The sequence below is a fragment of the Carassius auratus genome, unplaced genomic scaffold (genome assembly GCF_003368295.1).
Source record: "Carassius auratus strain Wakin unplaced genomic scaffold, ASM336829v1 scaf_tig00000254, whole genome shotgun sequence".
Lineage (NCBI taxonomy): Eukaryota > Metazoa > Chordata > Actinopteri > Cypriniformes > Cyprinidae > Carassius > Carassius auratus.
In genome coordinates this window covers 196,194-340,372 of record NW_020523286.1, presented here as the reverse complement: position 1 = coordinate 340,372, position 144,179 = coordinate 196,194, and the positions used below count along the sequence as shown (strand labels likewise).

The window sequence follows — 144,179 nt, the reverse complement described above, 5'->3', positions numbered from 1 at the left end:
TGATATACACCATCCAAAGGAAGGTAGAAAAATCTGTCATTGGCTTGGCATCCTCTTAAAAGGGACACTTTTGTATACCCCTAGGGTCTGCATTAGTACTTTAAGTGTATATTTTAATATATATTAATAGTACATTTTAGCACTGCTTGAAAAAGGGACACCCCAGTGACAGCTTTTTAACTTTTTTAACATTTGTATACTATGCAAAAGATAAGAAATCAGCATTTCATTATAGTCACTTTACATCCAGAGAGGAATTCTTATGGATATCTAGTTTTCTTACTACTAAAGGCTGGAATATATGACATGATTTTAAAACCTGAACAGATTTTAACACACTGGGAATCATACACTTTCTGTGCACATACAGAGTAAATTAAAGATTACACACTACCAACTGTAGTCTATTTCCATCACGCACTATACAATTTTTTTTTGTCAATACCAATTGCCCAAAATCTGCATACTGTCTCTGACTTTCACCAACTAGAATTGACTCCTCTGAGCAAAAGCTGTCCAATGTATTCCTGCATTAAGTGCCTTAAAGGGATAGTTCACCTAAAAGTGAAAATTACCCGATTGTACACTCACCCCCAAGCCATTCTAGATGTATATGACTTTCTACTTTCAGACAAATTCTATTGTAGCTGTATTAAAAAAAAAAAAAAGTTTTGACTCTTCTGATCTTTATAATGGCAGTGAATGGGGCTTGAGATTTTGAAGCCTAAAAAAGTGCATCCATCAATCATAAAAAGAGCTCCACATGGCTCTGGGAGTTAAAAAACAACATCTTTAACTTAATCTGTAATAAATGTCACTCTCTTGTGAACGTGCATACGACAGTTAATGGAAGCTAGAGAATATTGTTCTTAAAATTTCAAAAATGAATATTTTTACTTATGCAAATGCATCTCTTCGCTTCAATGGGCCTTTATTGACCCCCTAGGGTTCAATAAATACGTTTTTGCCGTGTGGAGCAAGATTGCGTTCATTTGGAAGAAGAAAGTCATATACACCTAAGATGGGTTGAGAGTAAATCATGGGATAATTTTCGTTTTTGGTTGAACTATCCCTTTAAGCTAAACACTTTTTAAGACTTCAAGCATGGACCAGGTCAAATTAATTAACCAGCACTACTTAATAGGGCAATATTGCTCAACCAAACCTTATCCCATGGCATCAGGTGAATGGAATGAAACCTCTGATTGGTTGACAGAGTTCAGGAACAGAAACAGACATTTAACAGACACAAGACTGCCAACACGACAGAAGCAGGAGACGAGGACACACAGCCTGTCCTGAGCTCCAGGCAGGCAAACAGACAGACAGACAGAAAGAGAGAGAGCGGCAAGGCCCTGGTAGTATTACCGATGGCCAGCTGGGGCAGCGTGCAGCCCAGCCGCTCCGCAATGGCCTGCAACTCTTTCAGCTTCGCCTGCTGACGGCGGCCTTCCTCACTCAGGATCTTGTCCTTCAACCACTGGTAGCCCTGTTTCAAACAGACAGCACACCTGCTCAGAGAGCCACACACCACCGGCTGATGAGCCACAGGAATAGCTGCTGGAAATTCATTGTGTTTGTGAAGTAATGATGGAATGGATGATATCTGCACACACAGCCACAGGAACATGTTTTATGAGCGGGTGCTGATGGGATAGTGCAGTGGGAATATGATGGGTGCCGGCTGCCTAAAGGTGGAAAACATCATACTTCTCAAACCTTTGCTCAGCTGATCAAACTCTCACAAGAAATAGGACAGGGCTATGTTGTAGACATTCATAATTACTCATTAAATGATAGTTGTATAATGTTATAATTAATGCTACTTGCTGCTAGACGGAAGCACATCTCATAAAAAAATTAAAATTATTGCCATTTTTGTTTTTCATGGATCACACAAAAGGTAACGTTTTAAAGAATTTTCACAAAATTTTAATAGTTGGGAAGATTTTGTGTTTTTGAAAAAAAAGTCTCTCTTACTCACCAAGACTGCATTTATTTGATTCATTAAGTGCAATAAAATTTTAATATTATGAAATATTATTACAATTTAAAATAATTGTTTTCTATTTTAATACAAATACAAATGTCATTTATTCATGTGATGGCAAAGCTGAATTTTCAGCATCATTACTTCAGTCTTCAGCGTCCTTCAGAAATCAGTCTAATATGCTGATTTGGTGGCCAAGAAAAATAACTTTGTTGAAACTGAGATACATATTTATCAGGATTTTTTGATGAATAGCAAGTTCAAAAGGTATGGCATTTGTTTAACAACAATATAAATGTAATCTTTAACGTCACTTTTAAACAACTAACCCCAAACCTTTAAATGATAATTTTGATTTTTTTTTTAGTGTAAATAATAGTAGAATAACAATTTTGGGGGTGATATTTCAAAATGATTAACAAGCACAAAACTGTAAAATACTTAATCTATTATTAATATATTAATTTTAAACTATTTTGAAAATATGCATTAGTTTTCATATTTTGAATACTTTTCAGTGGAATATGTCCAGTATACAGATTTTTTGCTTCCATATTTATTTCTAATCATGTTAACCATGTATTATCATGCTAATTAAGTATATTTACAAATGTTCATGTATACATCAGATGAATCTGATATGGGCATGTTGAGAATGTGGTGCAGTCTACTTGCATCTGTATGTATTATTATGCATACAATGCAATGTACAGTACAGTAAATCAAATCTTTCAGAAATCAAAAGCACTCAATAGCTGTGCATAAAGTTATGTATGTAAAGCCACTATATATCACAGCAAAGAAAAGAGAATAAACACAAAGTCTTTGCATTCATCTAAACACAAGTGTGTAGATGAGTTGGATCACTTCACAATCCAAAGTGACAGAAAAATAATCCCAAAATACAAACGAAAACTCAAGCCAGGCCTTCATTTAAAACACCGAGGAATACCTTGAGAGAGGCTCTGGAATAAGGAGGCACACCGCTGTCATACTTCCCTGAGATGATTCCACAGGCCAGCGGAGACCACGTCATGGCTCCCACACCTGCACAAATCAACCAGCCACCATTACAACAACTCTGTTACTTCATTGCATTTTCGGGCGCCTGCATGAAAAATAACATTTCTCTAGCAAAAACACACACACCTATCTTATGGAAGAGTTCAGGCAACTGTACTTCCACTTTTTCTCTCTGAAACATGTGATATTCGGCCTGCTCACAGACAGGTGGGATCAAGTTAAACTGTCGCGCCACAGAGTAGGCCTCCTGAAAAACACACAATAATACACACAGATTCAGAGCTGCTCATAACAGAAACAAACTTTCTTTGAAAGGGTGAAACAATTCACTGTGCTTTCAAACCCACCATAATCTCCATGGAGCTCCAGCGGGACGTGCCCCAATACATGGCCATTCCCTGGTTAATCACATGGGTCATCGCTCGCACCGTCTCTGCCAATCACAATATTAATTATCAAAGTCTGGACAACACTCAGATATTGAGGGACCGAGGAACAAAAGCAGATGTGATCAGAGAGTATCTGAAAGATAGTACACTGAAAAAAACGATTCGTTGGCTGAACAACCATTACTTATAAAAGTAAATATATTAAACACAAAAAATTAAGTATTTATAACTTTTCAATGTCTACTTAACATATATAGTTCATGTAACACAAAAATATAAGTTTCAAAGTGAACTTAAGTGTATGCATAAATACAACGAAAGAAAATAAATCATGACAACTACTAGTACAATTATGTTAAAATTAAGTAAATATAGCATAACATTTTAAGTATTTGAATGTGAGCCATGTGATATGCTGTTTCCTGCCAAGGAGCCATTTTGTGAAGCACATGGGAAGACGGTGAGAAGAGGTAAGCTAACTTTTTTTGGAAACTAAGTATAATATTAGATTTATCTTGTTTATTGCGTTTGTGATCTAAAAAGGAACTGTTAAACTGAATTTCTGATTCTGAATAATGCTTCTGAAATTAGAAACGTGTTATCAATACTTATGAAAACAGAGTCTGTTCGTGTTAATCCATTCCAGAATAATAATAATAATAATAATTGTTCTCATATTCTCCATAAGTGGCAGTCTGGGCCTGGGCACAGGTTAATCTTGAGGTTTGGTTTATATTACATTGTAAAATATATGCTACATGTCAATATGTATGCATGATAATTGAATAATGGTGATCTCGATTCAGACACATGCAAACTTATTTCTAAATGACAATGATTCCTCTGTCTAGTAAACCTTCTAAATTATGATCACAACTGTAAATTTAAACCTGTGTTCCCTCTGCCGCTCATCCGAAGAGAGGGCCATTAATGGATAAGGTAGAATGTGCAGAGCGGTGGCTCCTCGGGATCAGGATTGAAAATCACTTTCTGTTTATCTAAAGAAAGTCATTAATTAGGAACAGTGTGAGGATGAGTAAATAATGAAAACATTTTGTGTGAATCAACTGACTGACTTGGCCATTCTCCAATTAGCTTAAAAAAAAATCTTCACTGTAGAAATTTCAGATCATTGTTGTGGTGTATAGATTTTTTATTTTCTCTTTCAAAATTCATTTTCCTTTCAACTTCATTTCCATCAGCAGTTTCACCGTCATTAGAGATGAGTTGGTCAAAGAATGCCTTGATTCACAAACTCTATGGAGTCACTGTAGTTGTGATTTTGTGTGTATGCAGCATAACAAGCCACATTTTGTTTTACTTTTTAGACCAGCCCAGAAGTTGTAATTCTATGCTTAACTGTCTGCCTCTCTGAGAATCTCATCAAGCACCATCAGGTGAGCATCTGAAATCGATCAAAAACCAAGTTACTCTCCAAAACTAAATAAACAACTTATATAAAGGCAGTTAATTAAATTCAACCAACATAGATAAAAATAAAATGAATGGCTGCAAATCACTTATTTAATTTTTAAATATACATGTCTATTTCAAAATCGTATATTTTTGTGTATGTGTGTGTGATATTTCATTGAAATTTATTTTTTTGCACTGAGAAACAATCAGAAAAAATATCAAGTGGTGTTGTAAGTAAATACACATTTGCTTTGTTTTGTTTTTTAAAGATACTCATGGGAATAAGGAGAAACTGGAACTGCTCACACTTAAAATCATCATGAAAGGTGGCTCAACAGATGATCCATTACAGACTAGGATAGTGCTGGAAGGCATAGAGGTGATGATGTAATTGGAAGGTGTAAAAGGCTTGTGTTTCTCTGCTTGGCCTAATTTATGCAATTAATCTGAGTTACCCCAATGAGCTCAATGTGTAATGTTTGTCTGCAACTGTTCGATTAAATTCTTGATTTATTCTTACGATATTTGTCGTGTGTTCCAAAAGTAAATGTAAGAAAAATTGTTGCAAAGGGTGAAAAAAAGTGTAATCGATTGTGAAGTTTGCAATCTCTGTGTTACAAAAAAAAAATGTAAATGTTTGAAAAATGTAAACCCTTTAAGAAGTGTTGCAAAGGGTGAAAAATCAAGAAAATAACATGTTGGAAATGAAGCTCCATTTGTATATTTGTCACATTTTGTTGTACATTTATGATGTGTGGTTTTAGGCTTCACCTTCACCACAGCCTGTCAAAAAAATAAACTGAAATGCTTTATTTTGTGTAATTTGCTTGTTTAATTTATTTAAGATGCGATTACTAAGGAGACCCCAATAGCTGAGGATCTAAAATCAGTTAAAATGTTAAGTTGGTTCAACTCAATTTTTTTTATATAAATGAGCTTAATGTTACATTAACACAACTTGAAATTACTTGGTAGATTATATAATGTTGAATATTTTAAGTAAAGAACGTTGAGACAACTCAAATAATTAAGTTCATGTAACAAATATTATCTTGTTCATTTTAAGTAAAATTGTTCCAAGTTAGGTTTACTTAAAAAGTGTGTTGCAAAAATGGTGCATATATATTTTAAGTAAATCCAACACATCATTTTTACCAGTGTAAGATGTCCGCAATACACCTAGCTAGTAAAGAACAAGGACGAACATATCAGTAAAGTAATGGAAGTGGAGCAGAAGTACAGAAGCAACAAAGGCCATTATTCATATTTTCTTTATACAAAGTGACAGGGCATTAAAACTGGCCTGAAGGTTATGCATGTTATAGTAACTCTACTCAAAAGAGTTTCTCAGTGGGTGGAAAATAAATCAGAATTTGACTCCGGACTGCATGACATCTCCACAAGGCTGCATTTCATTGACATTTAGCAGAATAACAGTTTTCCACGGTCCAGCCTACAATCTACTTCATGTCATGAGATTATTATACACTGCTGAACATACCCAATCATGAGAAAAGAACCAGATAAAATGGATTTAAAAAACTGTTAATAATAGCAAACATTGCATTAATTTAAAAATAATTAGCAGGTCTCCATCCTTCAGACTTAGATTCTCAAGTTTCAATTAGCAACATTTTAAAGAATTCCTTGTTTAAAAATGCATTTTGTGGGTCTTTGTCATCTCTCCAGTCTCTTTTTTTTATAAACCCACATTAGATGTCAATATATGTGTTCCTATTCACATAGTTTACTGTTACACATTTCTGTATTTTATACAGAAATTCCCACATATTACACTGCAAAAAAAGAAAATATCCACTGAAATAGACAAGCACAATCAAGAAGGTCATATGACAAATCATCCAATTATTTATTACTATTATTTAGTAAGGAAAACATTGCAGGCAGGAAAGGACTGCATTCACAAACCTCTAGTAAATTAAATTTCCAATCTGTACTAACATAGAGTATGAAGAAAACATATGGTAGAATTTTTGCAATTTACCAGTAACAGAATATTTTTTTTTTTTTTAAGATTTGTGAATAATATCAGTGTGAACAATTAGTAGAAAAAGAGAAAATATAAAAAATGACAGACGCATGCAAAAAAGAGAGTAGCCTCTTGCAGTAATAAGATATTTGCATGCAGGGAAGCAGCGGACACTGCAGTCAATCATCTTGCAAAAAATTATTAATATTTTTTACTGATTTAAAAAAAAAATCCAAATATTAAGCTAAAGCTTAGTATGAGCAGAAGCAAGTTAAAGTGTTTAATTATATTTAAATATTTACATTTCATTATAATATGAGTAATATATGCAACTGTATTTATGTCTGAACTGACAGAAAAAAATAAAACAACAAGCAAAGCCCAAATATTGATCCGGTCGACACCTACATAAGTGCATTTCTAGGAAAAATGAATAGCGGAGAAGATATTAAAATGGAATGAATGGTAAATATTCAACAACAACAAAAATTGATAAAATGGATTAAAAAAAGACACTATAATCACGGGTCAGTAAGATGCAATGACCTTCTCCAAATTTGACTTGCAAGATGGACAGGATAGTCAAAGAAATCAATCATTCTATGGCATACAAGGTTTAATAGGAGCGTCTGGAAATCTTCAGCATTTTATGGACAAAGTCAGGTTTCTCACACCAGGAAAAGAGGGCAAACTATCACAAATCAAAGCCATAAAATGCTTTTGGAGACAGGAGGTCAAAACTCTCACTGAGGGTACCATGTACCTTCTATGATGAATGTTCTTGATTTTGAAGTGTTAAATGGATCTCCTGGTGATAAACAAACAAACAAAAGACTGTGAAAAGAGGTTTACCAACCAGCAAATGGAATGAAATAGGAAAAAAAAAAAAAATAAATAAAGTGCAGCAAAACTGGACCAGAGTGGATTCTGCAAATCATCAGCATCAGGCTTAGTCTCAATCTTCCCACATACTCCTCATACAGTAGCTGTACAGCATGGTATCATCACAGTTTAGTCAAGTTAGGCTCAATTAACAGCATTTGTAAGATCTCGTTAACCTCAACATTTCATTTCCCATCCCTCATTTTCTAAAAAAATAAATAAATAAACATGACAAAAATAGACGTTACACTGAGGAAGTTACAATGGAAGTGAATTGGATCCAGGTTTGGAGGGTTTAAAGACGAATGCGAAGCTTATAATTTTATAATGGCACTTAGTTGAATTCTTCTCTTAAAATGCAAGCATTATTTGAGCTGCTAAGTTGTTTAGATCAGCATTTTGGGACTATTTTAACATTCCATTTAACTTCCATTATAAATACCTCACTGTAAGCCAGATCTTAGCCCTTGTTTTAATGAAAAAGAGGAACAAATCAAAATGAAAATGATGCACTAAATGATATCAACTGAGCTTAACTTGAATTGACCTTGTATTCATTTAATATCTCAGCATTCTTTAGGAATGGTGAAATGATTAACCTAATTAACCTAAAATCTTTCAGTCATGCTGCTTCAGTTGTTTAGCCCTCTGAACTATTGCTTCTATAATCAAAGATCTACTACGACGATATGTAAATGTAATAGTCCACTTAATGCATTTGCAAAACTCTCCAAAGCAAAAGCATGCACTCTTCCTCAACTAAATTACAACTGGATTCAGCCATTAAATGCATAATAGATGCAACTGCTGTGATGCAAACTTGAATCATCTTGACAGCACACTTAGACAGCATGCTCCATTCACTGCTCAATGTTCCGAGACAGACATTTCATTACTCCAACTGACATAGGTTAATACAAAATAAATGGGATGATTAGACTATTTTTGGAACTTTTGCACCTTAAAGGTTAAACAATTCTTTGCCATGTGCTTGATTTCTGTTATTAGTTGCTATGATATAGTCCCATGCTTCCATGCAAAACAATTAAGTGAGCCATTCCAGTGCTGGGAAAGATGCAAACACTATCCCGAGGTCCCATCAAGCACACCTACCTTCCATTGGCGTGTTGGGGTCAGGTCTGTTAGCAAACACCACGTCCACATACTCTAACTGAAGTCTCTCCAGCGATGCCCTTAGACCTGAAAAACAAAGACTATTTAAAGCTGAAATGTGCTTTATTATTTGAACTACATTACTCGTTCCATTTATCTAACTCATGAATATATTTAACAAGACTTACCTTCTATTATGTGCTTTCTGGACAAGCCTCTCTCAGTTTCTGCTCTGAAAAACAAACAAGAATGTGACATTAGAGTATGCCTGAAGTGAACTGAAGAAGCTTACTGGATGTGGAAGTCAGCATGATGTAAATTTACCTCTGTTTTCTAAAGGTTTGTTATTGAACTCAAGGTGAACGATTCTTTAATTATTTAGAAAAAATGTCAGCTTGACCTTCCGGCGAAATGACGGACTACTCTCTGGTGATGTATGTCAGACTTCTCCAATCATTTCGTCAGTATAAATCTTGCCAGCATTCAGATCTGCCTTCATCCAATAAACAAATGATGCACAGTCCCCATCCATTTTTTTAAATAATACACTCAAATATATGTGACAATACAGAAGAAAACATCTATTGCTGCTTCTATTTCATAGTAAATTGTGCAGTTGTGCACACATAATAATCTGTGATCCTTCTCAGGTAAATTTAATAAAAGTCACATTTATAATGGCCACTGATTCTGTATGTGAGACTAATTAATATCAAACTGTAAGCACAGTGGAAATTTAAACCCATTAATGTTTGATGGTGACCTCACATCAGTGCTCATCTTTGGCCTTTAATTTGCCCTGAGTGAAAGAGCACAGCTCAGAGGGGGGATTCGACCTGGATCGTTCTCCAGTGAGGGTCTGCAGCACTTCCCTTACTATATCCCACACACAGCTTCACTCGCACTCCTATGAAAGAGACTATCATTAAGCTGCTTCCCCTGTTGCTCTCACAGCCAGTTATGAATCATCATTAACCTCTTTCTGACACACACACACACACACACACACACACACACACACACACACACACACGTATAAGCACAGAACAGCACTTACTTTCCACCCCAGTATATCTTGGTGGTGATGACCAAACTGGAACGTCTGTGAAACACAGGAGACAAAGTGGTTGAAAGCGAAACAAAGGCAAGGACGGGCCACACATCACGAGGATTGATGGGTAAACAATGGTGTCAGTTTAGGCTGCAGGAAGTTACACTGTAGTCTTGTTAGTGAGAAGTGCATGAACCACTGTATTTGAACATCATGACCAGGGCTTTACATTTTTTTCAATTCAATTAAATCCAAAGTAATTTTAAATATTGACAACTTTTTTAGTTCATCTGCATGATTTATTAAATTTTAATTAAACTGTATTAAAAAAAAACAAGCCTTGGTGAACATTTCAAACCCTAGATGTATTAACATATTTGGATAACAAATAAAATACAGATAATTTATTATAAATAAAAGTATATATATATATATATATATATAATTTACATATCTTTTCTGTTAAAGAAAAGTACACTTTTTTTTGCAGAAGATTATTTAATAAGCGGCTTTTGTAGAATTTTCATGCTGAAATATTCTCCTCTCCCAAGAGAAGACTTTTTGAAAACATGATACTGCAGTCATGCCGTGTTTCTAAAAACTGGCAAAAACCTGTGTCCAAAATTAGGCATCTTTCCCCGGGGGGAAGTGGCTTTTCGCCTCAGTGCTTGCATACAGTGAATGGTAGGATGAATATAAGTTAATGTCCCCTTAAGTGCAAATTCCACATTAGTCATTCACAAACTAACAGGAGCTGCAAAGAACAAGCAAGCTTCAGGTCAGCAGTTATTCTGACAGTCTGGAGAGAAGAAAACAGCGCGCAAACATAGCACATCAAATAAGAGTTTGAAAATGTTCTGAACCCTTAAAAACAGCAAATCAATTTGTTTACCTCCATCCTTTCTTCTTGATGATACTGCCGAGAACCATTTCAGCCCTGCAAGAAAGCAAGAAGCAATTATCATGCTATTATTTTACTTCCATCACAGTCGGTGAGCAAAAGTGTCCTCTACACTGAGGGATTCCCTGTTCTCAGCTTCCACAGAATTAAGTTAATGAAGCATTCACTTTACAGTAATATGAAAGGAACTCCCAGTGTAAACACAGGCAAAATACTTCATGTTTTTTTTTCCCTCCTGTGAGCAGATTTTTAATTTAAGGGGAAAGACTGGAAGGGAGGGAGAGCTTCTAATGACAGATGTTACATTTTTGCCCTCAGGACCAATGTGTTCTTCATGAATGGTTCTCCCATCAGGCCTCGTCATCCCTTTGCGAGAATGTGAGTCCTTGTGACAGCTTGTAACAAATGAAGCGCTACTGTAATGTGGGCTCAAGAGGGCAGCAGATGTCCCGAGACAAACTCACAAACAGTACTAGTCTTCGTCTTTTATTTAACTAGCAGTCTAGATGAGTAAATCCCCTGTTTGTGAAGAAACGTGTATGTGTATGACTAATAAAGGTTGGGTAGATCATCTGTGCTGAAGTTTTTACAGTCCTATCTTCATCATTCTGCACAAGCCATATCACCAGCTTGACATGGCATGAAACTGCAACACAAATGTCCTCCCCCACCCTACACACACAAACAACATGTATAAACTTATGACCTTTAACACTCATGAGGTCTGCCTCTTTAAAATGCCGTTTGGTAGCCGAGTCAGGCTATTTCCGCTCAACTTTATCAGCAATTCGCTGACGTTACAGCTCCACAGCATTGCAGAAAATAAAGACTCCAATGCTAAATTTACTGCAAGCTAGCGGGTTTTGGCTATTTACCTTTCCGTCTTTTTTTCTCTTCTTGCACAAATGAATTTTGCTGACAAAACACTAACTTCTTTCACAAGGTCATCTTAAACATAGATATCGAAGGTTTACAGTAAACAGCAGCTGTAATGTAATTTTAGTTTAATGTATAACAATTCAGCAACTAATTAACTAATATAATAAATAAATGCAAATATAATACCCGTTTAATTCAAATAAAAGTATTACAATAAAGAAAAAAATTACTATATTTTAATAAAACGCATTACCACAAAAAGTGTTTATATATATATATATATATATATATATATATATATATATATATATATATATATGTCAATTTTGTTCTTCAACTTTAACATTTCGTTTCAACAATCTTGACTATTGTGTCACATCTTTGCTAAGCAACACAAACCTTGTTGCAAAAGCTACAGTACAGTAAAAACATTTTATAGACTTTTTAATAGCAAACATTGATTTGGGATTGAAAGCATTTTTAGAACTATCAGATCTGTGAGAAGTCTAAACAGTTCTATAAAAGACAATAATGTTGCTAAAATACTTTACTAATCTCCTCATATATATATACTGTAAGTGTAAAGCCCTATCGCTCATGATGAGCAGCAGCAATGAATGATGGGAAATCAGTAAAGAGTACTCACTTCCCTGCTGCATACACCTCGGCTGTGTCAAACAGATTGATACCGTTCTCATACGCCAGCGTCAACAGCTGCTCAGCTACCTGAGAGAAGACAGAGACAGAAGAGAGATGGAGAGAAAACGGACAGCTGAGAGGGCATTATAGCTTTATGTTGTCTTCAGCAGTACAAACCTCAAATGACATGGTTGTTATTATCTGTACGGCATTTTGTGCTGCTATTTAGTAATTGTACAGTAGAGGTTGATTAAAGCTACACCTAAAGGGAAAGTTCACCAGAATTGTCATTTTGTGGTGAACTATTCCTTTAAAAGCATAGTGCTCTCAAGTTATATTTATTCAGGTTTTTATGCTTTGCTGCAAAAGCATGCTAGCATGCTAAATGCTATTGCCCAGTAACGTGTGAATTAACAATCAAGAGTAACAACCAATGAAAACTCTACCTCATCTGTTATTTGACCACCAAACGTCACCCATGTGCCTGAAGAGAGAATGCATAAGGTAATGTCAGAGCGACACATGCAATATTATATACTGTAGCAATTAATCTTAATCTAAATTTCTGATATTAATAAGAGACAACAAATAGCATAGCATCTTTTACTCACCCAGCCCTAGACATGATACCCGTAAGCCAGATTTCCCAAGGTTCCTAAAAAAAATAACAAAATAATAAAATTAAATGCAATCATAAATGCCAATCAATGATAACATGTTTCAATGTAATGCATAAATAAATGTACTGTGATGCATAAATACATAATCTAATGTGTCAAACTGGTCTAAAGATGTATATTGTATTTGTGCCCTGTGGTCAGCAGCATATTTATGAATAAATCTGAACTCGTTGTGTTTTCATTATGTGTAACGTGGGCCATAGGCTACATATGTACTGTAGCAGTCTTTGTTTGTAACTCCCACACACACACACACACACACACACACACACAGAGTGAGAGAGAATGTAATCCAGCCTGGATACAGCACTACAGTACCTTCAGCCCAATGAACCAATCAGAAGACCACCTGGGTCTTTTGTTCGATATCTTTTGAGTTTGCAAAGAGCCAAAGATACAGTGATGAGAAATTACTATAAGACCACACAGTCAAGGACACAGACTGCCTTCATAATTACAGCTATTCAGTGAGCTTTTGATTCTTATTTGAAGGATGAGAGGCAATTTATGACTGGCACAAACAAAGATGTTGCTTTAAAAGACCTTTTATGGTTTCCAAATAAAAAATGAAGTTTTAACCTTTTAGAAGAGAACAGCAACGCTTATGAAAAGGTACAAGATTTCTCAGAAGAAACCAATAAAGAGTCATAAATTTATCCTTGAGAGACATTGCTACTGTACCATATCCTCCAGGCAAGTTATTCACCCTGTTTTCATCACACACTGACAAGATTGAATTTACATGTTTCAATAAACAGAATTGGTTTGCATAACTTCACCGTAAACAAATTAAGCTATTTTGAAGAGACAAAATTAAGCAGTGATTTCATATTTTATATATATATATATATATATATATATATATATATATATATATATATATATATATATATATATATATATATATATATATATATATATATATTTAGTGTCACATCATTGAATTGTAAGATCCCAGATGCACATACTGTATATCTGCATCTGCAAGTTGTCTGTTAAATAGCATTTCATCTGGAAAGCATCTGTTGTTTACAAACACCTGACAATTTTTTTTTAATAATGAGTTTTACATACATTCAAACATCAAATATCTTAAAAGACATTTTCTACATTTCTACATAATGTTTGACAGGAAACATCCCAGAGATGCATTGCAGATAAACAAACACTCTAAAAAAATAGATCTTCCAGATGTAAACGCACATCAAATAAATGTCTCTGAGACTTATATGTGCTATCAGGGATAGTGCTAGCAAGCAAATGAACTGTTAGTGTACAATAGCACATATTAGCATGCTAAATTATAAGTCTGCTCCTTAAATCATATTCCTATGTCCCCATCCTCACATTAAGCAAAAGCTTCACTCTTCACCACAATCATAACCCAATGTGATTTAAATGGTGAAGGACATCAGGAATTTTTAAATGCTGTCACTTTAAGAGTGTGTGTATTTAACCATTCAACTTAAATACTCCTGTTCTCTATGAGCACCCTCTTCATATTTACACACCTCTCTGACAGCGCTCAGAAACAGACAGCGCGTACATTTAGGGAAATAAGTTGTCTTTAGCTGCTGATTGCATTTTAATGGCATAAAATGACTTGTTTTTAAACCACAATGCTCGTATCCATTAACATGTAGCACAGCAGTGTTACATAGGCTTGTAACCACGATAGAAACCACTGTAACTTAGTTGCTTAATGCTGGGTAATTTTTTTCTACCCAACTGCTGGGTTGAGCCTTTCTCCAAAAATCAACCCAGCTGCAGAGTTACAGTCAGAGAACAGGCTTTTTGAGTCTACTAGAGGAGAGAGCAATTCTCAGTGCATTCTCTGGTGCACTTCTTCAGCTAAATAAAAGTTTGTGTACATTTGATTTTTTTTTTTTAAGGTATTGTAAACTGTATTATTTTAGGGCAGGTTATGGAGTTAGTCATGCCATCCTTCAGCTACGAGTGCAACACAAGGCTACGGTCTGAAGTTCACACTTCCTCCAGGGAACAGCAGCCCTTCACTGGCTTAGAATTCAGTGACACACCGGCACGCAAATTAGCACTATTTCGGTAAAATCTGATTACAGAGAATGGTTGAATACACTTAAATTAAAATGCTACTTTTAAATGTTGCATGTATATTTCTAAAATGCTTGTTAAATGTATACAAATTATGCTGTATTCACCCAAATAAATTACATTTGTCTTGTATCTTATCTATGTGTTCTTCCTTAATAATAAATGTTCATCTTTCAATTATTGGTGTTGACTCTAGTAATTTTGTGTGTGATTATTCATTTCCAGTCCATTTTAAGTCAGCAATATAATATTTTTTTAACAATATGCTAGATGACTTAAAAAAAAACAAGCATGTTAGGTAAAAACATTAAACCCAACCAGCTAGGTCAAAATAACCCAGCATGTGTTCGGTCCAATATTTACTCAGTGCTGGGTTGCCAAATAACCCAAATTTGGTTGTTTTTAACCCAGCATATTTTTGTGAGCACTTGAAACAGTAGTGGAACAGGCTTGTATAGTTTTACAATGAATTAAAACATAATCAATAATGTACAGTACATAATGTCTTGAAATATATAACCAGAATGCACTTATATGCACTTGCTCTTGAGTGTAGATTCTCAATAAAGGCCTGTAGTCATTGTATGTACAGTGTACAGGCTGTCATCAATGTGTCACTTCCAAATGGCTTTTAACAGAACATCAGCGGAGAACTTATCAACTCAAATCAAATTATCAGGTCCTGAAAACCAGTGATGAATTTTTAACTGGTTGGATGGAGATAGAGTTACAGGATGGGCGATCCATTGACCAGCCTGTGAAGGTGAAGTGGCCACCTGCTGATGGGGCTCAAACTGATGCACAAAGCCTGTACATGATATTTCCATCTACACAGGCTCCTCTCTGGCAGTACAGTGGTGTAGTGCTGAAGACAACTGTGGCTGCAACCAGAGAACAGAGAAAGACAGTCAAGCATGTCTTTAGCCCTCCTTAATTATGGAATGCAGCAAACTGTAGAACATAATCATTGGAGAGAACGTTCCCTTTAGTGGCTACATTTACATTTATTGCATTTAGCAGACACTTTTATCCAAAGTGACTTACAGTGCACTCAGGCTATAATTTTTTTTTTTTTTTTTTACCAGTATGTATAGTTAAATGACTGAAATAAAAAAATATATAATTTGGTATAATCATTTAATAGTATTCAGTGGTCTGAAGCACCATTAATTGTATAATCAAATGTATAATTTGTTCATGGTTCTTTGATGCCTGTTATTTTTCACAATGCATTTAAACAAATAAAATATTTAATAAAAATTATTATTCAGTATATATATATATATAAAACACACACACACACACACACACATTTTTATATTCAATTAATGACTTGCTTTAAATCCTAGCTATTGTATGGCAACACTGGAATTGACAGAATACAAATGCAGATGCATAAAAACTCAAGTCAAAGAATACCAAGCATACATTTCTAAAATCAAGCACATGGACAATCATTTAAAATAGAATGTGGTTGCACAAAAAACTCACTGACTTTCAATGAGACACAGTCATAGGATGCCATCGAGCCACCATTAAACTAGACTAAAATGGTGTTTGGTTTCAAAGAACTTGACTGGCCTGAAAAAAGCTCAGATCTGCTCAGGGACGGTGAAAGTGGTCTTCTTTTCCTTGAGTTCCTCTAACAAAAGTCATTAACTTTTAAACGCTCTCTCTATGATTCACTATGGGCTTTTCCTGAAATGTGAACTTCTCCCTCACAAACCTTTCCCTTATTCTGATTCTCAAAGGTGAAGTTTAATGCAATTACTAATGCTCCATCTGCTGCAGGGTGTCTGCACTCTCTGAGCTGAAGATTGCTGGACAGGGTCAATGTGACTGAACAACACAGGTGCAGCCTGGGAAATGCTAGAGTTAAGTCCCACACACCCAAAAATGGCTTTGGATGTTGATTATTTAAATAACTGCAGTTTTCATTTGAAGGATCAAACACATACTGTGTAACTAGAGTTGACTGATTCACAATCAAATTACTTTTATGACAATCAAAAACATGAATAAATGACTCTGAGCCATTTGTTTTTAGCAGCATGGCATTATAGCTATAGTTCAGCCCTTGCATCCAGATGGTTGTTGGTTCAAACCCTGGAATGCATAAATTGTAATCTATCAGCACCTTGAGAAAGACACTTACTCTAACGGCAGATTAAGTAAGTCTATTGGATGTCACAATGAATAAAAGATTGAATTACACTGAACGAGTTAAATTGAATGGATGATTCTGCTGGACAGATATGGAAACAGAGTTTGAACAGAATTACTGAATTATAGTAAATGTCTCAGTATAACTTCAGAGGGACAATGCAGACTGCATTTCATCATTTGCTGTAAAAGAATTATGGTTTATCAGCCAGAGATCTTGCTTCCTAACAGTACACGTGGAAAACCCATTACTAAAATCAATCAACATATGAAGTCTGCAATCAGTAATTCACCATGCCTTTAAACAAACCAAGCTTTCTTCATCTTCTAAGGTGAATGGCAGAGTATGGGTGTTTAAAAGTCACATTCACACTGAGAGGAGAAACTCACTCAGCATCTCCCCAGAGAGCTGCACTTGGCTGAGGCTGCATGTGTGGGAAACACTGGGCCTGCTCCACTAATCTTTGGCATTCGTTAATGGATGTCGACAGGGCCTTTACCATGGATCAAAATGGGTCTTAATGCAGCATGCTGCCTACCTACACTATCACAACGGCTGATGGAGCTACAGTAACTGGATAGTGCTGGACTGTGAGCAGACACTCTCATTGTTGCCCATTAAGGCAGTCTTGAGTGTTTATAATTAGCAACACAGATTATTTGATGACAGATTGCACAGCAAGTTCATAAGGTCAATGATATGATGCATTTTTTGTGCAGATCAAATAAAAAATTAAAAAGTACTTTAAACATACATCTCTCGACACATAGTGACTGTATATATGCACACACATTTCACAGTATGTGTGTATGTATAAACTGTTTTTGGGAGTTCGGCATTATTACTATTTATAATCACTCAAGTGCTTGGGGGGGGGGGGATATAAAAAAATAATTTAAAATGATGATTACAAATGATATACTCAAATTAATTTATAGTTTGTTAGATATGGTTACACCACAAGGCATTTTTAGAGTTTGAAAACATTTTTGGAAATCATATGAAACCAACCTGAATTTAATTTTTAAGACCTTGGTGACTTTTCCTTTGCCTTTATCACGGACACACAGTTTTATTTGTCATTTATTTGTCGTTGACCCGTACAACATGGCATGGTTTTGACTCCAGACTCTAAAACAGCCTTATGGCAGTCTCCTCTTCAGCCCTACAGCTGACCCAAACAGCAGATGTCTTCAAAAACACGTACACACACACACACGCGCACACACACACACACACATGCACACTCGTACAAGCTCATTAGCATGGCAGATGAGCAAACATCTGGGGTTTTAAAGGGGTTAAGAATAGTGATACACACGCAGTACACAACACACATTTGATCTCACACACATTAAATGTACAGTGAGCCACCAGGAATCCCTCCGAAAATGTTTTCATCATATCAAGACTGAACTTTCAAACAAGATCCACTCAGGCAAGATAAAAAGCCAGTATATTCACTGTTTCATCACTCCAGACTAAAAACAGGGCTTTAAGTGGAAGAGTAGGAAGGTATGGAACATAGTTATATAAGAAAGGCTGGGGGCACGAGTAATATGGTGAAAAGGATATGAGGGAAGTAAAAGACAAAACGTTAAGAAGGGTTAGGAAACCAGGAGGAGGATGCATCAACAAGGGTTTTGTATGCTACACATCACTAGAGAACTACAGGCACGATGTTGCCTAGAAGGCATGGGCACTTTATCAAAATGAGTAATTTTATCCCCACAGGGGCCCACTCCCCCCTGCCCAAACACTCCACATGGGGTGCCAAAATATCACATTGTGTGGATGAAAAATGGCCTGTTGGGCAAATCTATGTTAAGAAATAATGAAGTATATATCATTAAATTTAGAGGATAAAGTCACTACAGAAACAATTGCTGTACAGGATTATTGTAGGATTAAGGAATTATCAATAAACAAATTACAAAAATGCACACTCAACATAATTTTTGGTAGAGGTAAAAGTCACAATGCAACAAAAAGGTGCTCCAATGATCTCTGGCTCTCTTTTGAAAGCTGTCATTGAAACAAAGTAACTTGTGTTTACTGTGATGCCCTTCTGTATTTATCTTCTGCATAAAAAAGAAGGTCCTTCAAGACATATCTCTGAAAAAAAAAAAAAAAAAAAGTCACCTAAGTATACAAAAGTAGAGTATCTGCTAGGGCTGCACGATTAATTGCATGCGATTGTCATGCGTGTCTCTTTAGTAAAGCTAGTTCTGTGATTAGTAATATCCATCACCTGCTTTTAAATGGAGCGGCACTTAATATTCAAATCCATCATGGCACGAGCGCAAATGGCTCTTAAAGGGATTGGAAGATGAGACTCTGATTGGTTTATTGCACGTTACACCCAAAAAACACCCATTACTCATTAAGAGAATAGGGACAACCTGTTTAGACCATGACACCTGCGCCGTGCGCTTTACACTTTGCATTTAGATCATTAAAATAGGGCCCTATGAAATGTTTACACGTCATGTGAAAACTAGTACAAGTATATAAATGAATAAAAAGAGACTTAAAAGTGCTTCATTCTTTTTTTCTGAGGTAATCCAAATCTCAAATCCTCAACAACATCACATATTTTTGGGGTGAATTACGTCTTATTCCTCTCATCGTGAAGCAAACAGTAAAATAAAAAGAACTTGAAGAACAGTCTGGCTGTGTTTTCTTCTGTTATGGGCGTATTCAAGCTGCGCGCTTCAGTTTGAAACATTATAACATTAGAATCTCAAAGCGTTCAGCGCGGGGGCGTGGTCTCATTAGAAGATAATGAAGGGAGACATGAAAAACTGATATCGCGTTGTTTTCATATGGATTACTTTATCACAGAATATTTATTTTCGGCAGCACTTGTTTAGTTTAAAAGTAGACATGTCAGGCTTTCGATAGATATCTCTCTCATGTCTCTTCGTTGAGTATTCACTGAGTTACAGTTCATTTTAATGACGTGTTTGTAAATGAAAATCAGCGCAGACAGAGGCTGCAGACAGCACACCTTTTTTGTTATCTTTATTTTATAAGTGCACAAAGTTTTGTTATTATGTCTGTATACAGAAAAAAGTAGACCCTTTACAGATTCCACTGATGTATTGCTCTCATCTGTACGATAAAAACTGAAAGCGTAATAATAAAGTTCATAAGTTCTTTTCAGGGTTATCAGGAGAAAATGCCTCATAACGCATATAAGCGTTAATCGAATTCAGGGGGTTAATGAGGATATCTCTGCCATATTTCCAGGCCCAAACTGAATTTGCTGACTGTTTTTCACATCACATTTAACAAAAATATAATATAAAGTGCTAGTATTCGAGTCCCATATAACACAAGTTACGAAATTCAATGAAAAAGCTCAAAGCCTCACATAAATAACCTAAAGTGACATGGTTGGCACAGCAAATGCATTTTGATTTCGTTAACCCTATTAGTTAGACTTAGGGTAGGGTTTAGTATAGTTGGTTTGTTAATTTCAAATGTAAAAGAACTTTAACATTTTACTGACTTCTGAACTGCTATGATATAATATATTGTCAATTTGACCTGTTCTGGAGAAAAATGCACTATTTAGCTCCATTCACTGGAAATTTCACTTTGAAATTGTTGCAAAAAAACATGCTATAAGAAACACAATATCATTTAGCGAAAACGTACCTACGGGCAAAAGACGAATCTTCAAGAAAAAAATAAAAATAAATAGCACTTATAGCACCTCTTGTAAAGCAATACTGTATGTACCTGCAGCAATGTATTTCAGGTTTTGCAGAAATGTAGACTGGGTTGAAATTTTGTTATGGTGTATATCTCAAAACATCCATCAATCCAGCACTGCACACGTCCTATTTGAGAAACATCATCTTCCACTCTGGGGTCTTCCCAGTAAAGAGTGCACATTGAATTCATGGGTTTATCTTGGACAAATAAGGGTAGCTTGCATAACTGGCTGGCCAGACTGAAGCAGTCCTGCTGTTTACTGCCCAGGGAACAGCGGGAAGAAACTGCAGCCCATTTGTGTGTTTATGTAATCACCACTTCAGTTTTCTTTCTGCAGACCCCAGAGATACACACGCTTACACAATGCCTCAACACAACCCTTTTCATCATTCTCATTCTATGTCTTTTGAATTCATGTACAAAACAAGCACAGGAACTTTGATAACAGTCAAGGGATAATCTTAGCGCCCAGAAAGATACATGCCACAGAATGGGACGACAGGAACAAACCCTCCAGGTTTAATTCATAAGCTCATGACATTTCATGAGTGAGCATTCACAAATGTAAGACCACAACGGACGCAAGTCACACAAGTATAGGGTTTTTAAAGGTTCTCGCCTCAGGTGCATGTGCATACACTCATTTAATGCACATTTAATGTTGGCTCATCAGACTTGGAGAGGTTATAATGTTACCCATTCATAGTCTCTAGCTGCAAACTGCTCAGAGGAAAATTTTGATTGTGTCATAATTTCAGCAAAGACCCTTTTATGTGAACATTATACCAGATCAAATTTAAAGGGACAGTCCATCCAACAATTAAAGATTTTTCAAGTTTCCTCTCCCTCATGTCATTCCAAGCAAGTAACCTTTTTGTCTGTAAAAGACAAAAGAAGAATGTTCAAACATATTTGGACCCCATTGATGTTTATAGAATGAAGAAAAAAAAACAGAGGCATTTTTCTAAATATCTTCTATCGCTTTCCACAGTAAAAGTAAAAAGGCTCAGGATGGAAAACAAATATTCAGACAATCATAAAGTCATAGAAACCGATAGAAATTAAATAAATACATTGTAATTTGTCTAATCCCACTAGCAGATTTTGATTGTTTTTAATCAATAGAGACATAATCATGACCATTTAAATTAAAATTTCACACAAATATCATGTTAATCAAGTCCAAAAACCATCAGTATTCCAGTGGAATAAACCCAGCCTTCACGACTATGACATTTACATATTTACAGCTTTGAATTTCAAAGACTTAATTACAATGGGGGAATTAGCTTTAAGTGGCAAGACATTTGGTAGCAGTGCAGCGAGACGGAGAAGCTTTTCAGGTGTTCGGTTACACATTAGTTTAATCAGGAAGTGGAAGACACTCTACATTACCTTGCATAGCTACAAAGTACCTTTGATGTACAATTATGCATATTACAGTATGGAAAAATTAGGATGGAGTGTAGGCTTACTTTAAGGACCGAGCACACTATTATTTTATCAGTGAGCAGATAGTAAGCAGCACGGGTGTGTTACGAAAGACTGTGGGCTGTATGAACGCTGCAGTCGAAAAAGTGAGGGAGCATCCTGTGCTTCTAATAATGCTAAGCAGTGGAACATGATCACACTGTATCTCTATTTCATATAGAGAACATGCTAATGGGTTTAACAGGCACTAACAGAAATCTCCATATCTAACCTCCTCTGAACCCAGACAAGCAGAGCAATGAGTCTACACAAATTCAGTCAATTAGTCAAATGAAAGACTTGATCTTCAGCTGTTCAGATGTTAAGAGGTCGATATTAAAACTATTACTATTTATATTAGTATGTCTAAAATAAAACACCTCAAACGGAGTTCAACTGCTTTGAATGCTATAAGCGATTTTAAGCATCATATCATTATAATGTACAGCATGAAAATTTTTTTTACAATCATATTGAGATTTATTAACAATTAGCCTACATTAACAAATTACATTTAATGTTATTAATTTATTAGTGTTAGATTAAATGGTCGTTAGATGGAAATTCATTAAAATAGAAATGGGTAAATGTTAATTAAATCGAACAAACAAACATGAAATTCGAAGTATAATGGCTATAGTAATGGCTACAGAAAATTCAGCTTTACCATCACATTAATAAATTACATAATTGTTTTTATATTAGAATAGAAAGCAGTTATTTAATAATAATAATAATAATAATAATAAATATGAAATAATATTTTACAATATTACTGTTTTTACTATAACTTGGATCAAATAAATGCAGCCTTGGTGAGCATAAGATAGAGTGTTTGAACAGTATGTATAAATAACCAAATCAATTACTCATAGTTTGTAACTATATGTAATATTGTTAATTCACAAATATTTTACAGTACGCTGAATAAAATGTGCTAAAATATGCTTCTCAGATTCTACCATCTCAACATTCACAACTACTAACTGAACCACAAGAGATCAATGAACAAACTAACGAACCAGTCAACCAAATAACATTTCAGACCTTGACAACTTTAAACTGTTAAACCTGTGAACCAAACTGACCCTGCGTAACAAATCAAATCTCAAGAGTTACAATTTTCAGTCTGAGACAACTTTACTTTGCTTGAATCACGTGAACATTTGATTGCAAACAGTCTAAACTGGAACAAAAACCAAAACAGCACAGAAAGGTTAAAGTGCCACATGTTTATTTTTGGAGTTCCCCTCTCACCTACCTATATTTCATGCCAGTTCTCAAGCAGTGGTCACCCGAGGAAGGCATGCTCTGCACAGACAGCTGGCCCAGGCTGCGGGCCACCATCGCCACAGTGCGAAACTTGCTTTTTGTCCCCAAACTCGGGCTGTTGGTGTTCTGTCTGTTCAGTCGGTCCTCTGTGCTGCGGCTGACAGCTCGGTGGTCCGTGCACACAAAAGACACCTGCATGCTGACGGCGAGCCCCCGCAGACAGCTTTACCACGGCGAGGATGCTGACGCTACAAAGAGCAACTAGTCCTAAAAGCTCCCAATGCTGTTACCTCAACAACTAAAGACAAGTGTCTTCCTGCCCCGAGGACAACGAGGAGAAAGACCGTCACTTTTCTTAAAACATGAAGAAAATGTTATTAAAAAAGGTCAGAATGGATGTGGCAGCTGTCAAAAAGGTGAGCGCGACACTCTGTTTAAACACTCTGTGCAGTTATCGCTCTGAAGTGCTGCCAGAGTGTGTATCTGTCCATGTGCCGTCTGTGTGTGTGAACTGTGTGCGCGCAAGTCTCTGTGAGAGTGAATTCCTGCGCTCTGGCTCCAGGGCAGCAGCAGCCCATGAAGCGGTGAACCCTGGGCACCAATCACATCAACACACAGAACAGGGGAGAAATCCCACATCCATCCACGTCACACTGCAGCACATCAAGCGCACGCTTATCCGCTCTTCTCCACTCTCCTCTGACTGCACTGGAAGTGAACTTGCTCCTTTTTATTCCCCACTTTCTTCAGTTGCTTTATTGTTGTCCATCCAGTATTCCTAATGTTAACTGACAGTCAGTTTTCATAAACAGGCTTCTGGTTTAGATCAGCTTCCAGTAATGTTTCCCACTATGTGCTGAGCAAATGCATAAATGCTGTGTGTGAGAGAGTATATAAAACAGCATAGTATGATGAGTGCGAGCAAGCAAGAGAGAGAGAGAGAGAGTACTAGAGAGAAAGTGGGAAGGTCTAATCTCTCACTATGTTGTGTTAGATCAGCTCGTACCTGATATTCCACACTGCCTACGCATGACAGAATGTCCGAGGACAAACACAAGTCTGGTTTGAGAGTCACATGTTAAAAAGAGCTGATAAAATCACAGATGTGGCTTTTTCTTCTTTCTTTCTGTTGGTTCTATGACAAACGGTACTGTGTGGTGATGAGCAGAATTCTCACTTGAGTAGATTGACTTCAGTGCACATGACTGCTGCAGTTCTATGAGTGTGGGAGTGAAGTAGGGTCTATTATGCAGTCTGACCAGCCATTAATATTCATGACAAACATTTGAGCATGCAGAATGCAGAATGTCCGCTAGCCTTCATTTCTGATGACTCCTTGTGCAGAAGGCTTAATTTCATTCAACAAATTTTAATCTCATGAATAAGTCACATTACTGCCTAAAAGTTTATTCAAAGTTCTTCTGGATAAAGTAAGTTTCAGACAGTGATTATAATAGAGTAATGGAAGAAAAAATATGCCAATGCAAAAAATAGTATCTGAATAAATAGATGTATGGTTTGTTATGATAGGACAATATTTGGCCGAGATACGACTATTTAAAAATCTGGAATCTGAGGGTGCAAAAAATTCTAAATATTGAGAAAATCACATTTAAAATTGTCCAAATTAAGTTCTTTGCAATGCATATTACTAATCAAAAATTATGTTTTTATATATTTACAGTGGGATATTTACAAAATATCTTCATGGAACATGATATTTACTTAATATCCTAATGATGTTTGGCATGAAAGAAAAGTTGATAATTTTGACCCATACAATGTATTTTTGGCTATTGCTACAAATATACCCCAGACACTTAAAACTGGTTAAAAAAAACCTCAGTATTTGCAGAAACAGTTGCAAGTCATAGAGGAAGCCATAGATTAAAATGAAAAAATTCTCTAGTCTAAGCTAACTGCTGTGGTCCTTAGTGCGATGGTGTATGTGAATGCGCGTGAGTGTATGTCCCACAGACCGTAAACACTGAGATGAGCTGTTTTATAATCTGACACACAAATGACACATGCTATTCCTGCATCTCTAGCATATTACAGCGCCTAAAGCCACTACTGCGCATAAAGTCACTGACTGACAGGGCCACTGCCCGGTTTTTTTATGCACTTGGGATTAGAGGAACGCGTGTCATCCCACCTCTAGATGAAAGCAAGTGGACAGGCGGCTTAAGTGAACATACAGAGTTTCCTGAATGGCACTTTGACACTCGCTAGCATCAGAACAAAGACTGCCAGCAGGCTTGAGTAAAGCAGCGGTCCATTTAAATCAGACAGACAGACAGAAAAACAGGATAGTGTACTCAGGCATCTTTCATCATGCTGTATCTTGAAAAAGAAAACTGACAGGAAATCATGGCTTGAGATGAGATGAGAAATTGTGTTTATGGATATGCAAACTCCAATCCACTGGCAACCAGCTTCACCCCATCTGCCACGGGACATGATCCAGAGTCACAGGCATGCCACACGCTAACACAACACACTGAAATATTATGCAAATATTGATGGCAATGTTAACTTAAACTGACATGAAGTTGTTTGATATTTAATGTCAACTTGAAAATTCAGTTTCGCCATCATATGAATGAATTAATTTGAAAATATATTAAAATATATAACTGTTGTTTAAAATTGTAATAATATTTCCATAAAATTACATTGTTTTTTTTTTTACTGCATTCTTCATAAAATAAATGCAGCTTTGGTGACTATAAGAGTCTTTTCAAAACATAATAAAATCTTGCCAACTCCAAAATTTTGAATGGCAGTTTATATACGAGTAAACTGAGTAACCAACATTTGCACAAAATTACGCAACTTACTGTACAAGTGAATATTTTGATTGGCTTCTTCCCATAAAAACATTAAAATACAGACAACGAATAAATTAAGCACAATTTAAATTACACAATTTAATAATAAAATGTATACATATTTTCAGTTACTGTAAATATACGACAAATTATATTAAATGTCCAAAAATGTACTTAATTTTATGGACACTTTCATCAAAAGGAATAAAAACAAATGTCAAGTTCTGTCATGAAATTGGTGCAGGCTGATGGGTCTTTAAGGCAAGTTGATGGACTGCACAAGCTGGTTAATGTTGCATACACACCCAGAGAGTTTACAGCTTTACATTTAAATGACTAGTCAGCATTCCCTAGAGAAGTTCGCAGCACACTTTCAGAGTTTCTCTGAAACCCTCCACCTTCCCCAGCTCCACCTGTGTAGTTCTGCTATGGGTTATTATACTGAATATGCTACTTGTGCAGCAACAGTATGTCTTAAATACTTACAGCACCATATCGACATATGTATTGGCAGTAGCAAGTTCCCGTACTTGCTTTGCATCAGCAGCAGCAATAATTTACAACAACAGCAATAAACAGCAGCAGCAGCAGCAGCAGTTCAGCAGCATAGCAGATCTATTCTGGCAAGACCAAATACATTAGCACAATCATATCCATTACCATTCTAAAATCATCCAAGAGTTGTCCTGATAGAACTGTGTAAAAATGAACAGTACGCCACTACGGTTTTGCTGACATTGCTGGACATCTATTGAATGCTGCTGTTGTTCCCTAAAAAAAGATGCTAAGCTCTAAATTGCTCCAAGAGTGCTGCAATGTGATCCTCGTGGAAGAAAGTCCACTTATCGGACACTGTGAATAAACAAGGGGGGCAGAACAATGTACATTGTCATGGTCACAAATGTATTTGTGTCATGGTGACCCTGTGAATGGATGAACACTGAAGTTATGAGTTTACATACAGACACCAGCCCACTGCCACACTCACGATCACCTGTCAGCCTCCTGCCATTCCAACACACCATTGTAAATCAAATCCCTCACCACTGCTGCAGGTACCAGATAGTATTAGATTATATAGGTTAGTTTTAAATGTCAGTGCAGCTGGATGTGTAAGCAGTAACTGAATTATCATTAGAGAAAGGAAACCTGAGCCACAGCCCATTATTTGTCAAACGGTTGGCTTAGTGTTGCAGCAGGGGAGATGTGACCTTTCTAATGAGAGAGGTGGGCTGTGTGAGGTGTACTTGAGAAAGAGAAGGCTACCGTGCATCAGCTGTAAGCCTGGTTCTGTTTTAAATACATTTGTTTTAGTGGGGCATTTGTACTGCATAGAAAGGCCATCAGTCTGGAGGTGAAAATCATGAATCAAAACCTTCGTAGTATTACAGATAGAGAGAGAAAACATGTGGGCTGCATTGTAGGTTGCTTTGGTTAAAAGTGTTTTATAAAGTAATTAATGTAAATTATATAAATTATTATGAGGCCATAAACAAGGTTTAACAATTATAGAAGAAGAAGAATTAAATGAAAAACCAACTGAATGGTTTACTTGGAGTAAACCACTACACTTCATGACTTCACCATGAAACTTGTCAAAATTGCAACTCCATTCTTCTCTTAAAGGGAGGTGTCCTGTCATTTGGGAGTTGGGCTGGGGCCATAGGTCTCCAAAAGGCAATAATCACCCATTGTTCCTTGCTTTTGACCTCCTGGCACTTTTGACTCCAAACACCTCTACTCCATTTAAACTGTCAAGCGCTCCCTCCATTCACCTTTGATTAGAAGCCTAACTCCAGACTTGTCCACAGTCAAATAAGCTGTGGAAAATCCCCCAGAGCCGTTCAATCATCTAGCACCTCACAGCAGAGCTCAGTCTCTCCACAGTGAGCTTCACCGCAGGGCTCCAGCTCTCATCATAAGCTCCCGCAAACACCTAACAATTACCTCTCAGAGCTACAAACCACACTCATCCTCATTATATTCACAACTTCAGGGATTAAAACAGCAGTTCATCCAAAACTCAAACTTCTTCCAGTATTTACTCACGTGGTTCCAACCGAAAATATTTGAAGAATTATTCAGTTGTGGTAGATCATTATCCTTATGTACGGCTCTATGGTTTCCGCAATGCAGAAAATGCAGACAGAAACATGGAATCCTGTCATACAAATGGAATTTACTGTATAAAGCATAATGTCACAGAATTTGCCAAATTTTGGATGGGTACATAAAAAGAAGGTTAGTACACTTATGTCAAAACACAATAAACACGAAAGTAGTGTATGTGAATATTATGCCACAAAATACTATTTTACCATGAATGTCTTTGTGAATGAATGGCACAGACACGTGGTTTCATTTTCAGCCTCTGTCACCTCAATATACAGTATGTATATTGTTATATCACAGAGACTACAAACAGAATCTACTGTGACAGAAATATGTTAATAAAAATCTCAATAATACAAAATACAGTATTTCTGTGGGGAAAAAAGTTGTATATGTATTATATATACTGTATATATTAATTATTTAGAGATGCTTTAAGTTGAAATTTAACGAAACCATTAAAATGAAATCCAAAAAAGTTATGGAAAACAAAGCATCTGGTAAAAATCTAAATAAAATTGAGAAAGATGCACAGGGCCTTACAAATTTAACTTTTGTTAAACTTTTAATAAATTGCTGTTAAATTGTTTAAGTTTCAATTAATTAGCAATGACTTGATTGATAAACTTTAATTTATCCATTAAAACTAGAAAATTTTAAACAGAAAAAAAAAACAATCTAGAAAATTTAAAAGGGAAAAATAAAACTAATTTGGGGAAACAAAGTCAAATGGATTTCATAGGGCCTACATATGCTGCCATGCTAAAAAAAAAGAAAAGAAAAAAGGTCTATATATGGTCTACTACTTTTATGATGGTTTTTATGTCAAAAGCTGCAACAACAGGAAAAAACTGGAACTAACAGGTAAATAATGGAGATTTTAATTTTGGGGTGAACTGCAGATTCAAGTCTGTTAAGAGGTTCATACAGTACACAAATCCTCTATCAGCTCATTTTAAGACAGACTTTTTGAGCGCCTGAACATTAAATGTGGCAGTTAATACTTTGAATTACCCATGAGCCAAGAGTGCTCAGCCCTAAGTACAGGAGAACAGAACAAAACAAAAGAGCGCGCCAACTCATTCTGCTTGAGGCTTCTCAGCAGGACTCAAACAAGAGCTTTATCAGATCAGTGATGATGACTCAACCATACAGAAAAAAACAAAATCATATCTTCTCAGAAGATTAATTACAGTGGATTCCAGTTTTTATGAGCTCAAATGAACTTAGACATCAAATGAAATATTTATACTTTTAAAATGAACTAATGAATTTATAAAGGCATTTAAAAAAAAATATTCCCTTTAAATTGTAACCTTTAAATTTCAGCCTATTTTAGCTGAAAATGTACTCACCCTCAAGTCATCCAAAATGGGCTTGTTCTCTCCTGATTCAGACGAGACAGCTGGAGAAACTATTATGGACAGAGGACTCGTCAACGGTTCAAACTTAAAAACGTCTTCATAAATTTGTTTATTACAAACACAGTTTCTCACTTAATTGATGGAGTGGAGCCACGTGGATTATTGTGAAGTTTTCTCCACTGTTCAGACTCTCATTCTGACGGCACCCATTCAACTGCAGAGGATTCGAAGTGATGTAATGCTACATTTCTCCAAAGCTGTTTTAATGAGGAAACGAATGCATCTACATCTTGGATGACCTGAGGGTGAGTGCATTGTCAGCTAATTTTCAAGAACTGTTTCTTTAAAGTTAATAAAAAAGAAGTTAATGTATTTATTATGCATCAACTGCTCTCTTTTATCTAAAATAAAACAACCAAACCAAATGAGGGAAAACACAAAGCAGACAATCATAAAGTTGCTCCTCATGTATATTTATAACTTTGTTCTGTCAGAGCCCTGAAGGTTACTGTAAAAGACTCAACATATCCTAAAGCTCTGCAATCCTGATGACATTAAAGAGACTTAAGGCCACACACACACACATATATGAACGCACAAGACAGGCTTCTCAGAAAATGTGCCTGCCGATATAGTGCACAACTCATGCGAAATCCATAAATAAATATATTTCATGTAAGCGGTCTTTTTCACATAAGCTACATCTCATTAGACTTTAACATCCCCGCCGCTCTCTATGATGAAGCGAGTAGACTTCTAATGCGAAATCGAACTCGGTGTAGCAGAGAGCAGCTGCTTTGCCTCTCAACGTCAAACGCTGTGTGGTTAGATACTAGAGCTGTCACATGTGTTAGAGGCTCTCGTTCAGAGATTATATGTCCAACAAAACAAACAGATTTATTTGAGAAATGTTGACAGACAAGTGAAGAGAATATAAAAAAAATACCTAAATCTCATTTGATTTTTAGTAGTATTTGATGTGTGAGAGCCTGAGCAGGCAATAACACACCAGGTGGACAGCATAGCAATTACTGCATTAAAGCACTGACAGCAATTACAGCTACATATACCAGCTGCTGCAATTCAGTTGCGCTGAGCTGGTCCGCAAAGCAAGGAAAATGAAGAGTGTGATGATCAACAAATTAAAATGAACACGTTTCAGAAAACTGCAATTCCATAAGCTTTCTTTCCGCTAATAATGCACACAAAAGCGCAATCACAGCTCCAAAGGAATAAGAAGGTGCAGAGATTGTAAAACTTACATCTGTCCTGGTTCAGTAGTCTTTACACGTGGGGACATATTCAAATGGTACATGAAGAAACATGTGAAGGTAGTGATAAAACAGAGGTGCTCAATATTTTTCACTACAAGCCAAGACAATACATAAAGACCCCCTCGTAGCTGTTGTAATACAAATAAACTAAAATTCTTTTCAAATGCATTTAAAAGTTTTACACTTACTTTTTTGTGCATTTTAATTAACTAATTTAACTCAAAATAGTTTAAAGACCTATTAGTGCACACTGGAAATTTGCCTTAAGAACCACTGATGTACAGTAAAATGAATAAATGTTATTCAGATTACTCAAATTAACAAAAAGGTGTTACCATTTGCAGAAGATAATAGGCTTTTTCAGGTACATAAGAACATATTTGTGTGCATGTGAAAACTCAAGCAGAAAGACATATATATATATATATTTTTTTTTTACAGTCTCTGTAACAATTTGTATTGCTAATAAAATAAATACAATTATTAGCATGTTTTTTTTTTGTTAAACCTAATTAGAAAAAAGCAGAATAGATGCAGTTTTCATTAGTAATGTCAGACTGTTGGACACCAATGCATTTATTGGCAAGAAAAACTAGAAAACTTCTACAGGACAAATTCCCGATACTGAGGGAAAGACTGCTAGAATCTGCACACGTTCAACTCCCCAGAAGTCTATCTATTATAAGGCAGCAGTTATAAGGATGAAATTTCAAGCTCACGCTGCATGAGCAGCTTAATTCCCAGCTACTGCGCCTGCGGTTCTCTCTTACATCGCTCAATATTCTAGATGCTCTTAAAAAAAAAAAATCTAACTGCACTTTCTTTAAATTGAATTCATACAGCCTGGCCTTTTACTGAGCAGACCTGGAGGGGACCGCCTGTCCGTCAGCACTACGCAATAGTGGAAAAGAACAGAATAGATCAATGGGTTTATATTAGACTTTGACATTTTATAAGCACACTCGGTCCCACTTAATAATAAGTGTCTTTAACTGCTTATGTAAAAAAATAAAAAATAAAGAAACACTTTGGATTTATACAGTACTTCCTATTAATTTAGGATACAGTTTATAGGAATGGTCAACAGTGTAATTATAGATGAAATCACATGGAGATATTTTCTTAAATTTAAGTACATCATAAAAACTTGCATTTTATCAAAAGATTAAAAATACTAAAATTGAAAAAGATTACATTTTATCATAGTAGTTTTTTAATGTTTATATGGAAAGCAGGAATGCCTGCTGCATATTCAAATTTACATTGGCACTCTGTTTGAAAGAATAACTTCTACAGCTCAAATTAAATATTCTTTCCATAGCAGTAACAATTAAATTGAAATGTATTTGTATGGCACTTTTCACAAAGCTTTAGAAAGAATAAAATACTTTACAATTAGTCTTACAAAAAGACTTACACTCATCAAAAGTACCAAAGAAATAATAAACTAAGAACCCATGCTTCTTTCTGACCTTCAGCGGACAGGGGATATAAATCATACACAAAAGCTAACTTTCATATAAAGGGAAGACAAAGATGTGATGGAACCCAGTCCATTCAAGGCAGTTTTACAGCATCGTCTAATCCAGGCCCAGTGAAGCATGTCTTATGGACACGTCTTTAGCTTGGTATCAGCCTGAAGAAAGCTCTTTTTCCAGAATGTCATTTTCCCAATTAGTCTGATGTACCGAGATTAACGCCTTTATTCTCCTCTCCTTTTCCTTTTTTCTATTGAAGCACAAGATGGATGACTTTCAACTCTTAAACCATGAAGTTCATGCAGCGTGAGTGCTGCTGCTTTAAAGTGGGACATAACAGATACAAAGTCGTTAAATGCATTATTTTATATATATATATATGCATTTTAAAAGAAGTCACTTAGGCTCATCAAGGCTGCATTTACTGGATACATAAATTACGTAAAAGTAGTAGTATTACTGTGAAATATTATTACAATTTTAAATAACTGCTTTCGATTTTAATATATTTTAATATGATATTTAAACCTGTGCTGGCAAAGCTGAATTTTCACATGATCACATGTCACACGATCCTTCAGAAATCATTTATAATACGCTGATTTCATTAAACAAACGGTAATTATTCCAAACGTCTGGCTGCCAGAGTATGCATTTATGTATAATCCAGGCTGCATTATGTAAATGCATGTTTATTCCAGAGTACATTCCCTAAGGGAAAATATCGCTTAAAAATAAAGGGGAAACACAGAAGGAAAAACAAAGAGACAGAATGAGCGGCGGCCTTTAGCTGAAGAGGAAGTAGAGCAGAAAAGAGGCCTGCCTCATTTGTTCTGCAGGACAGAAAGAAAGAGAAACAGACACAGAGGCACGGGCTCCAACTCCCTCCTGCACGGCATTTAATTAGTTATTAATTATTACTCTTGTACGCTTAACTGATTACATTCATGTCCAGGAGTCGATCTTGGGACGACAGCTAATTGCATTGTGATTGCACCAGACTACAGTGGGATTCTGGGACAAACAATCAATCATAGAGCTGAATATCTCGAAATGTAAGCATTATAAATATGTAATTCTATGAGAACTGAACTTGACAAATGAAGACACTAACTACAGATGGACTGGTAGGTGTGGTTTTACAGACACAGGCTGTGTTCGAAATGGCACACTTGCTCACTGCCCAGTACACAGTGTATACTGCCTATTATTTTTTTTTAAAGAATAGTGTGTGAAACAGTATACAATAAGCAACAAATGTTTCAGAGTGGTGTGCTAGTGTTGTCACATGACAAAACATTAATTCAGCACAGCTGCTGAGGTTGTTACCTCACAAATAAATGTATTAACCATTATTTTTTTACAAAGGCTTGTTAGTTAAAGGGTTCATACTAGTTAACAATGCTATATTGCCCAATTGAACTCATTTAATAAATAATGGACTTTACATGCTGAGCAGAACTAATAATAATTGTGTAAATAGTAGTTAGATATTTATATTTCAGTACAAAACCTCCCTACACTGCTAACCTCCTAATAACACTGTATTATTAATGACACATTTTATTTCCAATTTTAAAATATTTCCTTTATTTTTACTTGCTGTAGAGATTAAAGTACAATTTACGTCCTACTTACAATATTGCTTTTAGATACAAAACGATAGTTTGTAGTTTACAGTAACGTGTATGTATAAAAGTGTTTCATAATTACCATTCACTGCCTCCAGTTCACTCAGAAGACAAAGCATTGCATGGAGCGTGTTGTGTTCTGGGAAACAGTATCCCATCATGCAGTGTCTTCAGATGCATACATCAAATTTCAGCCAATGTAGCAGATAATCCAGGCGTTCCATGCATACAGAACATTCTCTTACTACTGATATTATACACGCAGCATACTGCAATATAGCAGGAGTTGTATGGTATGCCACTCTGAACACAGCTTCTGTTCTGATTTCAGTGAACTTAAGTTATATTTAGCAGATTCTGGTAAATATAGTAGGTCATCCGGGTATTTGATGCATACAGAAAATTTGCACATTATGCACAGCATACATACAGGATACTGCAGAAATAGTAATAGTATGGCATTTCGAATACATCAACAGACTTAATCATACCAAGATGATGTGCACTTTGTGCCATCTGGTGGACAAACCTGGCACAGCAGTTCATTAGGTTATTGCCACCAAATGAGCCAGGATTTGACCGGTTAGCATGATCATGTTGGTAGTTGTTGTAACTACAGTATCTGGACCAACAATGCACTTTTTTTTTTTTACATTTACAACCATTTAAAAGTAGCCATATATTCTGCAGGCAATATATACAATGCTAAATATTTAATTATAGCAGTTGTTTGGACTTGGCTGCTGCTTTCATGTCATGATAGTCGCTAATAAAAAGCTTGGGACTATTAAGACATACCAACACAGAGACTATTTAAATCCACACACGCTAAAAGGACGGTTAAGGAAGCTGATAATGGACTTAGTGATTAAATAGACTGATATAGATGTATGAGAACATTTGACAGGTAGAAAAAAAGACAACAATTCAGCAACAACATGTCAGGCTGTGAATATCAGCACTGTTATGAAATTACCCTGTGTAAAGTGTGAAAACTGTAAACCGTTGACATTTTAGCAGGAAGAACATTTGTATTTCTCATTTGGAAAACCACCTGCTTGTGACGCTTTGTTTAATCGATACAGATTTAGAAGGTGACTAAAATCCGAACGGTTTGTGTTGAGTGAAACCTTTGCTTCACCATTTACTTTTTTTAAAGCCATTGTGATTAGTTGTGTTACTAATCTTCTGTAATTTAATCATCTGTGCAAGAACGTGTCACACACTGAGCAATCTTTGATCCAAACTGGAAGACAGACTCATTCTACACCACTTTTGACAAAACGCTAACTGTCCCTGATCTTCAGTGCAAACTGACATTCTGTCTAAATCCCAAAAGCCTCCACAGGAAGCACTGGAAAACACAATACACCATTACAGGTAAACTAGGCTATTTATGATTTAAGACTTTAAGACTTTATAACAAGGTTCAGTTCATTAACATTAATACATTGGATATTATGAGCTAACAATGGATGCATTTAGAGCATTTATTTATCAAATAAAGCGTTTCATTGATCAAATCTGGCCATAATGAACTAATTCCATTAAATATGTATTATGAATAAACTTGATCAATAAACACTTGTACAGTATATTTATAAAATAGTAACAACGTAATAAGATATAATTTGTTAACTTTATTTAACAAACTTACAATTAAATATTTTACTACACTGTAAACCCTAATGCTGTAAAGCAATCAGGTCCTCATGAGTCAACATTTCTTCAAATACCATGTTTTGACATCATCATACAAATAGGTATGTTTAAATTATTTATTAATTTTATGTGCCACTAAAATCTGTCAAATGAATGTTTTAAAAACTCAAAATTACAATTTATTTCAATTATTCACTCTTTGTCAGTTCAATCTGATCGCTTGAAGTTCTGCCTGACAACCATGCTGACTGCTAGATCACACAATGTGAGAAATATTTGGTCTTTGACCATTTCCTTTTCACACTGCAAACTCATTATGAAGAAAGGAATCAACTAGAAAAATATTAAATTGGTAAGTAAAATATGTGCACATTTTTTCTTATTCATGTTAGCAGATTCATAATATTCATACTACTATGAAACTACTATAATGCTAATAAATGAGACCTTATAATAATGAAAAATGTTACAATTGTAGCATTGAAACAAGAATGACTAACAATGCATAATTTACAAAAAAAACCTACCATTTCTAAAAATCATGATATGCCTGATCTGTTTCTGACAGAACAGTCATGTGAAAACTGAAAACACTATACTAGCAGGCCATGGTGGGACCAATGTCCTAATGGCATATAAAAGCAAAGCACTTAATCAAAATCACACAGCTGGTCCAGACCCTCTTCAGTCTCTGCTTAACACTTGCTGTTCTCTCCGAATGATTGGATACACACACTACGGGCCAAAACAAGACTCCATTACACCTCCAAAGTGACAACCAATAGTCTAATAGACCAACAGGCAATATGTATGAAGTGCACTAAAATTAGGGTTGAAATGATTATTAAAAAGGTTTCTTTCCTGCCGAACAGACCAGCATAACCATGCTAGAAAACATTCACCCAAAAAGATAGGTAGAGTGCTGTTATTGTTGAAACAAACCTCATTTTTGGTCATTGAAAAAGTTGAAATAAAAATTATAATTAAATCTAAATATTTTTATTTATTATATTTCTAAAAGAAATGTATAATTAAAATCTCTAAAAACATAAAACAATTTCACAAAAATAAAAACACTTGACTTGTCAAATATGTATAAAATGTGAACACATAAGAAGAGTACATAAATTTAAATAAGTTATAATAAAAAAATATTCAAATAAAAACTAATTCAAAATGTATGACTTCAGTACTAAACTTATTAAAACTAATCTGAAATAAAATTAAAGCTACACACATACATATATACACATACATATATATATATATATATATATATAAACTGAGAACAGCATAAGATAATTGCATACATTAAAATTAAAAAATAAGAACTCATCATCGATCGCTAATCACTTGTGAAACTCAGTTCCAGATTTAAAAGCAGGACTTGCATTCTCTGTTGCCCTTACCTGTACCTCATCCCAGTCTGGAAGGAGATGGACTCCTGTAGAGATACTCCATTGGTCCTCAGAAAGTCCTCCAGGTTTTTAAACTGGGCGGCTGCCCGCACCTCATGCAGACTCCTAGTCTCCCCCAGTTCCCCCCCACCCTGCCGCAAAGGGTACAGGCCCTGGTCAGACAGGTAGCGGTCGATGTCGCTCCGCATGCTTTCGCTGAAGGACAGGGACAGCATCTTGCCGCTGCTAATGCTGCTGCTCCTCCGTATGCTGTTCCCCGGCGGCCCATTCTTGGGGATCTGCAGGGGTTCGGATGGGAACACTGTGTTGGCGGCTGAGACGGCGGCCGGTGTGCCCGACCCACACCTCAGTCAAACTGCTTCTGTGAGTGGCAAACATGCCCCTAACACCAGGTGACCCGGTCTCACACACAGACAGAAGAGTGAAGTGAGTGGCATGACAGAGACCAGCAATCAACACCGCGGCGCATTCAGAGACCAACCTCCCAGCCCCTTTCTCCTGTAGGACTCCAATACAATGGCCAGCTTTAATGGGTTGATCTTCATAGAATAAAGTCAAGTGGGAATTTTCTTCCACATACATGCGTGATCAAGCAACAGAGGTGAGTGGACATTCATGCATGCGTGAAGAATGCTGTACGGCCTGCCACAGTTGTTCTGGAGAACCCAAATACCAAAACGATCCAGGATCCAGTCAATTAAATCAGCCTAACCTATGATGGTCAAAAAATAGACTGGCACTGACCCCAACAAAGGCCAGAATCCTGAAAGTAAACATCATGTTTTCTTTTGTACAGCAACATAATAAGAGGCCTAAATAGAAAATGTGACTATATTCAAGTTTCTTCAACTTTGGGTACTTTTATGTACCAGGCTAATTCTGGGTTGATTTAGGTCAATTCATTCTTTTTTTAATCAAAACTACTATCACAGATTTATTGATTATTTTTTCAGTTACTTTGTTACATGAAGATAACACTAAAATGAACATGCCTCCATCACTTTTTTTTAACACTTTTTATTTATAGACTAAAAAGTCACAATTTTAAACATAATTAAAATCCACCATAAAACTATGCAATTGTCAAATTATGTAACACATACTTGTATCTGTGATTATTAGTTTATTGATAAATAAACTAAGAAATCACAGATCTAAATCTTTGTAAGATTGTCATGAGGAATGCTGAAAATAGTCACTGTTCAAATAATGCCAAACTGACTGGTGTTCTGCTGACAAACGACAACAAAAATCCATTTAAACCAAACAAGAATCCCTCGTGCACAGAACCGTATGCCTAGAACATATTTGAATAATTTACTCAACATACATCCATGTCACATTATTATAAATGACAGTTGAATTCAGTGTAGCACATTTTATTTTAGAACGCCTGTAAGAAAATGTCAACAGTGTCACTGTTGTCAGTACAACATGTATAGGCCATTTACTGTATACAATCATGCTTATTTATTAGGACCGAAATATATTTCAGATATGCTCACTGAATATAAACCTAACAGATAGGATCAAGTCAGTTAGAAATGCCAAAGGTTCACACAAAACAAGGGGAGTCCTCTTTTAGTTACTATCCTGCCCGCGGCTGGAATCAGCTTCCAGAAGAGATCAGATGTGCTAAAACACTAGTCACTTTTAAATCTAGACTCAAAACCCATCTGTTTAGTTGTGCATTTATTGAATGAGCACTGTGCTATGTCCGAATTGATTGCACTATATTTTCAATGTTTTATTTTATATAAAATCATTTTCTAACTGTTTTTAAATTGATTTTAAGTAAACGTTTTAATCATTTTAAAAGTTTTAAAATTGCTTGTTTTATTTTATTTTTCTTATTTTTCATGATTATTTTACTTTCTTTGATGTAAAGCACTTTGAATTACCATTGTGTATGAAATGTGCTATATAAATAAACTTGCCTTGCCTTATTCAGATCTAATGATTTGAATCCACATCCCATGTGAGCCTCTAGTCTGAAGACACAATCCTGGTCCAAAACGACATTTCTACCATCATAAAAGTAGAAACCTTTACATCTCATCAAGTCAGAGATAAAACTAACAATATCTGCAGCATTACAGCCTCTGCTCATTCTTCACAGCTTAGTTTTTCTTTCTACACGCAAAAGCTCTACAGTGGGAATAAAGTGACTCAGTATGAGGCAAACCGACCTTCTTTACACTCATAACTAAAACATCATGATGCAGTAGCGTACAGTAGACCAAGACAGTCTGTGGATGCAAGCCCTGCTCTCCGTTCCCCCGTCACACTAACGCTTCTAACCTGAGAGAGGACTATGGGCGTGAGCGGGATCACCATGCAACATCCTCAAGCGGGACCCATGTTCAGCTAAAGTACCAGCCTTGTACTTACCCGGTTCCTCGGAGGTCGAGTCACGTACGGGTTTTGCACCACACTGCTCATCTGACAACTTAATGGTGGTCAGCACACTAAAGAAGACTGCCGTTTTTGTCCTTAAACCTAGTCTTTCTAATATGAGCTTTAGTAATTAGTGAAAGGCTAAATAAAAGCTCCACCCCTCAAAAACTCCACCCACTCTAGCGAATGTCACAGTGAGAGAATGTTTTGCAAACCTATGGCAGTGCCAGAATGCTCTGCAAACATGAATTATTCAAGACAGCCCTTGCTCTAAAAGCCTTTGATGTTGTACCACAAGAAAGTGTACTAAAAGCCATTTTTGCTTGTTCTCTGTTTCGTACGAGTACAGAATTCAAAAGTACAATGCAAGTTATCCCAAGCAGAATAAAGAACAAAAAAGCATTGCATATTACTTTTTTCATGGTATAGTGAGGAAATCTTGCTTAAAAAAATAAAAATAAATAAATAAAAGTTTAACTAGATTAAAAATGATTTAAAATGTTAAATTAATAAAAAATATTTTATTTGTTTTGATTAAAATATATATATTATATATATATATATTATATATATATATATATATATATATATATATATATATTTTTTTTTTTTTTATATACACTGCATATATAACACCGTCCATATGCTCATGCAAAGAAAGAAGGCGTAACTTTTATTCTCGCTGTCATTCTCACTGCCATGTTGTGGAGACGCTGTGTGTTTCGTCGTGAAAGACAAACTACTTTGTTTGGCCTTCCAAAAGAGATCACAACTAGAAATCTGTGGTTAAGTTGTATTTCAACACGGTTCCGGAACAGTTCAACCCAAATGTGTGTGCAACACATTTTACAAGGATAAGGACTGTTTCATGTGAGAGTAGCCTACAACGTGATGTTTTATTAAAACATTTTAGGAGGAGCACGCACCATCAATAACTGCACCATCCATCCAACCACTTCAAGAGAGAACCACGCACAGATAATCGACGGGGCCAATTCACCATCAGTAATCAAATCATCTATCCTAACACCACGAGAGAGAACCACTAAATAATCATAGCAGTCTTACCTTCATTCACTCTAGTCTTTCAGCATCCCTCCACCCCAACTCCTCACCATTGACCCTTTCTGGAGGGAGCGCTCAGTTTTCGGGCGGATGACCTGGGCACCATGCCAAATACACATAATATTCTTATCGTTTTATTATCTGCAAGGCGAACTCGTGAAACAGGTGTCTTTTTCTATAAAGTAGGGCAGTTCCATATTTGCAAAGACAGTCTGGTGCTTCTGACTCACAGTATGTAAGTAAGTTTACATATGTAAAGGATTTGCCACTAATGATTCAAACGTGAGTTTTGAGCAGTGTAGAGCAGAGCTTGTTTGTCGTTTCTCTGTTCACAAATGCAAACATAGTATGTTTACACAACGGGATATACAACACAAGGTGTAGTAAGTTATTATAATCAGTATTTATGTCCCCACTGGATGCAAGAAATGCCTCGTTTGTAATGGGTGTTATTGTTTTTGTCGGGACACATGTCATCATAGTATTTTAAAGGACATAACATTTCCATCACATGCTTGAGGCATTCATCCAATCACAACGCACTGGATAGCTGGCCAATCAGAGCACATCTCGCTTTTCAGACGATGAGCTTCGTAAAAAATGACTCGTTTCAGAAAGGCGGGGCATAGAGGAAAAACAATGTACAGTATGTGGAATATAATGTTTTTTTTAACCTTAAACTGCTTAAGAAATGTTTCTTGAGCATCAAATCAGCATATTAGAATGATTTCTGAAAGATCATATGACACTGAAGACTGGAGTAATGATGCTGAAAATTTAGCTTTGCCATCATAGGAATAAATTACATTTTGAAATATAGTAAAATAGGAAACAGAGACATTAAAAAAAAAAAAAATTCTTATTGACCCCAAACTTATACTTTGGTTAAGAAATTGTAAAAGAGCCCTGAGTGTTCATCACCAGCACATAGATATGTTCTCTATCTTGTCAGAGTGATGCAGTAGCTCTTCCTGTCTCGGTTTAACTTACACAAAGCCAAGATGTAGTAACTATTTCATAATGAGCACTGCTGAGTCATTTGAGAGAATACTGAACCTGCGCTTGCTGGCTATCTGGTTCCACACGAGAGACGGAGGAACGCAGACTTGAACTGGCCTATGAAATTAGTTATATATTTAGCCTGGATGTGACATCACAGGAAAATGGTGTATGCTAAATAATAGATGCTACTGTTTTAAGGCACGCCTGAAGTCTTTAGTCGCAGGGAAATGAAGGAAACCGCAAAGGTCGCAGCATTGTTGTTCAATATGAAGAACTGTAATTAACACAAGAGCAAATAAGCAACTGTGTTTATACATTCAAAGCTAATGTGTTTCTTGTTGTAATGGGGAGCTAAGAACAGCACTCACCATCTACTGTATGAACAAGTTTATGGTCTGCTGGGTTTGACTACTTGAATACGTAACCTCTTTCTCTCTCACACATCTCATTCGCGTTCCTAAGGTCCGGAGTTCATTCTGATTATTATCTAAAGTGGAATATATTTGCACTTAAAAACAACAAAGAGTGACACACACGTTCACAAATGCATTTATGCATTTAAAGGGGGCCAATGATGTTGCTAAAAATAACTTTTGTCTTTTTTTTTTTTGGTTTATTTGACAGGGACAATGTGCCAGAATTAGCCAAAACCAGAACACAGAACCAACAAATCAATACCAGCTCACTCTGGTTTAACATTATCAAAGTTGAAAACTGCTTTCTTAATTATGAAGTTCAAAAAGAACAACATTTATTTGAAATAGAAATCTTTTGTAGCATTACAAATGTCTTTACGGTTTCTTTGATCAAATTAATGCATCCTTACTGACATCCTTACTTATACCATACTGTATACAAGTATAAACTCCATACTTGCATTAACATTGCAATAATGTCTGTTAGGTTGAAAATACGGCTCCTCTGACTGAAGCAAAATTTTAGAGCAAATATCAACATATACAGTACAATGAATAGCAACTATATATATATATATATATTAAAAATACAAAATACTACAGATACATTTGCACACAAGTTTTTCCTTTGCAACTCTGAATTTTTTAAACGTTTCAATTATAGACAGCAACATTTGTCAAAACAATCCCTGTTCACACAGATCCATAAAAACGGCCACAAATACTGGATTATGCAGTCCAGGCCATTAGTTGGCAAAGAAACACTACACACCGGAACACATACCTTTAGACTAAACATGTAATAAACATAATTGGGACATCACAGTTTTCAAAAACAGTGTTTTTGAGTATAGTTTTCAAAAACTTGTACCTTCAAGCGCACAAAACTGTGTTGTCATGTAAATGAATGGCCAAAACCCATAAAAAGTTATCGGTTTTCAGTTGGAAATGACCCCCTAAGATATATTAAAAAATATATCACCAGCCGTACAAATGGTTAAAAAATGTTTGCTGTTAACACAGAAGTTTCAGTCTCAGAACATATTAGGAAGTGGAGAGTTAAGCATACTGATTTTACAATCCTGCTCCATCTCCATTGTCCTTGAGCAAGGCACTTAACTCCAGTATACTCCAGGGGGACCTTCTCTTTATTTTACTCTACTGTATAGTGCTATGGAGGAAAGCATTTTACGTAATCTCGTGGAGGGCTGGCTATATTTACACATGAAGAGCAGATGCACAGTACCTGTAAAACTGCAGCTGCCTCTTTGGACTCCCATAACGAGCTCTACAGCAACCGCAAAACAGAAAAAAAGGAGTCTTAATACAACTTCATTTGTCCTTTTTACCTTTATTTAGTGAAGGTGGTAAGAATGATATAAATACAGCACATTGGTTATGTATTGGTCATATGGGTTTTTTCTGTGAGTGAAGGCTCTGCTCACGTGTAGGGGGATCCAGTCTGCCGCGTGGAGAGACGAGCAGGGGAATCCGTGTTGGGTTCAGGGTACATGGAGCCGTGAGACCAGCTGACAGCTGTCACTCAGACTCTCAGCTTCTGTTCAGAACACAGAGAAAATATGTCTGTTAAAAGAACTAAAACAGTGCAAGGCCAGGAGGGAGTGCAACTTATTTATTTTGTGCCACTCATGGAGAACTTGCAGTACATAAGCTCTCTGGAAACCAAAATACTAAAGATCAGTTTACTGCATATCTCATTGCTGGTTAGCCTGAATATCTTCAGTTCGTATAGATCTGTATAATTCTTTTATGAGTTTAATCAAACTCTTCCTGAGCTAAATTAAACATGATGTTGACTTAATTAGGGGCCAAGCACAGAATGTGCGACGGTACCTACTGTATTCATCAGAATTCTTCTTCTTCTGCTCTTGAGTCTAAGGCAACCCAAAGAATCGCTTGCGGGAAAGTTGAGATTTGGCACACTGATAAGACAGTCTCAACAATAACCACTGCAAATGTGGGGTCTCAAATTCAAACTCTCTAGCACCACCACTTACTGTATATTAACTATAGTTTTTGTGTTCCCTGAAACACAAACATTAAAGGACAGGATAGGTTAATGAATTGTTAACTGCTGCACATCTTGGTCCATGGTTGACCCACTGATGAATTATTTAGCTACTATGCTAATGCATATTTCAGCATTAATGATGTGCCATTAATAGCTGAGCTTAACACAAGTACATGATTAAGTGATGCGTTATGGGGTAACTTTAACCTAAAAATCAAATTCGATTTCAGTGCAGCTGTGAATTTTAGCCCCAGGAGTCACTGATCACATCTCACTAGTGCACAAATTCAGAGGTTAGAGGACATAAATATGCAGACTCTCAAAAAGAACAGTCCTAAATTATTTTATAATAAATAAATAAAATCCACAATTGTGAACGCAATGACAAACATATGATCACTGGCACAAATAGGGTACAAAAAGAGACTTTAATATGTTTTAGGTTCACATGAAGTTTGAAACGTTGCAACCTACTACAATTAGGGACATTATTAAAATCAATATGAAATCCAATCACGTGTGTATATTCTGTCTCCTGCCTTTTAAATCAATAAAAATGAAACATATCCCCAAATAAACACAAAAAGCATTAAAAAAAAAAAAAAGTTAACAGAGCTGGATATGAGCCTGTCATGCTTTAATAACATCAAAAAAAAGTGCACCGTTTGTTAGTTCATGCATTGGAAACAAGAATCATCATTGCATATCACAGCATTCCAAACTTTTGATCAATGTACCTTAAAACAACAATGCCAAATAACTACATGAGGTGTCAAGCTGTAATCCTTGTGTGTTGTTTGCAGCATGAGTGAACTCTGTGAATATTACTGAACAAGCATGACTCCACCTGCTGTATCCTCTCACTGCATGGCCAACTGGCCCGTCTCCAGCCTGGCTGAAGTTTACCAGCAGTACATTATAAACTGCAGACCTAAAACATTCAGTCAAGAGAAGTAAGAGAAAGCGTAGGGTCGACACTTTACACAGCTCTGTTTAGGATGTGGAGAACTGATGCTACTGCAGAGCGAAAGAAAGAGCATAAAAGAGGGGAATATTGCTGGGTCATACACTTAATAGAGTGCATTAGTCATTTTTCATCATTCACTCACCCTCATGTCGCTCCAAACCTGTATAAGTTTCTTTCTTATATGTTGAACACAAATAAGATATTTCAAATTTTGAATAACCAAACAGTTGATGGTCCCCATGGACCTTCATAGTATTTCCTTCCCTATTACCAGCATTCTTCAAAATATCTTATTTTATGTTCAACATACTGTAAGTAAAAAAACTCATACAGGGAGTATTTAAAGAGTAAATAATGACAAAACGTTCATTTTTGGGTGATCTATTCCATTGATGAGAGAAAGAACTACAATCCTGGACAATGTAGTTTGTCAACATAAACCATTAAACGGTCAAAAAAAAAAAAAAGAAAAAAAAAAAGGAGAAAAAAAAAAGGAAATAGCTGGTTTCAATAAAACCATGTACCGCATCAATTAACCTTGGAGCTCGCAGTAGGTCTGTCCCAGGTGGTTTAGAAGTTATTGTTAAAAAACAATTTCAGTATGAAGAAAATAAATTGAGTTTTTCATTTTGACTGTTGCACTCTATACATAACTCTTTGGACAACTTTATTCTGATTGATCTACGTTTAATAATCCTAAAACTGTCCGCTTATTTTCAGGTTTAAATAGGATTTTGTATCCTAAATTTGAACCACACTAAGCAGAAATCAACTAAATCCAGTATCACACCCTCAAGAACCTAAAACAACCTCCTGAAACCTACACCGACAATTAGGTACGTTTTATCAGTCTTTAAATCGCATCACGTCCCGCGACTCTTGTGTCGGAATACGTCTCATATCAGGATACCCAACCCTTTAGACTGATGGCTAATGCTTTGGTTTTGGATGTCCATGTGACTGAGACAACAGCCACAATCTGGCCCTCGATAGGTTTGCTAAAGGTGTCCTCTGAGAGGCCAGGTGGCATGAACTAGTAATCACCCTGCATGACCTGAACACACTGCACACATTAAAGACATGCGCAATATGAAGAGAGAGAGAGAGACTTTATGCATGACAGACTAGATGTTACACATTTATGTTAATAGCTAGGATTATTGATTGGCCTTTAGCGACAGTAGATGTGGCAAAAAGCATCACACACTGTACGTTCAACATTTAAGTAAAGGGCCAACTGCAATGTCAGTGTTCATTCCATTACAAAGGTTAGTTGGAATTTGACATACCAAAATGTATAAAAAAAAATATTTAGTTACTCTAACAGCATTCATAATATACAATTTGTATTGTTTCCGGAGCACCAGATCAGCAATAATACTGTATATCACAATATTACTGTTTTTACTGTACTTTTGGAAATTACTTCTCTCTGTACTGTAGGTGATTATAAACATAAGGCAGCATTCATGTGACATAATTGCTACCGGTGTTGTCCTGAATAATATGTTCTTCAGTTCATCATCCTACAGTGAATGAATGACGCACTGCTCAATAACAGCTCGGCTAGAAGACATTTAGCCCATGGATACTAAGAGAACAAGGGAATGGAAGTTAGATTTATAATATCAAGTTCACATTTCTGCTGTCTCATGCTGTTACGAGTGGCAAAGTGTGGGGGGAGGGAATAGTATTGGCTGCAGTACAAAGTCATACAGAACATGAGCACCACTGCAACACACACACACACACAAACAGAGTGGCAGGTCATTTCCATGACTCAGCAGTTTATTTCAAAATCTAAACCAGAATATCAATGTTTCTTGACCCATAGTGACATATGATCATGATTCAGGAATGTCCACATCCTAGGAGGTCCAAAAATCTGAGGCAACATTAAAATAAGTTAATATTATGAAAATATTAAATGTAATAATTTAATGAAGAACAAATACATTTTATAACGCAAAATGAAGAACTAGTTTCCTAGATTTCAGTTTACTTCAGCTTTTACAGTGCATTGAAGTTTAGTTTATTTGTTTACATGGGCAATGCACATGAATGAACATGACTGTAAATGTGCCAGAATTAGCCAGGACTCATAAGTTATGTCATTATAAGTCATGTCAGAAAAATTGTATCTACAAGCTGAATGCACACAAAGTCTAAATTAGGAGAGGGAAATTTGAAACTTTAAGCCCACAGTTTCCAATATAGGAAGGTAAGGGTGGAAAAAGTTGCAGTGTCTATATCGATGATAAATGTATTCAAATTGATAAAAACATTATGGCCTGGTTTCACAGACAGGACTTAGACCAGGATTAGGCCATAGTTCAATTGGGATATTTAAGTAATTTTTAAAAACGTGCTTTTAGAAAATAACACTACTGGTGTGTGTCTTGAGACAAAAACAAAGACTCTGATATATTTTAAGATCGGTCAGTGGCAAAAGATCATTATTACATTTATCTTATGCATCAGTGTTTACAGCATGCATAAGGTTACATAACATCCTAGCTGAAACAAAGTAGTCAGGGAAACAGAGTGATCCACCCTTCAGACATCTGGAGTGAGTCAGGATTAGAGAGGGAGAGGTGGGGCAGGCTTTGAGATCATAATGCAGTGAAGCCTCACTGTTGCCTCATCAGGATTCTGGGCACTGTACTGCATTGTCAGCATGCTCTCGCTCTCTCAGCACTCTTTCAACTCCTCTACAGTGCTGTGTGGGGTGTCTCCTAACTCTGCTGTGTGTTAGAGATGAGCTGAGTGGTGGTCAGTGTCTATTGTGGACATCCTGCTTCCCAGAGGGCTTTTAAGAGCAGCTGAAGAACACAGAAAGTGCTTGCTGGCCTTGTGCCAGTCCTAATTAGGAATGCATCCAAGATGGGGTTTTTTTTCTTTGCCTCCCTCTCTCCATCAGTTAATTTTGTTTACTTCTGATCAATACAGAGAAATAAGTATGGATATAAAATATAAATTCCCTTGGTGGTCTTAAAAGCTCACTTGAATTTATGACATTATGTTGCCTTGAAAGACTGAAGGCTCATTCATTCAAAAGTGTTAAGTCACTGACTGTATCAGCAATTAAGAGACTGATATAATAAGGTATTACTTGGAATGTAGAGTTTCCACCATTATGGGAAGGAATTTAGAAAAAAGGTTACATTTTATTGTTAACTTTTTATTTTCTTATATCTCCAGTCTTTACTGGGGATGCTGTGACTATGTCAATTCAACCATCAGGCAAACATAATAAAAATATACATTTTATTATTATTATTATTATCTTATCTTATTAATATCCAAAACTGGTATGGTATGATTCATAACCAAGTATACAGTTGTGTAAATCCATTTAGATGCATTTCAACTCCGTAACATTAAATAACACTTTTAAAGTGACAGTTCACCCTAATGCCAATCCTATCTTTATCACTTCTGTAAAACACAAAAGATGTTATTTTATAACACTTGTTAGGTTACTTTTACAAAATATCTGCTATTATCTTCCACTATGTCACAAAGTCATAGTCAGGTTTAGAACGACATGAGAGTAATGACATGATTTTTTTTTTTTTTTTTTGGTGAACTATTCCTTTAACTCATCAACACAGAGCAGCAGAAAGCGGAGCTGAAAATCCAGTCTAGTCTATCCACCTTCTTCTCATATACTCAAGAAAAGATCATCTGTAATAAATCAATCATACAATTATACAGTGAAAATACAGTATAATTGTATATATGAGGCACCTGGCAACCCTATGACTGCAGTGAGCCAATCACAGAGCAGAGTTTGAACTGAAGCCAAAACTCTGCGAAAGTAGACAGTGATCACCTACAGAGTGCTAAAGCATGAATATACACATAAGAGATGCATCAGCGTACAAATAAGGATGCAAAACGTCTCTTCTAACATTATCAGACCTAACATTTGTTAAGGTTATTTCCCACAGAACAGAACTCTCACTGAGCATCAAAGAACACAAATGATTCTGGCATTAAACGTAAAAAAAAAAAGACTAGATACCCCTCTAGTATGGATAAAAAGACATACTGCAGATGCACACTCACCGGTGTCTTGTGCTGTGTTTCTGCCTGATAACTCCAGCTTGGCTTTCACTGTTGAAACACAGATGGGCTGAGCAGAATCCGGTCTGAGAGGTGTAAGATAGAGAAAGGAACAGACAGACAGGGAAGAGAGAGAAAGGGAGGAGTGCGCTCAGGATGTTGCCAGTGCTTTGGCTTGCAGTAATGTATTCCTTTCCAAGCTCAGCGAATCTGCTTCCCGGCTATGCAGATCATCAACTCTGAATGTGTGTGTGTGTGTGTGACTGTGTGAATGTGAGGAAAAGTATTTGAGGTTGAAACACAAAAGCATAATAATTGCTGATATTATGTGCTGAGTAAACTAAACAAAAGCCATTCAGCATGGGATGTAGGATTTTACTGGAGATCCTGTGACAATGTTAATTCAACCATCAGGCAAACAAAACATGCATAAATATGGAATGCAAAAAATAAATAAATCAATGAATTGAATTCAATTAAGGGATAGTTCACCCAAAAGCACATATGTATGCAAATTATGTGCTCAGGTACATTGTTTACATTCAGATCAAAGCATAAACAATTGAATCTGCATACATACGTTGTTTACATAAATGGTGCCAGGGTGACACAGAGGAGACGAATTGTTGAATAAAGTCATTATTTTAATTTTTAGCTTTCTTTGCACACAAACAGTAATCTCGTAGCTTTGTAAAATTACAGTTGAACCCCTGTGGATTATTTTAACAATGTCCTTGCTATACTTCTGTATCTTGATCGTGTTAATTGCATTGCTGTCTATGAGAGGGTCAGACAGCTCTCGGAATTCAGCAGAAATATCTTAATGCATTCCGAATATGAATGAAGGTCTTACAGGTTTGGAACAACATGAGGGTGAGTAATTAATGACAGAATCTTCATTTTTGGGTGAACTTTCCCTTTAAATGAACCAATATACAGGTGTTTCATATTGCTTGAATGCTTTTACTGCTGTTGATCTTTTCTGTGATGATCCATTGGTTTGTAATGCACTCTTTAAAGATAAATCTGTTAGGAAAAGGACCAATGTATCTCTAGTTAGACAAGGATTAGTGACAGATAACAGCCTGTTGCTAATGATTTTCTTTCTAAAAGTGTGGTGCTTGACTGATAAGCGCTAACTTGCTACAATTTCACATTTTGGCTTGACAACATGTCCTCTATTGGATTTCACAAACAGTCATACAAATATCTGAAATATCTGATCTGGATAAAGCCAAGTATTTGTGATGATCCATCCAAAACTTAAACAGCTCTTCAAAACGTTATTGATTCTGATGAACTATTTTGATTCTTTACTCTTACAAATGAAGGTTCCAAAAGGACGTTATTGCAGTGATGCCTTTTGGGGAACTATTAAGGGTTCCCCAAAGAACATTTCAGTTTTTTTGTGTGTGTGTTTTAGCTCCACTACAGATCCTTCTGTGGAATGGAAAGTTTCCAAGGATGTTTAAGTTTCTTAATGGAACCAGAAATGCCCATAAAACAACCTTGATATAATCATTTCACCAAAGAACCTCATGCTTCAACTGACTATTGTCTTTTTGTAAACTATCACAAACCATTCATGCTGAATCATCGTGTCTACTTCCCAGCATGCTTTATGGATACACTGTCTGGGATGGTGATCAATTTACAGGGCAAGTAAATAACAGCTAAAAGGAAATGTTCTAACACTGTTCTTTCAAATGACTGTTTAAAATGCTGTTCTTTTTAAAACTTAGCTTAAACCATCTGTTTAGTTTTGTTTTCTATAAAGTAGTTCTCCACTAAATATTTATTTTTAATAGTGATGGGATTCTGGCCTGGCTGGATTTGAACCTACAGTAAAAGCACCTTCCAGAGCCTTTACAACTAAAATAACAACAACAAAAAATTGAATGGAATAAAAAGTAGAATCGCTTTGAATGACAAAACAACGAACCAAATGCTCTCAAAATGCTACTTCATACACTTTTAATGACTGTAAGTGCACTCATATGGAACAGTGAAATACCTCATCAACTTACAGGTTCCACCAAGCTAAACTATCAATTGGCTCCCAGGGATACAAAGGTGAAGGAACACTTTCTATAGATAAGCTCTGGTTTCTGTCTGGGCTGTATAAAGTGACACTGCATCACAGGGTTTGTTCCATCCAACTAAACATTCAACACTTTACTGAAACTTGCACCCAGAGCTCAAGGAGCATCACTGGAAATAGAGGTGATAGATGCTGAAGTCCGCTACAGGCCCTGTCCTTGAAGTACAGAGACAGGAACATTTCCATCCTCTCTGTCACTTTGGGTCTTGCAGATTGTGGTGACAGACTTGCTCGGAGCAGCTGAAGTCTTTTATGTCACACCACTTATGTCATGCAAAAAACGCAGCGGCGAGATTTCTGAAGGGAAAGAGGAAATTTGATCATGCTACCCCCCTCCTAAGATCCCTTCACTGGCTTCCGATTAATTTTAGAATTGATTTCAAAATTGTATTACTGGTTTTTAAATCATTAAATAATTTAGCACCTTCTTATTTGTCCGATCTACTTCATTTTAGTCCGGACTGCTGAGCGAATCATCGGTACAACCCTCCCGTCTATTCAAGAACTGTACTTATCCAGAGTGAGCAAAAGGGCTGGCAAAATCACTCTGGACCCCTCACATCCAGCACACTCCCTCTTTGAACTGTTGCCATCTGGTCGACGCTACAGAGCACTGAGCACCAGAACGCCCAGACACAGGACCAGTTTCTTCCCTCAGGCAATCCATCTTATGAACAGCTGATAATAACTGTGGAACACACTACACTTTATATTTATATACACATACACTTATTTATCTAACACACATACTTAGTATACACTTAAATTTTGCACATAATAAACATGTACATACAGAACTGCATTTGTAATATACCTGCCTACAATTGTCAATTTGTATATTGTCATTCCTTATCTACTTATTTGTATTTTTTACTCTTTTATTATGTGTTTTATGATCTGTCGCTGTCTTTCTGTTGTACTGCGGAGCTTCTGTCACGAAAACAAATTCCTCGTATGTGTAAACATACCTGGCAATAAAGCTCATTCTGATTCGGATTCTGATCCCTACCTTCCCACTAGAGGCCTTAGATCCAAAGATAAGCTCCTCCTTCAGATTCCCACAACCTGGCTAAAATCGAGGGGTAACAGAGCCTTTGAAGTGGCCGGCCCAACACTGTGGAACAAGCTCCCACTCCATATTAGATCTGCCTCCACTTTGTCTGAGTTCAAATCATGCCTCAACTTATCTATTCTCTGTTGCTTTTAGCTTATAAGAGTGTTTCTATCATAAATTGTTTTGCTACTATTTGTGTACTTTATAAGTGTTCTGTTTCAAACTGTCTTGCTGACTTTAGAGAACTTAATCTTTTATTTTTCCTAACTTGTACAGCATTTTGGTCGACCTGTGGCTGTTTTTATTTGTGCTTTATAAATAAACTGAACTTGAGTTGCTGAATGGACAGATTCGTTCTCTGGACCATGTTTTGAACCAGTGTCTTTTATCAAAGTCAGTAGCATTGAACCAAAACAGCAGTGACTGCCATTATGTTTTCAACTGTCCTCTGACAATGGATATTACATTTCATTTAGAGGTCAAATACTGAGGTGTCACTTGCTCTGAAAACAGAAATTTGATGCCTTGTTGTTGTGAAAAAAAGTTACATTAAATCCAGTGATGCTGTTAAATTATTAAAAGCATCAGGAAATCTTTTAATTAATAAAACTGAGAAATATTTAGCAAATAAATACAATATTGACATTCAAAATCAATTTCATTTAGGCCCCCTTCGTGACCTAAATGAAGCTGCAACAGTTAAGTGCAAGAAGTGTCCAACATTCCACACTTCATTTTTTCAGTTAAGTGCATCATCCAGGCATCTAAAGTGCACGTTTTCCTTTTTGGAATTTTCAGTGTAAACGCACTTACTTTCACTATTTATACTACAAAATGTCATAGAATAGTGCGGAAGTACGTGATTTGGGATGCACCTATAAAACTCTAAAACTTAAAATCAAACGTCTGAAATGCTACAAGTGAGATCTGAGATTTGCTGAAGATTACATTTAACAGTGATAATAAAAAATGTGACTGGGCAGAAGCTCTAATTCATCTTGTCTATTAATACATCTGCTACTTAAATTACAAACCCATTAGTCTGAAATCAGTTTAAGAGTCACCTTAAGGTCGGAGACATCCTTAGAAACTAAGATGATAGTGTTCTGTTCAAATGCTTAACACAGGACAGAACACAGTAAAGGCAATGTGATCTTCTCTTGTCATGGGTTAAAACCAGGTGAGCTTAGCTTTAGATTAATGAAGGATAGCCTCCACATACCACAAAGCTCTCTTGCCTTATTTCAGTAAATGTGTTCACATCTGAGCTCCATGCAATAATGCAATGGGTAAAATATGCAAAGTTAAATAAGCCACTTCTTAAGAAGAATACAGACAAAGTGATGTACAAGGTTAGGTCAACAGGGTCAACGAGGTCAAGCAGGACGACGCAGCATGGAAGCACGCGCTGATTTATAGACCTTTTATTATTTAAAGTATTCTAACTGTCCTTGACAGAGGAATCCACCACAGATGGACCGTTTATATAATGCAAACGTAAAAACATTTCACATATCCGCTTTTCAAAGTATGACTGATGTCTGCGAATAGCCTATGTGCTCGCTCAAGTTATAATACATATTTGCGTTCTCGTGCCCGCGAGCTGCCTTACCTCTCAATTGTGAAACATGAGTTCTCGCTGTGAGATGATGTCGAGGAATTCTTTATACAAAACAACAACATAGACATTGAACAAAGCCCGCTGCTCTCGGTTCTAACGCAAAGCCGCACGCCACGGATGCACGCGAGTAGCTGTCATTGACCAACAGAGCAGAGCTGGGAAGGAACCCGGTGTTTATGACGCCATTTGTGAGTCGCTGTGTTTGATGAGGTAATCCACTACACGTTATGACATGACGTCACCGCAGAGACTATAGCGTGCAACGATAGTCATATTGCAATAACTAGCCAATTCTTTCAAGGAGCAGACGTAGCTTTGCTTTGAAAATTAAAAAAAGTTGAATGTTTATGCTAACGTTACCCATTCCAGCTCATAGCAGTGTCTGAAGATAGAGATCACACACAAAAGACAAAGTATGTAATAAAAGTCTCTATGTAATGAAAAAAGATTTTAAATGTATATATATATAAACAAAAAATTGGAATATTGGTATTTATAAATTTGAGTAAACACTTTGATTTAACACTTCACCAGTTAATTAGCCAACTCTGGGCTGTCGCTGGGGTTTGCGTGGCTCTGGTGCAGTTTTACCAGTGGGCCCTGTTTGAAATGTTTTAATTTGTATGTTCGTTCTATTTATTTATTTGTGCTATTTACATTTAAATAGCACTGCATAGTCATCTTAAATACAAAAGTACAGACAACTGTTAGTATATATATAAATCAGTTTTAATGGTAGTCCGTGTATTAAATTTTTTGAGGTATGTCACGTTATGTGTGTTAGTATGTTTACTTTATTTTGCTCTACTCACTTACATACAGTATATGAACTGTCCTGCACCCACACCGCAAGTGAAAAAATATGAAAAAAATAAATAAATTTTGGTGTCTGTATAATTTTTGGTTTGACTGTAGATAATTTTTTGTTAAAATTACAAAGTAATTCAGTCAAGAGCAGTAAGCGATTTTCTTTCTTTAATTTTCTTGGATTAACATTAGGGTCACCGACAGCAGGCGTGGTCACTTTAAGAGACAATGCATCATTAAATGTATCATTGCATTAAATGCATCAATGCATCATGGATTTTTTTTTTCCACTGTTTACTTTGACTCAAGAAATAACCGACAGTTTTTTCTAGAAAACTCTCCGGTACTTTGACATAATTTGAACACCACAGGTGCTGAATCGGGCTCTTTTACATATTTTTTTTCTGTTTGCATGTTTAAACTGTGATTTATATATTTTATAGTTTAGGTGCAGGGGGACTTGAAGGAGAGCTCGGTTCGATGTTGCTGTCCGTGAGACTCAGCTCTCTGCGTGTGCACCATATATAGCGGGAGTAGGCTAGGCTTCAGTTGAGTTTGAATGCTTTAAACTAATTTGAATGCTTTTGAATGTAATTTGACAAGGCTTAAAAATGTGCAAATGATAAGCTTTCATGACGACATGCAGCCCATCAACTGTCCTGAGCGTCTTTTTATGCTGGCCTCAGCCAGTCGGTTGAGATCATAAATTTTGCCTTTTTTCTATTTCTGTCAACATGAGAGGCTACAGGATTTTGCAGTGAATTGTGGTCATTTTTAAGAAACGTAAGTTGACTCTGCATATTTTGAATCTGAAACATCAAATTTTGTTTTTTGGAGCCTACATGGAATACATCCAAAATATGCAGTACATGTCTTCCAGGACTATGTTTATGAAGCTTATTTCCCAGCTCTGCCACTAGATGGTAGTATTTGCTTAGTTAAGCGTGAGGTGCTGCGCACTTGCTGGATAATTGACTTCACAAGCTGTCAGTAAAAAGATGCCAAAATGATTATATATTAAATTAACCTAAGTTAAATGTATTTATTTGATTTCAAAACTATGAAACGAAATATTTATTCTCTAATAATTATATAAAATAAAGTGTGCATGTAGGAGTGCTTATAAATCGAGGTCAGGTTGAAAGATGAGATGGTATTCACTCATAAAATATTCACATTTAATTTGTATCCCATATTTATTTTGTATCCAATGGACATTTAATGAGTAGTCACTTTAAATCAGCAGTTTGCATTATGTTACAATTATATTTTTAACAGCTGTGTGACTTAAAAGCATTCATTGAAAAACTGGATTAAACAAAGATTTGGAAGGCTTGAGCCAGAATATTTCTATGACTGTGTGCAAATCCAACAGCCTCTGATTACCAAAATATGCAGCTGGGCTTTAGGGTCTCACCGCAGAGATTCACCAGCTATTTCTCCCTATACAGACGTCGGAGTGTCTTATTTATTTATTTTATTTCTCACAAAAGAAGCTTATGATGTGCATATGATCATAGTGAGGAAACGCTTATTAAACTTGCTTGTAAACCAGGTAACCTCGTAAGAATGGGGATTAGATTGAGAAACACTAACGATGCAAATGCACCCGCTGTGCCATCTGTGCAACGCTGCAAACTTAAATCAGCCATAGCACAGTATCTTCCTAAACACCCAACTTTCTTTTCCAGCCCTCTTTGTTTGTCGTAAAGCAGGGGAAAGCCGCTCCAGACGCAGGGAGGGAAAGAACAAAAAGCCTTTTGTAAACTAATTACTCTGAGCTATTCTTTTCCCTCCTGCAAATAAAAACGTTTGTGTTTTTTTTGTTTTTTATTATCAATTCACTTTTCAATGAATCTGACATCGCCTACACAGCAAAAAAATAACAATCCACTGTACTGTGTAGAATCTTTTAAAACTTTGCATGTTTTTGCAAGTCAGTTGTTCTGGAGTTTGTCATCTTTGCCTTTGGAGCAAACTACTGTTCTTTCACAATAACACTAACTCATCAACGTGAACAGCTTAACCAAGACATTTAAAGAAATATTAGACATGGCATAGAAATTTGGATACTCAGAAATCTGGGTAATAATAAATTAAAATCAATTGCACTTATATTTTAAAGTGTCATTTATTTCAGTTTAAATGCATTCTATTATTTTGCTATCTATGTTTATACTGGACATCTGAAAGCAATAAAAAAATAATATTTTGATAGCTTAAAAATTATCACACAGTCACATCATCCTAAAATTATGTGTATCATATTAGTGCATCCTAGAGGTCAAGATTTGTAATATGTACTTTTAAAAAGAAAGTGTTGAACAATTAAAAAAATATATATTATGCTCATGATATATGTTTTTGTTTGTAGGGGATTGATGTGGTTAAAAAAAAGGTTTACAGTGCTGTACTGCAATTGGATTGTAATTTTTTTTACAAATAAAAAAAGGTTAAACTATATGAAAATAACCACAAAAGAACTAACGCTACAGATCACAATATGGTAATAATACTGTAAATTATAATACAGTAAAGACTCAAAAAAAATAATAAAGGAGTTATTTTTAGCAAGGATGCATTAAATCAAAAGTGGCAGGAAAGTCACTTATAATGTTACAAAAGTGTTCTATTTAAAAATAAATTATTTCTTTAGAACTTTCTATTAATTCAATTTTCTGAAATTCAGATTTCAAGCTTTCCATTGATCAATATATTGAGAAAATATTGGAGAGTTGTCCAAATAACATTCTTAGCAATGCATATTACTAATCAAATATTTAAGCTTTGATATGTTTACAGTAGGAAATTTACAAAAAAGCTCAATGGAACATGATCTTTACTTAATATCCTATGGCATAAAAGAAAAATACATAATTTTGACCCATACAATGTGTTGTTGGTTATTGCTACAAATATTCGAAAATGTGGTGGTTCTGAGGCAACAGATTTTTCTAAATAAAATGTTATGTTATGTAATCTAGGAAATATGACCGCAAACTTGGAAGTTCAATAAGCAGCTCCTTCCATATCCTACAAAAAGCCTCCAAAACAACTTAAACTGGCGGCTCAAACCACTGCACCAATGACTCCACATAACAAGATGTTTTTATTATGCTTTCAACATGTCTCAGATACAATATACATGACATGTACGCCTGCAGAGCTTTCCGAGTTTCTTCTCTCTGTCCTCAGACCAGCCCCACATGCCTCGAATCACTCGCACCTAACGTCAAATCAGCACCTTCAGCTAGCTGCCCTCGGCCTCCATTACAACACCCACAGCAAAGAGCCTCCTCCCACGCCGAGGAGACAACTGATCCCGCGGCAGCACGCAGCAGTAGGAAATGTTGCCATACCAAGTAATAAAGACACTGGGATTATAGCAATGACTCACAGCTTCACTGCTCACTGTGTCCCTCCTTCTTCCCGCCATCATGGGAGAGACTGATGTCTTTATGAGGCGATGGTGATGAAATGTTGCATAGCGCGATCCTCTTGAATGGGGAAACAAGAGGAGCCATTGAGGAGGAATCCGAGGAGGGCTGGATAAGCCTGTGATTAGATTTACAGGCTATTTAGTTGGTAGTGGGAGAGGGAAGTTCACCAGTTCACTATGCATCAAGTGGGACACGATGTTATACCGTGGAGATGAACCTTATCGTGAAGATGTGTGATACTTCTTACAGGATATGAGTCAAATTTACAGAATACAGTTTAGTCACTGTTAGCATAGGTCAGCCTTCTGGAATAAAGACCGATATTCATGTACAAATATGCTGCTGGGATGACGGATAACAATATCGTTCCCTTGTTTCATGCTTCCATAAATGATTTCTGAAGTATCATCCGACACTGAAGACTGAAGTAATGCGGCTATAACCCTGGACCACAAAACCAGTCACAAGGGTTACTTTTTGTAAATAAAAATAAATTAGCTTTCTATCGATAGTAAGGGATAAAATATTTGTCTGAGATACAACTACAGTATATGAAAACCTGGAATATGAGGGTGCAAAAAAAAAAAAAAATCTAAATATTGAGAAAATCGCCTTTAAAGTTGTCCAAATTATGTTCTTAGCAATGCATAATACTAATAATAATTAAGGTTTGATATATTTATGGTAGGAAATTTACTAAATATATTCATGGAACATGATCTTTACTTAATAACCTAATGATTTTTGGCATTAAAAAAATCTATAATGTTAACCCACACAATATATTATTGGCTATTGCTACAAATACACCCGTGTGACTTACAACTGGTCACATATAGCTACTGTGTTTAATGAATTAACTAGGATCTCTTCTTCTTGTTTCAGGCGGTAGCTTGTACACAGGCCGTAGTTGGCTTCATCTGGTAGCCAGCTCTGGTTTTGCGATGCATAATGTCACTTACAGAAGACCCTGACCTCTGTTAACATATGGACTCCATCGATTTACCATCCCTTCCTCTGAAAACCTCAAAATCCCCTTACACACGGGAGATTTACACCCAAAACATCATGGTATAATGTTTCTTCCCCCCTTACTCTCTTTGCTCGTATACTCTCCCTGACTTTCTACTCTGCCAACATGTTTGCATTTGGGTTGTTGGTCATGGTGCTATGGATTCACATAGCAATGGTAATGGAGAACAGAGGTTTTTCTGTTAATACTAGCTTGGTTTACATGTTTGTAACACCTCATTAGCCAGCACTGAGAGGCCTTGCTCTAGACATAGATCATACTGTATGCTAAAAGAGAAAACATCATTAACTCTTGAGATTATTCACACACATATCTGAGTACTGGAAAGAGCCTTTGATTTGGCAAACTATATTTTGTCCTCACTGTTTATGCTGGAAAACTTTACATAAATCTTTTGTACTCTACAGCAGGTTACCAGGTTACCAGAAATTCATTGTGACGATATCTTTCTCTACATACATAAAATAATTAATAAAGTAAATGTTAAGTAACTAACACCCTGATCATATTACTGATAACAAAAATGAGAAAAGAAAAAAAAGCATGCTCTTCTGAGAAAAATACGGTGGATACCCTGAATACTATAAAGATACAAAATAAAAATTGAAGAGATCAGGCCGTGCCCCAGCCTCTCTTCCTGTTAGAAAAAGAGCTCCTCTCACTGAACACCAGTAAATTGGAAACAAATGTGCACAGAGAAACAAGCTTTTCCAAATGGGAGAAGAGAACAGTTGAGGAACAGGACAGATGCTTCCTTATCTACATCCCTCTTTTGCCTCTGTTCAATCCTACATGTCATTAGACAAGTCAGCTGTGTCAAATGTGTGTCTTCAGTGAGTCACTCACCATCACAAACATTCATCTTTTGCTCTCCGGCTGCCCAGCGGGTTGCATCATAAAGATGGATGTCAGTGTGCTGATCCAGAAAATGCTATTTGCAATTTGGAGATTGTATATACAACCTACACATTTAACTGTGACTCTGAAATGCTCTCTAAATTCACAATAGAAAATGCACAGACTTTTTCTACTGGTGCTCATGAGATATAAAGGAGGAAAAGGAAATTCAAAACACATATAAAAAAATGACTACAGCTCACTGACTATTTTCTGTTTTCGCTCTAATCACAGTTGGATAGGCTTCCCAAAGAACTCAGAAGATGATTCACGCTGATTCAGTTTGTTTTAATTTTGAACGGCTATTTGTCCCTCTTAAAAGGCTGAAAATTGATGTTTCAGCCAATTGACCAATGAAGACATCCAGTCACTGTCCATGCGTCACAGCTGGAGAGGCTGGCTGAACTTTTCTAATGCATGTCAGTGGAGCTGGGTGTCCATCCTCAGGCCTCTTTCACACAGGAAAAGCAAAGCGTGTCGGTAGCCAACTACGTGTGTTGTGGGATGCGGCGGAAGGACAGAGGAATTCAGCTGCCATCTCAGGCTTGTGCAGTGCATGGCGCCTCCACTTCACCGGGTTTACTCACCCAGTTGCTCCCTGATGTCTTCTGTGGGCTACTGTCAGCGATTTAACCATTACATGACCGTGTTGGGTCTATTAATGTGACTGTGGGAAGATCTGAAAACCAGATTATATTGAGTTGTTCCATTGTCAAAAGTTATGAATCACGTAAATGCGGATGCAGACAGAATGCTAAGATGCTTTTTGAGTTTTCTGCAATACTTTAATGGCTCCACCACAAAAGCAGTCTACAATAAACAAATGACTCTTATGAGCCAGTTGTTTTTAGCAAATGAAAAATAAACATATCCTGCTTTGTCCGAAATCACTCATTCATTTACTAATCCCTAAAGGCCTAAAGTGTATGGTGGTTGAGTTCACTATATCAGTTCATTCAGAATTGCGACACCACTATGAAATAGCCGACAAGGGATTTAGTGCACTATAAAAGGGACAGGAAGTGGTTTCAGATATAGCTATACTTTCACTTTGCAATCAATGCAGTCCGATTCCTCAACGAATGACTCATATGAGCTGATTCTTTTTCATGAGTCAAAACCCCCAAAGGTGTAGTCCGATTCCCAAACAAATGAGTCTAACAAGTTGCATGTTTTTTAATGAATCAAACACAAATCTTTCAGCTGTGAGATTTGTTCTGTGTAGTTATCAATATGAAAACATGTAAAGATAGGCTACACATATGCTTTTTATCATGGGTATGTTCTAAATAAAATAAATGTTACCACATTTCTGTTTTTAGCCTACTGGCATTTATGCTCCCTCTAAAAAAAAGTGTGTGAAAGAACTATTTTAAATGTTAAAATGTTTAAATGGACTTGCTTTTTCCTTTTTCCAGATATTTATTTTCTTATGTATTGTTAGTAAAACCATTAAGAATAATATGAAATTGTAAAAATTCTTCTCTCCACTTAGAAATAACCAAAGTGGAAGCGGATAAAAACAGTTGTAATACAATATAATGTCAACAGAGGGCACCCTTATCAATTAAAGGGGGCTCCGAAGAAATATGCCAGTGCGGAGGAAATGACCCAAATATGATCAGCTAGGACTGAAAAGTCCATAGCAACAAAAATCTGTTTAAATGATGCTCCTTCTAGTTCAAGACAGAGTAGGCCTATACCGCAATCTGTTTGCTGGATTTGAAGCTATAAAATGTCTTCAAGCTTAATCCGCTATATTCACCGTTCACCTCAAACCTTCCGTTGGATACTTTGACTCTTTTGACTTTCACAAAATGTGTGTGGTACACATTTTCCAGACATAAAGTATGTTACTGGCTGATCACATGGAATTTACAATGCTAGGATAACTGGTAGAAACAGCTGCACTTCGAGCAGGTGTTTGGTCAAGTCACACAGTAAATTGTGGTTGATATTGTGTCATGAGAATATCCTCGCACCAAACGCTCTATCACAAACACCCCCAGCTTTCGGTGTTTCAGTGACTGAGATCGAAACCCTGTGCAATTACCCAGTGCAGCTTTGCAGGCGAGACGTCACGAGCGGAGGGCTATCGACAAGCTGCGTGTCTATCTTTATTAGCCAAATCCAATGCAGAAAAATGGATCCCTCTGCTTATCAGCGTGGTGCTCACTGTGGCTGCTCATGAGCCAGAGGTCAGAGACATGACACCAAATTATGGGCACTGTAGACTTATTATATTGATGGAGAAGATGAAGGAGGGTGCAACGGGAGGGTTTGGGTGAGGAGGGTGGGGGGTTAAGAGGATACTGAAGATTAGGAAGGGAATTGCCGCAGTACACTGGCTGCTTTTGTGAGCCCAGTGTCCGAGGGGAAAATATCTCCTGGGGCAAGAGCAGTCTTCCACAAAGCACTAGTCCTATTATAGATACAACAACTTGTTTTCAGACTCCTCAATGTGAGACGCCACGTTTTGAGTGGTAGTTTGGAGAGACAGGCCATGTGAGCAAGGTCATATAAAATTATTGTGGGACACAAATAGATGCTGGGTGTTTACAGACAAAAACAGCCCAAAATAAATTTGCTGAAGGGAGACTGGTGTTGCATGTTGCAATTTCTTTGACTCCTATGTGTCTTTATTTGTAAACAGTTGTTTATGGACAAAAAAAGTGCACAAGATGCAACATTTGATGCCATTATGTTGACCATGGGTGAACATGATATTGTCAAATAGCAGCAGTGGAAGATGAAGGAGAGCACAATATATTTTAATAATCCAGATGACAGGGCTAAATCAACACAAACCCATCTACAAACTGACGTTAACACCAGATAAAGACAAACTGAAAAGGCTAGAGCAGTAGGGAGGCACATGAGGATAATTAATAGAACACAGGTGAACAGAATGAAACAATCAAACATGAGGGAAAACTAGCCCTGTGTCCCAATGTGTATACCATCCACCCTATCTGGCCTAAATAGCATAAAAATGACTAATCACATAGAATTTAGAATGGATAGTATGCACATTGGAACACAGGTTGTCAAGGAGAACACATGGGGAGAAAACACTACAAAACAGGTCCATAAATCTGACATCACCTTCCCCTACCGGAAGGTGCATCCTCATGCCCAGGAGGCCTATCAGTATAGGCTTGCACCAGACGGCAGGCTCCAGGGCGGTACCGGTTCTGGGAACCACGGCGGGGCAGGTAGCTCAGGGGTCCATGGCAGAGCAGGCAGTTTGGGATACCATGGCAGAGTGGCCTTGGCCTCGCAACTCGGCCCTGCCACTACGTTTAGAGACTTCACATTTTATATGTAATGTTTAATTTAACTTGGAATCTTTCCTCAAATAATCACAGTTTTGGGGCACTGAACAAAATGAATGATGAGATTGGTGTAGCCTCAAATACAATAAATAAATAACACTGAATTAGAAACTGTGTGGATTTAGTACCTGTTGTAGTCACTCTCAGGTCAGAAGTGGAGAAGACCTCAAGTGTGGGTACTGGGACAAACTCATACTCAAGTTTAGTCTTTGCTTGATGTGAGTTCAAGTTGTTCGTCATTAAGACATGTCAAGTGAACTTTGCCAAATAGCCCCTTCCCAGGGAGTAGGGAACAGTATACACTGTAGGGATGAAGGTTTTCTCTACTAATATCACTTTAAAGGTTCATTGCACTCTAAACAGAGTGTATCTGTGTATGATGGAGTCAAAAAACAATCAATAACTCATCATTTCACATGACCAACACAGGCATTACAACTGAAAATCTCATCTATGAAAATAAACAACAGCTCAGTATTCATAGAAAGTAATGACTTTTCTCTTTAGCTCAAGTAAGAGTTTCATCTCCCCTATTTGATTGCAATAAAACCATTCTCTCCCTGTTAAGGACCGAAGGGTAGAGTTTGCAGTCTCAGGAAGCTGCTTTGTAATGCCCCACTTATTAAAAAGCAATGCTGGGGTCCCTGAGGTGGCTCAGTATGGTCTGTACATGCAGGCACAGAAAGGGAGATGTTTGGTTTACGTGGTTTATGTTAGCGTGGATGGTGAGCTAAGCTCCATAACGAAGCCTTAGAGTCTCTCTCAAGCAGAGGGCCCCTTCTCAGTGCTCACATCACAGTGGGGTCCTATCAGACATCACATCTCCTCTGAAATATATGATATAGATCTATGGACCCTCTCTGCAAGTGCAGGTTTAGTGTTTAAGGTAAAGCCCACTCTTTACTTGAATTTCTCAATTTCCTGAATAAGCTATAAAGCCTCTGCTTTTTTATGGGAACTAGTATGATGATCATTAAGGTATAGATTTGCCCTATAAAAACATCTTAAAATACTTAAAATGATTAATGCAATGGCTCTCATTAAGTAACACCAGTAAGTGTTGAACTACTTAAAGGGATAGTCCACCTCATATTGTTCCAAACCTTTCTCCAGCTGAACCCAAAAGCTATTTTGTACAATGTTGATAATCAAACCAATCTGGCTTCTACATTATTTTTATCATATATTTTTGTGTGTCCATACAGTGAAAATGGGAATCAAAACTGTTTAGTTTTCAATATTCTCTAAAATATATATATATATATTTTTGTGTCCTACTAAAGAAAGTCATACATTTTTGGAATGACATGATGGTGAGTACAGACTTTTCATTTTTGAGTGGACTAAGTATTAGTGTTAATTTTTCAGATTACCAGATTTTTTATATATATAAATAGATAGGAAAAAAACGAACTTCATATCATATTCCCCACCAGCAGTGAAGGCAAATCCACCCACCTCACCTTTCCTGACAGCAGCTCTCTCTCTCACGCTCTCACACTCGCACCCTCTTGCTGTGTTGTCTACTGGGAGCCAGCTGCCCTCTGATGACATCACACACCCTTCCAGCTGCAGTACTGATGGTGATAGGAACAGATGTTGGCTTTTGGGGGGCCTCCCCTGACAACCACAACTTTCTCTACCCACCTCCAGTTGCAGGGCCAAGAGTACGGTTGACATCTGCTCTCAGCATTTCACTCATAATAAAGCCTTTAGCCAGGACTAAATTTGTGGGAAACCACCCTCCAGCTTGCCACGTCCCATGCATTTCATTTTTGATGGCACTATAAAGTTAAATTTGTTCTCATGATGCATCCCAAAATGCATTTCGAATAGTCAAGGCATTCAAACTGCCAGGAGTCACATGGCTCAAACTGATATTTTATGTAAATTGAGCATATGAGTCTTATTATCCATATTAAGAGAACAGGAGTGGAGGATTAATTTAGGTTCCAAGGTTTGATGTTCAGCTTTTTATGACCTCCTTTTTGCAAACTAAAATTGCATTAAATAAATGATGGCATCCTCTCTTAACCCTGCTATTAAAACAAAAATCACTGTGTTGCTACTAAGGCTGTCAGTAGAAGGGAAATGTTGTCCTGGGCACACTAAAGTTCTAAATAAAATCTCAAATGGAAGAGTGGGTACAATAATAAAATTGTCCTAAACTCTCAGAAAAATAAAAGGTAAAAAAGTTGTCATTGGTGCAATACCCTTTGAGAAGGTACTAAAATGAATCATTTAGGTAATCTTATATATGCTTTAGGTACTAATATGAACTTTCAGGGGTGAATAAGGTACAAGGTACCACACCAGTCATAGCTTTTGTAAAAAATAATTAATTCTGAGAGTGTACAAATTTTGGAAAGGGTCCTGCTGTTTTTTTGTTTGTTTTTATTTTGGCTTGGTTTTTATATGTTTTATAAATACATAAAAATGTACAATTTTAGAAAGAGTCATGATATATATATTTTTATAAAATAAAATAAAATAATAAAGGGGAGAGTGGGGGTACATCAACAAAAATGTCCTGCAGTATAATTACTGATTGTTACCACAAGCTGCTCTGGGCCATGTTATGGAATCCAATTAAGACATGAAACAAGATAAATGATTATGACACAATTAATCATTTCTCTTGAATATAAAAACACTAATCATTGACGTGTCATTCATAAAATATCTCTGCATATTGAAAGCGTAAAGACTGAGGGCCATCAGCAGGAGAACTGAGAGTGTAGTTTCAGCCCGGCTGCTTGGGTACCATACCGACACACGGAAGAACTGCAGCTGTTAGGCCAATCTCTCTTTATGCATGTGGGAGAAAAAACATTAAGCAGGAATGGGCATTCTCCCCACTTTTCTCATTACACAACTTTCCCCGTTCTGGCACAACATCACAACCTTCCCTCACACACATCTGTGGGCACAATGAGCTGTCTCTGGCCTAAAGGATGGGGGAGGACGGAATCTCAGCTGTTCTAGTTGTCAGAACCCTGGGAAAGTGTTCTCTCCTCTCTTGCTCCCTCTTTCTTATGCCCTCTCTCTCTATCATTCTTTTTTCCCCTTCCCCCCAACCCTTATTTGATGCCCTGAAACCTGAGGACTTGCCTCTGATCATAATTTTAAGTAATACCCAGTGAGGCAAAGGAGAGAGGTACCAAAGGGCTTAGAAGAACATTTATATTGAGGCACAAGTTCCCTTTAAATCTGATGGATTGCAAGTTCTGCTTTCAGTTGTGATGTTGACCCCAACTCAATTTAAACAGGCAGATCTGTTTGATGGTTGCTACAGCTGTACACATTTTGTCAGTGTTGATGTTTTATGTTACCAAAACATAAGAATGTACCATCCAGTGAATCCACATTATAGGGAGCGCTAGTTAATCTTGAAGAGAGAGAGAGAGAGAGATGGGCGTAAAGAGAAAGAAAAAAATCACATACAATGCTTGCAACTTTTAATAATAATTTTTAATAAGATCATTTTAATTCAATTTTGTGTAAGTTACATTTTAAACGCATTATTGATTTTTGCTTCTCTGCCTCTTTTTCGATGTTTTTTTAAATGAACCGGTTGAGTAAATGATTCAATGACTCACTCATCAAAGGTCTTGTTCCAAATGACACTTGCAGTTTTGCGGACTTACAATGGCCACTGCATACACATGTCCATTAAGTCCAAGACTGTACAAGACTGTAGGTTGTCCCATTTGTAATTTTAGCTTCAGAAGGGTTCTCTTGAGCGTCCCCTTTGCATCCTCAAAGCCAGAACTGATGCGAGCTCTGCAGTAGATTTCTACCGGATATTCAAATTGGCATTACATCACAAAATGTGGACTTAGAGAAAGACCACAAGGCTTTAGGATGCAATTTGGGACAGTGCCAAACTTTTGTTTTTTGACTGAATCAGCGTTTGAAAGAATCATTTGAATTAAACGGTACAAATGACAGTCAAGAAGTCAATTGTTGCCATCTACTATAGATGCTTGCAGAAAGAACGTGAGTGATACAATATATTTCTTCTACATGTAGCTTATGTATATTTTTAAAACAATTGAATTACTGTTGCAAAATGTGAATGACATCTGCCGGAAAAGAGTGGTTAAAATTGTTAAACTGTTAAAGCAGTGTGAGCTGTTGCACTGAACAGTTTGAAAGTATCTCTCTATATATTGTTAATGTCATGTTGTAACATTTTTCATCAAAGAGCTGATGTCTGGATTTGAACACGTCATTCTTTAAAAATAACTAGACTGCCTAAATCTCACTGTGTTTGGGAACATTTGACAGCATCATGTACAATCAGGTTGATCTGAGTTGTTCTAATCCCTCAAATTAAAATGTTCTCCCTCTTCTGTGCTATTCTCAGATCAGCACCAAATGCTTGTGTGTGCAAATGTAATGAGGGAGGAGAATTCTATAACTGATATAAGGCCTTGTAATCCCACTTTCGTCTAGATTTTAAATTCATTTGTAATTGCCCTTTTCCCAAACACAGGTCTGTTGCAGACGCTGACTATTCCCCTGACTGCACTCGGGGACAATAAGAGGGGGATTTCTTATTTTCATCCCAATGAGACTCCAGAGAGCATAATAGATTTAATACAGGTGCTGAGCATAGGAGACAGACGGCAGCTGATTTGCCGTCTCAGGGATTAACATATTCTCAAAACGTGAACGACAGCCCTATAAGACATTCTGAATATGTTTTCATAATAAAAAATAATTACTGCTAAGATAGCAGTATAAGGGACAGAGAGAGAGAAACATAACAAATAGCCTACAAACTCTAAACCATTATACTCGTGGCGAGCAGTGGTCTTGGCCTTACAAACACATATACCTGAAAGCTGAAAGAATATATTTCCCTTGTTTAGTCTGACTAATTTATTTATTTATTTGGGATCAACTTTTTATTTTCTTTAACAAAATACCATCCATTAAAACAAACAAATGGGTTTAGTCAGACTACTGACCCATTTTTTTTATTTGTGTCCGCGTGTAGCGTGTACTCCAACTCGTCACCCACATTTGACTCTGCACACATTCATCATTGAACCTTTATGAAAAATGCTGTCGTTTTGTCATAAAGGTTAAATTTTTTATTAATTTTACAAATGTAAAAACAAATTTAACAGGCCTAATTAAACATTTTTGTGAACAGTTGTTGTGAACAGCTCAAATAATGTAATTTGCGCATGCGCTGTTGTTCGCTCGAATGCAAAAACTGTATGCTTTATTTTTGTTATGAGCCATGCATGTTTATGCTTTTCTTTCTGACAGACAAAACAAAAACAATGAAGTGTTCCCTTTTAGAAAATGAATTACATTCAATTCCATATGTCAATGAAACAATTAACTTAAAATTAGGCTATAATAAAATAACTCAGTCTGTTAATGAAGTTCAAAAGAATTACATCTACTGTAAGATATTATGAATCTGTATCTGGCATCTTGTGAATGTCTCTTTTTAATTATTTATTCATATTTTTGCTTAATCATCTTTGGATTTTCTGTTTTTGATGCCTGTTTTTTTCTGTAATGTTGTTAATATGTTGTCAATATAAAAAAAATATTTAAAAAAATTAAAAGGCTACATAATAAAAAGTTTTTGTCGAGAAACCTAAAAATGTAGGACTAACTGGTTTTAATCAAAAGTCTAAATTGTAATTTTATTTTATCATTATTCATTTTAATATGGCAAAATTGTCTAACTTCGGTTACATGATTAGGATTAATAGAAAAAAAGCACCTGAACAGGCCTCCGAATGCTCTGAAATACTTGATTCTGATTGGTCAATCGTGACATTCAGTGGTCGGATTGATATTTGCTACAATTTTCCGTGTTTCATGGCAACTTTGTATTGACTGCTACAGGACCGCAATACAGGCAAATAAAGAAAGATACACTGTAGCACCTATCACTGCATCCACAAATAATAAAGGTTAATCTTTTAAATGCTAAACAAGTAAGCCTTCAGTAGTATTTATATTTGTAATAATTCATGTTCTTAAGATTACTTGTAAGCCTCTATTCTTTATCTAATATTTACACAATCAAAGCTTGTGAGAACATCACAACAATGTGGCTCAGCAAGAAATGTGAAATGAAGATCTATGCAAAATAAAACCATACTTAAGACTCTTCATCTCTCCAGACTGCAGGCTTTACACGGCGTATGGGACCTCTTGTCGTAATTATTCTTCCTTCCATTCAAACTTGTCCTCCACAAAAAGACAAACACACTCATGCGGCTTGGAAAACTGTCGTTGCACATATTGTAAATTGCATGAAGATGTGGCAACTGGCCTCAGTGTCCAAGAGCCTGTTGGTGCTACATACAATACTGTCCCTCCAGCCTGAATGCAAAGAAAGACAAGCCTTCGGTTAACAGAGAAAGATTCCTTGCACTGGGAAAGGCTTACTGGCACAGCACAAGCACCTTTTATTACCGTCATAATTAATGACCCGCAGTGCCGCAGATCTGAAAAGAAGAATCTTTCCTTTAAGGGAATTAAAAAGAGCAAAATGGCGGCCAAAAAGAGCTCAATTAATAACAAAGTGGGCACAGCTCTGGGACAACACAAACAAGGCAAAACATCAGTCAAACGCACAGACAAGTTGGATAAACAAATGCTTGATTCATTTCTGCAGCCCGATGGGACTACTGATTAAATTAGAAAGCTGGAGAAGCGACAATCAACATGCTGGAGGATAAACAATGCGAGTGTGCTGTAGAGGGGAAAACAAAATGAAACACAGAAACAGTCAGTGACGTTTGACACAGTTCTAGATCCTCAGCTGGGTCAGCACTAAACAGATCACAAAAATGTGTGTGTATATATATATATATATATATATATATATATATATATATAGTCATTTTTTTAAATGAAATAAATCATTTTAAAACAATGTATTTTATATTTTAAAGTTTCTTAATTTGAGTTGTACTAATTTTTCCAATTTAAATCAATCTAAAGAAGTGCAAATAGGTTTTCTGTAAGCGGTAGGTTTAGGGTTAGGGTTGGGTTAAGGGATAGAAAATATCCTTTGGAAAGTATAAAAGTAATGGAAGTCTATGGAAAGTCCCCAAAATTCACAGAAACAAACACTGAAGAACTCATGCTGGGCTGTTCTGAGCCTCTCTTTTATCAAGTTTGCAAAGTCAGTTTTCACATAATATGAAGGTCATGACTGAATCTGCACTGGTCTTGGTAGGACATAATGGCAACAGAACTGTAAATTGTTTTTTGGGGAGGGTTGGTTAAGGTGAGGGAAATTACCATTGAGCACTGGTAACACAGTCAGGGACACTGACGAATAGAATAGATTTTCCATCTCAGTATGTCACATTAGATTTTCGGAGGTGCACGGTGGCAGGTACATGTGATTAGTAACATTTTACCAATGTAATGAACATTTTAGTTCATCCATCTTGCAGCTCAGGAATGCAAAAAGATCCACCTGCCTAATGTGAATGGAGAAGAGAAGAGGAACAATTTTGAGATTTTTTTGAAGGTTCAGTATCAACTTTTGTTGTTCATTGCTTTATGTTAATCATAGTTGTCTTTATTACATCATGCAGTTAAGACTCTCTTTCTTCTTTATATGCATTGACTACTTGACATCAATGGGAGGATTGAAAAACATTTACAAAAATATACAATACACTTCTTTTTTTCCACATGCACATGTTAAAGTAAAAACTAAAATTGAATTTCCACAGGAGTCCATCAAAAACATGGCTCGGCTGAAATTGAAGGTCACAAAGCCCTGTTTTTAATACCTTGTTTCTGATATGCCGCAGCGCTGTGTTCTCCTTTGGTCTCTTTAGCCTTCTGGTTCTTGAGTTGAGGTGGTCAGGGGCTAAGCCTCCAGCGGGAGGACGTCTGCATTCCTCCAGCTCCCAGCAGCCCTGTTCTTCTCTCGCCCTCTTTGTGGCTCACAGTGTGCTGGGGTTAGGAGACTGCCGCCTGAGCTGGCCAGAGCCCAGAGCTGCCGCCTCAAACAACTTCAATGTTAATTTCCCTTTCATCTTGTGTGTGAAATTGCTGCTGGTGTGGAGCTGACCTCCAGCATTATGAGGTCAAGTGTTGAAATCTGATGTGCGCCTCTCAGGCAGACAATGCACAGAGATAGATAGAGGGATGGGAGGGGAGGTAAGGAAGGGAAAAGTCTTTAAGTTCTCTCCTAGCATTGTTAAGGTCTTCTCTAGGCATAAACAAGCCTTCACATGTGTGCTGAGAGGAAGAGAGAGAGCAAATCCACAAGACCCTCCATCATTCCAGCTCGACAACTGCTGCTCTTCTCCTTTTCCAATATACAGAACTGTGTGAGGAGCAAAGCTATCTCGGAAAAGGTCAACAAGGCCATATGTAGTAGGTGAAGTGGTGTTGTAATATATGTTTCAATTTGCTTGAAGCAGAAATACTGTCATACCTTACTGAAGCGCACTCATTTTGTTTTGGGGTGATCACTATATGGCTATTTGCCTTAAGTTATATTTTACATTATAATAAATATACATATAATTTTAATAAATAGGAATATATGTTTAAATATAAATCCCTATATCTCAGAAGCCTATTGTCTATTTATGTTCTATGCATATCCACCTAAAAATATTATTTAAATGTTTCTATGTATAAGCATTTTCATATATAATGTTTAAGAAATATAATATAATATAATATAATATAATATAATATAATATAATATAATATAATCTATCTATCTATCTATCTATCTATCTATCTATCTATCTATCTATCTATCTATCTATCTATCTATCTATCCATTTATCTATCTATCTATATGTGTGTGTGTATACACATACATATCGTTTTTAATAACTATATCATATAATATAATCTCAGAAGCCTATTGTCTATTTATGTCAATGCATATTCACCTACATTATATTGTTAAAATGTTATAGTATGTTAAGCATTTTTATATGTATATATAATGTTTAAGAAATAAACCCAATAATTCTATGTGTTATGATAGAAATAATGTTTCCTGAGCCTGTATTTGAAATATTTGCATATCTAGCACCTGGTCATTGGCATGCATCTCTCCCATCATCCTCAGAGGCTGCGCTCACCTCTGAATTACATGCCTCGTTCTTTTCTACCACCTGCAATTCACCATAACTTTCCAAACGAAATGTACAAGTTAACATCTTTTCTTCTAAAGATATTCCTAATCATAAATAAATGCAATCTCTGGCAAAGAACAGAGTGGAGGGAGAGAGAGAAACATCTGAGCAGATAACCATTCGATATGATTCCCATGATAAGACTCAGTAATTTGGCTTTTAGAGATAACTCCAGGGGCTGTCAGGCTGAACGGCAGCAATTTACTGTTTGTTTTATTTTTCCCCTATCCCTTTTTTACACATTTTTATCTTGCCTGTTGAAGGGCTTTTCATCTTAGATGATTTCCACTCTTTTTTTCTGTGTTTGCCCCAGAAGGTGAGATCAGAAGGAGGCAGACTGGCATGTTTTAAAGCTATGGACAAAATACAAATATTTGAGAATGTATTTCATGGTAATTATGTCAGGTTTCATGGCCTGAGCTGTGCACCGAGGCGCTGCCTGAATGCCTTAATTTGTATAGAAATTGTAATCATTTGTTCATTTCAAGGTGAAAATTGCATTTTTTAATTTAAACTGTATCCTGCGTGATAGGCTATTATCTAGAAAAAATTGTCTTTGTGTATGAGAGTCTATACCCAGGCGTCACGCTTTGTTAAGAGCTGACTGCTTTCAGAAAGAAGGTTTATGTATGTATCTCTCCACAGAATGCAGCAGCGCCTGCTCATTATTTTTTTATTCTGTAGTTTTTCGCCTCCATTTTGGATTATTATATGAATAAGTCCGCAAGCTGACTGTAGATTTCGCAAGCAACCTGTAAACAGGCCCCGCGACTTATCTCTTGGATTTATACCTGCATGTTCACCTTGAAATCCCGCCTTTTTTCCTCAGTGAGGTGAGATGGCACGGAGGACGCGAAAAAATAGACGACGGGCGACATTAAAGAGAGATACGAATGAGACATATCGGTAGGAAAAAAAAATGTTGACTGCACCGAGACTTTTTTTTCAATAGGGTGCATTGATAGCCTTTTAGACTGAGTGGGGTTAAAACGACTCCCAGCTCTCTCACAGCTTAATTTGGCAGTGATGCTGGAGTGTGGAGATTAGAGTCTTGGGGCAAGGAGGGGCACACCGAAGCTTGGTTGAGGGATGCCAGGGTTACTAAGGGGGACTATAATCTTGTATTAGGTGCCTGGAGACAGCAAATGAAAGACTGGGTTTAAAAAGGGAAACTTCGTGTGAATTGCGAGGAGAAATAAAATTGTCTTACCCTATTGACATCTGTACTTAAAAAAAAAAAAATCCATTTTAGATGAGTATAATGCTTCGCTGATGCAGCAGGCTATATGTCGAACAATGGAGTCTGTCAAAGGGATACATTCTTCTCTCTGTAACAATCTTCTGCTAAGCGCTCTACTTACCGATCCGGGTTATTAGGCAATCATGCGATCTGTCGGTGTAAGCTGATTGTAGGAATGTGGAATCCCTTCGGTGAAGATCAGACACCCGGGCTCAGGTACATAATGTATCCTGGAATAATTATGGGATTTAAGGAGATGTTAGGCTTTGTAAGTGCTTTCTTTGTTACGTTTTCGAGAGGTTGACACCGCAGAGTTTCTAAAACATAATAATAACAGTCAAAGGAGGGGACGGGGGTGTCGTGGTGAATTCTTCAGACATGTTTTAATCAGTCTGTACCTCGTGGCATGTTCCTACCTCCAAGTAACAAGGTGTGAGTGACCCAAAATACTTATTATCATTAAAGCACCACGTACCAGACATTCTTTAAATTTCCCCTCACTGCAGAGTCACTTCCTTCATTTGATTGTTGATAGTGGTTATTTATCCATCTATTTATTTAACCTATTTAGTCACCTAGGCTATTTTTTATTCTAATTTTAAATTATATATTTATTAAATTTAGTTATTGGATTTTTCTGTGTTCATAATAATATTTGGAAAATAATGCGGCATGATTGAGGTGTCCTCAATGTACTGTGGTCATAAAATGTAATTTCAAACATGTCCAATGTTACTTGAATTTGTTTACTGTTGAAACAGTTTAGTTTCATTTCATCTTAGCCACAGAAATTGTCTGTGAGGTTAAAAACACTGTTGAGAAACGTGGAATAAGGAGCCATTGAGGCAAACATTAAAAGTAAACCCAGAATCCATAAATGTGTTCATATATTCCGTCTCTCAATGTAAAATTTGGGAGATTTGTTTTTCTTCGAGACCATTATTCAGAGACCATCACTTTTTTTCTTAAAGCATATGGAGCCAAAAGCCATATTTTATATTATAATTATATTGCAATTATATTGCAAATTTTAATTTGTTTAACAAATAATCTAATATAATGTAATGTTATTTATACATTAAGGCCTATTAATAAAAATATAATATTTCATGTATTATTTTTTAATAAAGATAAGCATATTAAATAAATATCATGTATGTATGACAAATTGTTATGCATCAAATACAGATTAGATTATCAGCAAAAATATCAATGTAGTATAGTATAAAATATAGGCCTATAGTCCAAATATAATAAATGTGTCTTCAGTGTTTCATTCTTTCTTTCCGTATCACATACACAAATTTCCTTAAATGTATTTTTCTATAACAATAAATATATCTAAATAATATACAGTATAATAAATTAATACCCCCCAAAAAAATGTTTAGCATCTATGACTGTCAAAGGACAAATAACTGTCATAACCATCCAAGCAGCAAATTTGACTGTTTATGAGATCATCCCAGCAGCTGCTCCCCTGACCGTAATATTGGAAATATCTGAAATGATATTTTATGAAATCACATTGAGGACAGCTGAATCATAAAGAGGATTCGTCAGTGCAAAATCACATTCCAGATAGATTCCCTCACTGCGTGAATGTGTTGAATAAACCCAGATGGTGGCACTAAAACTGGTTTACAATGTAAGTTCCTTTAAAGATCTTAATTAAACACTGAGAGTTAATCCATCATCAGAGAGGTGCTCGTTTTGAGGGGAGGTACAACGAACGCCTGCATCTTGGGCAGTTAATGCCATTACACATTGGCGGGTATTCAGTGCCCAGCCTTCAGTGCCCCCATAAGAAACGCAGTCAATTCCCTCAGGCCCTGCAGCTCTTCTGTGAATGCAGTGCTCTGAGAGTCTCTGTTGTGACGCTGTCTGCAACACTTCACTCTATTCACTTCCAGCGCAACTCAATTAGGAAACTGATATTTTTAGTATCTGAAATCACCACAACTGTCATGATGCTCTCGACTTCAAAGTGGCTATAAAAATACAGCATTGTTAAGATGGGGATTAAATCATGATTCTAGTTGACAGCAACATCAAAGCAATGAAAAGAGTGTACATGTATATGATAAATGCCAATAGATTTTCATGTTTTAAGTATTGCAGAAAATCAGCATTTCAGATTAAAAAGCGCCTCTTAAATTTAGTACTAGATTGTAAAGCAGGCCTACATGATACTTCTTCTGGCCATATATATCATCACTGAGTCAACTATTAAATGCGTAATAAAATGTTTAAATAGAAAACATATTTTAGCATATATGCCCCATGAGCATATATTTGATTGCATGATTCATATAGTGGGTGTTGAGAAAGAAAGAAGCAATCTGTGTTTCTTTGTCCACTTTTTTGAGCTTTAATCCATAACAGATATGCCAGTGCTACAGTAAAGACACCAACAGGCTGAAGGTAGTAAATGCCAATACAAGTTCCCACTACGCTAGTATTTCATACAGCTGAATAAATTATGCCATGAGAATATACACACATGCTGAACGGAAATATATCAAAGAAAATTACATATGCGCAAAAAGTTAAGCAATGAAAGAATAAAGAGCAACTGAGGTTGAAAGGAGATTTGGGAAAGGTGTATCGCCCAGTCGGATAGTGCTTCAAATATCCCAAAGGTAGATTAATGCTTGCAGTAGAAATGAGTGCTACACACTAAAAACATGATTTTTTTTTTCTTCACATTTCTTTTTTGTCTTTTTCATTTACTACAAAATATTGTAAGTGTTAAAATGGAAATGTCCTCGGTCCTAAGTTGGCACATGGTCACGTGTTCATGTTTCAGTTATTTTCCTGAATATATATGGCATTTTAGGGCACACTGGAGCACAGTTTAGTTTCAGTTCATCTTAGCCACAGAAATTGTCTGTGAGGTTAAAAACACCGTTGAGAAACGTGGAATAAGGAGCCATTGAGGCAAACATTAAATGTAAACACAGAATCCATAAATGTGTTCATGTATTGCATCTCTCAATGTAAAATTTGGGAGATTTTTTCTTCTTCAAGACAATTATTCAGAGACCATCACACTTTTTAACTATGTAAATGGAATAAGACTTACAGTAAAAGTCCACTTCTCTCAACAAACTGTGAAAAATCTGATTCCCATTCTACAGTTCATTTTTGATCACAGAGACAAATTAATTTCCTCATGAATAAAAAAGTGCTACCAATTTAGTACATCCTCTTCCAAACGTCTGAAACATAAATTCACAAATCGTCCTTCGGCCATTCAGTGGCTAATATCTGATATCGTAATCTATACTTTCCATGAATAGAAAAGAAGCATATGGGAAAGTATATCAAAAGCCATAGAATGCTAAAATCTGAATTTTCCCAAAAGGGCTCATTATAATGGTAATTATAGTGACCACAGACAAGAATTAGCCGGTGTTCATTGCAAAAAAAAAAAAAAAACACAAAAATGAAACCAATGTCTTTTGGTCATCATATTTCAAACCAGTGTATGATTTTAAGACAAAGTCATCATAAATAACACTGATAACCCTACAACACTTTCCACCCATAGAGAGCAGGTCACAGACTGCTTTTTTGCCCCATATCAAGGCTCCACCAACCCAGATGAAACACATTGACTAGCCCAGGTTTTGTGGAATGGCAGCATCTCTCTGTGTATGTCCATCAGAAATGTAATGTTACAAAGCAAGGCCCTGTGGTTAAAATAGTAACAGGAACTAAACATGAAAAGAATACAAATGAAACATGTAAACAAAGAGTAATTACAATAGTAAATGCAACAGCAATAGGAACAACCACATTTATAATAACAAATATAATTATAATACCATCGTTTTCTATAAACAACATGGTCCGAACAGTTTGGAATGGGCAAACGGCTGCAGCTGTAGCCTATGTGTGCTTCTACTGGATGCCGTCGGGCACGGCTTTAGTGATTTGGGCTCAGACAATTGATGCTCATTTTCCCTCGGCTTCTTTCTGAAGCCCTGAAAGGGTCTCTTTGTTGTGAAAGAGAGAAAGGATCGGGATGAGTAAGGAGATGTGGCACAATAGTGTCTGTTTTTATATGGAATGGCTTTTGTATTCACGCTGCTATAGGTAGAAAGTCTAAGACTGCACGTGATTTTTTTATCTTCTTTTGGTCTCGTTCACTCCTAGTCAGATGGACCATGTGTGGATGCTGCAGAAAGAATGATGGGATGCTGGTGAAACAGATGAGGGATGTTCAGTTCGAGATGCATCAATAAGCCTGTCCCGTCTCCACCTGTAGCAGTCCGAGCACAGCCGAGTGCTCGCCGAGCTTCATCCTTCTCTGTGTGGAGAGGCTCACATTCTTAGCCAGGTAATCCACCGCAGCTACACAAAAAGATGAAAAACAATTCATTCATTTCTCAGTGATATGAAAATAATATGCAACAGTGGCAATTTTGCCTGGATCTGTGAAGTTCATGCACTTCATACAGACAGTTACTTGAACACACCAGTTCAACAGTAAATATGTCAGATTTGTTTTCTGATCTCATAAAAAAATTACATTTGTGATAATATAATATATTTTACGACATAATTGGCATATTTTGTATAAAATTATAATATTTTTGTTTTATATATATATATATATATATATACACACACATCAGAAATGCTACAAAGCAAGGCCTTGTGGTTAAAATAGAAACTAAACATGAGCAAAATAAAATGAAACATGTAAACAAAGAGTAATCACAATTGCAAATAAGAACAACCACACTTATAATTATGTACATGTGTTCATACAGCCAATTACTTAAATACACGTATTCTATAATGAACAAGTACATTTTTATTTTTTTTATTTTTTTATTTTTTTGCGGCACTTAAAGGGTTGGTTCTCCCAAAAATTTAAATTACGTCATCAATAATGCACCCTCATGTCGTTCCAAACCCGTGAGACCTTCGTTCATCTTCGGAGCACAGTTTAAGATATTTTAGATTTAGTCCGAGAGCTCTCAGTCCCTCCATTGAAATTGTATGTACGATGCAGCTGACGTATGATGCTGATGACGTGTTTTCTGGTGTGCCCAATAACCGGTAATAACTTCGGTGCTTCATCAAATTCTAACTGACTCTCTGATGTCAGATGGACTACTTTGATGATGTTTTTCTTCCCTTTCTGGACATGGACAGTAGACCGTACACACAGCTTCAATGGAGGAACTGAGAGATCTCGAACTAAATCTAAAATATCTTAAACTGTGTTCTGAAGATGAACGGAGGTCTCACGGGTTTGGAACAACAAAAGGGTGAGTCATTAATGACATAATTTTCATTTTTGGGTGAACTAACCCTTTAAAATAAAAAAAGGTCTTGGTGATATAACAGACTGGTCTCAATCAACTTAGGCAATCTCATTTGTCATTGGTCCGGATAAGCATACTACTTTGGTTTTAGTTTTGGGTTGAGTTTCAGAGCAGACACTTCACATCACTGTGAGCTTTCATAAACATGCCACTGATTCTAGAGTCTCAGAGCACCTGTTCCCCACAGTCTCTCACTCCTGTCATAGCGAGTATTCCTCAGCACATTCCTCATTATGTCTGTCATCCTCTTCTCAAAATTCCACACTTCCCATCAAACAACATTCTATTGTGACACACCAATCTTTTCCATCCATCCATCTTCCTAAAAAAGCCTCCCAAATTGGCATAAACAAGATTTAAATACATAAATGAATACAGGCCTTTTTAAAGTTCTTTTGAACACAATCAGTTGGGGAAGAAAAGTTGAAGCTAAAACTTTTTCAGCTGTACTGAGTAGATTTAGATAATGAGTCCACTCGATTTTCTACGCCTGAGAAAACTGTTACTGTTGATCGAGATATGCATCTGTACGTCTGCGCAAAATACAATAGAGAAAGAGAAGAGAGACGGCAGAAAGAGTGGTGAGATTCCCACCAGATAGGTGTAGCACACAAAACGGTGTGACTAACACAGCACCTGAGGGCAAGGCTCCTATTGGATTGATCTGGAGTCTGGCTTCGCTGGGAGATCTTTATCAGGAGCACGTGTCGACTCTATCCCGCGGGCTGATCCAGGGTCAGAGGGCACCCAGAGTCCCGCTCGCAACCCAGGACCTCAGCATTGATCTGCCTCCCATCTCACACTGTTTCAATTTAAATACATGAGCTTAAGACATTAAGGACATTTGATTGGAGGAAAAAGACAGCGAATTGCGTTTGGGGTTGCAAGGACAAACCAAGGACAGGACAGAAGTGGTGCGGCGCAAAAAAACTGGGGAAGCTCCAATTAACCTCTCTAGCCACAGAAAAGGCCTCCCTCGCTGAGTCCAACTGGAATTGGTTTGCTTATTAAGTTAGCACTGCGCTAGCTCTACCCTTCAGGTAATTATTTGCATAGACGTTTCCCACCCCCATCCTCAAAGCCGAAATGGAAAATATGGAAGTGGAAACAGTCAAGCGGAGGAGGTTAAACCTCCGGGCTTTGCGTTTAGAAACTGACAGGATTGAGTATTCGCTACTTGAGTGTTTCTGGAGTTGGCATTGCGACCACAGCCACTCCTTTTCCGACAAGCGGTAAACACAGTGATCATCTGATCAAAACGTCAACAGTAATGACAAAACGCATCAAGAAGGAGACGTCTACAGTTAATGGATATAAAAAAGGCGAGCATTAGCGCGCTGGCATTAGCTGCTGGCATGTCAAGAGCCTCTGATGTTGTTTGGTCGGAGGCCCTTTGATTACCCCAGTCGAGGAGGTGTTATTTGAACCTCTCCTTCCTTTATTCATCATTAGCTGAAGTGTTGAGGCGGGGCAGAGTGAGGGTGCGTGCGGACGGTGCCAGACATCTGTCAGTGTGACAGTAAGCGCGGCACGTTAGCGTCTGTAAGCAAGAGCAAAAAGGAAGCTGTCAGGGAACGGCGGCACGTACGGTAGCAGCCGCATACCTGTGGGTGGGCTAGCTGTCTGTACAGGAGACACTGGTGCTGACAGCTAGCAGAGAGAGTAATCACAGCTCATTTAACCTCTCTCCCTCAGGAAGCCTTTCTCTCCTGTCAGCACCGTTTACTCCTTAAATCCCGCTCAGACTGAATCTCTGCCTTCCCTAAGAGGAGCAGTGAATCTGCTCTCTGACACTCATGGTCACAGCCAACACACGCAAACACACGCACCTCTACAAAGTGTGCCCTTAAGCTGTCTCCCGAATTTCAATGAAATATTAGACGGGTGATTTCGCACCACGGGGAGTACTTAAAAGAAATAGTTCCCTCAAACGTTAGGATTTGGTACCAAACTCAACTAAAAGAACTACTAAATTGTAAATCAAATAATGAATTGTAAATCATATAATGAATAACTTGGTACTCGTTTCAGTGTGATAGAAAGCAATGCCACAAAAAGTAGATGTTTCTGTGTAATTGTTTGAGAAATTTACTAGCAGTTTCTAAATAAAAACTGAGTCCCACTTTATTTTAACTGGCCTTACACTCTAAAACATAAAGGTGCTTCACGATGCCATAGAAGAACCTTTATTGTCTAAATGGTCCCATAAAGAACCTTTAACATCTGCAGAACCTTTCTGTTTCACAAAAGGTTCTTTCTGCTGAAAGAAGATTCTTCAGATTATAAAATGTTGAGAAAGAGATGGTTCTTTAAAGAACCTTGGCTGAATGCTGCTTTGCGGAACCAAAAAAATATGGGATATAGTGCATTATAGTGCACAAGTTGTATAGAGATCTTCATTACATAGAGAAAAAAAGTGTTCTGGATATTCAACTAAAAATTCATATTTGGCATACCATAGAAGAACGAAAGACACTGTTTATAGAAACAGAGGGATGAAATGGCCATGACCTTTTACATGACCTTTTTAAATGAACTACTTTTATGAAAGTTCTGGTTTCTACAATTAATATAACAGTTGTTAAGGGAATGTCTTGTTTTAGCTATTCTTTTAAACATTTTAAATAATTTTAAGTCGTCTTGAGGTCCCCTTTGAGAAGTTTGCTGCGGTCCCCTGGTATATATGTATATGCAGCTTTAGTCTGATGGGTTTGTCGGAGTTAATGCAACAAAAAAGTAATTAATTTTCACTATAAGTGAAGAGAGTAGACGCACTTACTCTGGCCATACTGACTGTACTGGTAGCCTGCAGTGACGGGGTCCACGCTGTAGCTGGTGGTGCTGTACGTAGGGGGGCAGTAGGATTGGGAGGAGGGTAGGCTGTCAGCGGTCTTGATAGGCTCAGAGCGATGGCTGCAGCTGGCTGAGATGGGGTTGGAGGCCTCCAGGCCACTGTGCAGGGGGGAGATGGAGAAGTCATGCTGGGGCTGAGAGGCCATGGCGCTAGGGTTGCTGAGGATGCTCATCACCTGGTGGATAGAAAGGAGCAAGTGTCAGGATCAGCAAAAAGATATGGAAACCACTTCATCATAGGCAGTAAATCGGTTTCCTGATTCATTTTTGGTCACTGCATGTCACGTAAAATTCAAGGCCTCATCCTTGATAGGGGTTAAACATCTTTACACTGACCTCTTTCCTGCATCCCAAGGGAGCATTTACTAGGCTAAAAACAGTGTGAGGGTAAACAACGGACACAGCGCAGAGCCGGGTGGTAGAGAGGGTGTTCAGAGAGTGCCAGGGTTGTCTGTCCTGAGGCTTTTCTTCATAACAAGCTCCCAGGGAGAATTTAATCTGGAGCCTTCAGCCATCCCAGAGTCTCATCCCTCATGAATGATTAAAATAATAAACACTCATATTAGATGCCCCCAGAGATTGGAAGATTAGACACTCTACAAGGTCTGCCCTTGTTTTGTGTAATACTGTTTATAGCAAATGTAACCGAGTAAACTCTGGAAAATGAATATTAATAGTAATATTTAAATATATATATTACTGGTAAAAAACATTTTTGGAATCATTATGATTTTATTGAAAGAAGTCTCTTAGACTAGGCCTACTTTTTATTTTAATATGTGCTTAAATGTAATGTATTGTCGGAATCCATTCTCTCTGGACTTCAGGGTCTAATTTGCTGATCTGCTGATTTTTTTTTTACTTTGCTGATCAATGTTGAAGACAGATGTACTGCTTAATGATGCACAATAAAATATTCAGTTTACAAATATTACTAAATTTTTATTTCACATTGTATCTAAAGTAAAAATGAAATAAAACCTAATTAAAAATATTCTAATGATTTTTTTCATAGTTTTTTCATAGAAATCTGTACATAAAGCCATCTGTACACAAATTCAAAAGAAAGCAAAAAATAAAAGAATAAAATAAAATATATAATTTACCTATGTATACACATAAATTACACATGTATACACAATAAAAAAACTATTAATAATAACTAAAACATTGTATAAGTGATAGGTTAAAGTCAGAGTCATTCAACGCTGTTTCAAAACCAGTGTGAAACAACCGGATAGAAGGGGTGGAGGCAGAGTAAAAAAAAAAAAGTGTGTGAAAGGAGAAAAAGAGGGTCAGAGACGCTGCATGCAGAGGTTGCTCTGCCTGCCACATGCTCCCCATCCACAGACTGAAACAAAGCATCCTCCTGAACATCAGGTTCACGTTGTGGCTCGCTACGCCCCGCTGCCCTTTGGCCGTCTCAGGACCCAACCTGCTAAACCAATTAGCCCATCATAGAGCTGCTGCGAGCAAAATCAAGCCCACATGCACCACTCAAAACAACATCCATGGGCTATTTGTTGAAGTCTGATACAACCCAGGAGATGACAGAGGACTTCTAAATGATCAGCTGCATGTTGGGAAATAAATCAACTTACTAAAAGGCATCGGCCCACCAGTGTGCATACATTCTCAGACGCATGGCCTAAACAGATAAATGAATTTAGACCAATATCCTCCCGAAGCTTCCAGGAAAATATGCAGCTCCTAAAACATATTAAATACATAAAAGGCCACTTGAAATGGAGCATGCTGGACTTTACGAGTGCGGAAAGTCCCTCTTCTCATGTGATATATGATATAAGCAGACCAGGCAGACTTCCTGTGATGAAGGTGGTGGAGTGAGAGAGGGAAATGTGTTAATTAATGGGGCAGCACACAGTGGGCTGTCACGCCGCTGAGTGCTGGTGTATGACCCTGGACACGGGGCGATGGGTCAGGGGCAAGCCGCCTGCCCGACAGGGACTGAATGGGCAGCTGGAGGGGAGACAGATTTAACAGGCGCTTAATTGAGGTCTGATTATATTCAGCTCTAGCCGTTAAATGAAATGCCCCTCAAAGGACTGTATGCAGCACTATTGTGTTGAATGCATGGCATATTAATATTGGCATGAACTGAAATTCATCTGTTTCCTTTATGCACATTATTGATGAACAATTCACCTGTGCTTACATTTAATTTAAAAAAAAAATGTTTGACCTCAAAAAATGTTTGACTTCATAATTCTGATGATGTATGCAAGACTTCTCCAATCACTTTGTTTGTATAAACTCCGCCCCTTTCTTACAATACACTGCAAGCTCCCATTCAGATTTACCTCCATCTAATCAACAACTGACGGATAGACCAAAGTCACTGCCTTACATTTGGACTTTTTTAAGAATACTTTTTACTCTATAATATATGACACAATACAGAAAAGTTGCTATTTCCATTTAATCGTGACTTTAAATAGCAAAGTATTAAAGATGTTAGACAGCATAAGACAAACACTGCTGTCTGACCGGCACCATGTGCAGCATATATTCACAATACACATTGTTTCAAAGCAGCTGTATTAGCCACAGATGAGTGTATCAAAGTAATGTCCATATGGCAGTAATAAAATAGTTATGGTTAGATAACATTATGTATTCAGTTAAGCTGACAAATCAAATGTATAAGGAAGCAGTGTGATTACAATATAAGGGTAATTTTACCACGTAAGAATATTGTTTGACAATTTTGTATGTTGATCCAAAGTTAGCATCACTTGAAGTCTTTGCAGGATTTGATACATATGCATATTGTTTCAAATTTCATTGTGTTCATCACAACAAAACGCTTTATGTGACATTGGAAGACTTAGCCATATTTACCTTTTTATGCTCGAAAAATTACAAAAACGCCATCAAAGCACCACGGAGGTGCCCATACTGCATAAAGGCAATATATTCCAAGTCTTTTGAAATCATATAGTAGCTTTTACATTGCAAAATGTAATGTCTGAAATTGAATAACAAGAATTTCCTGCAAATCACAATGAAGTCATGAAATTCTGTAATCCTCTGTATTCCCCAAATGCTGACGTTTCACTGTAATATGAGGTAATTTGAGCTAATAGTATAGCTTGAGCCTATGTAAGTTCAGCATCTCCCCAGGAGTGGTGTTTTAATCAGATGAGCGGGGGACGCCGACACAAGGGGTGTCAGCCCAGAATGTGGGCAGAGAGCGCCGGGTGCTTGACACCTCCATTCAGCCCTGCGCTTAAGCAGCCTGTAGCCTGGGTGATGCCATTATTGTGCTGGAAGACAAATTATTCAAATCTTCAAATTTAGCATAACCTCATTGACATCAATTAAAGTGGCAAACGGAGAATATTCCAGCACGGTGAGAGGTAGAGCCTGGCTTTTTATCACGAGAGGCAGCACGTGGTGAGGCTATTGTCAGCTCAATCCTCTCGCCGCACAGCGCACCGCAGAGAGAGGCCTGCCTTAAACCGCAGCGCCCAGCCAGCTGTAATTAGGACATTCAACTTAAAGTGCACATGGAGCCACAACACAAACACAACAAACAGCAGGACGGCCTGTGAACTCTTTACATGGGCTACTGCACTCACAGTGGGACAACCGCAAAACAGAAGGGCTGAAACCATTTTAGAAAGGGCTCACATATCAGCCACAATTTTTGTCATGGGGATTCGCTGTGCTAAAGTTGAATAGTTTTTTGAAGAAAACAGAAGACACTTTTCTTAAGAGACTATAATAGTGGGAATGTTTCAGGATAAATGTAAGTTAAATGATAAGTATAAAAAAAAACACTGTTAGTCAGTTTTTAAATACATGTTTAAAAAAATTGGGGAAAGTAAAATGGGGAAAAAATTAAATTGGAGAAATAAATATTGAATTAAATCATTATCTATAATAAATAAATGATAAATGATTAGCTCAGAAAATAACATTGCCACTAATTATGTAAAGTAAAATAATTATAAGTTAAATGATTAGTATAGAAAATAACACTGTTACTCAGTTTGTACATTAAAAAAATATATATATACATATTATAACAAAATTGGGAAAAATTTAAAACTGGATAAATAAATAAAAAGATGAAATTATGTTCTAGTATAAATATTATCATAACATTGCCAATCAGTTTGTAAAAGAAAATTAATAAATAAAATGGGATAAAATGAAATAAATAAAATAGGGGAAAATAAAAATGGGAAGGGTAATGAAATTTAACAAATTGAAAAAAAATTCGAATAAAATTAAATAGATATAGAATAGACATAGAAAATAGAAAAATAGAATCAAATAAAATCTTAAATTTAACCCATAGATTTTAAGAAACTATCAAAGTACTTTTTCATATTAGTTTCAAAGCATCAGAGTTAAGTAAAATATGGTTTGCAGAAAATGGTTCCTAAATCACTATAATTTTTAGGAATCTCTTAAATTGTGTACATAAACTTTTAATATAAGCCTAAGATTCTGTTAAAGGGCAACATATATAAGCTCTCTTAACCTTGCCTGCAGTTAGAAACCAAGACTACAACCGAGTAGAGTCCACAGCCCAGTCGGATGCAGACTTGTAATCTATTATTTCCTTCCATACTACCATTGCGAAGTAAAAATCAATATTCTTTCCACATGTGTAACCTTTTTGTATCTGATACGGCTGGTGGGAGGAAGCTGGAATATTTGCCAATCAATCTGGCTGACAAAACAACATCCCCGGGCAGTGCGACTCTCCAGGTCCACAAACACCAGAGGACAAATCCAGGGCGACCCACACCAGCACACAGTGCGAACACCCCGGCTGAGACACACTTAACTTTCTTGAGCCCTTTCAAAGTAACTCCCCACCCCCACAGCCCTCACCCCCCACCCCAGCCCAACTATTTCCTCTTTCTCTCTCTCTCTCTCTCTCTCTTTCATTCTGTGAAGCATCCCCCCAGTAGCTAGGCTTTCATTTGTTGTGGGTCTGTGTGAGAGCTGCTAGTGCAGATAATGCCAGGCAGGATCCAGTTTAAAGGACATAGCTGCAGGCGTTTCGCTCCTCTCCCTCTCTCGCTCCTTTTCACTTTCTGTCTCCCAACAGATAGATTACTTTATAAATAATAATAAAAAGTAATTAATTCTCTCAACTTCAGAGCCCTCTAGCCTGCAGCAGTGTAAATGTAAAACTGGAAATTGATACAATGTGCATCCTTTCAGATAAACAAACAGCGCAGTGGCAATAAAAAGGAAAGCTTTTCACACTACCATAATTTCCTTAACTGTCAAATTATATTTTTTGTCTGAGTAAATGTTTGACGTGACTTGGTTCTTTGTTGGATTTTGAACGAGGCTCATGCTTAACTGGAACAAAACTGAAATGCGATGACAGGAAAAAAACGAGAGGCTAATTCAACAAAACTGGAACTAAACACTTACACAGAAGATGGCTTAATAGCACTATTCTTTATTAATAATGTGATGTATCAATAATAATTATATCACGATACAATCTGCTGTCATATGGTGGATGAATATAAATTTAGAGGTTGTTGTATATTGTCAACGCCATGTCCCAGTGGTTACTATAGGCTTTGATACAACTTTGATATCACTCAACAACAACAGTATTAAAATATACATTTTGTTTTTAAACATTAATTACAACTTCAAAAAATAATTTGTAAGATGTACGAGAAAATACTATTTCAGTGTCCTTCAACATTTCAGATTTAATTCAGTGTTACTTGCCAATTCTTTGTAATTATTTGTGAAATTGAATAGCAATTTGTCAGTAACAATAGTTTCAAAGTAAATCCCACTCCATTTTTGTAACAACGGATGACTACAAATATGAATAAATATAATATAATTATATTTATTCATATTAATCAAACAATTAAATAATAAATAATTATAATCAGTCTATACATTTGATTATATAGTTTACTAATATAAAGCATATATAATACATATTACGTTTAAAATATAATAATATAAAAATATGTATTTTTTTTCTTCTATTTTTACAGACCAAGGAAACTGTTTCTTTGTAATTCTTTGTGACTTTTTTAGCAATTTCTCAGCAATTAAAAAATAAATAAATCCCATACCATTTTAGAAAAAATTATTGACTACAAATATTCATAAAAATAAAATATAATATTCATAAAAATAAAAATAATAATCAAACCAATTAGATAATTCATAATTATAATTAGTCTATGCATTTTATTATATATGATACTAATATAATTTATATATATATATATATATATATATATATATATATATATATATATATTACATTAATAAAATTGAATAATATAATATATAAATTCATCAGTTTTTCTTTTTTTACAGACAAAGGAAGCTGTTTTCTCATGCTGCCAAGTTTTGTCAATAGATTATAAGTTTTCTTTAAACCAAAATACACTCTTAAGAACAACCAGCGTTATGCTGTAGGTTTAACTGTTGGTGAATCCCCTGTAGAGAGCTATTATAGCATAAAAAGACACTCAAAAAAGACAGTCCCTGACAATACAGCCCAAAATCTGGCCTGTCCACCTGCTCTGAGAGAGAGAGCGAGAGAGAGAGAGAGAGAGAGAGAGAGAGAGAGAGAGAGAGAGAGCGCGCAGTAGGACAAATGTGGGTGGAGACTCCAGGAGGACAGTCTGTGTCTGTGGGCCAGCTAACTCACAATACACAAAATCTCTCTTTTACACACATCCACACTCAGCTTAATCTGTCCAATACTGGATTTGCTGGTGTGTAAGAGAGCGGCTCTCATTTCGCTGGAATATACACAAGCATGTTGGGAAAATGTCACCTGTGCAGGGAGCTGGAATTACAAGGGTTGATGTCACAAGGCTATCTGCACAGCTAAAGGTTACATGTCCAACCCTCAGCCCTCCAGTCCTAATATCATACTTACAGAGATCAGCTGCAGTAAATGAACTGAGTTAAGGGGGATAGATGCGGTGTGAATACACTACATACATAAAAAAAACAATGCTTCCAAAAAACGATATTGGATTTGGGGATTAGCAAACAGAGCACAATGTTCTCTTGAGTGACATGAGTATAAAAACACTCACCGACTTCAGCATTACATTTCAGGGGCAATATCTGATGCAATGTAGTCGTAATTAAAGAAGCGCTGCCATTCTTTGTCGGAAAGTCGCTTTTCAGAGAGAAGCCGTAATCCTCAAACACCCCAACACCCACAATGCCGGAATCAACTAGCAAACAATGTCAAGAGGCAAGATAGCAAACAGGAAAACACAAAAATGGAAATGTGGACATTTGAGCGTGGTAGTTCTTGAATGCTGTGTTGAGTGATGTAATTCCACACCGATCTGGGCAATACAACCATGACTCATGCTGAGATGTTCATTAGTTCCAAAAAAAGTGTGTCTTTCTGCACCACAAGTGACAACATACAGAATTGCAACAATCATTTAATGTAAATAATTAAAAATAATATACAAAATATACAAAATACAAATAATTATTAATAATAATTAATATAAAATTATAATATTATTTGTTATAATGTATTATTGATAATAAAAACAATTCTTTCAATTTACTCCCTCCCCAAATTCACACTTAAAAAATATATAGAAAAATATATACAATATAAATCACGAATAATAATAACAGCAAAATTATTATTATTATTATTAATAATAATTCTTTCAAGTTACTTACTTCTCAGATTCACACCATTGTACATTATCTTTCAAAAGTTAGAGTAAGAGCTGTAAAAAAAAAATTCAGTAAGATTTTATAAGAAGCCTCTCATCCTCAACAAGACTGATGACAGTAAAATTTTGAATATTATTACATTTTAAAATATACATTTTAATATAACTACAGTCCCCATTGTCACATGATTCCTCAGAAAACATAATAATTTGTTAATTTGCTAATTTTTTCTTTTTTTTTTTTGCTGCTTAATATTTTTATGGAAACCAGGTTACATTTTTTCAGGGTTTCAGGGATTTGATGAATAGAAAGTTCACAAGAACAGTATTTAATTTAAATACTTTTTTTATAATGTAAATAATGTTACACCTTTACTGTAATTTTGATTTAATGTGAAAATTTATTTAAAAAAATATAAAATAAATCTTACTGACCACAAATTTTGCAGTTTGTAGTTCCAGAAATTATTATAAAATTCTCTCCTCACTGATATTCTTCAATATAAAGCCTCAACATAAAAAGTGCAAGGGGCTAATCATGCAATATATATTAATTTCCATATATCATCACCTATTAGCTAGTAGCTACAGTAGAAAAGACATTATGAGTCTATCACGCTAACATTACATGAACACACACTGAAGAATCAGACCATCATGGCATCAGTGCAGTCGCCCCAGACAAAACAAGACCCCCACCCGAGTGACAAAATGGCTATTTTTGAAATAAACACTATTGCATAAAATCAATTAGTGGTTTTGTCACGGCTGGAGGCAGAGGTGGGTAATTAGTAGACCCGTCTGTTTACGGCGAGACCTTCGTGGGATCTTTCTCTCCCCTAGTGGCAGGGAGCAGATGACATAGATGATTTCCTCTCCTGGCTCGATGTCACTGCACTAATTGGCCACAACACATTAATTGAAAGTGAAAAGAAGAGTGGGCCAAAAGCAGAGAGGCTGGGGGTGGGTGCTTGACTGTGAGAGGGGATGGCACAGACTGTCTTATAGAGTGGAAGTGGAGGCTGAGGCGGCTGGGGAGTCTTTAATTGTTTCAAATTAGGCATGTGATTGACATTGACAGAAAGTGGGCATTGACAAGCTGGGCCCAGATGAGAGCGATTAGCGTGCAACCACACAAGCTGTCACTTCTCACAACATGTTATCTGTAGGAAATATTCTGCATATGGCTCTTTTAACCCTGTATAGTAACCCAGGGCTCTGATAATGCATGATGGGATCAATGTGCTGAGTGAAAGAGAAAATCACTTACACCAACAGATGTCAAGACATAAAACAAACATGGAAAAATAAATATTTTGTACAGTTTTAGTACAATTATAATCCCAAAACAAATTGTTATACACAAATTGTTTATCATTTAAAAACAAAAAACTAATATTTTTCTGCATTTCACAATTAATTCAGTGTGATACTTGCCATTTATTTAATAGCATTTGTCAAAGAAATTGTTGATAACTGTGTCTACACCATTTTTTATGTGTACACATCATCTACCTAAATATTTCTAAATCAATTTTACAGGATTGCTACAAATAAGAAAGTACTATTTGCAGACTTTCCTCTGCCAAAGTCTGCAAAATTGCACATATTGTCCACCCAAACAGCACAGAAAATTACTAATAAACTCTGTATATTATATCATGGGGAAGTACAGAGCACATATATAACTAATATTTTAAAATTGCTTAAAACAGTTATTTAACAAAAGCTATTTTAGCAAACAAAATCTATTTATTTGAAATTATTTATAAATTGATATTATTATTATTATTATATTATTGATATTATTTATCAAATATAAAGGTTAATTGTTCACAATAAATATAAAAAAATACAAAACAAGTAGCTTTTTATATTAATATGTGTTTTTTAATCTAGTAAACAAATGGATTGATGGATAGATGGATTTTTTCCAATTTTTTCCCATCTATATTTACATATAAATAAAGCCTTGTCTGCTTTGCTGCCCAGTGTCACTACAGTCTATGACACTTTGTATTTATCTTCAAAAATCGCTTCTTAAAACATTTTTTCTAGAAATATGTTGCATTGCAATCACTGCGAGTCTGCTCTAGTGTAACACAGACAAGGCTTTTCAGTACCACTGGACCCTAAATGTCCTAAAGTGCTACAAGGCCTGGAGTTAACCAAAGGTTAATGCGTCCTATTGAGCTGATATAGGAAAAAGTGTGAGGTGCAATCTGATTATTTTATTCAGTGTTTTGCGGATGTGTGAGATAGATTCAGTCACAAGGAAAAAACATCCCCCTCTGACCTCTCATCCCACCCGCCGGTCTTTTCACGCCTGGCGCTGCCGCCGCCTCCGCTTCTGCCAAATTAAATATCTGCTTTAAATGATTTCACAAGGAGCGGCTCGGGAGCAGCTAACGCCGTCCAAGAATAATGCAAGGTGGAGAGCTGGCGTAGGAGGCGGGAGGAGGGGGTGTTTGTTTGCTAAAAACAGCAGGGAGCAGGCCTAGTGAAGAATGTCAAGTCAAATTGTTCTTGACAGTGTTAATATCTGCACTTCATAGGGATAATTACATGTAAATAAATAGTGAAATAGCTCTCAGCTGGAGTCTGAGAGGAGAGAGCGGGGCAGTTAGTGTCAGCCAGCTGGGGACTGCAGCGCTACGGACGGCGAGAGAGCATGAAGGAAGGGGAGGAGGCGGAGGAAAACCTAGAGATGTTGTAAAACCACATCACAGAAAATGGAAAACTACTGTAGCTTTACATACAAAATCCAAAACAATAAGACAAGCTTACAAAAGTCTGTCATAAACTGTGGAGGGGGCAGGGTGATTGGCATTTGTAGTTTTGCGAGGCTGTAATATTAATCATAACTTCACACCTGTCAGACTGGCATCTGGAACTAACAGGAAGCACGTGCACAAAGACAAACTCCACCCCACCCCAACCCAACCCAACCCAACTCAACTCGTAGTGTTTTCATAAGGTTCATAATTTTTGGAAGTTTTGCTGTTCATACTCAGTGACCCTGTAGACTGACTCACTCACTAGTGTATAGACCTGTTACCACAGCTGAAAAATCAAAACAAATCAAATCAAATAAATATTTACTATGTTTTTACATTTTTAAGAATAAGACAAATGAATAGCATAATTCCTACTATAAATCAGTATAAGCTGTCATTATGGTTACATTTTAAAATATAACATTTACAAATTAAAAATAACATAAAAATAATTTAAAAAATACATATTTACTACTACTAAATATTAAATAATTTTCTGTAAAGTTGCTAATAATAATATAAAATATAAAAAATACTCAATATAAAAAAATCTGACAATAAATATAAAAATAAATTATAAATATAAACAATAAATACAAACAATTATAAGTATATACATTCTAATATACAAATAATATTATCTTACATAATCTTGTAAAAAGTAAATATAAAATGTATATAAACATAAATGTATTATAATAAAATATAAATGTCAATAAATATAAAAATCTATGAGAATAAATAAAAAATCTTTATGAAAATACATATAAAAGTCTCCTAAGACAATAAATTAAAATATATAGATGTAAATAGAATAATATTCAAATAAAATAATAGAAAATAAAAGTCACCCAAATAAGTAAATATTAAATGTAAGAATAAATATGAATGTATTGTTATAATAAAATATAAATGTCAATTAATATAAAAATCTAGCAATAAATAAAAATAAAAATAAATGTTAATAAATAAACAATCTTCAAAAAATGAATTAATAAATTAATATATAAAGACATAAATAAAACTCTACTGGTGAGATATGCAACAATTTTATATTCCCAGTAACTCCTTGTTTAGAAATATGTAACCACTAAGACACAAATATGTCCGTTTAATAAAAAATAAATAAATAAAAACGGAATAATAGACTTCATTAATGCTTTATGAAAATAATAACTGTAAAAATGTATGTTCATATTGTTCAAGCACTTTTTATAGTGCTTTAAATAACTTTTCGAGGACTGCCTTGTTCATGATAAGTAAATAAGATTATAGCTTATGGAATCTATCTTATGGAAACAAATATACAATATGCATGAATACACGCAATCGGGTATTTAGGCTATTGTAAATGCTGAGGTAATATTAATAAGTAATAGTATTTTTCAACCTAACAGTTAATTCTCCTGCAGTTCAGCCACAATGCAGTGAGTGTACTGGTCTCGCTTAAATCCTCGTCTCCTGGGCTGCCTCTGCGAGATAAATGTAAATCACATTCTCTTATATCCCTTATTTATCAGGATGCAACAGCTCGCTTTCACACACAAACACTCTTGAATTTAAATTGTGCTTATTGTCTTCTGCAGCCTTTCATCTATGTAAGAGAATAAGAAGAGCAAAGAGAGTAAGAGAGTGAAACCGATCAGAGATGCTGAGCAGAAAAAGTGCAATGAATAGAGAGGCCCAGTAATGAGAATGTGTGGACTCTACTAGACTACAATATTTCATTTATCGTGTGTGAAAAATAGACAAAACAAAGAAAAGACAGCAAAAATAAGAAATAAAAAAATATGTGTGGCATTCACCCTGATTAAGGTCATTGCTTCTCTCTAAATAATCAGCAGATGTAGTGGAGATCATAATTATGTTCTTAATATCTTTCTGTCTTTCCACACATGCGGTTATATGACAGACACTCTATTTTGAGTCTAGACCCGTTGGAGATGTTGAATGTGAAATTTACATATGTATTTGAGTGACCTGAGAAACCTACTATGTTTCATTAACACACGCACAAGACTTCAATTTCTCTCAGCTTGCGCTAGAGAGGGGGGAAGAGATAGGAAGTGAGAGAGAAACCAAATAAATTCATGCAGAAAACATTCTGCCAGTGGATATGATTTAAATTCCCCTGATTTTCTTGGCAGCTTCTGAGCAGGTCTCATCTTCTTCTTCTTCTTTTTTTTTTAAAGCCTCTTACTTTTTAACTCTTGCCAAATTGAAACAGCATCTGTATTTAAGACGGGTTCTAATTAACAAGTATTTCTCCTCTGCTCTCGGAGCATGGGGGTGATGTAAATATGCATGTATTTAGTCTTTTGATTTGTTGATGGTGACACATGCCAGCTGACACCGTGCCCGGCGAGCAGCTTAATAATCGCACTGGTAATAATAGCAGAGACGGCACATAGATTCTCTCATTGACATTCAGGTGCACAATGTCTCGTCAAAAAGCTGCAAAAAAGAAGTGAACCAAAACTCAATCATCTTCTTTCTCCCTCTCTCTCTCTTTCTCACCCCCTCTCTCTCATATAATATTTTTTTCTTTTTTGGCAACCCCTGTGCAGGCTTCTTAAATATAATTCATCCAGTTTAAAGTGGCTGCTGTGCTAATGGAGGAGAGGAGAGAGGTTGGAGTCCCCCTCCCTTATCTCTAGCAGACAGTTGTCAGGAATCACTGGTGAGGCCTGAGTTGTGCGCGTGGCTCAGGCAGGGAGGCCTGGGGATACGGATCAAAGGGAGAGCTGGTGAGCACTGCTCTGCCTCTGATCCCCCAGTGCTGAAACACAGCCTATTCGCTCTCCCTTCCTAACATCAAATGCTAGCCAAAGTTCCTTCATTCCAAAACACAAATCTTCCAACTGCACACACACACACACAAAATGATACAAAATGATATTTGCCATTTTTCTTTCTCTTCTCTTACAAGTCTGTGGATGCATTTCTTTGAAAGAGTATTGATTGAAATGCTGAAATGCATTATATTAATATACAGCATTGCCAAAATGTTTTTTTTAATATATATATATTTTTTTTTACAATTTATTAAAATGTTGTTAGTGTCTAATACACTGATAAATCACTAAATGGTTTAACTTACTGTAACAGTTTAAGTTCTTTTGAATGAAATTTTGTTGTGAAAAATAATATTGTTATTCAATATAGAAAATGTGGAGAATAAATATAGTAATAAATTATAAATATAAATGAAAATAAGTATTCTAATATATAATATAATTATATAAATCCTGTAAATAATTAATATAAAATGTAAGAATAAAAATGTATTATAAAATAACAATTCAAGAGAATAATTAAAGAATAATTATAAATGAAAATAAACATCTTCTTAAAAGTAAATATAAAATGCAGTAAATATGAATGTATAATATGTGTGTGTGTGTGTGTGTGTGTGTGTGTGTGTGTGTGTGTGTGTGTATACTGGTGTGTTAATAAAAAAAAAATTATAATTACAAAATAATTATAAATTGAAATACATATAAAAGTCTCCTAAGACAATAAATTAAGTATGTGTATACTGTATATAGCCTATATATACAAAATCAATATAAAAGTATCTTAAAAGAGTAAATATATAATGATAGAAATATACATGTATTGTTATAATAAAATATAAAGTAAACAAATGTCTTCTAAAAAAGTAAATATAAAATGCAATAAATATAAATGTATTATTCTAAATTATACGTTAATAAACAAATCTAAGACAATTAAAAAATAATGAATGAAAATAAATACAAAAATATCCTATAATATAAAATAACTATATATATATATATATATATATATATATATATATATATATATATATATATATATATATGAAAAATATATAAATGAGTTATAATTAAATATAAAATGTTTATAAATATAAAAATCTTGTAATTAATAAAATTAAATGACTATAATAACTAGATAGTTTTAATAATTTGTTAATTTTGTTAATATTGCACTCACACACAATAACTACCCGTTACGGCCCAATCAATCTGACACTAATGTTGCAGAGTGAAATTGCAAGTGTAATGCTCATTAATACTGGCGCTGGAAGCTTTACTAGATGACTCGAGTGCCTTGAGGGGTGGCGTTGTTGCTACGGGGCCCGAAACAAAAAGCATGACTGATTATACTGAATGGTTGGTTTTAGTAAAACCTGTTCATTAAAACGGGTGTGTGTTGTTTTCTTCTCCAGTTACAACAACTAACAACAGAAACACTGCACACATCAGACAACCATAGCAGAACGTCTCCCACTCTAAAACCCAATCAGCCACCAGCACAAAGCATCTGTTGGAGGAGGAGGAGTGACTGTGGTAGTAAAGCAGCCTACGGCTTTATTACCGCATTCATTCCTTCTCCACATGTCCGATGTTTGGACTGGTCTCAATGTCCAGCAGTGGATGAAACACAGAAAAGACATGCAGTCAAGGCCTTAGAAATCCGTCCATAGCTCTGATCAGGTCCAAAAGTGGGCTTAATGGAGATTAGGTCTGGCATTGCATAATTTTCATCTGAACTAAGCTGCAGTGCTGTTTAATGTGTTTTCCAGAGGTGCAGTGAGAAGCGCTCTGCCTCTGCTGGCACATGAGAAGACTGAGAGAGGCTTGTGCACCTGTTGGTGTTGTGAATCCAGCAGGGTTGCATTTCATTCTGGCAAGCAGCCATCACAGCACATTTACTGAAACCCACAAGTTTTCTCCACTCGACAGAAGCTGCAAAGTGGTCCATCCACACAATCTGACAAAAGCACAACTGAAAATGAGCCCATCTTTCTCACATTTTCCTAAACTGATAGCAAGCATGCACTAGATTTTCATGTATATCGAAATACAATGAATAATTAAAATTAAAATTAAAATTAAAATTAAAATTAAAATTAAAATTAAAATTAAAATTAAAATTAAAATTAAAATTAAAATTAAATATAATTATATAATTAAATATAGTTCTATATCAGGTGTCTCTGTATAGCAAATTTTCCCATTTACAAACGTAATATATGTAAATATATTACATTTCCATATATGAACATATATTGTCGCATGAAGCAAAATCATATATGAAAAGTATTAGAAATTGGAACAATTTCGTATATTAACATTTAACATATATATCTTCATATATATATTTATAAATTTTTTACATATATAGTTGCTACATAAACAACTACCATATAAAAAGCATCATATATAGATATTATTAACATATGTGCATACAAATTTTAGTACAGTCTTTTTGTTTACAGTGGGTTTTCTTTGTCATTGTCATATATTACATTTCCGTTTGGTTTAGGTCATTTTTCTGTCATTGTGTAACCAGTCAAGTTACAATAAATATTGGCAATATGCATGAGCTTGACCAGCAAATATTTCCAAATATCAGAGCTCAAAAGGTATTAAATAACAGGGATAAACTAGTGCCATAAACGATTGATGCATGGTGGAAAAACAAAAATGTTGTTTTACTTCTTTTTAAGTTCACTATCCACTGTTGAGAAACAGTCAAACTTCAGAAGTCAGGATACTAAATATAAAAGAAATCAGAAGGAAATAAATGGAAAAATAAATAAGCAGAATGACTTTGAAACTGTCAGTTAGATGTGCCACAAAGCAGCAGTAAAAATTCAGTGTCAAAGAAGGGTTTGTCTAGACAAATGAGAGAAGGCCATTTCACTACTATGACAACAACTTTAGGCTATAAAGCTTATAAAATGGTTGATAAGATTTCACAAGCAAATAAACCAAACAAAAAGCTCTCTGTGCAATCCCACAGTGCTCTACTATTTAGGAAAAACTGCACCCTCTGTATAACACAAATTGCACCACTTGCATGCACTTACTTATTTGCACTGATTTGCATGAACTGTCTTCACTGAAGACAAAATTAACGTGTTGAAATAAAATACTAGAGGGAGAATTATCATTTAAAGACAGACAATAGATTATACAAATGATGGAGAAAATTGTGATGTACAAAAACAAGCTTGTAAGGACTGCCATGTGGACTCCTTGTAGCTGAGAAGAATGGGAGGGTCTTTGCCTTGTGGGGCACTGGCGGTCCTTTCATGGACATTGAGGCACAGTGTGATGCTGGGGTTGAACTATGATACTCCTGTCAAAGAGAACATTAATTTTTCCTACAATAATGGCCTGATGGAATAGCCACATGTGACATGTGGAGATGGGCGAGAGGGGCTGGACAGAGGTGGGGAGGTTAGGGGGCTGAGGAGGGGTCGGATGGAGGGTGAACCATCTTCATTTTAGTGAGAGATTCTAACAAAACCCATGGGGGAAAACTATCCTCTTTTATCCTCTTTCAATTTATAGAAAATTCACTGAAGAAGCAGTACACCATAATTTGATTCATATTAATTTTAATTAACACGTAGCCCTGTCTTAAAATTAAGGCTTTTTATATTTTGCCTGCTATGTGAGTGCCTGGACGTGGATTATTTTTGTTTCTTGCAATGGGATCCACTTTTTGTTTTTAATAGGAATTTTTGTTGACATGCTGCATCTATAAAAATTGCTGCTTTTATAAAATAAAATAAAATAAAATAATAGACAGCTGTTATTTGCTCTATTTCTGGCTGTAAACACTCCTCCCAAAAATTGCATAAAAATGTTGGAATCATGTTCAGTTATTTATGCAGGTTTGCAGCGAAAGCATTAGTACTTAAAGCCCCTCCACTACGATTAACAATCAAACACGCTGAGAAACGCTTATGTTATCCCTCAACTCTGCAGTACAAGAGAAAATCTCTTTTTTGTCATCAAATCCCTAATTCTTTCCTCTCTTTTGAAAAAAAAAAAAATTGTAATACCAGTTTCCAATCTGCTTTGAGAAATGTTTGGGGGGTGGGGGGGGGTGGCCATAAAACGTGTGAACAAGGGGGTAATTGTGGACAAATGCAGTATTGAATTTCATTTTCAACTCCTTACACACCATTTCAATCTTATTTTCTGCCTGTTAGTCAGATCTTCTTGGCTATAGTGGGCAGAACTGCCCACTAATGGTGAATAATTGCTTGTAATACACTCTTTACCAATGAAGTGCATCAATAGCAGCCATTTTCCTTCTATTTAGCTTTTAGGAATCAACCCTGAGCAATGAGTCCTATATTTGTTACTGTCCATTATTCAAGAATGCTACATAACGTCTTTAACAAGAATCTTTGCTTAGAAACACAAGGACAAACACCTACAAAAGCCTTAATGGCATTCCATTTTACAATTTCCTCTATTATAAGGACTCAAAGACAATACTTTTTTTGCTCTGTTTAGTTAATTAAAACACCCTGTCTTATTTAAATGTCTGTTAATGCTTGAAAATGACTTTGTTAGACAATTAAACATACAGATCCATTAGTTTAGTGAGATTACGCAGAGCTGGCAGCTCTATGACTGCATATGGGATTTTTTCTCTTTAGGGTATCCTGTATTGTCTCAAAACTAATTTTCTTAGAATCAAACAATTCAATCTTTCTATTAATTAGGAGAGTGAGTAAAACAAATGAATATTAATTAGAAAACATTATCTTATAAACACTTCACGAGCACAAGGGGGGTATCATCCACTAGAAGATGATTTCTCCAAAACATGTCTGCTCAGTACACATGAGACGCATCTAATCACCAAACGTACAAGGCAGCACACAAAGAATATGCAGTTTTATCTTCAGAGAGGTCTCATAATTCCACTTGAAAGACTCCTTGACATGTGGCTATAGAGAAGAGTATTTAAACACTGTGGCCAGTGACCCTTACTGACCTGTGGAGATAGTCCATTGCTCACAGGATTCATGTGATTACTGCTCGCTGATTGGCTCATGAAGGTGTCGGTGTAGCTGGAGAAGCTGTGGCGGTTGGACGAGAGGCCGTAGGCGGAGCTGCTGTCGCTCGAGAGCCCGCCCTGATGCATGGTGGAGGGGGGCAACGGCTGGGGACGATGCACCGTGCCACTGCCGTCTGGGATAAACAGCACGTTTATTTACATCAGAGAATTATTCAGGAACACATCATGGGAACCTTTGTTTTATTGCCATGTATTGCCATTATTGCCATTGCCATGTATTGCCGTTCAGTGAGTTTGCATAATGAGTATTAAATAAATATAAAAAAGGTTCAAGTTCTTCACAAAAACATGGGTTTGTTTACCTTGTGCTAATGTTGTTGAAGGATAGGTGGACTCAGGAAGCTGGTATGTTGGTAAAGTGGGCATGCCTGTGGGTGGAAACCCTCCAGGTAACAGGTGGTTAAATGCCGCCAGTTGATTGGCTCCAGCTTGTTTACGCCATCTTGCTCGACGATTGCTGAACCAAACCTAAAAATAAAAATAAAAACAAATGAACTGAAATTCTGGTCAATACCATTAAACTGATTATTAATTTAATGTCTAGTAAGTGATGAAAAATGGTTGATGTATTTGTATTTTTATATTCATCTAACAAATGTTTTTTTAACCTGTTGCATTGACAGTGCATGCTCCATTACGCTAATGCCTGTGTGTATAATTATGCCGTTTTTCTAGAACTTATTGTAGTGAGATTTTACATTTTCACAATTCTTGTCTACTGCAGCTATGTAGTATAGATGTATGTACATGCAAACTTTTTTAATTGTACTTTCCTTAGGATGCCATTGTACAACTGGCAAACAGGACTACAGATGAAAATTAGCCATTGGCTAACTCTGGCATATTAGAGGTGAAAGAAAGAAAGAAAGAAAGAAAGAAAGAAAGAAAGAAATGCCTCTGCCACATTAAGACACGTTTTCAAAGTTTCATTCTAATGTGACTCATTGAAAGGGAGCACGGCCAGTAACCTGCACCTCTCTGGGGCCGAGGCGCTGCCCCTGTGTATGCAAAAGAGTGAATGACATTGATCTATGCCTCAGAGGGGCCATTCTTCAGACTTTAATGCACTGGCAGTGCAGTTAATCTACTGTTGTTTTTCAAATGGTCCCCACCATTGTGAGTGGAAGTGAAAGAGGGGGACAATGGCCCTTCAATGAATCAGACCACAAAGAGAGGGCGTCCCTTTTTAAACAGCTCCTCAAGAATGACGCTTTCAGCCTGGGCATTGATCAAGGGGCTGGCATAGACATACTGTATGAGTACACACTCTTTCTCTGCCTCTCGCTTTTATCCTCCCAGGCTCCCCTTCAATCTTTGTACACATAGTGACAAAGCAAGATAAAACGTCTGATCATTTTTAATAAAATCTAAAATTCAAATGACCCAATGAGAGCAGTCTACAGCAAGATATTTTCAATAAATGCAATTTTTTTCTGAAAAATATGTGGCCTTTATGGTAATTGGAAGAATGAAATGAAATGAAGTAGTTTTATTATTATTAATAATGTATTATCATAAAAAAATCCCACCCGTAGGGCAAAAGCAACAATTATGGCATTCCTAGAACAAATTCCTGTTACATTCCCATATCCAAACAAAAACTAGGAAACACCTGTACTACTCTGGAAACACCTATAAGACCTATATAATTACTCTTTTAAACACACCGGGGGACTAATTACACACGGTTAGCAACTACTTAAAAAAAGCACATTCCCAACACCCATCCTTAACACATAACCCTAGGTTACTTTTTTAAACGTCAAGAACTAAACTTTCTTTTGTCAGTGTTAATTAATAAATCATGCCAGTAAAAATCTGTTTCATTCAAATAAAAGTTAGCAGTACTCAACCATCCCCCATTAGCTGTCCCACACTGCTCTTTCAACAAATGCCGTGCATCAACGACCTTTCCCATAAAACCACTAGTCCCGCTGACATGAGTCCCATTACTTTACATGTCTTAGTTTAGGATGGTTTCTGGTATTAACGAGAAGTGGAGAGTAGCACAAGGCATTAGGAGCTGCGTATCTCAGTGTTAGAGGCTAGAGTGCCTGCCACCCCACGCTCAATGGATCTCCTAAGAGGCTTGCTGCGAGCTGGGGCTTCTGAATGCACCATTCTGGAACCCGATGGCAAAGGCACCTTGAGCAGGGATTTTCTCTCTGCTGTTCCCTCTAATTCCCCACTCTTCTCATTTCCTTGCTCAAGCTGAGACACAAAGCACACTGCCCAACTGAGAAGGCCGACTCATTTTGTATTTTTGAAAGAGTTCAAATAATTTCCTTAAAAGTGAACAGAGTCGCTTGGCAAAACATTTAAAAGAGGAGATTTGGTGGAGTGTGGCTGAAGGAGCTGTTGCTTGATTGCATTTGGTTTGGAGGGAATGGAATGGAAAAATTCAATTCAATATTCTCTCAATCTCCAAGCGGACAGGGGGAGCGGGAGAGACAAAAGGAAGGGAGGTAAATGGAAGACAAATCTGATTGTGGACTGTGTCATGATTTCACATTCCACTTTCAGCCAGCATCTCGCGCTCTCGTCCAATATCAATCATCCGGGCCATCCTATCAGTTCCTCTCACTTTCTTTTTCGCCGTCTTTCTTGGACGTCGATGGCTATATGTCTTCCTAGGATTACAGTTGGCCATGTGCAGGGTGGTTGGTGAGCAGACACGAAGACGAGGCGTAAAACCTGGATGACGTGATTGAATTTCACAGCAAAAAAGAACATAACAGTAGCTGAGAGGCGTAAAAAAGGCAGACGTCTCAGTGGCTCCATACAGGGGTTGTGGGAATCTGGATGGGCAGCAGGACAGGATGGGTTATGATGGAGGGTCGAAGCTGGTCGGACTGGGCCTTGAGGTAAACAGTGTGGCGATACCCTCTAAAATGAGGCATCTCTCCAGCAGAAGAGAGAGTTGAAAAACTCATTTGAAGTTGTAAAGCACTGTTAAGTCCATGCATATCCTCTTTCTAGTTTTTATAAAAATCATTATACATAAACATCAATATATGCATATAAGCACACATATAATAGTTTTCACATATTTATTTGATCTGTTCATTGAAATCCTGCGTTTTTATGTGAGCCAGCAGCATAAGTACAGAATTATTGGCTCCAGATTTTGCAAGGATCAATCACAACTCATGTGATATGACTCCACATCAGGGGGCTGACATTTGTGCCCTGGAAGTCTTGTTTCCAGATTGGATCAAAGGGTGCCAGAATAGAGAGGGGAAGTGGACACATCTTCAAACCTGCTTGTACGTAACATGTGGTAGGACTAAGTCTCCTCAGTCTATGCCTAACAGGTTTAAACTACAATTCAAAAGCTTGGGGTCAGTAAGATTTTTATTTTTCATTTATTTTTTTAAAGAATTGTCGTTTACACTTTCCTTAAAGCCTTTATGTATAATGCATTATAAAGGTTTATTAAAGGTTGTGATGCATTATGATTATTCATAATGTGCATTGTAATACATTATAGCTTGTCAGAAATAATTCTAATAATAAAATTTTAAATGCATTGCATAATAATTAATTGATAAGTGTTTTGACATATTACCTGTTGTTACTATTATTCATGAGATTCTACGATACATTATAAGGTGCATTACAAAGCCTATTTAATGCATTAAAACTTCTTTTATAATGCATTATACATAAAGGCTTTAAGTGTTATCGAAATTACTTTTACTCAGCAAGGATGCATTCAACTAATTAAGGTTAATGTTGCAAAAGATTTATAAATATATGCTGTTCTTTTAAACCTTTCTATTGATTAAAAACGATCAGTTCCCACTATTGAGCAGGACAGCTGTTTTCAACACTGATAATAATACGATGTTTCTTGAGCAGAAAATCAGCATGTTAGATGACTGGATTCATGAATTTTTATATGTATTTTTGATTTAAAAAAAAAAAACATTTTAAATCTTATCAGCCCTAAAGTTTTTAAAGGTAGTGTATGTCAAAATTAGGTCATAGTATTTAGTTTAATGCATTATTCATAATATAATCTAAAAGATACAGGCAGTTTTCATTGTGATTATGTAGTGTGTCTAGGTTCCCCCTCCATCTGTTTATCTTCATCATATTTCAGAGTGGTCACACCACAACCTCAAACCTGATCCATGAACACATTACAAAGATTTCTTGTCTAACAGAGTTTGAAGTGACATAACTGTCACTGCCTATGAAATTTCCTGCAAATCTCCATTAATTAATTTAGTTTTTCCCTCTGGCTTTACAAAGTGCAATGAACCAGACAGACAGGCAGCAGTGCTGTAAGACCTGGAAGCACTTAGTCAGATATGGATCACTTCCTCTGATTTGTCATAAGGAGCAGTAAAACAGCAGAAGCATGAGTAAAGTGTCTGTGGTTAAGAATAACCACAGTGACAGACTGATGACACCTAATAGAAAAGCACCAAACACATAAATTAAAGCCTTTGACATCCTCACTGATCCATGCCTGACTTCCTCTGTTTGGCAGTAGGAACGCTCCCTCCCTCTCTCCCAGCTTCTCTCTCTCTCAGACATCTGGATACTGTGTCAATGCAGCTGCACACAAGTGGGTTGACACTGAGGCTGCGGGGTCTGCCAAAAGCCAAAAGGGTCAGACACCTTCCCCTCCACAAAAGCAATGATCCCAGAGCCCTGGCATCTCCATGTGAGCTATCTCGAGCCAGAGATCCTCACACAATCTGCTTGGCCTCTCAAGAACCAACTGCTGGGCCGTGACAGGGTTGAGAAAACAAAGCATGAGCTGTTGGGCCAAGATACTGAGGATGTGGTGGTTTCATATGATCTTTGAATGATCTTGGACTTTCCATCCAACATGGCGCCAAATTTTTGACAGCAAAAGAACATTTGAAGTTATATTCATGATTGAATCATCAGTTTTTTAAATCTAATTCAGCTCTGACATATGCAGGTCAGAAGTGATGTAATGTTTATGCACTTGTCTAATTAGCATCAGTCACCATAAATGCACAAAAGGGCCAAATGTCCCATGGGGCTCCTTTCACTGACATGGCAGAAAAAAATCTGCAGGATCTCTGACACTGCCAGCAAGAGATCTTCTCTTTGCTAAAAAGCCTGCCACAAGGCCACAATGGGTCAACTTTTTCCAAAATGGAGTCATTTTCATTTTGTCTGGGCACAAACATTTGACTGATTTACATTTCTGCATTTAGCAGACGCTTTTATCCAAAGCAATTTGTCAAAGAGCCAACAATATTTGTAATAACAAATACATTCTGATTTGAAACAAAAGTCATGAATGCTGCTAAGCAAAAAAGATGCTAAATGAAGTGTCTTCCACTTTATTAAGTGCTCAAATCACAGAAAGAGTAAGACATTTGGCAAGTCAAAAGGTGGTGAAGTCAATTTTGCCAACTAAAAAGTGGCTGAGAGGAGAAAGAAAGAGACAGCTGCATTTCAATTATGCAGTGATGTCATTCACTCAGCTTGGGACATACAGAGTTTACTTATTAAAACAAATAATCTTTTATTACAAAATCGAATAACCAAGACAGATTGACTTAACATGGTATTTCACTACACATTACTGCATTAAGGTAACATCCAGATCATTAGCATATGAAGACCACAAGCCCATACCATTTTAGAGGTGAAGCAGGCAGCGGGGCCTCGGTGAGCGGTCATATTTTTTACAAGCTCTTGATTGATTAATGTAACTGGTGGAGAGGGGTTCCCAAGAGAGAGTGTGGGATGTTCTCTGATATGCAGCAAATTTTACAAGAAGCAGTGGTGGGCTTGAAAGTGGTGGGAAGAAAAGATCCCAGCCAAAAGCTGAAGTGAGAAATCCATCAGGAATGCACTCTTGTTCTTTTTATCCCCCTCCCTTTGCTCCCAACAGCTGCTGCCATAACTCTACTGTATTTTCCCGCCTCTCATTGTTTCAACTATCCACATGGTTGACAAGCTGTCAGGACCAGCGGTGGGCGGAGCCAAAGTCCTGTGAATGCTCTGCAACATTTACATGCACTTTTAAAGTTCAAATGTAGTCAAGACTAAAACAAGCAATTCATCATGTAAATGCAATGGTCCAAATGAAATCATACCAAGGTGGTTTCTGCAACTACAAGTCTCAGTGTTGTGTGAATGCTGCAAAAGTCATAAGTGACACAAAGGTTTTTAAACGTTCAAATATTCAGTTATGCGCTGAATCACGTATGTCTTGACAGAGAAGAATGTAATTCGATTATGAGTCGCTCGATTATAACATACAACATTATTTTCTGTAATTTCTCTAAAAGATGACGTTGACATTTTGATGAAGTAAATGAAGCATGCATGGATAAATCATTCACAATATAAGATCGCATTAACACGCATTTAGTAAATCGATAGGGCTAGCTTGCATTTCAAGCCAACTTTGACAGAAGTAGTGCCATGTTAGCCACCTGATCGTGTTTCTCCGATACGGTGACAGGAAGAGGCCTGCTGTGTTTTTCTAGCGCTTTCTTTGAGACGAGCAGTTGCATTGTTACACGCGTCATCAATCAGAGGAGCTCAGTCCAGAAGATCTAGTGACACTTTAGAGCTCTATAGACCTCGAAGCACATAGCTGAACTCTTACTGAGCTCTTTTTGTGCCATCTACATCTCCAACTGAGAGCATCAGTTTTACGGGTACCATCCTTTCATAAGTAAACTTTGTAGATGAGCACAATTAAAAGGATAGTTCACCCCAAAAAATGAAAGTTCTGTCATCATTTACTCACCCTCATGTCAGTGCAAACCTGTATGACTTACTTTCTTCAAAAGAAGATACTTAAAAACTGCTTAAGTATTTGGCAGTGCCATACCTGTACTCTGGCCTCGGTGAGCTTGGTTCTCTGGGCTAGTTCCTCTCTGGTGTAGATGTCTGGGTAGTGTGTCCTTTCAAAGGCCTTCTCCAGCTCTTCCAGCTGCTCGGCTGTGAAGGTGGTCCGGCTGCGCCTCTGCTTCCTCTTCAAGGGCAGGTCCGGTTCAGACTCTACGTCCGAGCCGTCATCCATTCGACCTGTCATAGAGGAAAGATAACGAAAGAGCTGAGTGTGTTGTGCGTGGCATTAAAAAAGTCATGCACTTACCAGAAAGCTCTCTGTTCACGAATGCTGTCAACATACTGATATGATGTGTGTAAGTGAATGTGGACCCGAAACATGGATGGATTGCAGCACGGTGAAACGGATTCATGTGGCTTTCAAGCGAAAATTATTTCAATGGATAGCTATTTATATAAGCGAAGCTCTTGTAAATACAATCCCACATCAGTGCGAATCCGAGCTCGCCCCGAGGCCATAGAGGGGATAGTGGGGGGGGAGTTAATCTCCGCAGACCACCTTAGCGATCCTCGTATCGGTGCTAAAATGAAACAAAACTGGCACTTTGCAAATAACTCAAGTTTATTTCATTAAATGCCATTTGCGATCTTGCCGTCTTCAAAATAAGAGCGGTGGATTATCTGTCAAATGCAGCCATGTCAACTACAGTATTTCTGTTTGGTGGTTAGCTGAAGAAAAGATGAGAAACAATGATCCCAAATCTGATCTGATGCAAACCAGAGGTGTGTGGGTGGCAATTCAAGCCGAGTAGCTTAGTGATGAAACGAAAATGACACATTAGCTTATCCGTGCTGTGCGGAACAGTGACCTTTATACAGGTGTGTATGCATGATGCTGATAACATTGCAAATAATTGTAGCAAGAATTCATATTAATGAGAGTAAGTATGAAACATTGACAAGTATGCTGGCAAAAAAAAAAAAAAAAAAAAAAAACTCTTCTAACAATAGAGATTCAAAAAGATCTACCTATGTCCCATTCTTTAGTCACATTTCCATATATGACAGGGAAGATCTTACAGCCCATTTTTATCATTTCATTTGAGTTGATTCTTTATTTATTTCCAGTTTGGCTGGCACTGGGCTGATCCTTGAAAATCCCTTCAGCAGCATTGGGGGCCTAGCTCTGCAGACACTGGCCTTAATCCAGGCCATGACTTCCCGCTAAATTGAAGCAATTCTACATTAGTGATGGCTGAACCCTGGCTTCTTATTGGCTAATGCTGGTGTGGGCTTCCAAGACTAGCCCCTCTGAATAGGGCTGATTATAGAGGAGCCGAGTCGGTTGCACTTTGCCTTTCTAATATCTGAAGGGTGGGTAAAAAAATGTTTTTGTCACCATCTTCATTTAAAAGATCCTGATATTGGATAAAATGTCAAGATCTTTTATTTACTCTGTACTTGTAAAATAAAGATTCTTTATTGGTATTGATGGTTTCATTAATGACCTTTAAAATCCATAGAACACTTCCATTGCACAAAAGAGGGAAATGGATCTTTAGATTCAAATTCTTTTAACTAAGAAAAAATAGTTAAAGGCTGTTTATGGAATGTATCCTTCGAGGAACCCAAAATGATTGTTCTATGGCATTGCCCCCCACCCGTGGCATTGAACTGAAACAGGAAATCTGTATAAATGTCCAGCCCTATGTACATATAATTTAACAGTGAGCTTTCAAATACACATTCTACACCCTAAGCATCCGCTGTTTCCTAGTAAAGTACAGTGAGAACTGGTTTTTCAGGCCAGGTGAAACACAAGATGAATTTGAGAGGTAATTCAATGACATTCAATCTTGTCAACAACGGCAGATCTGTTAAATCCCATTCCACACCATAGGGGACAGCAATGAGGCGAGTTTGAGAAACAGAAATGCTTATACAAACTCTTAACATTTGGGTTTTTTCCCCAAGTTCCCAAGTCAAATTATTTTATTTGTTGGAAGGTTCTAGATTTTAAAAATGTAAAATGTGAAAATGTCATATTTTTATACCTGACATTGGTTTGCCCACAACAACAAAAGCTGACCAAGAGCAACACCACAGTAGAGAATGAATATGTTTGCACCTCTCTATTTGATTGTTGGACGGTTGGTTAGAACATCCCAAATATAGCCTCCAAACAAAAGCACAACAATGAAAGAGCCATCAAAGTGGCTTCGACTCCAGGCCAGCTCTGTCTTTTAATTAAACAAGGAATTATGGGATTAAAGGGAGGTTCTCATTACAGGCCACTTGAAGAGTCCTCTGGTAGATGTCTTTTTGTCTCCTAGAGCTCACACTCAGGAATTCTCGACGGATTACATATGGCCGTAGGACATGAGGCCGCATTAATTAAATCAATTCCTTTGCCTTTTCTTTTAAGATTCATTTTGCCAACACTCTCCCCTCATCCCAACATTCTGCAAAAATCATTCTGAAGTGTACATATATATTGGAACTCATGTTCTTTAAATCCCTTTGTTGGTTTTGGAGAGATTGTGACAAAGTGATTTGCTTTTGACTTGCCATGACGACCACTTGAGGCCAGTGCAGTGATCTATACTGATCATTTCTGTGAAAAGTGGCCACCACTTTTATTAAAGACACAACATGAAATATATTTGTTCTTCCCTACATGCAGCTAGACACTGAAGGGATTGTTCACCCAAATTTGAAAGTGCATTCATCATTTATTCACCCTAATGCCATTTCAAACCTGTAAAGCACAAAAGAATACATAAAGTATCTATATACAAGCCTTGGTGACATTAAGACACTTTTTTCAAAAACATAAAAAAATATTACTGCCCCAAACTTCTGAACAGCCGCAATCCTGCCACAGTTATCAAAAAATATTTGTTTTAAAACAAGAGATCCCCACATTTTTACCTTCAGACAGATGAATGAAAATCAGGGGGACAAATCTAAGAAACACAATTTGAGAAGCTACAAGCTTGATGCAGTTGCGCCTGCATGACTGATGAGTATTCTGCCACATCCCATTCTGCCCTCGTCACAACAATTACGATGTCATTTAGCTGCCATAACAGACAACCCACAAGCTGCTCCTCAGCCAGCCCTGCAGAGACAGATAAAACCTGAATAAGTTTGACAGCACTCTCCTGCTAAAGGTCAGCATCTCTCCCTCTCCTACTCGCAGTATAATGAGGACAGGATTATGGAAATGAAACAGACGCTGATGCAGATATGTGTCTAAACCTGGACCTCATCTTTGTCTCTGCGAGATCCCACGATTGACATGCTGGGTCCCATCACACGAATGCAACCATGGCAAGTACCCAGATCTGACGAATGTGCTGCGGCATAAATATAACAGAGTTTGACACATTTTGTCTGAGATGGCCTGGAGCAGACAGCAGCGAGAGCTTTTGAATAAAGGTAAATAGAGCAAAACTCGGTTTTAAAAATAAAAAGTGCTGTTCGCCAAACCACTAATCGGAAAAGAACAGGAACATTCCAATTACAACAAGACGACCTTCTTAAATCCATTGAAAAGTGAAAGGGACTGATAAAATGTTTTTATCTTAAATGTGAGCTCAATTAAAAAATTCCCTGTGAATTTTATTCCTTTATCCATGTAATCCTCCAGGGTTTGCAGTATTGTTCAATTTGTTTCAATGTGTCTCAATCAAAAGGATGCAATAAAAAAAAAACATGATTTTTGAACCAAACAAGTTAATCTGACAGCGAATGAGTGATGTTTTCCTTTCAAACAAACTCTGACAAGCACTGCGTCCCCAAATCCTATTATTTTCGGAACTCAAAATTGTCTCTTTGAATCTCATCAGTTATTAAGAGTGAATGTGCCCCATGGGATGAACCTGATTTGTAGCACTTACACATCAAAGACAGTTAATCAGGAAAGAAATGGCCTAATATATCTCGAATATGCATTTGATTGAAAGCCCTTTGGTGAAATTGAACCAAAAGAGTTGCTGTAACACATTCAGACTGATTCACATAGATCTGCTTCATGCAGCCAACCTGTCTGAGCTTTTTGTTGACAGCTGGGCATAAAACTCTCCGAGAGCATTTACTCATCGGACAGTGATTAACCGCTGTGGGTGAGGAGCGACTGAGGCCAAAGAGGAGTCATGACCACCCAACATAAGCCTTTAGACCACTTCCATCACCGATGAGCCTGTGAGCAGATGGGATATTCATCATCACGGCCACATTCAGACCGCTTTCTCTTCTGTGTTGTCTTTTTATTTTCATTCCCTCGTTCTCGCTCTCTCTCCCCTAACCTTTCCTGCCACAGTCTCTGTGTAAAGAGCGAAAGGGCCTGGGGTAAAGTGCTCGTCCACAGCTGCACATTCCACTAAGCTTAGCATGGTAGCAAACATTTAAACATTTGTCTTCATCAGAGTTGGCTCTCAAAACAACATTATACTCAGGTTGGGTCTGGTTTTCAATGTGGCACACAACTGGCCTCCTTGTTTCTGACATATGCACATCTGTGAGGATCCAGATTGATAATAACAGTATAGGTACAGCAGTGTCTGTCCCATTAAAAAAAAAAATTACTAGTTTAGACCCACATTCAAACTGTCAATTAATGAACTGTCATTTAAACATATCCACACTCTGTCCATATGTATAAAATACTAGCTATTTAGATAATTGTAGTCCATTATTTTACACATTCATTTGCACTTGATTCCTAACTATTTTTGTGTTTGAGTTGCAATGATATGAAAACTATAATTTTGCTTGTTTGCCAATGCTAAACTCACCTCCCCAATGCAAGGTGGTTCTGGGTGTTACCATCAGTGATGAACTGAAAATTTGACAACTGTGAATATTCAGCCAAAAAAAGGATGAGCCAAAATTGATGGTAGAATATCCAGACATCAGGGGGTATCAGCAATGCCATAGAAGAACCATTTTGGTTCCCTAAAGTCATTGATGAGTTAAAAAAAAAGAAAAAAAAAAACTTTTATTTGTAGTGTGACCTTTCAGAAATCTAAAGAACCAGTTTTCACTATAAGGAACCTTTTGGAATGTTTCATGGATGTTAATGGTTCTTAAAGTATAGGACTGGATTAATTTATCACTTTTAAATATGGCATACTGAACACCACAAGGAGTACAATTACCCAAATTTAAATAAGGGAACTTAATTTCCTAGTTTGATTGTCAAGTCAAGTCTCCATAATATTGTGGGCCTTACAGTAGATGACTCTTTCAATGTCAGTCAGATTGCTTTGACGGACTTATCATCCAAAAATCGTAAATATGATTTTTAAATCTCTCTTCAAAAAGGAACACCATTTTAGGAATAATTTATGTGTGTAGGATTGTATGGGAAAGTTGCGCTAATGTTTAATATCTATGGTTAGGGATTTTTACAAGCCATGCATTCCATAGCGTTTACTGTCTAACATTACTTTGCATCAATACACATTACACAATACAATACCAACACACACAAAAAAGTTTAGACTTGCTTTCTGCTCCATGTTCATTAATTTCTTTCCGTGGGATAAAAGAACACCATTGAAGAAGGGGAAAGGAGGGAAAGCGCTGTAATTTTGGCTCCCACAACAAACAATTAGCCCTCCTTTCTTTTTGTAGCATTCAAAAACATTTCAGAGAAAGAGATTGAAGATGTGAAGGAGAGGTGATGGGTGATGCTCTTGTATAGGTCTTGTCATCTGCATGAAGGCTAAGAGGGCTTTTTGTCTGCCGTGCCTGTGTGAGAGTGTGCTCACCTTAAACAACAGAGAGACTCGAGGGCCTCCGTGGCCTTTCAGGCCCAATAGAAGACGCACCTTAGGGGGCCATTTAAGCTTGAAAAGAGGCCTGACAACCCTGTGCAGCTCTGTGGGGCATCAATAAATGCTGACATATTGACTCTCTGTGCCCAAGCGCCACTGGAAAATTCTGCCTGAATATGAATCCATTTAATGGCAGGGAAAAGGGGGCGGCAGTGCAGAGAGACAGCGAGAGGGAAACTCTAAGGATGGCTTGTGTCTCTTGGGTTTCAAATGCTCTGGAATGTGGTGACTGAGAAAGAGTTCTGACAACAAAACTATAACTATTGACAGATAGGCTAAAGAATAGAGAAGAGAGAAGTGGTTAGGATAATAAGACCTACTTTAAGAAATCATGTTTTGCTGAAGTTATCAGATCCGCACAGAACATGAATGTGAAGATCACATCTGTTCTGCTGTATTAGCTGAACTTCACTGCAGTGCTATTTAAGAACGACTTCGAAACGGTTCTTAAAATATCTTTAGGCAATTAGGGAGGAAATTCTTTAAAGATATGTGCAACGCAGTCGATTTGTTGGGAAGTGCTGACTTAACTTGGTTAGTGGAAGAAGGAGAGAGGTGTTTCCGTTTACTTCCTGCCTCATTCTTATTTTTAAATTCGAGTTTTCATTTCCTGGGATTGAGATCTCGCTAATTGAGGTCAAAAGCAATCAGCACCATGGAAGTTAATCAAATATCTAAAAGGTGCGAAAGATGGCAAAATCAGCCATTTAAACTAGCATGCCCATAGCTTATTAAACTATAATGTGTGTGAGGGAAAAAAGACAGGCGCATAATTCATCCTTCAACACATTTAAGTCTGTATGAAAGATTTTACCTGCCCCACACAATATACATTATAAGCAGAAAATTTATTTAATTTACTCGTTCTCATCCCTTTCTCATCCTCATGTTGTTTCCAACTGATAAATAACATTTAACAAATAATAACAGAGAAAGGGCAAGTAACACACTGAATTAGACATTTTAAAAAAAACAAAATCTAAAAATAATTTATTGTGTATGACTTTTTTCTGTGGTATACAAAAGAAGATATTTTTTCCAAGTCAGTGGGGTACAATATCATTTTTGGTCCATTTTATTTAAACGTATAAGTAAAAACAGCTTAAACGTTCTTTCATATATCTTCATTTGTGTTGCACAGGGAAAAACATACAGGTTTAAAAAGATACATTTTCAAGTGAAATATAATTTTAAATGCTCCATATGAGAGACATTACAAGCATCTCTGACACAAAATGCCACTGGTAACATCACTTGTCTGCTCATTGTGTCAAAGGGAGAAACATTGGCCTCAGATAAAAGTTTTCTTGCATTACTGCAATAAAGTAAATTCGCAGAAAACTTTACGCTTCTCTGTGTGAGGCCTTCCCTGTAAATACTGAGGGTAAAACTGCAGCTGAACTTAATTCCATCCTCACAAAGATGTTTGTGTTATCATGGCTTTATGTCTTAGCAAACTACCATTTATTAAATGCAAAGCCTTTATCCGCTTTTCCCACAGCGGTGGCGTGTGTCTCTTCTCAAGATAAAACAGTTGCGTAAACAACAAAAAATGCTGAATGTCAATTTTACTACTGACTTAGCTTATGGGAAATAAATCTTAATATATCAATGTGAGCTTTAAGTGGACAGCCTAGGGCTTAAATACAAATGCCAAAAGTGAAAATAAATAATAATAAAAAAAGGCATAATCTTATTCCCAAAAGAAAAGCAGATCAATAATCAGAGATTAAGAAAAAGTGTAGTATATACAGTAGTGCTTCTTAAAGAAGAGTTAAGCTTTTCTTTGAGCGCTCTGTCAAAACGCAGACCCTATAACTTAAATGAGGTGCCCTGATATCTTTATGTGCCAATGTGGTAAACACAATTTAATGGAGGCAGTAATAACTCAACGTTGCAGAACAGTTGTTTTTAAATGGCAAATCTCATATCAACAGATGCAAAATACTGAGCAGCGCTTGCTTTTGTATACTGCAGGGTGAGAGAGAAAAAAAGGCAATGTGGAAAGAGTAGCCTGAAGAGAAACTGACAATGGCTGCATAAATAAGCCCATTAGTTAAAAATGTACGACAAGTGCCCTGTTTGAAGCCTGCGTGGGGAGAGGAGAGCGGGATAGACTCCCTCACAGCTGCCTGGCCCCTCTGCAGCTCTCACACTGCCCCGCACATTCAACATTTAAGTTGGTGGAAAAAATCTGAGCAAATTTCTGATTTGCAACACTCTAGGAACATGTTTATTGTCTTTGTGCAAGTGCAAAACACACACATAAATAAAGCTAATGAAGAATCTCGGGGTGAGGCTGCTAAAGAGCATAAAATGGGAAATTTTATGGCCATAAGTAGCGTGGGCTGATGGTGATTTTTAAGCCATTGGACCATGTTGTTCGGCACTAATCATAGGACTGATGCGGCACAATTTCCCTCCTCACTTAATTACTGTTACCGATTATTGGGCCATGCTTCTTTAGTCATCAAAACTGGACAGAATTTTAAGGGTATTTTTATGACTGCAGCATATTACGGAAACGCCACCTGTTATTCCTAATCATGGTCTTTATATAGTGAAAATCTATCTTCCACCATGAGAAATTGAGGGTTAAAAACCTTTTATGCTACTGTGCTGACTTTTAATCTTGTGTCAAACATCCAGTGAACAATCAAGCTCAAGTGACTAAATTATTGCTCAACGATCAAATCAACAATCTCATATTTTCATAGTACATTACATTTTCACAATAAAGGTCATTTCATCCCAGAGAGATTCATTAGCGGATATTACACTAATGTAAACAAAGTTCTGCGGTGAAGGCATAAATCAATTTTCACTATCAATTCAATTACATCTTATTCATTAAATACAACCTGCACAAAACACTAAATCAGCCACAGCTTATCATAAGTGTCACTTGTTAAAATCACTGCAGTAATGATGAAACCATGAAAATCACTTGTTTGTACACGTACTCAGTTTCTGAAAGACTTGTTTTTGGAGCTGGCAATGTGAAAGCCATTCAGGAACAAGTAAATTTTCAGCCAAAAATAAATTGCTTTTATTCATGTCTAAACAGAGTCAACATTGTGGACCAGAGGAGAGTGCAATTATGCTTCTCATGCCAGAAAGACAGCAGTGCATGCTTCTTCAACTTTCACTAGCCTCTTTATGGGTCCTCAGTAAATAACTCATTATGGACTTGAATACATAACATGATATGATGATTGTTTAAAGAGACAAGTAAAAAGGCTGCTTAAAAATGACACAGAGAAGAAAAGCAGATGTTGCAAATGAATTTAGTAGACAAATGTAAATAAATTAAAAAGTTTAATTTTAATTTTTTTTGTCTCATCAATTAGCATTTGAAAATTAAGCCATAAAATGTAGTTTATTTCATAGTTTAATTAATTTAGTCAGTTTAGTTCATTTTTTCCTATTTATTTTTGCAGTATTTAACCAGATATGACATTAAAAGTTACAAAATTAAACACACTGCCTGTCATACATTTTGAAAACTTTAAACCTTTACATGGTAGCCCTTGTAAAAGCTGCATTAAGACAAAATTCAAACCCTACAAACAGCCAATTTCAAGTCATTCACTTGGAAAATGCTCTGTTTAAAACGTCAAAAGGAGGGTGATTCTTTTCTCTTGCTCTTAGATTACCATATTTCTCTGGGGCTTGTGACACCTGCAGCCCACTGAGGGCGTGCAGAACATAGGACTTTACTTCAAACAGCCCAAAGGCTGTGGGTTTGGGTATTGACTGGGATTGAGCTTGTCCCAGCTTGGACCCTCCTACCGCAGATGTACATTAATGCAGGAAAAATACAAATCCGGGCAGCAAAAAGAAAGGCAGTTCCTTTTAACATGCTGTTGTCTAGCTTGATCGTGTCAGTTTGAGGGAGCCCATTCAAAGGTATTCATGCATCTGCCTTTGGGGAACAATGGCAGCTAGTTTATAAACTGTCTCTTTTGGCTGCATAAAGGCTTTAGACGCCATTGTTTTGCTCCTCTTAATAAACTTTTGGAGAAGTTCATCAACTTGCCTGAATAGCCAACACAGAGAGGCCAGAGACACAAAATAACAGACGGTTGGCTTTCCCCTTTTCTTTCTCCCTTTTGAAGTGACTATCTCTAAATCAGGAAAGAGGGCTGTCAGACACCAGAATAATTTTTGCTCAAACAAAAACCGCAAACGGCCGAAGGAACAAAAGTTAATTCACAGAAGAATGGAGGACTTGACTCTTTAAATGAATCTGATAAAGGTGCACTTTGAAACATAGTCTTAACTCTTCAACAACACATGGTAGGATTTGTTCCTACAATAATTAATGAGCTAAATGATAATTAATGGCCTCCATTATGCAAATCTTGAGGGGATTTTAGTCAGAGCAGCTTAGATTCAAGTAGGCTATTTTATTTCAAACTTTTAAGTCAACTAAAAACAAATAGCCTACTACATGGTGTAAATTAACAGACTTCCGGCCTGAAAAATATTCCACTGAAAGAGACATAAACATGCTTTTAAATTGTATTTATGCAACATAAATAAATGAAAGAAGATAAGTTACAATTTAAAACAAATAAACACAAATTGTGGCCATATAGGCTATTCCGACATCCACTTTCAAGAGCTCATTCCATTAATTTAGTCTACTCAGTGACCCTACAATGATAGCATTTATTTAGCATATTTGTACACCGACACCTGCAGTGAATAAACACTGCCTGAGCAAATTTCCATTTGCACAGACACTTATGTGGACCAAGACGTTTGAACATTTTCGCTCAAAACGTTATAAGATCTACCGGCAAAAGGTTACTTTTCCTTTGGTCTGTTTATGAGTGCCCTGAACCACGTTTGGCACTCCTGCTTTGTGGAAGGATTCCCTTTTGTTAGTTGATCAGTCTCCCATTGGGTCTCCAGACAGGATTCTTGGCATTTGTCGGCAGAAATGAAAGCAGGATTAAGGACTGGCTACTGAACACTCCATGGTAAAGGAGTGGGCAGCAATTCCCCAGATTCAACCCCCCTCCTCCACTTTGGTAACTCCTCTTTTCGTATATTTGTATTCCCTAAGAGGCCATTAAAGCAAGTTTGAAAGCGATACGAACAATAAGATCAAAATCAACAAGTCGAGTCCTATGTTAAACGTTTGCCAGTCTTTGCTTGTTTCTTTAATTTGAACACCGGGGCAATTAAAGCATGCTATATAAATTGCCATTTTGCCATTAATTCCGTGTGCTTTATTCCGTAGTCCTGTAGTAGTATGTATTCTGTGGTATGAAAAATGTTTCTTTAGTCGCTGGGAAGTAAAAGAAAAAAAAATAGTCATTCTATTTTTATTCTATACATTATTGATATTATTTTATATATATAGCCTATTATTGCTATAAAGCATTGGCTATTATGCCGGATAGCTACAAGTTTCTAAAGAAATTAGAAAATGGTTCGCAACTAAAACGTTTTGCCGATTTCTAACTTTAAAGGGAATTTTTAGCGCTTTGTTGGTCCACTGGACGAAACATCCACTTCTTTATATAAGGTCACCAAGAGTTTCGTGCATGCTCTTCCAATTATACAGGGCAACGTACAGCACTTAAGCGATGGTGAGTCCAGGGCATCAAAAACACTTTTGTGACATTACATAGGAAGCCCGGAGGCCAATACTTTTATTGGTGTCAGCAGGAGTTTTCCCTAGTCGTTTGTTCGTTTTGTTCTTCTGGTCCAACAGGATGCCCCCCACTCCACTGCACAGTGCAAATCTCGCTGAATGACATTGATTTTTGACCAACTAATTGTTTACATCCCGTATGTTTAATGTACGTGTTGTCAGGACTTAACTGAAAACTTGGTTTCATTTTATTTCTGGCGACAAATAAGGTGAGTAAGAAAGTGGATATGAGCTTCATTTTAATGCGAAGAAAAAACATCCACGTCTTCTGCAGTGGACGTGTGAATTTCGGCAAATTAAATGGAAGATTGTCCCTTTAACAAAAAAAAAAAAAAAAACGCAGATATCCAAAAGCCATTCGCATAATATGTTCTAGTAATATGTGCACTGAGATAGTCCTTGTCCCACATGGCAAGAAATAGTTTAATTAATAGACAGGCCGTCTTGAAAGCAGCACTGGCAGCCTGTAATATGATGAACTTCCATTGTCGTGGTGTCACCACAAATGTTTCCGATAAGAAAAAGCACCCAATGTTCAAAGACTATAAGCCTCTCAATTTCATCCAGACGCCTCTACTTTTCTGCACCTATTTTCTATTTCTTTTTTCTTCCTCTCTCCCTTAAACATCTGAAACACACAAAATCCTCATTGCATCTAGAATCCGCCCCAGGTTAACAGGTCAGCAAAGCTGTTGAAAATAATTGCATATTAATATTCTGTTCAAAGGGGCTTACGTAATCTTTCTACATTTTAAAAATGATTAACGTCAAATTTTATTCCTACAGACTGACTCTGATGACACGCTATATTTAGATACATTTAGTCGAACATTTACGGCTAATTTTTGTTGTAGGCGATAAAATATTATATAGCCTAATATTATATATATATATATATATATATATATATATATATATATATATATATATATATATATATATATATACACATACAACGATATATAAAATCATTATGTCAAAACTACCCCATAACGAATTCAAAGAGAGCAGTGTAAGAATTTGTAAAAGAAAAGCTGTCAAAATATGTAAGGAAAAACAGAAGGGCACTATTTCGACGTTTTCCGACATTCTATTCATTCCACGAATAAGGGACCTGGATTTGGCGCAGGCCTACTTTTTTATGAGCTTCGTCCTGGGTGAACGTTTGGAAAATAATTTCCTCAGCAAAGTGCAGGACTGAAGTTAACCAGCATGTAATTCAGTTACACTGCAAATGTTTTACAAAGCAACGCCGTTGATATTAAACAGGCGCTCTGGTGTCATGATCTCTGGATTAGCATATTTCACAGCATAGTCTCATCATTAGACGATGACCTAGCAAACAGATCGGTTATACAAACGCCAGACTTGTTCTGTTAATTTGCACCATTGTCACTGTCCATCATTACTGCCTAACAACAGTTTTATTATGCGCATTCTAATTCCAGCCAGCACTACGACTAATAACAGCCGGGAACTTTACACAGAGCAGTGCCCACGTTACAACATATTTTTAATTAATAGTATATACAGTGAAAAGAACAATGAATAATCAATCTCCATATTTGCACATAAACTACAGTTAAACGTATATGAATGAGTAGGCTTATTCTGTGAATATTGATTTATTTAGCTAATTAATGATGATGATGATGATGATGATGATGATAATAATAATAATAATAACATTTTACAAAAACGCTCCATCTCCCAAAATCCCAATAAAATGTGTTGGGTAGCAGTGTGGGGAAAGGGGAGGTTAATCCGAGTTTAACACACTGATGCAGAGCGCAGGACCGCGGCTGTGATGATTGTGTTATCTCTTCCCAACATTTGGGTCTCCCTCAATTTCAGCCCAGCCAAATAGCTGCGAGAAAGTGCAGATGGAGTGACTCTCGATGCCTGAGGAAAAATATTAATAGCTAAATAACTTCCCCATACTTTCACTAAATCTCTCTCTTTTTCTCTCTCTCTCTCCATTCCAGATGGATTTGTTTGAAGTGGTCCCCCGACTCATCCTATGGTCTCTTTTCTTCAAACGAGGCTTATTTCAAAGTCTCAAATATACAGTATAACTTTCGTTTCTCTACAAATATCTGGGAACTAGCCGTGTGCAAACACTTTTCATTCTCTCGATGTAATTGGCCTTTTGCCGCATTCTTAAAAGAACGCTCTGCCAAATGCACATATAGGAAAATTATATTTCACTTTATTCGATTTCTGAGTTTCCTCAGTCATTTTTATAACTCTTGTTTAAATGTGTTCGATTTCTCCAACCAAACAATTTATTTTCAGCGTGTTCACTGAACGAGTTCATTGCGTAGTGCCACCCCAAAACTGCTCAATTTTTCCACAATTGGCGTGCTTGGGGTCTCATTCTTTTGCCATGTGTTTGTGCGTCAAATCAACAAAAATAGACCAAAATACAATAAAACAATATTATCAAATAAATATACGAACAAGTGTGAGAAAAATGTCAAATCTCATGGAGTTGTGCCGAAGGCTAGCCAGAGAGGGTCGTTTAAAGATGAAAGCGAAGAGAAAGAAAAGGCTCAATTTAATCTGCTTTAAAACCTTTCAAAATAACGTTGTGCTTGGAACTCGGCGACTGAGAGCTGATTGGGGATAAATAAGTTTCTTACCATGCCTCTGAGCTATTACACCCATCTCCAACACAGCCGCTTGTTCAAAAGACACGTTTTCATTACGAACTCTAATAAGTCTTAACATTATTAAATGCCAGTTGGATGATCAAGTGAAACAAGCCCCGAGAAAAATCTTTTTAAGTCTGGAAAAATATTGCATTTTAGCCCCATCTCGTTTGCATGAAATCTTAAAGCTAAAATGTGAAAAGACATTTCACAAGATGTAAGACAAATGTGGAGTGAATTTGGAGATGTAAATAAACAATACTGATATTTACACAAATTATTCATAAATCCTAGCAGATATGCATGAACTCATCGGATGGAAATATTCATATTCTTAATGCACAGCGTTTAGGGCAATGGCAGAATTTTTTTAATCACGGATTGCCAATTTGTGTATCCGTAATCTAATAGCAGTACTGGCCTGTGAATCTGTGCACAGAGGTTGTAGGGTTTTGAATTTCGCGCGCGCGCAAGCACAAACAAACACAAACGTGTTCTAAAACACATATTTTAAATCAGTCGTGCACAGAGTTAAAAGCCGCTTTAAATAATGCAGAAAGGTATGCATAATCGGCATCCTTTTTATTAACACAGAAAAGCATTTACAATATTTCAAAACTGAACAAAATCAATGTGCTGTTTCACTTATTATTATATAAATAATACAAAATAAATGAAACGACGAATTTCGTAAAAATAAAGTTGAAATTACATACGTGTAAAAGACGAACAGGGTACCTCCTATATCTAAACCACCTCTCTAAACGTCAGCTAAGAAACACAATAGTGATTCCAAAAAGAGCAGTGGGCATTTCCAAACAAGAATAAAACATTTTGCACCCTCCAAATCTCATTCTATTCCAACAGACGATTCCATAATATTACAAAACTATCTACCAGCAGGGTGTATTGAATAATTCATCTCTTTATAGTTCCCCTCTTGGCCTTTTGTTAAAAGTTTTTCCCCCTTTACGGATTTTTGAATGTGAAAGGAAGGGTTCATTCCTTCTTTCGAAGCCTTGCTTTAAGGCTTTGCTTTGTAGCATAGATTCCTCGCTCCAAAAGAGCTTCAGTGAAGCAGAGATCTTTGGACTGAAGTTCATCTTCAAGTGTGAAAAAAAAAACACTGTCACACAACCGACGAATTTTTTTTTTTTTTTTTTTTTGTAGTGTTAGGCTACTTCAAAAAGTGTCTTTTGCTTAGTTAAATATTTTTTTCTCCAAATATATTAACATATTCTGGGCACGACTTATTACATTTAGCTAATATAGACAATTGCATTATTTATATAAAATGATTTTTTTTTTTAAATGAAACAACCTAAAATTATTTATATTATTACAACGTTGTTACTTGTTAACGGTTGCCAGATGGAAAGGTCTGTTAACGTGTGAATAAGCGTGCCGAATTATCGCGAGAACCAGCGGGCAATGTTGAACTTATGGACTGTAATTGATATTGATTGCCACATCGGTCATCTGTCAGTTACCGTTTTCAAGGGACCGTTTACTCAGCGTCAAATGAGTCTGTTGTACAAATAGATCAAGGCCTAAATACCATCCGTCAGAGCCAGTATAAATACACTAAATCAAATGATTAAAAGACAGAAATCGCATGGACGTCGAGCACCGACACACAAAGCATTAACGTGCAGAGAACACCCCCAATAAACTCAAGCGCAAAGTTGATTTCTACAAGAAGTCGCCTGTTTTTCTGCATAAGATTAAAAGAAAATTAAAATGAATTACCTTTGTCTCCAAGTATGCCGTCAATGCTGTGCTTAGTTTTTTTCTCCCCGCTGTCATCCTTTTTGTCACAGTCGTCCTCATCGTCTTTTTTGCCAAATCGCGCACGAAGAACCCGACTGATAGAACTTACTGATGGTATAATAAATAAATAAATAAAAGGAGACAGTGAACAAAATAAATATATTTGAGTTATAATAATAATAATAATAATAATAATAATAATAGTTTAATAATAATAAAGTATGTTAAATAAATTATATCCGTAATTTATAATTAATAGGCCTACATCCTAGTTATTATAAAATAACAGTAGTAATTATAAACTCATCAATACAAAATTATTGTGATAAAAAAATTATTGAAATTACTAGATAGGTGATGTGGACATGATAAAAAAGGGGGCTGCTTACCAGACGAGGCCTCACCTGAGGGAACTGTACTTCTGTCACACACACCGTCCTTCAGCAGTTTATCCCGAATCTCCCAGCTGAACATGCCGGGATTATCGCGCTTGTATTCTTCGATTCGTTTTTCCACGTCAGGTGTTGCCACCTGCTTTTGTGTTTGATTGAAAAGGCGAGACAATGTGAAGAGAAAGAAAAAAATAATAGAAAGTATGGGTGACAAGAAAAAAGACAGGAGAACAAATTTTAGTACAAGTTGTAGCGTGTTCCCTTTTCCTTTAGTTAGCTTTGCAAAATAAAAATAATAGATTCAAAAACCCATCATGCATCATGATAACTACAGAAATGAAAATAATAACAATGGGCTATACTTACTCTGGGTTTACTTCCTCCTATTGCTCCAGGACGGATCGAGCCAGTTTCTTGATACCGGCAGAGGATTTTGGACACACAACCGTGGGAAACGCGAAGTTGTCGGGAGATCACGCAGGGACGGATGCCGTGGTGAGCCATTTCAACTATTTTGTGGCGGATATGATTTGGCAAAGGCCTGCCATTGATGAAAACTCCGCCAAGCTGATTGACTCGACCTTGACCCAGAGGAGTTGAAACTGCAGTGAAGAAAGGGGGATCAAATCTAACTTTGGCTTGCATTCACTCAAAATTCAGACTTCCAGTTTACCCAATTTAATAGCCGAGGCTACATATTTTTTCCCCTTAAATAGGATTTCAAAGCAATAACGATAATAATTTATCTTTGACTATATGAATACCAAAAAACAAAGACCTCAGAGGTACTTTGAAATATAGAGCCACACTTTTTAGTTTAACCAGTCTAACTGTTACAAAATACAGTGATAAATAATTGTATTTATTGTTCTAAATGTAAAAAAAAAAGATGTTTTAATTTTTATTTGAATCTGGCAAATTGTTCATCATTTAGCCTACTGGTGTCTTGAGATGCGCTAAGAATTGTGTTTCCTGTCAATTAATGAAAGAAAATTTAGCAGACAATTATGCTTAAAATGATTTAACAGATCTTTCACATCTCTTGAGTGGTTCTCTCGGCCTGGATACGTTATGCTTCATTATTTGTATTTTTCTGCACTCGGTGTTGTTCAAATATTTTTCTTTAGTGTATTTTGGATTAACTTGCGACACTTTATCAGTTCAACAAACCTTACAATTACGGACAGGCTTTGGAATTATACATTTTATTTTAACCACTACAATAATAACAAAATAGCCCTGGAAAAGTTATTATTATTATTATTATTATTATTATTATTATTATTATTATTATTATTATTATTATTATTATTATGGTGCATATATGCACATGCGTCCTGTTCATCAAAATGCGATATATATATATATATATATATATATATATATATATATATATATATATATATATATTATAAAACTCGCCAATCGGACATTTGCCACAGCATATTCAGTCGAGAACTTAATGTACTCACAAGTGTAATATAGGCTACAGTTCAAACTCTTTAAAAACCTTTTAGGCTATATGAGATCTGTAGGCCTGGTATTATTTACAACAATAAATTACAGCAAAACAAAGTACACGAGCATCTGTCCAACCAACCTTCCAAGGGGAATCCGGTGCGGGGATAGTTCTGTCCTGGAGCCGGTCGCATCATCCTCGGTACTGTTCCCGGTAAAGATGACATTCTACTTTTAATAAAGGACGAGGCACAGTAAGGCTGATGTTTAAACTGCGAGAGCAAGTCCAGACTTGTTGATGAATGTTTTCTTAATGACTAAAATTCTAAAGTCCTCTTTTCAAAAAAGGGAAAATAATAAAAAAAAGTTATCCAGCCACACTATCGCGGGGATGTGACACCTCCAAAAAAATCAAACAGAGATAAACAGTGTTTTGTGCGGAGGGGGTCATGAGCAAAATAACTACCGCAAGAACAAGAAGCCGCGCGCGCCAGGGAGGGGGTACTCCAAACGCTCTCGAGTGAACAACGGTTACTTAATTCTTTGCAGTGTTTTCTTAAAAGGTCTGATAGTTTTGGATGACAAAGTCTGCTTAGGGGTTGGGAGTTGCTGAAGTGGATAACTTTAGCGCGCGGTGTAGGAGGGGTGTCGCGCGCGCCGATAGGCTCTTGCAGTCTTCTTTTATTCATGTGGGCATGAAGGGGAACAAGCAAGTTTTTTTTCGACCAATCACAAAAAGCAGAGGGTAAGACAAACACGCACGCACACGCGGAGTGCCTAGCTGTTCATTCACTTCATCAGATTGCCTTTGAGCAGAAAACAATGAAAACACTCGATCAATCGACTGCCATTTATTAACAATGCCTAAAAGTCATAAGCTAATAAAACATCAATTGTTGATATAAAATAATAACTATATATTATATAATTATAAAAATAATTTTGGTTTGTTTGTTTGTTTGTTTGTTTGTTTGTTTGTTTCTCATATAAAATTACCTATAGATAAGTGCATTATGTTCATTAATGTACTCTCAAATATTGCTAAAGCCTACTTGGCCTATATTGTACAGCCAAAACTGTGTAACTAAAATATGTTTTCCATTGTATGAACGAAAACACAAGCTTGGTTTACCCATTCCGTCAGTTAAAACAAATATTATGCCAATTAATTTGTTCTGTAATACCATAACAAACACCTTTTAATCTACGTACAGATAAACTAATAATGTTCCCTGTAGGACTTTTTCAACTTCAATAATGTGTTTTTTAGTCGGTTTAATAGTTTCAATTCAACATAACTCTTAAACATCTCTCCACAACAACCAAACAAAAGCAAATAAAAATATAAAATAAAAACTCATTACAGTCAAAAAAAAAAAAACATTAAGTTGAACATACCAGCACCAAACGAAAAGGCATAAGTGTCTTCTAAAAACCATTAACAAAATATCGATTTGCAAAAAAGTGGGGAAAACTATATTCAAATAATTAAGAGCCTCATAAATGATTTAATAACCAACAAATGGCCAGTCTTCATTTTTAAAATGTGAGGCTGATGAATACCAAATACATCTAACAATAATAATTGATAGACAATGTTAGTTATTGTGTTTAATATAATTACCATTCAAAAAGCAATACACGTTTCATAACATTTATACTTTAGGTTATTTATAACTCTCTAAATATGATGTTATATTTGAAAGATATTCAAGTGTCACCTGAAATAGTTCTAACGTTCTTGCATCAGATAATGATTCATTATAACACGTTCATCCATATGAACACACACTGACTAACATATACGTGTCAGGATGAATCTCATTAAATTATAACTTGTACATGATTAAGCACTTCCAGACCTACGATTAGGATTGTGGAAAGGGATGCATCAAACACTGGAATTCAACTTTAAGAACAGACAGGCGCTAAGTGACTTGAAAGCTGCGCTTTGTTGTTAACAATGGCATCGTTAATTTGTGTGCAAACTGTGCATTGCTTGTTAATATACTTCCACATGACTAAGCATGTCAGATCCCAAGGGACCGGTAGCTTGAATGTCTTTGAGGTCAGTGCAGGCGTCGGTGTACACTTGTTGGTACGATTTGTTTGGTCAAAGACTTCAACAAATATGTATATAAAGACGTATAGAAATTAGATGAAGCTAATGTAAATTCTAGTTCTTTAATTGTGCTCAAGCTTTAAAAAATATATCCTCTATTTTTTAAATGTATAGCTACTTTCGCAACCCAATGTTCTGGCAGATAATCGTTACTTTTGAAAATGTGTTTAATGAGTCCATTCACATTCATATTGCACATGCAATTTAAAAATATATATATTTTGTTCCGCAAGTAATCAGTTTAGTAAATTAAGTATGCTGCATGAAAGCAATACAAGTTTTTTTTTTCAGTTAGCCTATTATAAAACAAACATACACACACAGACACACACATACATCTCTGAAACTTTCAGAAAACTAAATGTTTCCTGAATACCCTTCTTTGACTTCTTTCTCTACAATAATACAAAGAAATCCACACGGCCTGTATGTAAATATATGTTGATGCACGTGTGCTCACCGTTGGTCTAATGTGAAAACCTTGCTGCATAAAGGTCTTCTTCATTTACGAATGACAAATGATAGGACTTGCCACTAGATGGCGATAAAGAACCAAACATGCAATTCTTCAGAATTCAGTTTTTGATGCAGGATTTTTATAATGTCCATAATACACAGTCAAGCAAAAAGCGTTGGCTTTTTACACATACACTGCCTGAGATTGCATGACTGAATATTGTTCTGCAATCATAGTTAACTATTAATTATATAGTAAAGGCTTTTAGAAATAGACACACAATCACCAACAACATTCACACACACACACACACACACACACACACACACACACACACATATATATATATATATATATATATATATATATATATATATATATATATAAATCACAGGTGTTGTAGCCCATTGCTGTCCTGTGGACACTAAAAAGAAGAGTAAGAGAAGTGAAAGCGTGGAGCTGTGTATCTGAAGCATGAATGCAAGAGAAGGAGAGTAAGCAAAGAGAGCGAGGCAGAGGGAAAGAGAGCAGGTGCACCACATCACACAAAGCCCAGCAGACTAAGGTTGAGTTCCATATGACACTTTTAGCATTGGGGCAGAATAACACTCCAGCTGGAAACGTTTAAGGGAGTTAAATCACTGGTTTGGTAATGACATTTTGTCCCCATACATCACTGAAAGCAAGGAAAGGAATGTCTGTGATAGTCCTGTCTTTCTCACAAGCATTCCTACCCACTTCAACAGTGCAGTAGCTTAGTTAAATTTAAGTGACGATTGTCTGAGATACAAAATAACTAGCAAAACAGGTGAGGTCTATTTTCTAACCTTTAATGGTATTAACTAATTTAAATAATAATTAAGTAAAACAAATATATATCTTTTTTTTACTTATTATGTAATACTATTCAATGTTTTTGTTGTTATTTTGATCTTTTTAATGAAAGAAACAAGAAAACCAGTATCACGGTTAAAAAAAAAATCAGCATAATAGAATGATTTCTGAAGGATCATGTGACCCTGAAGACTGAAGTAATGATGCTGAAAATTCAGCTTTGCATTAAATTAATAAATCACATTTTAAAATATATTCAAATAGAAAACATTTAAAGTTATTTAAAATTGTAAAAAGATTTTGCTATATGATTTTTTTTTATGTATTTTTGACCAAATAAATGAAACCTTGGTGAGCATATGAGAGTTTCCTTTCAGAGCCATCTTACAGATCTCTAAACCTTTGAATGGTAGTTAAGTCAAAACCTATTTCAGGCAAAAACACAAGAAAATAAAAGGCTTTGAAATAAACATAGGAGCAATATTCTGTCGCTATAGCAAATGGTTAATAAATAACTGTTGAACTGAGGTATCACTGAAGTAGAAGGAGCTGACAAAGTGACTCTGGTGTCCAAACACAAAAATAAACAATGAAGAATTGCAACTATTTTTGAACTATCATGCATTTAATTCAATAAAATATGAATTTAACATGTAAATGTTGCACTCTTTATTTAATGCAGCGGTGTTATTCCCTTGCAGTTAGAGTTGAAAACTCTCATCTCACAATAAAATAGTGGAATTTAAAGTTTGGTCCAACAACAGATATATTATTCTCTCTCCTCCCATCTTTTATTCAGACATAAAATGCACCATGAAGGCTCTCAGGATTCCTCCATATGCCAAGCATGTGATCTCGTTCAGGAGCACCAAACCACTGCACTATGAGCTCTTGTGTCTCATCCTCTCACACGATACCTCCCTTCTGATCAACTCTTTCATGTGCTGGTGAGTGCTGGGAAAGATGATGGGGGACATGAGTGAGCGTCAAAAGGTCGTGACCAGGAAGGTCATGGGGTGCTGCATGGGGTGTTTCTTTCTCTCTTAAACCTGAATACACTGAGACTATTAACTACTTACTACATACAAACGGGTCATGGGCAGGTATTTCTACTGATCATGGATTGATCTTAGATGAACAAACTAAGAAATGAGAATCAGAAATAAGTAATATGGGGGCATTTGACATATTTTGGATGAACTCTCGATTCTACAGGGCATATCATGTATATGATATGTCATCAAGTATATAATTATGACAAGTAACAGACTAGTTATTTGGGTCAAGGACAAATCTGATTGGCCATGAATGGGGAAAAAATGTAAACAATGCACTGTTATGGCCAATACCATAACTTAATCTTAAAAAAAAAAAAAAAAAAACTGTATGTGTCCTAAACTCCAACACGTTCTCACTCCAAACTGGTTATATATTGACACTTGGTCTGGACCCTTTGGTGTCATTTTTGATTTGCTGGGTCCTCCGTTGCTTTAAATAAGAAACCCTTGGCAACAATATAGAAACATATGATTTTGTGTTTGGGATTCATTAATTTTTGTTTTGATACCATTTTCTAGAAAGGTTTTAAAATGTTATGTGGTCTAAACCATCAGTTAAAAGCATAACATTTTCCCGACAACTTTAATATATGTTATAGTGTACAGATCTTACAGATCTTTTTTGTTTGTTTGTTTGTTTGTTTGTTTCAGGTGAAAAGGCTCTTTGCAAATATAAATATTTCATAAACATCATCACAGTTTTGGGTCATGCTGCATGAGATTTTACCACCTGAACTAGTTTTAATCAAAAAGGTTAAATTATCTGGTATGTTCGGAGACTTCTTTCAGAAATTAAATTCATGCTCATTAAAGATAAGGTATCCAGTTTCATCGTAAGAGAGTAATTTTGAATAAATTAACAGGTAGGAAAAACAAGCATCCCATGATTGACCCAAATCAGCTCAATGAAAAATGTTATGATACAGTATCATCTCCTGTGTTTAGTGGTGTGATGAGGCTAATGTAGGGCTGAACGGAGTTTACCTCCTCTAACAAGACATGTCTCAAGGTTTATCAGCATGTGATAGACTTGCTGTTTTTTGCCATAATCGGTTTGTCTGGACCTTCCCAGAAAATGTCAGAGAAGAAAGAAGTCTGTTTCATGTAGATGAAAGTAACATCCCCGATTTTACATGCTGCCCCAATTGGTTTCACTAAATCAATCTAAAGACTGGTGCATGAAGAGAATCATTTGATGCCCCTTGTGGCTCTCCTTTACTGTGACATTTGCCCCTTGCGTGTGTACTTGCTCATTTAAAAAAAAAAAAGGCTCATGAAGAGAAATAAATAAGTGCATAAAAAGATGCATGATATTCTAGGGTCCCAGTTTTATCAAATGACTCATCAGTTCCTGTTAGTAACTCCTGCAAGACATATGCGACCTCAGCTTTACCACAAGTTCCTTTCTTAAACGCCAAGACTGCGACCTTGATGTCTAATGTTTAATCTATTTATTTCACCTGAAGTAGGTTTTATTTTCATTTTTATGATTAGTGTGTAGAGCTCAGAGTACACTCTAAAGCCAGATAAAATTATGGCAGTAAAGACAAAATATAAAAAGTGATTTTTAAACTATACCAATATTTCTAGAAAGCCTAAACATTGATTTAATCCCCATTTCTATCCTAATTCGTCGGGGCGAGTTGGCATGCATTAAACAAGGCATCAACAATGAATCAAATCAAATTACTCTGCAAAATTTGACTCAATTTGTTGTCATTCACTGTCCAGTGGCGTGGAGGTTACAGCAAAACACTGAAACGCAAATGTTAGTTCAAATGATAATCAAATTGAAGAAGGCATTTTCCCCAAATGGTATATACTATTTATATACAAATATCTCAAACTATTATTTATTTATATTTATTTGACCATTTTGAATAACTTTTCAAAATGATTTTGAGATATCGAACAAGATTTTTAAATAAACAGATACATGTTTTACAATCTTGGCTAACCTTAAAAGTTCATTTTGAGAAGACTGTAAAATAAATATAATGATGTTTTCGACCAAGATGTTTTGTCTCCTAAATACAGGCAAGACTGTTAATGGAATAAATTATATTTTGTCTATTCTTAAAAAAAAATAATAATAATAATTTAGAAATTTGACTTTGTATTTATCATATGGACCAGGATGTGGTCTGAAAAATAAAATCCATTTTTACTTTTTAAACATATCACGTTTTGTCACATCATGAAGGCAGAAATCACCAGATGCAATGTGAATACAGCAATCAGACAGGATCATGTTTTAAAACGTACTTTTGCAAACAGCCAACTAAACACACAGTCTTGTGTTTGCGAAGGCGTTATAAACATAGCTAATTTAGTACGGTGGTGTATTTTTTTGCACTTCTGAGAGTGTTATCAGGTCATCCCAGCATCTCTAAGTTGTTTTTTCATAGATGATTATGACTGGAACAGACAGCTTTGGAATCCAGAAGAGCATGAGACCTTCATGCGGGGCTGAGCCACCTCCGGGATCAATGTCTGCATTTTGTTGATCAAGAACTGCAGATCCACCATGCAAGATGCATTTTGTTTGCTAAATAATTATCTGAAGTCTCTATTCATTTGCAGATTTTTCACACACAAACAGAATGCATGATAATGACGTTGTATGGTTGAATAACATCTTCAGTCTTTATTTGGCACAATAGGTGATTAACAGAGTGAGATGGCTTCTGGTGCTTCTCTATTTAATGCATTGACTTTGCTCTTTCTGAATGTTTCAATGTCAGTTTCCCACTTAATAGAGTGCTATGTAGAAATATTTTGGTAGCACTTGAGTTTGGGGACAAATTCTTACTATTAACTAGTTGCTTATTAGCATTAACATAATATTTGGCTGTTTAATGTTAATGGCATATGAATGGCTTATTCTGCATGACCATATTTTAGATCCATTAATCCTTTCTGGTACTTAAAATTGAAGTAAATGTTGTAATAAATACTTAGTTATTAGTGCAAATTTTATAGGGTTAATATTTTAGAGGGTTAAAAAGGTTAAACGGAATGATGCACCAACGATTAAATAAATATTGTCCACATTTTTGCCATGTTAATGTAGCTTTAATATATTACTCATTTTAAAATGTATACTAAACCTTAAAGTTGTATGTGCCTAGCCATCCTCTTATCATTCTAGCCCGAGAAATGTCTGTCCCTAAAACTGAAGTCAGTGGTAACCAAAATATCATCTTTTGTGTTCCACAGAGGTTACGGTTGAGTAATGATGAAAGAATTGTCATCTTTGTGTGAACTAACTCTTTAATTCTAAACAGAGTTCGTATTTATCTTGGAGTTTGCATGGTGACATTGCTATAATTCAGTTAAACTGAAACTGATTTAACAAAGGGTAATAACTCTCAGAGTGGGCTTTAACAACATCACTTTGACCAGTTAGAAATCATCTAAAATCAACTTTTTTTCTAAACTAAATTTCACACAGAAATTGCTAGTAAATTTCACAAATAATTAGCAATCAGCAAGCAACATCTTTCCAGTGATAGTGATACAGAAATGAAGATTACTTAAGCTTCTAAGCTTCTAATTTCAGTTGTCAAACATTTTATTTTCCAGCAGATTTTATCATTTGTTACAGACAAATACAGGTTGAAAAAATGCTCTTCTTGGGGGGGGGGGGGGGGATATTTGATAAGTTAAATAAAGCAATAAAACATCACCAAATAATAATAATAAAAAGCAAAATGTTAACTGGAATATAATAATTTTAAAACATGCTTTGTGCAAAGTTTAACTTTATTTATTAATTCTTACTCTTTTCCATGCATTAATTTTAACTTTCTACACTACAGCATGAGAACTTAAAATGGAAAAAAAGGTTTTACCGCCATCTATTGGATGAAGGAACAATCTAATATGCACAGTGGCCTTGACGTGCGTTTCAGTCAAGCTTTAAAGCCAATCATAGTACATAATCTGCACTCTTAAGAGTTTTAAATTATATATTTTTATTTAGTGATTCTGGCCATTCTGTTGTCCTTTTTTTTATTAGATCTCACTGCAGCTTTCGACACTATAGATCATGAGGTTTTAATTTCAAGCCTTGAGAATGTGGTAGGCATCCATCGTACTGCTCTAAACTGGTTTAGATTATTTTGTCAAATAGAAGTTTTTCTGTTAACCTAGGCCAGACATTTTCTTCATCTGCTCCATTGACCTGTGGAGTTCCACAGGGATCTGTACTTGCTCCAATGTTATTTGCCCTATATATACTACCATTAGGGTCTATCTTTCGCAAGTATGGGATTTCCTTTCATTTCTTTGCAGATGACAGACTAATTTATCTGCCTGTGAAGAAAAAAATACTGACACAATGCTGAATTCCTCTTAGAGTCTTCTTATTGGAGGTTAAAGTCTAGTTATCAAATAACTTTTTTTAACTTCAATTAAATCAAAGCAGAACTTGTGTGGTTTGGAGGACATGCTATGAGTGATCGCTCTAGTTTAGGAGAGTTGTCCTCCTACTGTAAACCAGTGGTTAGAGATCTTGGGGTAATGTTGGATACCTCCTTAAAGTTCAATAAACAGATAAACTCTGTGGTGAAATCTGCCTTTTTTTTTTCATTTAAGCCTTCTGGCTAAGTTGAAACCATTTGTATCTTGTAAAGATCTGGATATGTTGATCCATGCTTTTGTGTTCTCAAGACTCGTACTGTAACTCACTCTAGTCTCCCAAACATCTTTGAGTCGGCTGCAAGAAGTACAAAATGCTGCAGCCAGACTTTTATCTGGGACCCGTAAATTTGATCACATCTCTCCCATTTTGGCCTCTTTGGGTTGGTTAACCATTCAAGCCAGAGTTGATTTTAAACTTTTAATTTTTGCTTATAAGAGCCTAAATGGATTAGATCCGTCTATCTGAGCTCCTTCAGGTCTATGAGCCCCTTAAGTCTTTAAAGTCTGCGGACAAAGGGGGTCTGCTTGTTCCGAGGATGAAATTAAAGAGAAGGGGTGAAAGGGCCTTTGCTGTAGCTCCCCCTAAGTTATGGAACAACCTACTACTTCATATCAGATCTGCTCCTACATTAGGCCTTTTTAAAAGTCATTTAAAAATGCACTTCCTCTCTATAGCCTTTGCAAGTGAAGGGTTGAGTTTTTTTTTTATTTTTTATTATGTGATCCTTCCCTTACTAAAATGTTTTATTTATGTCTGTATAGCCATTTGGTGCAACTTGTTGTTTGAATAGTGCTTTAGAAATAAATGAAATGAACTTTTATCTGTAGAAATGGCAAGTTACTGACGTGGCGATTAATTATCATTCCTGAATAATTACATATAATTATGGCTTTAGTAATAATTAAATACATATTATAAAAAATACGTATTAACCTCAACTACATGAATATATTTAGTGAATGTACAAAGTGAGCATGCAACAGAATAAAAAAAAACATAATGAGGAGAAGAAGCTCATAATTCCTCATCCTCATTCTCTTTTTTCATGTTGCAGAGAGAGCAAGATCAAATATTGAAATATTCACTCAAATATATCTTAGGGTAGTTTTTTTTTTTTTTTTTTTTTTTTAAGTCACTTTCTGTATCACACATCAAAAACCTGGCTGGCGAAATGTATGCGTGTATAAATAAACAAAATGTAACGTGAGAAAGTACCAAATTCTTGTTTAGCCACAAAAAAGAAAAAAGAAAAGTACAAACATAAATTACAAACTTTAAAACAGAAAACAACTTGCCCCAACCTGGAAATTATCCTTTATTGTATTGTTTGTACAGCAAGTAAAATATGATGAACTACTAATCACTAAATAAATAAATATATTCTACATTTCCTACAACTACATGAATCATACTGTGTAGGTCTAAGACCACTGCTTGAGAAGAAACACATCTGTGCACGTGACCTTTCCCGTGTGACAACTAGCCCCGGTGGGGGTACCTTATGTGTCTGTCTCTGGTGTACATTCAGTGTGATGTTTTCCAAAAGCACTGCAAGTAGATCGTAGAATTATCTAATGTTCCTCTAAAGCAGCATAATATAAACACTATAATATAAAATACTACTACTTTATACTTAATATTAAATGCATACAATACATGAGAATTAAAATTAACAACACAAGGATAATTAACATAATAAATAAGTAACAGACCACTAATTTGTGTTAGTGCAAAATAAATAAATAAATTGTGACACGGGTCATGGTAGTAATTAAGATACAAATGTTTTGTCACAGGACAGAAGGACGTAGGAAACCAGATTTATCTTCACATATCATGTTAGAACAAGAGATGGCGCTACTCGACTATTAAAAAATAAACTCCCAGAATTCAAACCGCTTTATTGCCAATTATAAGCTGTAGATGGCGCAACGTGCTTTAAAATGGTATAACATTTGAGTTGTCATGGTCAGAAATTTTTGTTAACTTAAACGAAGACTATTAAAGCTAATCAACAGCAAAATGCTTGTACATAAAGACTTTGTACTTCCTTTGCGGTCATAGTCAGTTACTTTAAGGGAAAGAAGACTTAGTTTGGAGTCCACAAAAGAAAGCATAGACGCCAGCGGTGACTCACTGAGGCCAGCTTACTGCAGAAATATTCCACTTTCCTGTAACTTTACGCGCTTTGATGTCGTCGTATTTTAAAGGATGTGACTCAGGCTTTAGTTTCAAAAGCTTAAAAGTCTTCTCACTATCACAGCTTTGATTAAACAACACAGAGATAAAGACACAGCATTCACAATAAAGCCTCATCATCACCTCATACTCATTAACCAGACTTGACTTGAACAGACTGGCTTGAACAAAAAAAAAAGGTGAATCATCAACTGATCGTATAGAGAGAGAGAGAGATAGTGTTGTGTGTCCTTTGATAGCATATGACAAGGCTTGCCATGAAGAGTTTATTTAAAACCCCAGGATATAATAAATTCAACACACTGCAATTAAAACAATTCAAGAAATCGTTGTATAAATAAGTTACTTTATTTAAATAGTCTGGTGTGGAAAAACTAAACCAAATACTGTACATTTTAGAAGTGCATGTTTCCTCAGCAGATGAAACAAAGTCAGTTAACATTAGCCTTCACACAGAAAATATCCAAGTCATTTTGTTGGATGGACAAAACAAGTAGTTACTGGTCTGATAATGTCAGGATTATAAAAAGACTAGGCTTTAACTTCATGATAAACGGTAAAATAAAATAAAAATAGCCATTTACACCAAGTGTCCTGCAGTTGGACACCAAACAGCAAGGCAGTGGCATTTCTGCCCTTGTAACAGACGTGACCAAAGAAGAAGAATAAAAAAAAAACAATAAAAAACAAATGAATTCATTTTCACTTAGCAAAATGCAACTATAAGTGACATTCTTTAAAAATCAAATGATTAATCTATTTGTCACATCTGAATGGCCAAAAAAAAAAAAAATTCTTAAATAGCAAAATGCATTCTTCACATGAAAGGTAGAATACTAACCCCTGTGCCCAGACCTTTCCATTTATGCCACTACATTAGTACTGGGTCTTTTTGGTCATCACGCTTTTCACAGGTGTAAATCACATGGCATAGTCCTCGACCAATAAAAGCAGCTCTTAATTATCTGTAATTCAGGTGAGTACTATTACTAATACTAGTCTTGTCATTTTTCAACAATATATGAATTCATACTGTTGGTGTATAATGTCTTAATTGGAAATAAACATGCACATTTACCATTCCATGTTACAGAGAGGAAAAAAATAAAAATAAGACCAGCTTATACTCTGGTAACACAGTGTTAACGGTGTAACAGTTAATCCTATTCCTTCATTAGAGGATCCTGCACACTCTTATTTAACAATACAGCAAGGAAACAGTACAACAAGGAACATGGACCTCAATAAATAGGGTGGCATGATTCGAGGGAAGCAACCCAATTGTAATTTAAAATGCATTTAAAAAAGCTCCAGGTTTGCTGTGCTAATCAATATGACTATAATAATAACAACACAAGCAAAACAAGAAATATTGCTATTGTAATAGCTCACTGTAAAGTATAATGTATTCATTACTAATAGTCTTTTTTTACAGAACAACTTTAAAATTAAAATACTAACATTTATGGCTTAATTTAATGTCTTAATTTCTTCTTTTCAACTGTTAAACCAGCTACCCTAGATTTTGTTTTAGCAGAAAACCACAGGGAGACTGTAAAACCCCAACTTCGGTTTCATTTTGATTAATCGTGCATCTGTTCCAACAAAGGACACTTTCAGAGCTGTTCTGTAGTTTCCAGCAGTGGTAAACCAATTCTTTTTGTTTTTCTTTGTGTGTAGTCCAAATACATACTTATCCAAAACTTAAACAGACCATTAATTCGTAACACTGAAGAATCAGTTCAGTCAAACAACATATCAGTTTATGTCCAGCCTTTCTTATTTCCATTTTAAACAAGCAAACAACCAACCACTCAGTCACTAATAATCACTAGGAGTCCGATTCTTTGAAAAACCTCTCAAACTTGTCCAAGTACCCGGGTCGATGAGGGAGGAGGAAGTAATGGGTACTGCTGACTTTCTTCCCATCTTCCATGATGGGCAGAATACAGGGGCTCCGGGGATCTGGCAAGCCCTCACAGCTCTGCTTGTGTTGAGCCTTACTGACGTACTCCGGATAGGGAGCAAAGCTCTGAGTAGGAGGCATTACCCCATTGACATAAATCGGGAGACTTTTTGGACTAATGGCACGTGGTATGACCTGAGAAATGGGCTCCCTTGGTGGCACTTCAGGAGGTTTGTCTGCATCAAAGTCACTTGTTGATGGCCGCCTGCTGTCTGTGCTTTCACTGAAGCGAGGACGGATTGGGACACGAGGCGGGACTTCGGGTTTCTCCTGCGGGTGGCTGTGAGGCGAACGGTGAAGGCCGTTCGGTCTGAAGTTGGTGGCTTTATAGGATCCGGCAGGGCCAGAATTGGAGCGATGCAGCCGGCGCTGGGGTCTGTCTTGGTTCGCTGTAACCGTGTGCTCCCATTGAGGTCCTGCATGATACGCAAAGTTTATCTGACCTTTCCCCCGAAAACTGCGCCTCCCTGGCAAGCCGTACTGGAAGGACGGGGTTTTAGGCACCAGACATTGGCTCTCAGATGTGCTGGAGAAAAACTCCACCTCATCATCTTCTGCTTCATCAGAAGACAGGTCGCCTATGTCCGGTAGGGGTGGGAGGGGTTTAGTTGTTCTCCTGGGCGAACAAGGCGGTATGTGTTCGTAAACAGACAGTTTCTGTAAGGAAGGAACCACCTGGTCTCCTGCAGGTGGGTGGCACTGAGAGGAAAACAGCAGCTGTGTAGAATTTGGGGTCTTGGGAGTTAGACATGGAGAATAGGAGCCAGACATCTTTCCTGGAAAAAAAAAGAAAAGATTTAGCACAAACCCTTGAAAACGGCAGCTCATTTAAGGTATTTTTTCCAATGACTCCATCTCTTAAAATGGTGTCAGCCTCAACACAGAGTTTATCAAGGGATTCACTTATCAGCAGAGCAAATGACAATTGTACACTTCCTATAACCTTCTGCGCTTCCTGAGAAACATCCGCAGCAGGCTGCGAGAACAGAGGGTGACTAGATTGTGATATAGTTGATAAAATTCAATATCAAGCGCTCACTTACTTTCAAAGCCCACGTTTGCAGAGTTTTGCTGATACATTCTCAAGCTGTGGTCCATGGACTCCGAACCAAATCCAAAAAACAGCCTACAACAGACAAAAAAAAAAAAAAGGAAGGTGTCAATTCTGGTGACTGGAGAAGTAGATCTCGCAATATTCAACACAGCCAGTTGAGCTGAGGACCGCAGCTCACACTCACTTATCCATGGTGTGGTGGTCATTGTGTTGATCCCAGCATGGTTGGGCTGAGGCCATAATGTAAAAGAGAGTGGAGGCTAGATCAGGCCCGTGGGGGTCTCCACCTTCCTTGAACCTGCAGAACTCATAATCCAGCCATGGGTAACCAAATCAGGCCTTCTATGCTCCACCTTTCCAACAGCAATGGGAAAAACTGTATGAAGAAAGAAAAAGTTGTTTTAATATACAGTAGTTGATAAGAGAAATTTTTATTGTCAATTTTTTTTTTGGAAAAATGGTAGCGGAGTTTGATAAGAGTAAGATATAAGGAACCTTGCACTAAATTGATCAAAAGTGATAGTATCAACATGTATGATGCTACAAAAGATTTCAATTTCAAATAAATAAACATATGTTTGCTCTGCTTGAGCTTGAATGCTTCTGTTCTTTATATTTTTGTTTACACACGTTTTCAACCAAATAAAACCTTGAGATATAACTTAACTTTGTTGTAGAACATTGTTGTGCATAATGTACATAAATCATGACAAAAACTTGATTATTAAAAACATCTTTCTCATTAAACCTAATTTAAATGAGTATTCTAATGTTCATTTCTTTATGAGCCCATAAATTGGAATACAATATTTTTGAAAAATGCACATCCCTAAAAAAAATATTAAAGCATGAAATAAATAAATAAAAATTCCACACTGATATTAAAAAACAAAAACAAAAAAAATAGTGTTTTTTGAGCACCAAATCAAAGAATGATTTCTGAAGGATCATGTGAGACTTAAGACTAGAGTAATGGCTGCTGAAAATTCAGCTTTAGCATTAAATTAATATATTAACATAGCAAATGGGTTTTCATAATACTATTTTATAAAGCAATGAACGCCCTAATTAAAATTAAATTACCTATTTAAAAAGCACAAAAACATTACGCTACAATGTTCTTTGAAGAAATGGGTTGTCTTGCAAAAGACACACGTGACTTCAGATTATTTTTTTAATGCAGTTTTTCTATTGTTATACATGGGCAGGCAGATATAACAAACAGCTCAGCTATGAAGCTGCGGTGATGCAACATCAGTTCTTTAAGACATTACACCAAAACACAATAAAGCATCTGTACTAGAAAACAAAACCATTCAGTGAGAAATGTGCTGGAATGCCTGGGTGCAAGTCAGAATGTAATCAATGAAATACCCATGCAGGCTCCATTATGCAACTCATCACATGCTCGGCCTCTGCTTTGCCTCAGTCAAAACCGTGAAAGGCAGAAACTAACAATCGACAATTCTCCCAGTAAAGACCTCCATGCAGATGCGATGCTAAAGCATAAATGGTTCTTTGTGTGTTTGCGTTGGGAAGAGTGCCTGTGCATTTTCAACATCAGTCAGCTCTTATCCGTGAGGTTAAAGCCTTTCCATAAAGGCATGAAAGAGGTGTGAGGACGTCACCAGCGGGGGCCTGGGACAGCAGCCAAAGAGGACATACTGATCCACTACTCAGAGGAACAACATCTACTATGATATAAAGCATCCACTACACAACCTAACACCACATAACAACACAAAATTAAGCTTTCAATTTTCAACACAGAACAGGAAATAAATGCACTTTTTACAGTAGTTTCTGTTTTTAATCTGGCCCAAACAAAGTGTGGTTAAAATAAATAAATTAAAAAATAATAATAATAATAATATTATATATATATATATATATATATATATATATATATATATATATATATATATATATATATACATACATACATACATACACACACACACACACAAGCATATGAAACCTTGCAAGCAATGTGGAACTAGAAATTTAGATATTGTCATAGCATACAAACATTCATAATTTGTTGTATGTCTAATCACAGTCCATAAAAGTCTACCAAGTATCAGAAAAAAAGACCAGTGTTATCTTGTGTGTGTGTGTGTTAACATTCTGTTAAATTGGATATTAGCCTAGATCAGATTATATCCCTGATATCATATTATTCAGATAGGAAAATATTTGATTGCAGTGCATTCATATTGTACTGCATTATATTATATCATATTATACATTTTACAAGAAAGTTAGCTTTTATTTGTTTTTCAATATGGCTGTTTATTAATATTTTAAGAAGTATTTATCTTGGCTGAAAAAAAAAGTAAATTATAAAGATCTATAAGTACTATATGCTGGTGTATGTCTCTAAACTTTTTCACTCAGTAATTTTTATACTTCACTGTACCTCATCTTAATTCTTCCTCCTAATGATATAATTACATAATAATATATGCAATAATATCAACGCCCATTAGACACTCCCACTTAACTAAAGATATTTCAATCCCCTCTAAAACAATAGGCCTAAGTGACAGACTGTAAACAAGAAAGATCAACACCTAAACAAAACAGAAACATACAGTGGATACTTTGATTAGATGTATAGCTAGTAATTAATGTTGGTATGCAATGATAATTGATACTTTTATCTGTGCATTGCTGGCGGGGTTCAAATGCGAGTAAATAAAGAAATAGGTAACAGAAAAGCAGAATCAACTGGAGGCACGAGGCTGTTCAGGCGCGCTCGCGATGAACCAATAACAGAGGACGTGCACGAGTTCATTGAGCTGTGGTCAATGATAAACTAGGTTACTACAACACAGGACAGATCGTACTCAACTGGTTGCAGTCTTGTAAACAGTTCCCTAGAGTGACGTAGGGCAGCTTGTAAAATGCGAAATTGCAGTGGAAATAATAAAGATCATTCTGATATGTGGACAGGTTTTCTACATCTATTTCAACACACACCCACTGACAAACCCTTTCTGACTCAGGTGCGACTCATCTCGTACTATATCCCAGTCCAAAGAACAGTCATAATCGGAGTTGCACATAAACTGAATTGCACTGAACATTTTGACATATTCATCTGTATGATGAATCTAAAAACATACGCAACTTTAAAATATTTAAAGCTAACGTTACTTACAGGATAAATGTTTCGCAGGGTTATGTTTATAGGTGCTCTCTTATATCCAGTTCAGTTTAGACGAGTGCTGTCAGTAATCCCGGAGTATCTTCAAAAAACTTACACAACAATAAATTAAACAAAACGCACGTGTAATAATATATTCTACTGCTCTACTTGGCGCTTTCATCGCGGAAAGCAGCGAGCTATAAACTATTTATAAGGACTGTTACGTCAGACGTAGGCGGAGCCCACTGTCTTAAAGGCGCCGTTTTGTGCGACCTTATATGGCTTGTGACAAACAGCACGTTTTGAGTTCACGCGTATTTAGATATTTGACGTAAAACGCAGCAAGTTTCCCTGTATTGGGAAAATTATATAAAATTAAAATTTCAAATTCAAATAGGTATAAAGCCATGAGAACTTGAGATAAGCTAGCAATAAAGTAACATTCTTATTATGTTGCATGTTTTGGAGGCTCAAATCCAGTGTTGCCATGCCCATTTATTATAATCCACTTTGGGATTATTTTTTTTTAGAAAGCACCGGCTCCCTATTAAAATGTGTATACATTTTAAAACAATGCTTATTACATATATAGCCCTGAAGGCTTTAGTTCCTCAGTTCTTGAGCAAGGTCTTTTAGTCCTTTGTGTCACTGCGATCTCAAAACCATGGCCATTTGATAATACCTAGAATATTAAAATCGACTGAGGGTGGTAGATTATTTTCCTATATAGTGCCCAAACTCTGGAACAGGACTTGCTGGCGTTGTTCGGGAGGCAGACAAACTCTGTCAGTTTAAATTTAGATTAAAGACGCATCTCTGTGACCTGGCTTACAGAAATGACAAAATGTAACACATTATCACAGTTCTGTAATTAAAATCTGCTAATTAATTCTGCATTAATTAGGTCAACTAGAACCAGGAACACTTCCCATATCACTCGATGTACTTATACAAAGAATGGCATCTGCGCAAACATTAGACTGTTTCATTCTTATTCCGATGTCACTGTAGCCACTCAGACCCAGTATCCAGATCAGATGGTCACTACAGGCATCCAGATCCAGTGTGTACTTAGTCCAGATGGTGGATCAGCACCTAGAGACGAACCCGGCAGCCCCGAATGTCAGAAGAGACCACAGAAACTAGATGACCCCCAGAGACATCCCCTGTGAAGACCTCGTTGGCCATCAGCACATATTCTCTGCAAAGACTACGAGAGCCAGACAAGATCTTTGCACAGTACTGTCTTGTGTTGCAGCCTGGAATTAAACCACCCCTATATTGTTTCATCTGTCCAGAGGAGAACTGTCCCTGACTGAGCCTAGTTTCTCCCAATGTTTTTTCTCCATTCAGTCACCAATGGAGTTTGGGTTCCTTGCCACTGTCACCTTTGACTCGCTTGGGGACACTTAATTTTTGGCAATATTGTCACAGACACTATTGGAAGGTAACTGAACAGAGCTGGATGTTGACATTACTAAATCAAGGATAAACTGACTTGAACTAAAAAATGGACTGTTTACTGTTGTCCTCTTTTTAGAGCTTTTTAAGAATTTTGTTTGCATTACTGACATTTTGCATTTACTTGCATTTTAACTGTTTTGACACCATCTGTATTATGTAAAGCACTATATAAAGGTGACGACTTATTTCATAAAGCCCAAATATGGCCAGTAAGGCTGCCTTTTTTGTAAACATTTTGTTACAGAAAGATGCAGTTTATCGAA

General features: G+C 36.4%; 3 protein-coding genes and 1 long non-coding RNA gene across 13 annotated transcripts in view; 1 reads left to right on the top strand and 3 right to left on the bottom strand.

Moving 5' to 3' along the window:
* Positions 1-54,382, bottom strand: part of LOC113068851 (voltage-gated potassium channel subunit beta-2) — a 58,909-nt gene extending 4,527 nt beyond the window's left edge. The window contains exons 1-15 of one of the 6 annotated variants that reach the window (XM_026241715.1): positions 54,140-54,381; positions 49,376-49,458; positions 43,751-43,863; positions 43,552-43,593; positions 12,885-12,928; positions 12,720-12,757; positions 12,281-12,360; positions 10,747-10,791; positions 9,861-9,905; positions 8,992-9,035; positions 8,804-8,890; positions 3,361-3,446; positions 3,140-3,260; positions 2,943-3,037; positions 1,369-1,489 (exon numbers count right to left, since the gene is read on the bottom strand). In XM_026241715.1, coding sequence (XP_026097500.1) covers positions 1,369-1,489; positions 2,943-3,037; positions 3,140-3,260; positions 3,361-3,446; positions 8,804-8,890; positions 8,992-9,035; positions 9,861-9,905; positions 10,747-10,791; positions 12,281-12,360; positions 12,720-12,757; positions 12,885-12,928; positions 43,552-43,593; positions 43,751-43,818 — 916 coding nt within the window. In that variant the 5' untranslated portion in view covers positions 43,819-43,863; positions 49,376-49,458; positions 54,140-54,381. Of the gene's footprint in view, positions 1-1,368; positions 1,490-2,942; positions 3,038-3,139; positions 3,261-3,360; positions 3,447-7,571; positions 7,617-8,803; positions 8,891-8,991; positions 9,036-9,860; positions 9,906-10,746; positions 10,792-12,280; positions 12,361-12,719; positions 12,758-12,884; positions 12,929-23,644; positions 24,222-43,551; positions 43,594-43,750; positions 43,864-49,375; positions 49,459-54,139 lie in introns of those variants that run through there. The other 5 variants (XM_026241716.1, XM_026241717.1, XM_026241719.1 and 2 more) reach the window with 5 other exon arrangements.
* LOC113068854 (uncharacterized) lies at positions 3,474-5,640 on the top strand. 2 transcript variants are annotated; one of them, XR_003279622.1, is made up of 3 exons: positions 3,474-3,872; positions 4,731-4,799; positions 5,088-5,640. It is a non-coding gene; the product is annotated as an uncharacterized LOC113068854 (long non-coding RNA). The 2 variants fall into 2 exon arrangements; XR_003279621.1 differs by lacking the exon at positions 3,474-3,872 and having other exon boundaries at positions 3,918-4,799.
* A 22,029-nt stretch (positions 54,383-76,411) lies between the features above and the next one.
* On the bottom strand, positions 76,412-125,859 carry pax7b (paired box 7b). 4 transcript variants are annotated; one of them, XM_026241710.1, is made up of 9 exons: positions 125,307-125,859; positions 124,094-124,329; positions 123,740-123,869; positions 123,315-123,443; positions 107,444-107,640; positions 100,908-101,073; positions 100,522-100,718; positions 82,186-82,435; positions 76,412-78,423 (listed from the first exon to the last, which is right to left on the bottom strand). In XM_026241710.1, exons 1-9 carry the CDS (start codon positions 125,410-125,412, stop codon positions 78,308-78,310), a joined length of 1,527 nt encoding a protein of 508 aa, XP_026097495.1. In that variant the 5' UTR covers positions 125,413-125,859; the 3' UTR covers positions 76,412-78,307. The 4 variants fall into 4 exon arrangements, with proteins under 4 accessions (XP_026097495.1, XP_026097494.1, XP_026097496.1 ...); XM_026241709.1 differs by having other exon boundaries at positions 123,725-123,869; positions 125,307-125,858; XM_026241711.1 differs by having other exon boundaries at positions 123,725-123,869; positions 125,328-125,858.
* A 10,748-nt stretch (positions 125,860-136,607) lies between these two features.
* LOC113068848 (ERBB receptor feedback inhibitor 1-like) lies at positions 136,608-142,646 on the bottom strand. Its single transcript, XM_026241708.1, has 4 exons — positions 142,465-142,646; positions 139,486-139,677; positions 139,291-139,373; positions 136,608-139,023 (listed from the first exon to the last, which is right to left on the bottom strand). The coding sequence occupies exons 2-4, from the start codon at positions 139,539-139,541 to the stop codon at positions 138,113-138,115; spliced, it is 1,050 nt and encodes a 349-aa protein (XP_026097493.1). The 5' UTR covers positions 139,542-139,677; positions 142,465-142,646; the 3' UTR covers positions 136,608-138,112.
* Positions 142,647-144,179: the final 1,533 nt, after the last annotated feature.

Coding starts and splice junctions, on each gene's coding strand:
- pax7b (XM_026241709.1), bottom strand. CDS start 125,412: ATGTCATCTTTACCGGGAACAGTACCGAGGATGATGCGACCGGCTCCA. Junction 123,444..123,724: donor CTCAGGTGAGGCCTCGTCTG/GTAAGCAGCCCC, acceptor TTATACCATCAG/TAAGTTCTATCAGTCGGGTT. Junction 78,424..82,185: donor GTACAGTCAGTATGGCCAGA/GTAAGTGCGTCT, acceptor CTTTTTGTGTAG/CTGCGGTGGATTACCTGGCT.
- LOC113068848 (XM_026241708.1), bottom strand. CDS start 139,541: ATGGCCTCAGCCCAACCATGCTGGGATCAACACAATGACCACCACACC. Junction 139,374..139,485: donor GACCACCACACCATGGATAA/GTGAGTGTGAGC, acceptor TGTCTGTTGTAG/GCTGTTTTTTGGATTTGGTT. Junction 139,024..139,290: donor TGCAAACGTGGGCTTTGAAA/GTAAGTGAGCGC, acceptor TTTTTTTTCCAG/GAAAGATGTCTGGCTCCTAT.